At 54.2% G+C, this 121,896-nt stretch overlaps 4 protein-coding genes and 1 pseudogene across 12 annotated transcripts; 2 read left to right on the top strand and 3 right to left on the bottom strand.

Moving 5' to 3' along the window:
• Positions 1–1,619: 1,619 nt before the first annotated feature.
• Positions 1,620–38,790, bottom strand: LLGL2 (LLGL scribble cell polarity complex component 2). 4 transcript variants are annotated; one of them, XM_012778814.2, is made up of 26 exons: positions 38,651–38,790; positions 27,260–27,364; positions 16,652–16,749; positions 14,903–14,984; positions 14,470–14,585; positions 13,943–14,101; positions 11,703–11,865; positions 11,443–11,575; positions 10,934–10,988; positions 10,237–10,391; positions 7,084–7,301; positions 6,948–7,015; positions 6,663–6,816; positions 6,469–6,573; positions 5,815–6,107; positions 5,570–5,720; positions 4,972–5,122; positions 4,339–4,455; positions 4,057–4,223; positions 3,429–3,693; positions 3,070–3,223; positions 2,743–2,771; positions 2,498–2,545; positions 2,295–2,337; positions 2,141–2,202; positions 1,620–1,986 (listed from the first exon to the last, which is right to left on the bottom strand). In XM_012778814.2, exons 2-26 carry the CDS (start codon positions 27,332–27,334, stop codon positions 1,976–1,978), a joined length of 3,072 nt encoding a protein of 1,023 aa, XP_012634268.2. In that variant the 5' UTR covers positions 27,335–27,364; positions 38,651–38,790; the 3' UTR covers positions 1,620–1,975. The 4 variants fall into 4 exon arrangements, with proteins under 4 accessions (XP_012634268.2, XP_012634270.2, XP_012634271.2 ...); XM_012778816.2 differs by having other exon boundaries at positions 1,620–1,950; XM_012778817.2 differs by having other exon boundaries at positions 1,620–1,947.
• A 1,241-nt stretch (positions 38,791–40,031) lies between these two features.
• Positions 40,032–47,236, bottom strand: TSEN54 (tRNA splicing endonuclease subunit 54). 3 transcript variants are annotated; one of them, XM_012778810.2, is made up of 11 exons: positions 47,154–47,236; positions 46,895–47,059; positions 46,736–46,799; positions 46,570–46,653; positions 46,162–46,260; positions 44,784–44,836; positions 42,856–42,957; positions 42,099–42,676; positions 41,298–41,358; positions 40,848–40,964; positions 40,032–40,324 (listed from the first exon to the last, which is right to left on the bottom strand). In XM_012778810.2, exons 1-11 carry the CDS (start codon positions 47,207–47,209, stop codon positions 40,174–40,176), a joined length of 1,530 nt encoding a protein of 509 aa, XP_012634264.2. In that variant the 5' UTR covers positions 47,210–47,236; the 3' UTR covers positions 40,032–40,173. The 3 variants fall into 3 exon arrangements, with proteins under 3 accessions (XP_012634264.2, XP_012634266.2, XP_012634265.2); XM_012778811.3 differs by having other exon boundaries at positions 40,116–40,324; positions 40,837–40,964; XM_012778812.2 differs by lacking the exon at positions 42,856–42,957.
• Positions 47,237–48,270: 1,034 nt separating this feature from the next.
• Positions 48,271–62,826, top strand: CASKIN2 (CASK interacting protein 2). Its single transcript, XM_012778808.2, has 20 exons — positions 48,271–48,406; positions 49,580–50,073; positions 54,899–54,950; positions 55,460–55,557; positions 56,000–56,145; positions 56,223–56,318; positions 56,405–56,535; positions 56,710–56,818; positions 57,188–57,296; positions 57,434–57,528; positions 57,994–58,255; positions 58,375–58,496; positions 58,615–58,675; positions 58,788–58,879; positions 59,015–59,125; positions 59,205–59,306; positions 59,430–59,568; positions 59,710–61,197; positions 61,288–61,510; positions 61,876–62,826. The coding sequence occupies exons 2-20, from the start codon at positions 49,980–49,982 to the stop codon at positions 61,964–61,966; spliced, it is 3,621 nt and encodes a 1,206-aa protein (XP_012634262.2). The 5' UTR covers positions 48,271–48,406; positions 49,580–49,979; the 3' UTR covers positions 61,967–62,826.
• A 198-nt stretch (positions 62,827–63,024) lies between these two features.
• On the bottom strand, positions 63,025–83,205 carry TMEM94 (transmembrane protein 94). 4 transcript variants are annotated; one of them, XM_075994747.1, is made up of 31 exons: positions 83,001–83,205; positions 77,363–77,482; positions 76,925–77,052; positions 76,499–76,635; positions 74,900–75,102; positions 74,439–74,590; positions 73,963–74,065; positions 73,681–73,767; positions 73,303–73,419; positions 72,892–72,948; positions 72,498–72,602; positions 72,180–72,344; positions 71,737–71,946; positions 70,918–71,233; positions 70,429–70,602; positions 69,916–70,018; positions 69,584–69,801; positions 68,611–68,789; positions 68,387–68,525; positions 68,037–68,152; positions 67,792–67,891; positions 67,385–67,493; positions 66,958–67,147; positions 66,620–66,697; positions 66,233–66,318; positions 65,899–65,980; positions 65,425–65,573; positions 65,233–65,327; positions 65,032–65,125; positions 64,675–64,845; positions 63,025–63,819 (listed from the first exon to the last, which is right to left on the bottom strand). In XM_075994747.1, the coding sequence occupies exons 1-31, from the start codon at positions 83,052–83,054 to the stop codon at positions 63,747–63,749; spliced, it is 4,110 nt and encodes a 1,369-aa protein (XP_075850862.1). In that variant the 5' UTR covers positions 83,055–83,205; the 3' UTR covers positions 63,025–63,746. The 4 variants fall into 4 exon arrangements, with proteins under 4 accessions (XP_075850862.1, XP_075850863.1, XP_075850861.1 ...); XM_075994748.1 differs by having other exon boundaries at positions 72,192–72,344; XM_075994746.1 differs by having other exon boundaries at positions 68,611–68,792; positions 83,001–83,202.
• Positions 83,206–87,007: 3,802 nt separating this feature from the next.
• LOC142861975 (large ribosomal subunit protein eL15-like) lies at positions 87,008–87,625 on the top strand (annotated as a pseudogene).
• Positions 87,626–121,896: the final 34,271 nt, after the last annotated feature.

Raw genomic sequence — 121,896 nt, 5'->3', positions numbered from 1 at the left:
CATCTCTACTATAAATAGGAAGAAATTAATTGGTCAACTAATATAGCTAGAAAAAATTAGCCGGGCACGGTGGCACATGCCTAGAGTCTCAGCTACTCGGGAGGCTGAGGCAGAAGGATCATTTGAGGCCAGGAGTTTGAGGTTGCTGTGAGCTAGGCTGACGCCACGGCACTCACTAAAGCCCGGGCAACAAAGTGAGACTCTGTCTCAAAAAACAAAACCAAAACAGGAATAAAGACAGCCTGTGCGTAGAATTCTAACAAGCTCTTCCTGCTGCAGACGGGGTCACGTGCCTCCCATCAGTAACTCATGGACTCCTGTGAACCTCACAATAGCCCTCGAGGGAAGGACCCTCGTCGTGCCTGTTTTGCAGAAGAAAGTGACAACAGACGTGGTCATTCACCCGACTCACCCGAGTGGACCGTGGCCAGGATCTGAGCTACAGCGACCTCCAGGACAAATCTCGGCAGAGCGCTTCCCTGCTTCAAACTCTTGAGATGCTTCCGCTGCCTCAGGGTGACGCCCAGACTCCTTCAGGTTCCTTCCAGGGGGGGGGGCCACCTCTGTGGCTCGGCTTCTGTCTCCCCAGCGTCCCTGCCCACTTCCTCCAGGCACAGCCTTCCTCTTCTCTTTGGGGACCGCTCCTCCATGCCCTCCCAAGGAGCAACAGGGGCTGGGCAAAGGGCCCCAGTCCCCAAACCTGGAGACCCTTCAGCTGGATGTGCCCGCACAGAGGGGGGCGAGGGCCCGGTGTGTCCGCCCCAGCACCTGGGCTCGTCTCCTGCTGACGGGCCCTTCTCCTCCCTCAGGCAGGGCAGCCCCGGTGGCCCCACTCTGGCTTCCCACTAGCCTCCCCCAGCTCCCCGCTGCTTCTCCCAGCAAGCGGCCAAGTTCCCCGCCTGCTTCTGGCCGTCTGTCCTCCGCCCCAACAGTCTGCCGCCCGCTGCGCCTTCTGCCCAGCCAATTCCCAGCCCTCTCTCGGGGCACAGTATGTCACCTCGCAGGGGCATTTCTCACAGCCACTCTCATGTGACACTTCCTGCACTGGTAGGGACCGTGAGCTTCACGAAGGCAGGGACCGTTACATGTCTCGGACACCTAAGAACCCCAAGCACCTGGCATTAATAGGTTCTCAAAGACAGGTCAATAAAAGACAAGCCTGGTCCAAGCAAAACCTCTGGCTCCTAAAGCCCTTCCCAGCCGCCTAACTGAGCCCCCCACTAAGGGGACCAGGGGGAAGGCCTCTCACCTCCAGGTACTGTCCCCCACCTGAGTAGCACCCCACAGTCCCCCTGACGTCCAGAAAAAGCCACCAAGTTTGAGATGTTGTAGGTGTCTTCCCCTCCTGACTGCAGGGAAAAGCCAGCCAGGGGTGGCACGAACCCAGGGACACAGGCTCCAGATGGTTCACACCTGCCATTTGTTCCCAGAGAACGCACAGGGGTGCTGAGACACGCCCAAGCTCGGTTTGCTCCGAGTCAAACAGCTTGAACGGGTTCTCCTGGCCGCCAGCCTGGGCCAGAGGCCAGACCCCAGCGGGAAGGGCAAGGTTGCGGCTAAGGCTTTGCATTTACGGGGAAAATGTCTGTGCAGTTGAAACAGCAGGTGGACAAGTCCAGTGAAGAGGTAACAGGTGTTTATTAAAAACTTTATCACCCAGAGGCAGTTAAATTTTATAATTTAAACCCCAGCCCACTACAAAAAGGGGGGATGGGAGGAATAAAACTGTGCAACATTGACCCAGGGGCTGAGGCCCCATAGGGGCAGCCCCAGGGGCCGGGTCCTCCCCCTGCCCAAGGCCAGGAGCAGCTGCAGGATGGAAACCGGTGGCGCCCCCAGCCCCTGGCCCAGCCCAGCGCACGGGCCTCTCCGGCCAGGCAGGGCCCCGAGGAAGGGCCCTCAGTAGTGTGTGCTCTTCACGCAGCCTGGACGCCCGTCCTGCTCACTCTGCTGGAGGACATGGAGGGACAGCAGCTTAGGGTGGCCCTGGGCAGGACGGGACACCTCAGTCACCCACTCTGAGCCCAGACACAGCGGTTTCCAGGACACCTGGAGCATAGCTCAGGGCCCGGGCCCTTCCCCCTCTCCCTCCCGGGAAGCACGGCCCCCCGCAGCAGTGTCCGAGCGCCAGAGCCCCTACCTCCCCCATTGCTGAGGCTGTATCCCACGGCCACTCGATGAGAACGCCAGTTGCCATAGCTCCTGCATCAGCAGAGACAGGGGAGTCACCATCCACGGGGCCCCGCGTTCTCAGTGCTCTCCTGACACCTCTCCCAGCCCGGGCGGTGACTCACCCTCGGTCTCCCTCCAGCGTGCTCTGCACTTCCTTCAGGACTCCTGCAGGCCGGGGGTGGGGGACAGAGGCCCGGTGAGGCTGGCAGCCAGCAGCCCTTCTCCTCCTTTATTTACCATGGGGCGCTAGACAGGTCGGCTGCACCCCGGCCCTCCAAGCCTCCCCGCCTCCCTCGTGCCGACCTCCAACTCCCGCCCGACTCACGCTCGTCGTTGAGCAGAGCGTGCTCCATCACGGGGCCTGGCTTCTTCTCTGGACGGTAGAGGCCGGGTCAGGGGAGCCCCGCCCTGGGCCCTCCTCCACCCGGTTCTCCCCTTACCGAGGTGGGGGTGCCGGGAGCCCCCAAGCCCCGGGCTGGAGGGAATGCTGTTTCTACTCCCAGCCTCCACAGTGCCTGCTCCCCTGGGGGTGCCCTTCCCTCCCGCCCAGCCCCAGGAGGCCCGTCTTACCCTCGCCATCACTCTGGCTCCCTGAGTTCCTGTGGGGGAGAGAGCGTGAGGACAGGGCCCCCGGGCTCCCTGCCCTGGCCCTGGAAGCCCCGTTCCCATGATGAATAAATGAAGGTCAGCTGGCCTGGACACCCACGGAGGGGAACCCTGGGGGGTAAACCGAGCCCTGCCCTGGACTGGCAGCTTGCACGGAGGGAGGGGACAAGGAAGAGGTGCAGAGAGCCTGGGGCGGGGATGGGGGCTCTGGCCAGTCAGTGGAGGGAGCTCAGGCATCTCAGGGGAGCAGCAGGCGGAGAGGCTGGGGAGGCCTCTGGTCCTTCCACCCACCTGGCCTGGCCCGAGGCCTTCCCGGGGCCTGCCCCATTGCCGGGGCGGCTGTGGCTCTTGGTTTCTGCCGAATCCACCAGACACCGGGGCTCAACCAGCCACTTGGTGGAGAGAGAGAAGCGCTCGAACTCAGAGGGGGAGATCAGGTAGAACCCTGGGGGAGGAGGAAGAGGCAGGTGAGGCCCACCTGGGGCTCCTGGGCCCTGGAGCTGCCAAGATGGGAGTAATGCCTGGGGCCTCCCTCACAGCTCCCCCCACCAGGCCAACCCAGCCTCACCCCAGCTGCAGCGCCCCTGCCCACCCCGGCAGCGCCCGGGCCCCGCACCTGCCCCCGCACCTGCCCCTCCCTGCTCACACACCTTGGCCGTACTTGGTGAAGACGCAGGAGGCGATGCCACTGACGTCCTCCCGGCGGATGCAGCTAAAGCGCACCTGGGGCTTGAGCAGGGGCAGTGAGACCACTTGGATGTCGCCCAGGTTGGTGAGGACCGCCAGGTGGTACTCGCCATAATCCTCGGCTTGACGGCTGCCAAAGTGGGCCACGCCGACCCGCCGCACTCGAGAGCCTTCCAGGGCCGTCAGCTTCAGCTTCAGCTTGGCACTCACCTTGGGCAGCGTGAACACCTGGGGGCACGGGGTGGCCGGTCACGCCCTCGGCCCGCGCACAGTCTGCTGCTGCTGACACCTCCAGCATCCTAGCTAACCCCGCTAGGGCTCAGTGCTCCCCCAGCCTCGGACTGGGAGGATGCCCGGGTCATCGACCTCCATGTCTGGGTTTTGTCCCTTCCACAGACAGAGGTCCTGCCTCAGTCCCAGCCTCTGACCCTGGGGTGCAGGGACCCAAGGCCTCTCCCCTCCCTTCCTGTGCCTCTGCAGCCCCTCAGACACAACTTCTCATGAGTCCCAGCATTCACATTTGTGCCCAGGGTCTGAGGCCCCTGGATGCCCCAGGGATTTCCAGGGACCCTGCAGCTACCCGTGTGGCACCTTGAACTGCTCTTCTGACACGACGAGCAGCTGGTGGCTTCCCTGCATGTCTGGGCTCTTTGACAGGTCATGGGCCACTTCCAGGGGCTCGGGAAGGGGTACACTGTGTCCGTCGAGCACGAGGATGCCCACGACGGGCGCCCGGTGCATCAGCTGGATCTCCTTGGCTGCAGGAAGGAGGCAGGTGGCAGGGCTGCGGGTGGGGGGATAACAAGGCGGGGGCCACCACCCGCCCAGGCCCAGCAGCCTGCGAGCCTCCTGCTCTTCCCGCCCAGCACTCACCCTGCTCTGCCCGCACTGGCTCATCCATCCTCCGCTCGGTGGGGGGCACGCGCAGGGAGAAGGCGTAGACGGTGCCCCCGTTGGTGCCAGCCCACAGCGAGGGGCAGTGGCGGGAGCCTGCAAAGCAGCGAAGGTCTGGGACTCAGGGGAGCCGGGCAGCTGGGCCCACGTCCCAGGTTTCCCTCCCAGGGAAGGTCGGGAAGGTGGCTGACAGCCACACGGGCTCGTATACACAGGGTCCTGGACCCAGGACAGCCGGCACTTGCTGGGAAACGGCAGCAGAGAGCCCACCTGGCGGGGGACAACCAGCAGGGAAGCAGATGCTCCTGCACGTCCACCGGGGACAAGCAGGCACTGTGTCACCCCATCCACAGTCACTCTAGGAGGAAGAGCTCACTTCATAGAGGGAGAAACTGAGGCCCAGAAAGGTTGAGTGGCGTGTGCAAGGCCACGCTTCTAGAGCGGCGTGGAGCCTGGATGTGAGGCCAGGGCGGGCCGACTCAGAGGCCCAGGCGGGGGCAGAGAGGGGTCGGCGGGGGCTGCGGTCTGCCCCTGCTCACAGGGGGACCCCCTCTCAGCTCCCGACAGACAAGAGCCTCCAGCATGTCCCCCCATCCCAGGCCAGCCACTCACTGTCCCTCAGGTAGGTGTCGGCGAAGTAGAGGGTCCGGACAAAGCCCGTGAAGGAGTCCTCTGCCGAGCGGGCCTCGATCCTGCGCTGCACGGGCGCCAGCTCCATGTTCTGCAGGCCGGCGCGCTCCGCCTTGGCGCTGCCCTCCTGCACCTGCGGCGGGTTGGCTGGCCTGAGGGCTGGCTCCGGCCCCACCTCCCAGGGGCTCTGGTTGGTTCAATGCCGATCCTTCCGGGGAAAGACTAGCCGCAGCCATGACAACCACCTGCCTGGCCTACATCCAAAGGGACCCTGTCCAAGTGGGAGGTGTCCCGAGAGGAGCCTGCCTGGCTTCCCAGCACAGCGGAGGGACAAAGGGGCAGAACAAGGAAGTCACCGATATTTCCTGGACTGACCTCTCAGGTAAGTACTACAGTCACTGCCCTTTACACTTGGGGACGCTGAGGCACAGAGAAGCAGTGTGACCTATCTCAGGTCACGCATGGTGAACCTATGTGGCCCGGACCCAGGGCCTTGCTCGTGGCGCAGCAGGCCCTGGGAGGAGGGCTGCTGTAGACCCGAAGCTGGTCGCTCCGAGCTGGGCCCGGGCTCTGGCCTCACCTCTCCTGGGGGGCCCACGGGCCGCCGCTTCCGGCTGGACACCCTGCTGCGGCGCATTCGCCGGAACGACTGGCGCAGAGACTTCTTGAGGGACTTTACTCGGGACAGCGGGCCTTCCAAGGCTAGTTGGTCGCTGGGGTGCAGCGTGCACCTGGAGGGGGAACGTTGGCCGTCAGTGCTGCCAGGCCTGGGGACGTCCTCGCCAGCCCGTCATCCCGGCCCCGGGCCCCAGCCATGCTGCTTACTTGACAAACACCAGCCGCCGCTGCTGGTGGTCAAAGAGGCCAAAGCCGTGGCTGGTGCCAAAGGCCACGAGCCGCCACTCCGAGTGCAGGGCCAAGGAGGTGACCACGGCCGGGGGCTGGCACTGCACCAGCACGAAGGGCTGGAAGCCGGGCTCAAAGCGCACGGGTCCCCCGCGGGCAGCCAGGCGCTCGTGCCCCTTCCAGCGGTAGCCCTCCTGGTCCTGCAGCAGGTCGGCCTCCACCTGCTGCACCGCCTGCTCCGCCGCCTCGTCGTTCAGCTCCAGCACCAGCACCTGGTGGGCGGCGGGCGGCTCAGCAAGCCCCGGCGACGGGACAGCAGAACCTCAGGAGTCCTGACGTGGGACAGCGAAGGACCCGGGACCCATGCCCAGGCCCAGGGGCCTCTGTCCAGCCCTGGCCCTTCGTTCTGACTTCTGGAGGCAGAACCACCGTCCCAGGGACATCCCGCTGATGGGATGGAGTGTCCACCATCCACGAGGAAGAGTGCAGAATGACAGGATGAGCCCCTGGATGACACCATGGGGGGGGTGCCTGGGAGGGTGTCCCCCATCCTGAGAAGGGAGCTCACAGGCCTGGATGCTGCCCAGCCACCTGCCCACCCCTCCCCGGTCCCCACCCCATGCAGCCTGCTACCTGCCCCGCCGTGCCTGCCACAGCCAGGTAGCCACTGTATTTGCAGAGGAAAATCTTCTGGATGCCCAGCCGGGGGTCGTCACTGTAGGGGTCAAAGGAGCCCACCTGACGAGGAAGAGGGGCCCTGTGAGCTGTCACAGGGGGTGGACCCAGCCCATCCCCACCCTCCCTGGGTCCCAGGCTTCTGGCCTCACCTTGCGGAGAGGGGGCCACTCGTCCTCGCTTTGGGCACTGAGGTTCTCACTGGGGTCCGTGTCGGTGAGGAACACACGCACCGTGCTGAGTTTGTAGAGCAGCCGCAGGCAGACGCCAGAGGCGTCCCAGAACCGCACCGTGCCGTCCTCGTGCCTGTGGGCACAGCCCGCTGCCCGCCGTGAGAGGATGCGGCCGGGGCGCCCAGGGGCCCGCGCACCCACCTCTGGGCTCTGCTCCCACCCCAACAGCCCACCGGGAAGAGGAAAGGTGGCAAAGTCACCTACCCGGTGAGCAGCAGGTCCCTCTGGGGCGGGGCTGGGGCCAGGCTGGTGCCGCCATCGATGGGCCACTCCTAGAGGAGACCAAGCGGTCGGTGCAAGGGCTCGGCAGAGGCGCGGGCGGGGCAGGGGCTGGACCTACCATGGTGGAGAACTGCGCGTTCTGCCGGCTGCCGGCCGTGATGATCCGCTCCCACAGCTTCAGGGGGATGTTGGAGACGTGGTGGGAGCAGGTGATGGCGGAGCAGTGCAGCGAGGCCAGGTACGGCAGCTGTACCGGCGGCCAGCCCGCCGTCTGCAGGTCGATCACCACCAGCTCCTCCTCGGCCAGCACCACCAGGGCGTAGGGGTCGTCAAAGGCTGAGGGTACAGGCCCAGGGTCAGGGGCCAGGAGCCCGCCGCCCAGCACTGCGGGGCCACGAGCTCCAGGGTGGCAGCGGGGAATCCGCGGTCTGGGAAGCTCTGCTCTCGGATGCTCGAACAGTCTTCCCACCTCCGGGAGGGCAGAGGTGTGGGGACAGCCCTGCCTCTGTGCCCAAAGCTGCCAAGAGCTGAGCAGCACGGGGCTCCCAGGGAGGGACATACTGGGCTGGGATCGGGGCTCTAGCCAGGGCTGACAGGCAGGGCCACGACCAGGAAAGGGACGCAGGGCCCTGCAGCTGAACCTGCGGACCCTCGTCCCGGCTCCTCCGGCACAGCCCTGCTCTCCCTGCCTGGGGCATCCAGCCCAGGCCCCGATGCGCTGCTGCCTCTCTCCAGCCGGGCAGAAGCCGGCGTGGCTTTCAGCACACACGGCCAAGGGTGGCATTTTCTTACTGCATGCAACCGCCTCACTCAGGCCTGGCCTGTCGGTGCTCAGTGAATGTGTGCTGGTGACGAAACCTTCGTTTCATCTTCTCTTCACCCCCCAGCTCCCTGTGCCTTCTTCCCCAGCCCAGACCGATCTCACCAGGTGCCACCCATTCGGAGGCCCTGGGCCCTCGTCCACCTGGGAAGGGCCCCCTCCTCCCCAGACCACCGGCCCAAAGCATTAGTCCAGCTGACCCCTCTGATTCCACCTTAAGTCAGCATGCTCTGGGAGCCTCAGTTGGCCACACGTCCCACACAGCCTGGCACATCCTGCTCAAGAGCCCCTGGGGGCGGGATGGTCATCCCCGAGTGAGCTCCCCTGCCCCATACGGCCTCTTGAACAGTGGCCCATCCTCTCTGACCCCGTCCTTCCCTGCCATTCTCTTCTGAGTCCTCCACACCTAGGCCTTTGTCCCCAGAAAAAAAAAAAAAAACGATAGTCTAGGTCACCAGTGACCCCACTTTGCTGCCCTGTAAGGTCAAGTGCCCACCTGCACCTGCCTGGGCCTCACACCACTGACCACAACCCCTCTTGAAGCACCTGTCCTCACTCTGCCTCCCACAGCTCCCCCACCCCACGAATGCGCCTCAGGTTCCCCTCGCTGGATCCCACCAGACTCCACGCCTCTACCTGCCCCAGGTGCCCTGTCTCCCTCACCGCCCGGACGGCCCCCTCTGGTCCCATGGCTTTCCACACACAGCGACTCCAGGCATGCATCTTCCAGACCTCTCCTTTGCGTCCCAGACTCCTAAGCCCCAGCTGTCCACTCAGTGTCACCTCTAGAAGTCCTCCAACATCATTCCTACCCACCCGGAGCTTGTCCCTCCCCAGCCTGCTCCAGGCTTCCTGAAGCTCAAGCCACACACCCTGACTCACCTCTCCTCCCACACAAGGGGTCACTTCACTGCCTATTTCTGTAAACAAAGCTGTCTTAGGACACAGGCCACCCCTTGGGGGCATCTTGTCTGTGGCTGCACCCACTCTGCAGGGGCAGGACTGTGGTGTGGTGACAGGGAAGACATTTGCCACCCAGCCCTCTACAGAAGCAAGTGCAGGCCCTGACCAGGATGCTCAGCCAGTGCTCTAACACTCCGTCACAGCCCCAGCCACCATCGTCCCTCCCCTGATGCCCACGGGGCTCCTGTCTTACCCTCACTCCATGCCCCCCCCCCTGCAGCCAGACAGCCCCTTTCTGGGCGGAGGCCAGATCACGGCACTCTGGGTGTGGGCCCGAATCTCTCAAACTCGCCCGGAGTCCTTCCCGGGCCCCCACGGCCGTGTGATCTGGTGCTGGCCACGTCTGGCGTCACTCCCCGTCACTCTGGAGCCCTCCTTCCATCGGCACCCCCCACCCCACCTGGCCTTGGTTTTTCTCGCCTCTGACATCATCTGTCCACCTGCAGGCTTGGTCTCCCCACACTGGAATCTACGTTCCACAGGAGTGAGGGCTTTGTCTGTCCTGGAACAGGACTTGGCACACGGTGGCCTGCTGACCAGGACCACCTGGGCGGGCCCTGCAAGGCCGAGCACTTACACGCACACCTCGGGGTACCCACGTCTTGCCATGGGGGGGGGACTCCTCACCATGCCCATACCCTGCTCTGCAGGAACTGGGGACACAGACAGATAGTCACAGGAAGGTGGCTTGCCTAGAAAGCCACTAGACTTAAACATGTAGCCCTGCGAGTTTCTCCCCCGCCTTCCTGACCTCTGCTGGGTGGGGACCAGGCACAGCTGGCCAAGGATAGTTGGGGCCTCAACCACCCAGGAGCCCCGGGCTCTGTGCTCCCAGCATCTAGGGTAAGGAGGGAAATGAGGCTGAGAAGGAAGGAAGCAGGTTTGGAGCCCCCTCCGCGGTGGAGGGGCCGCAAGAACACAGGCAGGTGTCCCGAGCAGCCCTGTCCTTCGTGGGGCCATTAGGAGAGGGCCCTCCCTCCCGGAACACGGCTGGGGCCTCCTCCAGGTTTCTGCCCTTTCTGGTCTTGCCTGTTACCCAACTTGTGAGGCTGACTCAGGGCTCTGCTGCTTTGCCGGAGCTCCAGGAGGGTGGCCCAGAGAAGCCCCACACGACCCCCTCCCGCCCCACCCAGAAGGAAGGCTTCACCACGTGTAGGCAGGGCCCTCTTGCCTCAGCAGGGTGGGCGTTAAACCCAACAGGGCAGACCCGCCCCCGGGCTAAGTCCCGCCAGAGCCCGGGAGGGCAAGAGAGAGCCTGGGGCAGGCAGGAGGTGAGGCCGGGCTGGGCCTCCAGCTGAGGAGGATGGCAGGAAGCGGGAGAAAGGAGCTGGCTGGGACTGCTGGCTGTGGTGGCACAAAGAAGGGGTGCAGCGAGGCTCAGCCACCCAGGACACTGGCAGGCTTGGGAATGCCTGTGCAGGTCCCCGCCTGCACCTGCCCGCACCTCCCACGCCCAACCTCGCACACCCGCTCGGGAAGCTCTCCTACCAGCCGCGGGGTCCGCCTCGCCGAGGACGGTGAAGTCGATGACACGAGAGGTGAAGTCGAAGGCCGTCTGCTGGCCATCATGGACCACTGAGATGCAGTGGCGGTCCCCGTAGCTGGCCCGTGGCATGCCGCCCTGGAAGATGGTGAAGGGCATCCTGGGAGGCACAGAGGAGCAGGGTGGGCGCACAGGACCAGCCTTTGTGGTGGGTCCCAAGGTCCCGGCGTTGGGCCTCCCCTCCTTGGTGGGAGGCCCGTCTCAGGGTGATCAGCCAACGTCCCCAGGAGGAATGGGGCTGGACTCCATCTCTTCCCGACGGCAATAGCCCAGGAGAACTTGGGGGTGTCAGGGGGCCTCCAGGCCAGGGGCTCTGAGCCTTGGCAGCCTCTCCTGCTTCACCCCCAATGTCCCCCTCCCATCTGCTTAAACATCAAGCCTCCCAGAATCATCTTGTCTGAAGAAATGGAGTTTGAAACCTGCTGATGGAAATACTCTCTGGGCGGGTGGCGGGAAGGAGGGAGAGGGAAAAGGCTGAACCACGGAGCAGCAAGTCTACACCACTCTCTCTTCCCGGTGTCCAAGACCCCGCCGTGGGACCCGAGGGTGTTTAGTGGGCACTGTCTCCCCAAGCAGAGGCCTGAGCAGCCTGCCCCACCCTCCAGGAAGGTTCTGGAAAGAGGACAGAGCACCAATACCTACCCCTGCTTGGTGGTCAGCCAGAAGATTTTGGTAATAGCTTTGCAAGGAAAGGGACCTAAAAGAAAAGGAATTAGCCCGAATGGATCCCCCCACTCTCAGACACGTGTGGGTCCTCATGGGCATGGATACTCATACCTGTACCCACGTGGACACCCATGCTTGGGGGAGATTCTCTGAGCAGTCCCTGAGAAAACCACGATGGGCATCAGGAAACCTGCTGTGTGGCTTTCTTTTTTCTTTTTTTTTTTTTAATTTCAAAATGCTAAGGGGGTACAAATATTTTTGTTACATGGCCTGAGTCAGGGCTATAAATGTGCCCATCACCCAAATGGTGTCCGTTGTATCCATTTGCTGTGTAGCTTTAGGCAAAGCCTTTACCCTCTCTGGGTCCAAGATTTACTCGTGTGAGTTGGGCACCCTACACCCGAATGCAGGGCAGGCCTCGGGCGGGAGGGCAGGGCACAGGCGGGAGGGCAGGGCACGGCGCAGCAGGCAGGCGAGGCACTGACCGTAAGGCACACAGCTGCGGAGCGGCTCTGCTTGCTGGGCATCTCTGGACACGGCCCACTGGCAGTAGCTGCCGTCCGAGTGGCAGCTGACGAGCAGGCGGCCATCCCGCTGCCAGCAGACATTCTCCAGTTGCTTCGGAAGAGGAGGAAGAAGAGAGAAGGAGAGCGATCAAGGCGGAATTCTCATCACCCGCATTCCCATGTTTTGGCACCGGCTCTTCCCGTGGCCTGGGAGAGCCACCATCCTAGGTACCGCCTACCTGGCTGCTGAGGAAATGGTAGAGCACACGGCTGCCCTGCAGGTCCCAGATGACAATGAGGCCTCGGCTGTAGCCGATCAGGATCTGGGTGGGGTCTCGAGGGTGCTCCTGCAGCGCCTCCACCATTTCAAACACCCGCCGGTGGCGGGCCTCCTCCGGCAGCCTGGCGAGGGGAGCCTCATGAGCCCACGCCGCCAGGTACGGCCGGGAGCCCAGACCAGCTGCACGGGGCTCTCCGCACAGCGGTGGGAAAGACGCCGGGACACGGCGCCAGGGGAGAGGAACAGGACAGTGGTGTATAAACAAGCCCCAAGGACACAAGTGCAGGTGGTACAGCTGTAAGGAAGGGCAAGGAAGTGATTTCTAGAAAAGTCCACATGGGGGCAGCTCCAGGGCCATGACTAGGAAGGGCATGTAGGGACCCCCGGGGACTGGTAAAGCTCTTATCTCTATGCCCGAGGTATAGCTACGGGGATTCTCACGCTGTATGAATCCACTAAACTGTACATTCATATTTAGTGCATGTGCATTAATAGATGGTGCTTCATAATTAGTTTTTTTAGATCCACAAAATAAAACACTATAACTTGGGCCAGGTGCCGTAGCTCATGCCTGTAATCCTAGCACTCTGGGAGGCCAGGGCAGGAGGATGACTTGAGCTCAGGAGTTTGAGACCAGCCTGAGCAAGAGTGAGACCACACCTCTATAAAAATTAATAAAAAAATTAGCCAGGCATGGTGATGTGAGTCTGTAGTCTCAGCTACCTGGGAGGCTGAGGCAGGAGGATTGCCTGAGCCCAGGAGTTCGAGGTTGCCATGAGCTATGATCACACCACTGCACCACTACACTCCAGCCTAGATGACAGAGTGAGACTTTGTCTCATAAAAATAAACAAAACCAACTTATCTAAGTGTTGCCAAAGCAAAAGTCAGACAAGGATTTATTTTATTTTTTTTGAGACAGAGTCTTGGTTTATTGCTCAGGTTAAAATGAGTGCCGTGGCGTCAGCCTAGCTCACAGCAACCTCAAACTCCTGGGCTCAAGCAATCCTGCTATCTCAGCCTCCCAAGTAGCTGGGACTACATGCATGCACCACCATGCCCAGCTAATTTTTTCTCTATATACATTAGTTGGCCAATTAATTTCTTTCTATTTTTAGTAGAGACGGGATCTCACTCTTGCTCAGTCTGGTTTCGAACTCCTGACCTCGAGCAATCTGCCCGCCTTGGCTTCCCAGAGTGCTAGGATTACAGGTGCCACTGTGCCTGGCAGGCAAAGATTTAGATTGGCAGGAGGGACTCTCAGGCCCCTCCCCAACTAGACTCCCACCAGCTAACCAGGAGTGAAGCTGGGTACTGGTGTGGCCACCTGTTGATGGACAGGTCCTCCTCCCGTCCTGCCCACAGCTGGACTGCCAGTTGTCCTGCAGACCTTGGGCACGCTGCCCCAGCCCTACGCTGCTTAACGGGAATCCTCCCAGCCAGTCACACCCAATCTTGGCAGATGGGCCCTGCTTCTCCATCCCCCAGGGCTGAGAGCCTGGCCTGCCAGCTGTGCATGTCCCAGGCCTGGTCCTGAGCCCTCCAGGGGCAGGATCCCAGCACCCTGGCCTCCTCCTGCCTCTCAGAACCGTAGAACATTACACCATGACCACCTCTGTCCCCACAAGCTCCTGCCAGATTCCCTCACCTCCTCCTGTTTGTGGCCCTGTCCCCTTCTCCACTCCCAGACCCGGTCTGCCCCCCTCTCTTCTGTAGATACCACCATCAAGGAACAAAGCTCCTGAAATGATCTCCACAAACCCACAGGCTCTCGCTGTCAAGGCTTCTTAGCCGTGGGGCCTGTGCACAGGTGCGCTCCAAGCACAGCGCCCATAACGGAAAGCAGAACTGGGAGCTGCCCCGGCTAACGCAGGGGCGTCTGGCCCAACTCCCCCGCTGCGGAGCCCTGGGGTTTGAAACACATGGTATCAGCACAAGGGACACTGGACTAAGAGCTGGTGGATCCACACAGTCACATAGGGCCATTAAATGAAGTGACAAGTTACCCCCAAGCTAACATGTTATAGGGGGATAGCTTCTCAATCTGGGGGACAGGAGCTGCAAATCTCCCCTCCTGGCCCCAAAGACTTCCCAGCAGAGAAATTTTATAAGTTCCTGAGAGATACTCCTGGGGACCAAGAGAAGACACGCTCAGTGGAAGGGACGGGTTTCTAGCAGCTGCAGAGTCCCCGCGCTCACCGCTGCAGCACGGCGTCCGAGCTGATGGTCCGGTCCTCCAGCACGCGGAAGGCGGGCAGCTGCACCACGAACACGTTGCCGCTCTCGGTGCCCAGGTAGAGCAGCTCTCGGGAGGAATGTGGCAGGACCACAGTGATCTGTGTGGCACTGGGGGCAGCCCTGTGATGGGAAGAGCTGCCTGTGAGCTGGCTGCTGCCGCCCAGGTTGGGAAGACCTGTGGAATCCCCCTGGCCACTGGCTGCCCTCACTGGCCCCAGGGAAGGCCTTGCCTAGGGAAAATGGGCCTATAACGTCCTTTAATGGGGTTAACACCATCTCAGGCCAGGACAAACACTGGTTACTTTCTGCTGAGAAAGGGGACAGTGGGCAGGGAGGCCGGGCTAGGAGGCAGGGAGAATACATGGGACCCCCCCACCCCTTCCACCCAGAGACCTGAGCACAGAGGCACTAGCTCTGCTCAAAGGCTGAGCTCACCTGGGGTTGGGGGCAAGGATCAGGCTGGGAGAAGAAGGGGACAAAGTCCTTACCCCGGGGGACCACGCAGTGTGAAGCTCTCATCTTCCTGCAGCTCTGACACCCCACCCTTGACCTTTAGGCTCCACAAGTGCAGGCTGTTGTCATCCAGCAGGGTGACCAGCTGGCACTAGGGAAGGACAGGGCACAGGAGCATGCTGTTTCATTGACTAGGGAGGACCAGCATTCATGAGGCCTTTATACTGGGGAGGCCCAGAGGGTCGTTTCAAAGAGCTCAGGACCAAAAGACCCCTGGCTTTCCTAGGGGTAGCCCACGAGCCTCCATCGGGGTGAAGGGAGGTGGTCCCAGTCATTCCATTAATCCGAAACCCAGGGCTCCCAAATGCCAGCCTCTCCATAGCACCCCTGCTGGAGGAAGTGAGGGTAAGAAGGGCACGGAGGCGGCTCCCTGTCCCTCCTGGCGTCCTCCCCAGCCCGGCCCCTCACCTGGCCAGGGAGGAAGTGGATCTGCATCACCGCGTTGTTCTCCTGGTGTAGTCCCATGAACTCCACCCCCGGGGCTCCGTAGCTAGGAGCAGGCTCAGGAAAAGCTCTAGAGGCTGGACACCACCCCTCCTGGCCCCGAGTGCCAGGCCCTCTGGGCCCATGTGGCGAGAAATTGCACGCACAGAGAGGGGCTGCCCTTCCCCCAGAGCAGGACCCATGTCCAGGGGCCTGACCCCCAGGGCAACTTTCCCAGCCAGGCAGGTGGGGACAACTCCTGAAAGGGTGAAGCAACTTGCCAACTGTTAGGCTGCCTCAGCCCCACCCCCAGCCTGAGCTGTGACAGACCCATCGGCTATCGCTTGGTGGCACCCGTGAGAAAACACAGGGCACCCCTGCGGGCCCACTCCCAGCAGCCTTGGCACCAGGGATCAGCAACCAGGATCTGGCCGTGACCTGGCAATGATTAACCAGCTAAGGGCAGGCTGAGCCAACAGCACGGGCCACTACCCTCCTGTGTGTATACCTGCCCAGCCACCCTGCGCACCCCCGCCCGCCATGGCAGAGAGGAACAGGAAGAGGGGAGGGCTTTGCTGGAGGAGGTGCCAGCTGAGCTATCTCAGGTGGCCCCCAACTCCCTAGCCCCCTGCCCTTGGGGAGGGTGTCCAAGACTTGCAGCCCTGTAGGCTTGCCCCTGAAACTGCTTGCGGCCCGAGTCAGGCCACACTGATGCTTCGGATAAAGGACGACCCAACTGGACAGCATCCAGCCTCAGGCCAGGGAAGGAGTGTCCCCGCCAAACAGCAGCTCTGCTCTCTGCTGGGTCTGGTGGGATCTGGAGAGCCGCTGTCCGAGTGCTGCTCCCCCACCCAAGGCCACCCCTGGAGACAGAGCCTGGGGCCAGTCTAATTCTGACTCTTATCAAGGAAAAAGTTTAGAAATAAAATGTCCTTGGCCTGTCACCTGCCTCTACTCACTGCATCCGGGGTTGACTTCCCAGAGGTTGCGTGGAACATCCCCAGGGACAAGAGGGGTCCCCTGTAGCTGAAGGAAGCATGGCACAGAAAGGGAGACGCGCCTCACCTGCTTTTGGGGAGATCCCCTAGGTGCCCCCAGCATAGCAGCCCGGATAGGGGGCAAGAGAGCAACCTCCAGGCTACTGGCCGCTGCTAGCCGCTCTGTGAGCACTGGCTGAGACACAGGCCACAGGTCCTCCTCCCTGGGACCCCCAGGCCCCAGTGTAGCCCCCCAAAACAGGTCTGAGATACCACACCCTGCCAGGGCAGAAGGAAAAGACACCAGGGACAAGCCTCGCTCTCAGGGCACATCACCCCGCCAGCAGGGTCCCCCCACTGCCCCAGCCCTGCCCTGCACAGATCTGTGAGACCTCCAACAATAGGTGAGAAAGGGAACCCCAAAGAGAGGAGATGGCTTCAATGTCCCTGAAGGGGCACAGGAGACAAAATAAACCTGTGCCTCCTTGGGCAGTTTCAACCCCCACATCCTGGCCCTCAGGGCATATAAGCAGCTGGCCAGGCTCGGCTCTGACCTCTCAACTACTCTATCCTTCTATCCCGCCCCTCTCCGGAAGAAAATCAGTTTCAAAGCTGGAAATCAGGAAAGTCCTGATCTTATCCCATCAGCCCATGGGCAAGGAGGAAAAAGATGTGCTTTGGGATTTGGGACGAATGCCACCCGTCCCAAGGCCCCCGTGCCCCCTCCGGGGCCCGCCCGGTGGGAACGGAAGGATACAGCTTGACGGCTCCGGAGCGGGTGCCGATGGCCAGGACGCGCAGGGAGGCGCTGTAGCCGAGGGCGCTGGGCTGGTGCGGGAAGCCGTGCTCCACCGTCTGCAATGACAGGCACACGGCACCGGGCTGAGGATGCGTCCCCTCCACGCTGCCATGGCTGGCAGCGCAGAGCCACCCCCGCAGGCAGCAGGGACTCAGTCCCTTTCAGGCTCCTCCCAGACACCCGAATGTGGGAGCCAAACCCAGACCTCTCCGAGCCCCACCCTCAGCCCATTTCTGACCCTGTCCTTGGCTGAGTGGCCACCCCTGACAGCTCATTCTACCTGACGCCACGCCAGACACTGGGTGCTCTCCAGGATCTCTGTCTCGGTGCCTCCGACACCCATACCCTGGGTGCCTGACCCAGCCCTGCCGCAGTTGGGTGCGGGGCGGGGAGATGTGGGTGGGGGGGTTGGCACAGTGGAGACACCACCGGTCCCTCAGGAAAGAAGCCTGGCTGCCCCACAAGCAGCCCTGCCTGGCTCTGGGGGTCCCAGGTCCCTTCAGCCCCCCCCCCCGTGAGTTGTCCCACATGCCCCCGTCACCAACTTCTCCTCAACCATCTTCCCAGGAAGGAAGTTTCTGCAGTGTCACTAAGATACATGCTTTTGTCCATTGCTTATTACAGAAGTAATACACACACAGTATAGAAAACTTGGACTGTATAAAGGAGTTTCAAAAAGAAAAAAATCACCCAGACTCCCACAGGCAGAAGTAACACCGCTAACATCACGGTGTAAGACCGTCGAGCCTTTTCTGTGCCTGTGAACGTCTGCACGTCTGTCTGTGTATAAAATCGCGCCCTGTTCCCATACAGGTAATGCTCCGTAGCCTGTTCTCCCACTTAAAGCCAGCCCAGGTTGTTAAAAGCTCTAAAACAACTTTTAAACAGCTGAAGAACATTCCCTAACGGGTGATGCCCTAACTCACCAGGACTCTAGTTGAACATTTACTTACTTTCTAAAGATTTCGCAATGGCCAATTGCATAGATGACCATTCGCCCACCCCTATCTCTGCCTGCAGCTGGGGAGTATTTATTTCCCTGAGGCAGCAGGCCCAGGGATGGAACTGCAGGTGGGAAAGGTAGGAACGTAAACACTGCAGATTTCGAATGACAAACCATCTGGTTCTGTTTCTTAATCAGCTTCCCCCACCTCCCACCCCAGGGGATACCGACCCTGCAGAGCTGGGTGAGACCCAAGCTGGGAGATGCCAACTAGCTGCTTTCAAGACTTTTTAAACCATAGAGACGCTGCCGAATAGAAGCAGGTGACATCAGTGAGGCACCCTCGTTAGGCCTGGGGCTCACCTTCCACTTCCAAACCCTGTCAGGCCTCAAAGCAGCAGAGAGAGATAAGTGACAGCTGCCATGATAGCTTAGCAAACTCCATGGCTGCCCTCCTCCCTACCAGTCTGGTCCTTTTAGGGTCAGGGACGAGGAAGGGAAGCACCAATGAGTGACTATTTTGGGGATGCCCAGGGCCAAATGGGGGTCAGGAGGCTCAATCCTGGCTTTTTGCCAGGAACACAGCCCGCCCTGCAAATGGCCACACCTGATGGGACAGCCAGGAAGGCACAAGGGACCCAGCAGAAGCTGCCTGGCCAGCCCAGGTCCCTGCTCAGCTATTCAGCTATGTGAAAAATGCAGAGCCTGGAAGAGCCCTGGGTCGAGAGCTGAGTGTCTGGAATGTAAACATTTCCCAGGAAAGGAGCAGGGCAGGGGTAGGGACAGGCTCCCCCAGGGGCCCTGCTGTGTCGTGGGGGCCTCAGGAAGTCAGCAGCCAGGGCCTGAGAGAAGGTTCCTGAGACAGAGGCATTTTCCCATCGCCACTGTCAGCAGCTCAGGGCAAAGCCTCTGGAATTCGGAGGACTCCCATGGAAATGTGGCCGGTAGAGCCACGAGCCACATGTGGCCTGAGCACTTGCAGCATGGCCAGCGCCACCAAGGAGCTGACTTTTAAATTTCATTTAATTTCAATGAACTTAAAGAATAAATGTTGGATTCGGTTATTAGAAAACTTTCAGGTATGTTTGTATCAACTTAGGTTCCAAAAAAAACAGGGGCTGGACTCGGGCAGACCAAGCTTCAAATCTCCTTTTTCAACTGTACATTTTCCAAACCCTACAGAACAAGTATTTTCAAAGATTTAACGTCTGAATTGAGATACGTGGTGGGTGTAAAATATACCCGATTTCAAAGACTCAGATCCAAAAAAACAGATTGTATAAAATCTCATTAGTAATTTATTTCGGCCGGGCGCAGTGGCTCACGCCTGTAATCCTAGCACTCTGGGAGGCCGAGGCGGCCGGATAGCTCGAGGTCAGGAGTTCGAAACCAGCCTGAGCAAGAGCGAGACCCCCATCTCTACTATAAATACAAAGAAATTAATCGGCCAACTAATAGTTAGCTGGGCATGGTGGCACATGCCTGTAGTGCCAGCTACTCGGGAGGCTGAGGCAGTAAGATTGCTTGAGCCCAGGAGTTTGAGGTTGCTGTGAGCCAGGCTGATGTCACGGCACTCACTCTAGCCTGGGCAAAAAAGCGAGACTCTGTCTCAAAAAAAAAAAAGTAATTTATATCATCTATGTGTCAAAACAATTATTTTGGATATACTGAAGAGAATATGTTATTAAAATTAATCTCCCCTCATTTAAAGAATTGTATAATGTAGGCTGGGCGCGGTGGCTCAGGCTTGTAATCCTAGCACTCTGGGAGGCTGACGTGGGCAGATTGTTCCAGGTCAGAAGTTCGAAACCAGCCTGAGCAAGAGTGAGACCCCGTCTCTACTATAAATAGAAAGAAATTAATTGGCCGACTAATATATATAGAAATAATTAGCCGGGCACAGTGGCACGTGCCTATAGTCCCAGCTACTTGGGAGGCTGAGGCAGGAGGATCGCTTGAGCCCAGGAGATTGAGGTTGCTGTGAGTTAGGCTGACTGACGCCATGGCACTCACTCTAGCCTGGGCAACAGAGTGAGACTCTGTCTCAAAAAAAAAAAGAATTGTATAATGTAGCTTCTAGAAAACTTAAAATTGCACACGTGGCCCTGTGGTATCCCCTGCGGGTCAGCAGCTTCTCTCTGACCCAGAGGAAGATGGACAGGTCGGTCCCACCCTTCGATCACTCGTACTCATTCCTCATGTCCTTCAGGGTCTTGGGGACACTGTGGCCACCCCTCCCTCCCATCCCAACCTTCTTTTGCAAAGGCCGGTTTAGAAAGGGACTAAGCTTCTAATCCCCTTCTGCCGCTGACAAGGTGTCTGGTCTTGGGCTCTGCCCCTCTGAGCCTCACTTCCACCTGACACACGGGATGGTTCCACTGACCACATGAGCGAGGCTGTCCTGGGAGCGAATGTGACACATCCAGGCGGCCACCTGGCATGTTGGGAAGGCTCAGCTGCCCTGCGGCACACACTGGCCTTGCCCCACGATGCCCGCTTCCTTCTGAGCTCCCCCCACTTCTGTGGTATCCCGCGGGCATCTCCTCCAGGTGGACAGCTCTGGAGAACCAAGGGTCCCTCAAGAACGAAATAAGGGCAGTGCCTTTCACAACGACCCTGCCTGGACGGGCCCGAGAGAGCAGGTTCAAGTGTTAAGTGATGTGATTCCTGGGCACGCCCCAGGCTGAACATGCAAAACCCACAAAGCCCTGAGTGGGTGATTCCAGAGGACAGTGACCAGGGCTGGGCAGGGAGGCGTGGGGGCCCCAGGTCAGTTATGAGAGGCCTGAGGGGTCTTGCCGGGAATGGGGAAGGGAAGGATTTGGACTTTGGGGGAGGATAGGAGCAGCTGCTCGAAGGGACAGGGGGCGCTGGAAACCCAGGGCCCCGCGTCCTGGGAGACTGGCAGGGAAAGAGTGAAGGCTCCGCAAGGGATCTCTGGCTGTGCCCAGCCAACCCCACTTCAGTGCCCTCCCCACACCCTTGTCCTTCCCCCCAACTCCTAGCAGCCTTTTAGGACTTGGTTGCCCCACTTGTGTGCTAGGTCCAATGGGGTGGCGACACCCCCACCTTGTTCAGGGTTAGAGACGGTTCCTGGTCCTGGAAGAGGGAGTGTGTATGGCCTCCCTTCATGGAGGCACCCACCTGGGCACAGGAGGGTGGGCACAGCCCCAGGGTTGCCTTACTACAAAGGCTCACAGCAACCCGCAATCACCCGTCCTCAGGACAGAGGGTGGGCCGGCGCCTGGCCTGGGGCAGCAGGCACAGCCCCTAGGTGGGACCAGCCCTCCCAGCCATTCTGAGACCCAGCTGTTACCAGAGAGGATGACCAAAGCCTGGCAGCCACTGGGGCCTCCTAAGCTCAGCACCCAGCCCACCTGGCCCCGCCCCCATCTTGCTACCTGGCCCAGGTGACCTCTGCCAAGGGAGGAAAGAACAATGAACTCTTTTGACAGAGCTGGGAAAGCAAAGCAAAGATCGGTAGGAGCCGCCAAACTGCAACATTAGCCTGGAGAGGTAGAGAAAGCCCATCTGTCTCACTCGGGCTCCAGGACGCCTCTCCAGGCCCTGGAACCGATGGGAGTAGCAGAGGGGAACAGATGGGAGTAGCAGAGGTTGCGTGTCTGAGACCGTGGGGGCCCTTCAGCCTGCCCTCAGCCAGGGAGGACCCTGTCTGAGAGCAATGACCCGAGAGGCCCTGGTACTTGTCAGGGGTTGGGCAGGAGGGAATGGCAGGGGCCACAGCCCCTGGAGGCCGCCCAGGGCCACAGGGGGCACGCCCGACTCGCTGGGCGGCTCTCTGCCCGATACTGGGTGTGGCCAGCTCAGATTCCTGGCGGTGGTGGCAACCTGGCCCTCCCTGTGTGGCTGTCACCTGAGACTGGGGCCCAGCCATTCAAAAGCCAAGACAAAACAACCTGGCCCTCCGCAGGGGCAGCCGGTCGGAACTCGGAACACACCGGGCCCGGGGTGGGGAGGGTGGGTGCGGGCAGGAGGGGCCCGGCAGCCCGGTTCACCTTATGGGCGTGGCTGCTCCACGCGCTTGGGTTTCACTGGGGCAGTGAGCAGGCTGCCCACAGCCGGCAGCGAAGAGGTTTTAGGAGGTGACGTTCTCCTCCTGAGTCACTTCTTCCCTACTGAGGTCCCATGGCCTTCTCACACTTGGTCCTTGGTGGCTTTGTCCTCGCGCTGCCGGCTGACTTGTCTCCCCAAGTCCTCCCCAGCAGGCTTGAGGAGCCACCACACATAACAGCTGCTTCGTAGGTGAAGATACTGAGGCTCAGAGAGGTGGAGCCACCACCCTAGGGCCACACAGCCAGGCTGTGCAAGGCCCCAAGGTCTCAGTTTCCTCCCCTGCAGAATGGGAACACCGAGCCCTTGTGAGGATGGGGGGATGACAGGGCAGACCCTGGTTTGGTGCCAGCCTGGGCCTGGCACCATGTGAAGTAATTACACTCCCTTAGCACGTCAGCCTGGACGGAGGGGCTGCTATGATGTTGGGGCTCAGGACACACCACCCCAAAATACGACTGTAGGAGACCACAGTACGCCACTCCGAAGTATATTTTCTTGGCATATTTTTGAGCTGGTTGTTCTGAGAAAGTGTAGACCCAGGAGTAGCTCTGAAAAGCTACCCTTTTTGTAAAGTAAGTTTATATCTACAAAGGAAATCTACTTTAGTAAAACACAGGTTGAGTGTCCCTCATCCAACATGCTTGGGACCAGAAGTGTTTTGGATTTCAGAATTGACTGCCTTTTGGAATATTCATATCATACGTACAGGTGAGAATCTTAAATCCCAAATACTCCAATGAGCATTTCCTTTGGGCATCACGTCGGTGTTCACAAAGTGCTGGGTTTTTTTTTTATTTTTATTTTATTGTTGTTGTTTTTTTGAGACAGTCTCGCTTTGTTGCCCAAGCTCGAGTGAGTGCTGTGGCGTCAGCTTAGCTCACAGCAACCTCAAACTCCTGGGCTCAAGCGATCCTGTTGCCTCAGCCTCCCAAATACCTGGGACTGCAGGCATGCACCACCATACCCGGCTAATTTTTTCTATATATATTAGTTGGCCAATTAATATATTAATTAATTATAGTTGGCCAATTCTTTCTATTTATAGTAGAGACGGGGGTCTTGCTCTTGCTCAGGCTGATCTCGAACTCCTGACCTGGAACAATCCGCCCGCCTCGGCCTCCCAGAGTACTAGGGTTACAGGCGTGAGCCACCACGCCCGGCCAAGTGCTAGGTTTTGGAGCATTTCAGATGTCAGATTTAGGAGGAGAGCTGCTCCAAGCCAACTTTGATTACCCGAGAAACAGGTAGTGTCTGCATAGCAAGACAACCTGTATTTGGCGTACCTGTCCTCCTCTAACCCTCATAACCCAGTCACTGTCCCCCCAGGCCCTACTCTCCTCTGTAGCTCAGGACACTACACAGTAGTCCCCACGGCCTCTGGGCCAGTAGATGCCCGAAACTGTGGATCAGACGGGACCCTATATAGACTATGGTTTTTCCTATACGAACCTACCTACCATAAAGTTGAACTTACAAATTAGGCACAGCATGAGACTGACAGTAATAAAATAGAACAATTATGTTCTAATAAAAGTTATGTGAATGTGCTCACTCTCAAAATATCTCGTTGTACAGGCTGAGCATCCCTAATCTGAAAATCCAAAACCCAAACTGCTTGGATCTGGAAGTTTTTCAGCGCAGACGTGACATTCAAAGGAAGCGCTCAGTGGCGCATTTTGGATTTAAGATGATGAACCAGTAAGTATAATGCACGTGTTCCAAAATTTAAAACAAACAAAAAAAAATCTGAAATCTGAAACACTTTTGGTTGCAAGCATTTCAGACAAGGGATGTTCAACCTGTACTGGACTCATCTACTTTTGGGTCTTGGGTAAATGAACCCGTGAAAAGTGAAACTGGGACAAGGGGGAGCTGCTGTATAAGCCTCGATCATCTGATCCTTTGAGTCTCATATTTTGTGGAACTCATGTGCATTCGTGTGTAATTAAATATGGTTTTTCTCCTAATAACCTGTCTTAATGTCAATTTAAGTCATAGCCTGGCCAAGGAACCTAAAAGGCTGGAGGGAGGCCAATTTTTGCCCCCTCACAAAGCCCATTTTACAGATGAGGAAATTGAGGAGCAGAGAGGCTGAGTAATGTGTCCACGGTCAACAGGGAGGAGGCAGCAGAGCCAGCACCTAGACCCAGGCCTCCCAGCTCCAGAGCCCCCGTCCCTGACCACTGCACCGCCCGGCCCCTCAGAGGCCTGGCACCCAGCACACTGGAGCTGCCTCCCAGCCAGCCCCCCTGCAGAGTCGGAGAATCTGTTCACAATCACAGAACCTTTCCTGGTTTCGAAGCCAAGGACACTGGACAGAAGACTTGCAGGGCCCCTGGGGCCATGTCCCTGCTCCCTTTGAAGGCTCTCCTTCGTGTGGGTGTAAAGGAGTTTGGCCGGAAGGGTCTGGGGAGAGAGGCCCAGAACTGGTTCAGAAGCCAGTGCCTGTGACGGCACCACTGTCCCAGCACCGTGTCTGCAGACTGGCCTTCGAGGACGACTGGAAGAGATGACCAGGGTCACCAGGGTGAACACTCCCCAGGGGGTTGACCCTCACCTAAACCAGCAGCCCACACACAACTCACTTAGTCCTCACCCCAACTCTATGGGGTAGCGTTGATTTTCGTCTCCATTTTGGGGACAAGCGACCTGCCCGGGGTCACGCAGCAATGGTCAGGCACTGGCTCGGCGCTGCTGACCCCGGGCAAAACATCTCTCCACAAACAGGGATCGTTGTTGCTGTTCTGTCCCAACCAAAACAGTCAAAATGTATCACTTCCCCTCAAACCTGCCCCTCACCCCTCCTGGCCTGGGCTCCCCATCACCTGGGCAGGACAGAGACCCCACCTGTCATCCTGGACACCTGCCTCCCTCCCCTGTCCTGCTCTCTTTAAACCCTGCTGGGTTCATGCCCTGCCCCCATCCCCACTGGCTGGGCTCCAACTGGTCACTGCAGTGTCCCCTGACTGCTCTGAGCTTACCTGCTTTGTTCAGCAAGTAAAAATATCCCAGCTCTATCTTCCCTAAATTGTAAAGGGGACCACTCCTCTCCTGCTCACAACCCAGCAGGGCCGCCCCCAGCTTCCGGTCCACAGCCCCAGGTCCCAAGCCTCCAGGATCTGGCCTCATCCTCCAATCTAACCACTCCAGTTCCACTCTACTCCCAGAGCCTGGATGAAACTATCTGTGGCTCTCTAATCCTGCCCCCTCCACTGTCCCCTTCCATCTCTCTACTCCCAAGACTAGGAATTTCAGGCCACCAGCCCCCTCCCAGCCAGACTGTAAAACTGGAGGGCAAAGGCCTTATCGGCTGAGATTCTCCCAGCCCCCACCTGGGGCTATGTATACAGTAGGTGCTCCAAGCATGTTTCTTGCATATGAATGGAAGGAGGAAGGCAGAGCCGAGGAAAGAATTTCAGGAACTTCCCCCTCACACCCCCAGGCCTGGGCGTGGGGCAGCCAAATGTGGGGACCACCACTAGGGGGCAGGGAATGGGGAGAGTTGATTCCTCTGCCCCAGCCCCGCCCGGGCCTCACCCAGCTGCACAGACAGAACTCCTCCTGGGGTGGGGGTTCACCCTGTGCTGAGCCTGTCTGTCCGGTTTCTGCCACCTGCCACCTTAGCAGAGATTAGACACAGTTGGGGGTCACCCAGGCCTCCCAGTGGACCCTGAAGTTTTGAGACCCACACCCAGCACCCACAGGCTGCTCTGGAGGCAAGGGTAGAGGCCCAGGGGTCCCGAGATCCCCCATTCCTAACGCTGCACCCCCATTTCTCATGGCCCAAAAGCAAGCCAGCAGGAGAAGTGCTCACTTAGGAAAGCCCCAATTCTAGAGACAAGAAGCCTCACGGCAAAGGTCCAGCAGTGACACCTTCTCCCACAGGTCAACTCCAGAGGAAAAGGGCAGGGTGTGTTGGGACCCCTCACCCAGCTCTCCCAACACAAGGAGATCTGGAAGGTGCCCTGCACCCCCAAACAGCAGCTAATATTCCGGGCCATGGTGCCCAGCACTTAAGTTACCTAATTCCATGTAGCCCATAACAAGCCTCTGGCACAGGTGACAGGAACATGATCACCTGGCTTTCCACACGGCAAAGCTAGATTCGAACCCGAGCCAGCCAACTTCTGCACTTCTCAAATCAATACCAACAAAAAGACACCTAAAGAGAATTTCTCATTTTCTGCAAGGAGACACCCCTTTTCCAAACTGGTCTAACATCCACTGGTTTTGGGGGGGGGCAGAGAAGCCCAAACCAACACCCCCAGTGTAAATCAGATTTCCACTTGAGGGGGCTGGACCCCCAGAGGAGGAGCATTCTGGGGTCCCCTTTCCTGGCAGAGATCAAAGCACAGGTGAGAAGGCTAATTACCCCGGAAAGGCTCCAGATTGCTAGGTGGCCAAGGAGCTAATGAGCCACGCTGAGCACCTGCTGTTTACAGGCCTGCACTGCCCTTCTCTGCCCCTAGCCCCCCTGGGGAAGCCCCGTGGAGCTTCTGGGGCCTTAGGAGCAGGTTTGGGATTGGGCAAGTGCCAACTCGGGCTCATTCTCCTGGGCGCCTCTTCCCACTCATCCAGGCCTGGAGCCTGCCAGAAGGAATCATGTGTTCAGCCCGCAGGGAAGCTAAGTTTTCCTTTAGGGGCAATCTGAGAAGGGAGGGACAGGCATGGCCTGGGATTCGGGGCCCCAAGGGACCTGGAACATTATTATACCTTGCAGAGCCCAAGGTCCTTTCATCTTACACACCCCTAAGCGTCCTTGACAACCCTGTCATGAGGCAGGAAGGGCAGATCATTTTATCCCCATCCTCCAAGTGGGGAAACAGGCTTGATGAGGTGGAGTGACTTGCAGAGGTCACACGGCCAGTGAGAGACTTGGGACAAGGAGTCCCAGCTTGCGGGCATCCTACTACCGTGTTTCCCCCAAAATAAGACAGGGTGTTATATTTGTTTTTCCTCAAGAAGACACCCTAGGGCTTATTTTCAGGGGCTGTGTTATTTTTTTTAAGTACGGTACAACAATCTACAATTATTCAAATATAGTTAAGTCATCTTCTTCTGGAACATCATCATAACTCTCCAAACTCCGAATTCCATCCTGAATTTCTTGCGACTCTATTTCCTTTAGAACCATTGGCCCCAATCTCTCCTGTCAAGCAATAGAGCTCTCATGGGGCAGATGAGAAGGGCTGCTCGTCTTCTTTACCGCTCCGTAACGAAACGCATGGGTTGTACAGATGCGCTGCGTAGCCATGCCCATCACTAGGTTTTATTTTCGGGGTAGGGCTTATATTGCGCAAATGCTTAGAAATCCTGCTAGGGCTTATTTTATGGGTAGGTCTTATTTTCCGGGAAACACGGTACCTTTCCCAGAAAAGCCCTTTGAGCAGGCCCCATTTCCAAAGTCAGAGTCCTAGGAGGCATTTCCGGCAGTGCCAAGTGAGTACTGGGCCTTAACCCAGGTGAGGGAAACCTGCCACTCCCCAGCCCTGGCCTGTGCTGCCTGGCCCTAACTCTCGGGGTCATCCCTCCTGTTGTCCCTCACTTACCTTGTTAAATTGGAACAGGTCCCGCTTGAGCCTCTCCCGAGCAGGGTCATGGCCTGGTCTCAGGAACCGCCTCATCTTGCTTTGTCTGGAGCCCCCACGGGGGACCTAGAGAAATGGGGGGGTGTTGAGCATCACGCAGGCAAACACATGGCCCCAGCCCCAGAGCCTGCCTGGCAGCCCCCAGTTATCAGTCAGGCTGCGCCCAGGCGGCCTGGGGCCTCTCCCCCCAAGCCCAGCCGGCAGCCACCAGCCACTGTACACCCTCAGCTTCCCAGCGTGCAGGACAGACCTCACAAGCTGGGGGAGGAAGCCATTCAGCCAGGCTTTATAGGAACAAGGAGAGCCGCCAGGCCCCCAAGTTAATTAGCTTAATTGTTAACCTATTTTGTGAAAAACCAGAAAACTCTGGGTTAAACAGAAAAAGAAACTTCCTAAGCCTCTCTCCGAAGCCAGGAGGAGAGCAGGCTGGCTGGCCAGGGACCCGCAGTGAGGCCCCTGCCCTGAGGCACTTGGGTGGGTGGGTGGGGCACAGGACCCTCAGCAGGGGGCGGCTGGGGTCGCCCCAGCAGCCACAGCCCCAGGATTCCCCACTGAGCCCCACCCATCTCTGGCTGTCCCAGCCCCCCTGGACTCTGCTGGGGCCACTCAAAAAAGGCCCCCTCACCCACAATCTGCTCCCAACAAAGAAACCAGCTCAAAGCCCAACTCTCTGCCAGATGCATTCCCAGCCAGGGGGGAAACTATTTCCGGGTTACCGTGGGGGAAAGCTCATCTGTGCTCCAGGTTCTGGCTTCCAATAGCATGGTCTCCTACTGACCACGAGACCCCAAGGCCAATCCTTGGGGGCCTCGGGCCCGCACCAGAATGGCTGCATTCATTCCCAGCTAGACTGTAAAGGGAAGGAAGCAACAGGTCCCCACCCTGGAGACGCTTACTCTGGGGGGAGGGGAGGGGACACCTGTCCAAAGTGGGGAGGGCAGGTGCTATGGGAGAAGATGGTGTCTCAGCTGAGATCTGAAGGGTGCCCAGGAGGTTGTTATCTTCTTAGGAGGTGGCAACAACTAACTGTCAAGCCAGGACTTTGCATATGAAAGGCCCCCTAAAGTGCACCACAGAGTTAGGGAGGTCTTCCGGCAGAGTAACCCAGGACTTGCCATGGGGGGCGGGGCCACCCCACCCCACCCCCTTCTTGTAGTACAAGAGGGTGAGACACAGCCACTGACAGTGGATGGACCTGCATGGTCCATTATTTACAAACCAAGACAGGGAACCAGCCCTAAAGCACTGTCACCTTCTGGGGAGACTGAAAAGGAGGGGGAGGGGTGGCTAGGGAAGGTTTGTGCCTTTGCATTTGGGGGGAGCCAGGCCAGAGGTGGGGCTCCCATTTCGTTGGCAAGAGCAGGTAGCCCGGAAACTCCCAGTGGCCACTTGATCCGAGGCCCTTAGCAGGTTCAGGGAACAATCACCGCAGGGAAAGCCCCGGGGGCTTCTGGGATTGGAAGTGAAAACAGACTCTCAGCGACCTCCCTCCTCCCAGAGCCAGCAGAGCAATCGGCCTGGAGGAGGGGGCAGCTCATAAATCAGCAGCCAGACTCCTGGGGGGCTCACTCCCCCTCCCCGGACAGATGAGGTCACCAGGTCAGAAGTCAGAGGAAGCTGGGAGTGACTCCCTGGAGGGGCACAGGGGCCTGCAGACTCCAGGGGGGACAAGAGGCACAGGCCATCCGTGGCAAAGACCCCACACAGGCTCAAAACCAAGGAGGCAGAGTTGGGGGTGGGAGGGGGTGCAGGTGAGGAGGAGGGAGACAGCCCCGCTTGTCAGGCGGTGAAGGACAGTCGGCACCAGCCACCCCCCAGACACCTTTTGGCCCCCCTGCTGGGCACAGGCCTTGTACCAGGCCCTTCCTGTGCTACTGTTACCAAGTAATCTGTGCTTGTAGAAAAAGCAAACAAACAACACAGAGAAGAAAATCCTACCTAAATCCCACCACTCGCAAGGCCGCAGTCGGCGTTAGCGCCTGTTCCATCCAGACCACCTTCTTTCCTTCGCACTCTGACATCTCTCCCACCCAGGAAGCCCCTCAAAGGAAGTGGAATATCCCCACTTGACAGGGGAGGAAAAGAAGACCACAGCAGCTAAGCAACTTGTCCGAGACCACCAAGTAGGAAGTGGCAGAACTGGGAATTGACCCCAGGTCTGGCTAACTCCCAAATCCAAGGGGTTTGGGGGCAGTAAAGGATGGATATGATAGGACAGCGAGTGCCTGCAGTTAGAAGGCAGGGACATGCTCAGACACACACTTCTCTCATGCCACCAGCTCAGAGCCAGCCAAGCGGTGTGGGCCTGGGCTGCCCCTGCTTACGGGGAGCTGGTGAGGTCTGGCTGGGCGGCCTCATTGGACCTGCTGCTCATTCCACAGGGGGCTGGACCCCCACAGGCACGGGCTGATGCAGCAGGGACCAAGGAGGGATGGGGCCAGCACCTGCCCCTCACTCCAACCAACCCAGCTGCCCAGGTCAAGGCATAAAAAAGCGCTACCGTTTCTAGAAGGGGCTAGGGGGACAGGTCTGGACCTGGCTGGACTCACCTCCAGGTAGCCCCTCAGCTCCACAAACCCCAGACAAGCAGGTTCTCTGAGGAGAAGGAAGGAGGCCCAAAGCTGCCTGCAGCGGAACAGACCCTGCCTCCTGGGCCCAGTCCTGGAGGGAGGCGGGGATGTCAGGGAAAGAGCCAGGGCTGGGCCAACAGGCCAGGGCTGCCACCAGAGCGGGCTCCCCTGGGCTGTCTGTAAAGGGGGTGCACCCCGCCCCTCGGAGGGGCACCCAGTGCTCAGCATCCAGCAAGGAGCTTGTCGGGGAGGAGGCACTTTCCCAGGGTGGGGAGGCAGCAGTGACAAAGAGCGACAGACACGCTTCACAGGACGCGAATCAGAAAACGGGATGATTTCTGATAGAGATCGGGGCTAGCGAGAAAAGAAAGGTGTGACCAGGGTTAGGTGGCCGGAAGGCCTCAGTAGTGACCATTCCTTCGTCAGGGCCTGTGCATTCCCTGTTCCTTCTGCCTGGGTCACTCTTTCTCCAGATACCGCATGCCTCCCCTCCTGACCCCTGTCTGAGGCCGTGACCTCCCGAGACGTCGTCCCTCCTCCTCCCCTGCCCGGCTTTTCTCTTAGCCCTGGCCGCGCCTGGACACACGGAATAGTTTACTTATTAATCTCGTTGACTACACGCGTCCCCCTGCAGGAAGCAGCTTTCTTTCTCTTATTCAGGGACTTTCACCCTGTGATTCCCTGCGGCATCCCGAGCTGGCTCGTCACCTGCTGAAGGAATGAACGAACAGGGGGCTCACGTCTCCACGCAAGAACAAATGATAGGAAGTGGTCAGCCGTGGTAAGACTCGGGGCTCAGTGTGTCAGACAGAAGGAACAACCTCGCCATGAAAGAAGCATGCATGTTCCAGGAGGTTGGGGACAAGTGGGGGCCCAGTGCAGAGACCTGTGCAGTCGACACGGGAGAGCCCGCAAAGTGTGCCTTGCGGGCCACAGCAAGGAGCTCCAGTTTGTACCCACCCACCCCCACAGCCCTGAGCATGGGCTGACGTGGTATGCCCTCCCCTCCCCCCACTTGGGCTCCCTGTCCTTGGCCCTGTGCTGCCATCTGCTCCACCCCCAGCCCAGGCCACATTCACTATGGCCTCTGCACGTCTGTCTCCGCCACTCTCTGTATGGGATACCTTCTTACCCCGAAAGCCGCACATCAAAAGTCACCTTCCAGAACACCTTTCCCATCTGAACCCATCCTGACCATTTTTGCAGGCCTCCCTCAACCCTGGACCACACTGTACGCTGCTGAAATGATCCCTGAAACCCTGGCAGATGGATAGCTGCGTATTAAGCTATCGGGGAAAATTAGAAGTGACCTAAGTGGCCAACAACAGGGAACCGGAGAAGTGTGCTCAGCCCTGTGCCCAAGGCGTGCAGTCACTGAAAGGGCGAGAGAGCATTTCATGACGTGGAAACCCACATAAAATGCATCCAAGAGTCAGGTAGAATCTATCGAAAATATTTATGCCTATAGACAACATCCTGGAAGGGTTACAGGATTAGTAATGATTCTTTTTTCTTCTTTTTGTTCACCTGCCTCCCAGGCAGGGCAGGTAAGATGACCAGATGGGAGCAGGGAGGAAGCCCAGGCGGGGTTAGGTGGGTGGGTGGGCCTCACTCAAACCTGAATGCTCCTGTGCTCAGGGAGTCAACCTGAATGGGGAGAGGTACCCCCTGAAGACACCAAACAGGTACAAAGTCCCAGAAAACCAAACAGACAGGTGGCGGAACCAGGTATATGACCTTGGGCTTCCGGGTCCTGGGGTCCAGGGTAACAGGGACATTGCTATTTCTCAGGCTGTGACCCAGTGGGCTGGTCCTGAGGCTTCACTCAACAGGAGAGCCCATGAGAGGCTTTGGCAAACTCTCAGGTGCTGCACACGTTCATGTTACTTCTTCTGAGAGGAACAGGGAAGAAGAGACAAGTTCAGGAGTCCCACAGGCTGAGGAACCCCCAAAGTCCCCAAGCCCAACACCAGAAAGGGTCTAGGGTCCCTGGGGATGCCACCTGGCTAGAGCACCACTCCTGAGATGGGGGCTTCCTAAGAAGGAACACTGTCTCCTCTCTTTTCTTTTTTTTTTTTTTTTTGAGACAGAGTCTCACTTTGTTGCCCAGGCTAGAGTGAGTGCTGTGGCATCAGCCTAGCTCACAGCAACCTCAAACTCCTGGGCTCAAGTGATCCTACTGCCTCAGCCTCCTGAATAGCTGGGACTACAGGCATGCGCCACCATGCCCGGCTCATTTTTTGTATATATATTTTTAGTTGGCCAATTAATTTCTTTCTATTTTTAGTAGAGAGGGGGGGTCTTGCTCTTGCTCAGGCTGGTTTCGAACTCCTGACCTCGAGCAATCTGCCCGCCTTGGCCTCCCAGAGAGCTAGGATTACAGGCGTGAGCCACCGCGCCCAGCCTATTTTCTTTTTTTTAATTTCAGCCTATTACAGGGGTATAAATGCTTAGGTTACGTATATTGCCTTTGCCCCACCCGAGTCAGAGCTTCAAGCATGTCCATCCCCCAGACGGTGCGCACCGCACCCATTAGGTGTGAATATACCCATCCTCCCCTCCCCCCCCCGCCACCTGCCCAACACCCAGTGCATGTTATTACTATATGTACAATTCAAGTGTTGATCAGTTAATACCAATTTGATGGTGATCCACTAACTTCTAAAGGTCACTCAACTTCAGTCTCCATTCCTGCTTTGTCCCTCTGTCCATGGCCAGACCAGCCTCTGAGTCACCCTCCCTGCTCTGTTCGCTCAGGGGCAGGCACCAGGGCTAAGGGCCGGCCCTCGTGAGGCCTGCTGCCCCGTAGCCGATTCCACCCACTGTCCACCGAGTCTGTGCTTTGTGTGCAGAGCTAACCTGAGAGCTCCCTGCAGGCAGCTGTCTGCCAATTTCCTTCCCTTCTCACTGTTCCAGTCACCCACCACTGCCACCAGCCAGCAAAACATCCCCTGGTCTGGGGCAGATGTCCCTACACCCTGATGCCCATCTGGAAAAAATAGGAGAGCTCTCTGCTTGGCGACAGGCTAGAAAATTCATCCTGTCTTCCCTTCCCATCCTCCACCTGGGCCCCTTCCATCTCAAAAGCTTCATCAAAAGACCAGTACAGGCCGGGCACGATGGCTCACGCCTGTAATCCTAGCACTCTGGGAGGCAGAGGCGGGCGGATCGCTCAAGGTTAGGAGTTCGAAACCAGCCTGAGCAAGAGCAAGACCCCATCTCTACTAAAAATAGAAAGAAATTAATTGGCCAACTAAAAATATATAGAAAAATGAGCCGGGCATGGTGGCGCATGCCTGTAGTCCCAGCTACTCAGGAGACAGAGGCAGTAGGATTGCTTGAGCCCAGGAGTTTTAGGTTGCTGTGAGCTAGGATAATGCCACGGCACTCTAGCCTGGGCAACGGAGTGAGACTCTGTCTCAAAAAAAAAAGTTCAGGCAGAGAGGGAATAACTGTGTAGGGGTGGGCTCGTCTCAGGCCCCCTGGTAGCGGCAGATCTGATTATATCCCAGAGTGGAAGCAGAGCATCCGCAGCTAGGGGATCCCCAGCCAGGTGGCAACCCCCATGACTACCCTAGCCCCTTCCTGGTGTTGGATTTGGGGACTTTGGGGGCTCCTCAGCCCCATGCTGGCACTGTTTGGCGTGCCTGGGCTAATCTGCCTGCATGAGACCAAGGTGAGCCAACTCTTCTGACCTGGAGGTGTGGGAAGGGCCAGCCCCACAGCAGGTGCCTCAAGAGCAGAGGCAGTTCCATTGATCTGCTGGGCGAGAGCCCTGGGGCCACACCCAGCCCCACCCGAGATCTCCCATCCCCTTCGCTTGTGCCCCACAGCCTGCTGGCTGCTGATGAAGACGCTGCCCTCCCTTCCCCGACATCCTGTGTGAGGCCGGTGTGGGCTGTGGCCTCCCGTCTGACGGATGTGAGTCCGCCCCTGCACCTCCTACCGACGGCAGGGCTGGAAGCCACAGGGGCAGCTGCTGACCCCGCTGGCGCCTGGTAGTACCAACTCAGATGCCTGCGGCCGCTTTGCTAGTGCCCCTGTCACCCCAGGAAATCTAATCTCCCAGAGGCACCAGGTAGGCCCCTGGCCAGCAGCTTAGCAACCAAACCTTGGCTGAACAGCAACTGCATGGAGTGGGACTGAGAGCACGAACCTAGGTAGGTACTGCAGGGGAACCAGAGAAGTGCTGTCGTTAGGTAATAAAAGGGCCTGAGAGCTAGCTAGGGCCAGATGTTACTTTAAGCACTTTATATGCATCACCTCATTTAATTCTCATAACTATTTGTGAAATGACTGGTTCAGAGCAGTATCAAGTCCAAACAGTTAATAAGAACTCATGTCCCAATTCGGACTCCAATCTGACTCCAGAGCCCTCTGCTCAGTTCAGGCCTCTCTCCCTGGACAAAGAGGCTGGCTGACAGTAGGCTGGAGGGGCCCACTTGGGGTCAGCATCCACCCCACCCCCCACCCAACCACAACCCGTCCATGAGGGTGGGGTGGGGGGTGGGAATATACACATTCCACCCCCCCATGCATCCTATTTTAGGGGCCTCAGTGTCCTTCCACAATCCAAAATCAGACTCCAGAGAAGTGGCCGATGAGATGTGGCCAAGTACAAGGAAAAGCAAAACAATCTAGGGATAGGACAGGCAACATGCCTGGGGGGGGGGGGCCTAAGCCACCTAGCCCATCCATTGAGCCCCATTCCAGGGCCTTCTGCCTGCCCCAAAACTTGAACAGCTGTTCTATGGAACTTCTAGAAGATGTCAGCTCCAGGAGGAAGGGAGCAGGCCAGTCTCCCCCATGGTTACGACAGCCCCGGCGACACATTGGAGGCACTCAAATTTTATTTAAAGAACTTCCTCACCTCCTTTAAGTCTTTGCTCAAATGTCACCTCCCTGCGGAGGCCCACCCTGACCACTTTTAAAGTTGCAACCTGCCTCTCGCCAAGGGGGTTCCCAGTCCCTGCTCTAGTTCTTAACTCTAAGGCTTGTACCACCTTTTAACACATCGTGTGTTACCTAGCCCTACTTTCTGTCACTCAGGCCTCCTACCCTTTAGAAAGAAAGTTCCATGATAGCAGAGGAACTTTGCTTTGTTTAAGGATTGCACTTAGTGTCTAGAACCATGCTGGGCACACAAGAGGCACCAATAAACATTTGTTGAATGAATGAATGAACAGTTAGGACTAACTAGGAATTAATTAGGCAAAATCTTCAACAATCACTGACCTCAAAGAACACTGAGGTGGGGCCCCACGGCGACCTCAGGGAACTTCCCTGCCCCGTTCTCAAGTCTCTGCCCAAGGCCAGGGCTATGTGGACATCACCCAACCTGGCATCTTGCTGGGGACACCCCTGTGGGTCCTGCCTCAGACCAAGGCTCTAGGACACCCAGCTCCTTGCCAAGAATTATTCCAGAATAATGTTATTAAATATTAATACTATTTACTAGAGTCATATAGTCTTGTGCCCACATGTCCCTGTCGTCAAACCACTGGGAACAAGTCAGGTGTCATGAGAGAAGGCTCCGGTCTCTGCCGAATTCCTGAAGGGAAGAGTCAAGTACAGAGCAGTTTCCCTGTCCCCACACCCAGAGGAGCCTCTCCTAGCTCAAGAATTCACTGCGGTTCCCGGGAAGGGGAAGAGTGGGGTGACTCTTCAAAGTACCAGTTTCCTCTGAGAGGCAGGGCTGGGGCAGCCTACCCCAAAGGGACCTGGACCTGTGCTGGGCCACAGGGCACAGCACAAGGAGGGTCTCCTTGGAATCCCCAGGCAGCCAGGGCTGGGGTGGGCAAACAGTGCTGGTGACCCCACTGGGAAATAAATGCCCATCTCCTGCCCCCTACCCATTTCTTTCTGCAGACTGCTCCAGGCAGAGGAAAACAATGTTGCCAACCAGACCGGCTGAGAGTGATATGGCCTGAGTGTGATAAAAGGACCTCTCAGAGCTGAGGACTGAGGACAAAGGAGTCCAGGCAGCCAGTGTGCTCAAAGCAGCCAACCCAGGAGACAGCATATTGGCCTCCTGGGCTTTCGACCTGGCCTCCAACTCAGGTGTCTCAACAGCAGCTTTGACTCATCTGTGAAGACCAGGAACGCTGAATAACGCCCCCAGGAAGCTCAGCCTCCCCAGATGGCTCCTGGAGGCTCTTGCCGGGAAGCACAACGGTAGGTCCCGGCAGAGGCTCCATGCACCACTTTCTCTCCTGAAGGCAGGGTCCTGGGGCCAGGAAGTCCTGGCAGGATAGGTCACACCCTCCCCAAGTGAGGTTGAAATGGGGCACTATGGACTTCCCAGAAAATCTCCTTCATGACAACAGAGCAGCCCAGGAACGCATGCTGCCCCCCAACAGAGTGTGGAGAGTGTACGCAGCGAGCACAGCCCAGCCAGAGCAGAAGGCAGAGCACACTCCGCACCCTCGGCCGCCCCCACCCCAGGAAAGGACCCCAGCTGGGGTCTGGGGACCAGCCCTCACTTCTGGTTCTCCCAAGGGCCACTGGATCACAGCAGCAGTTTAGGAGAGCTCACAGACTATACCTCTGCCCCTCCTCTTGAGGAACGTCCTCGCTGAAAAGCTTCTGACCTCCCGAAATTTTAAGAGATCACAAAATCATAACTCCTCAGCTGACTGCCAGTCAGAGAAGCCAAATCCCTTCAAACCATCAGACTCTTCCGAAAGGCCCAGGTGTGTCCACAAAGGGGTAGGGGGGAAGATGAGGAGTTCACCCTCACCAGGTGCTGTGCTCATGGCATCTTTTCATCCTCTCAACATCGGTAATAACAAGGCTCGGCACGTGTAAGTGACCAAACTAAGGTCACACTGCAAAAACTCAGCAAGGCACAAGTCAAAACTGCACCTAATGTCTGAGGAGGCACCCAAAATTTTAATAACCATTATGTTTGAAGAAAAAGACTGGCAAGATGCAGAATGTTTTCCCTCTTATTTTACACTTTCTAAGGTGTTTCATTTTTCTCACCAAGGGCTCCTACTGGCTTTTCTTTTCAAGACAGCGTCTTACTCTGTCGCTCAGGCTAGAGTGCAGTGGTGTCATCACAGCTCACTGCAGCCTCAAACTCCTGGGCTTAAGTGATCCTCCTGCCTCAGCCTCCAGAGTAGCTGGGACTACAGGTGTACTCCACCACAGCCAGCTGATTTTTCTATTTATTTATTTATTTTTTTGTAGAGACAGGGTCTTGCTATGCTGCCCAGACTGGTCTCAAACTCCCGACTTCAAGTGAGATCCTCTGACCTTGGCCTCCTAAAGTACTAGGATTATAGGCATGAGCCACCACACCCTTCCTCCTGTTACCTTTTCTGTTTTTTAAATGAACAGAGGTCACCTGGAATTATTACCTTTTTTTTTTTTTTTTGCCTTTTAGTGCTGTTGTATTACTATTCTTTTAATATCATTAAAATTATATTAATCTGCCACCAAAGGGGATACTCAATTGCCTCAAGGAAGAGTAGGGATGGAGAGTGACCACAGACTCTGGAATCCCTGTGGGGGTGGGGTGGGGGGCAGGGACACAGAGAATGGCCCAGTCTAACTTCAGAGATGAGCAAGCTCTGGTCAGAGCCCCAGGAACTGGGTTTGAGTACTGACTGCCACGAGCAAGGACTGTGGGGAGATCACTTGCAGGAACTAACCCCAAATTCCCTGCCCATAAAATAAAGAAGGTGAACCACCTCTGCCACGATCCTTCCCCTGCCTCTGCTCACACAGACCCGGACTGTCTTCCTCAAAAGCCACTTCTGGGCTTGGCTTCTCCTGGGCTGGGCCACGGCTCTTCTGTGGCAGCTCTGCTCTTCCCACCTGGGTTCTCTCCCTGCCCTGCTCACGGCTCAGGTCTCTGCAGCCTGACAGCTCCTAGAGTTACAAACTCCCGCAGAGGGTCCTCTGGAACCAGAGTTAAGGCGGCCTCCATTGGCTTACGAATTCCCATGGGAAGAGGTGCGGAGTCTAAGCCCCGCCCTCCTCACCCAAAGCTCACCTGTCTCAGGTGAGAGCCTCAAAGGGCCACACCGCAGCTCCCCTGGTTACAGTCAGTTCTCCCCACAGCCAAGGCCCAGTGTGTCCACCAACCGTCCAGCCAGAGCAAACCAACACACACTTTCTTCGGCAAGACAGAATCTTCCAATTTTCACCAAGTCCCACAGCGCGAACCCCACCCGTCAGCGTGGAAAACAGACTGGGTCTCAGCACCGTCGCCTAAAGGTGTCCAAAGCCGACCCCGACCTAAGTCCCTCCCGCGGGCTTCCTGTGTCCGGGGATTAGGAGGCACAAAGGGCCGGCAGGGAGGGAGCCCAGATGGCAGGCACAGGGGCTAAGCCGCCGGCGTAACGCGCTCCGGCCGCCGCTCGCGGAGAGGGGTCAGCGGAGACGCGCGTCGCCGGACTCCCCGGCGGACTCCCCCGCCTTGCACGTGGGCCCCGGGACTCCAGTCTGCGCCCACGGAGCCCCCGCACCCAGCCGGACCAGGCACCTGTTCTCCTGTTCCCCAAGCCAACACTATTGTGCAAACCCCAAACCCAAGTTCGATAATCGCGGGCGGGTCGGGCCGAGAGAAGTAAGTTCCCAGCGGCACTTTCTACAGGTGTCTTTCTCTCGGAGGTGGCGAGTGACGGGGACTAGGGCGAGGTGGGCGGACCTGGGCGCAGCGCTCCCCACCCGGGCCAGGAAGCCCAGGGGTCTCTGCCCTCCCTGCCTCCCCGCCCCGAGTGGCGGGCGCCCCAAGGGGGCGGGCCCGGCTAGGTGAGTCCGGCCCGCACCTCACCTGGACTCCCAGGCTGGCCCCCGCCCGAGGCCTTGCCGTCCCTCGCCGCCCGCCGCCTGCCCCGCTCGTTCCGCCGCCGGCCCACGGGCTGCTGGGCCGCGGTCTCCTTCCTGCTCACCTCCGGCGCGGCGAGCCGGGGCGGAGTCGCGCTATTTACATAAAGGGCGAGCCGGCCCGGCCGCAGATCCCCGAGCCCCGCCCCCGGCCTGGCCCCGCCCCGGCCCTGCGCCGACGGGGCCGGGGCGCAGCGAGGGCGCCCTCGGGGGCGGGGGCCGCACCCCGGCCAATCCGCGGCCCCCGGCAGCGCGGGGGCGGGACCGTGACCTTCATGAATATGCGAGAGGCGCTGCGGGCCCGCCCCGGGCCTCACCTGCGCGCACCTGGCCGCAGGACGGCGCGCCGCGCCCAGTGTCCCGCCGCCTCCCGGAGGCGGAAATAGTTCCCGGAACGCGCCGCTGCCCCAGGCCGCCTCCCAGGCCGGACTCCAGAGGCGAGCCGTCCCTCCCACCACTCCCCCGAACTGCCGAGGGAGGGGCGTAGCCGGGCCAGCTCCTCCCAAGAGCGCTCAGCCCAGAGACGACGACCTGTGGATCCTGTGGATGCAGGGCCAGGTTTCAGGTCCCAGGTTGGGGACGGGCGTCGTGGCGAGACGCCTTCCCTCGGGGCGGGACCCACCTCCTCCATGTCCACTGCAGTGACAGGCAGGGCCCGAGGCCCTGAGGGACAGCAACAACTGCCTAAGTTTTTAGCACCAGCGAGGGAGGGGGTTGGAGTGACAAGAGGCAAGAACGGAAGGGGTGTGGAGGCCTGGGGCGAGAACCGACCTGATCTGTCCACTGGATAGCTGCTTGGGTTCAAGCCACACCGACAGGGACCTCTGGGCCACCCTTCTACTCTGACCCAGCTGCACTCAGGGAAGAGGGCCAGCCTCCTCCGACAGAGCACCAGCCTCCTTCCAGAGTACCCTGCAGGAACACTGGAAAGGTTGGAAAGGTTCCAGGTCCCTTTCCTGTCCACCAGCAGGCTTCCCTCTTTGGTCCTGCACCAGAGAAACTGGTTCTCCCTGTGAGTGGGCAAAGGTCGCATGAGCGACAGGGGGAAAGTTCCACCGATGACGGGATGGAGGGGCAGGGGGGTTGTCCAGTATATCCAGCCACAGCAGAACAGAGATCTATTTTTAATGGCTTTGGCTTTATGGCACGAAGCAGGCACCCTCTCGTTAAAGGCACAGAGTCCTCTCTTCTGCCCCACTTCCTGGGTCTCTAAAATCTAGTCCTGAGTTCCAAAGGAGTCACTGCAAGGCAGCAATCTCAGGCCCCGGGCTTGGAAGTGCTGCAGTGGCCAGGGAAGGCTTGGAGCACAGTTTGACTTTCTTGCAAGTATGAGACACCCAGGGCCAAGGCCCAGACTTGCTGCTGCAGTTACAGGTCAGAGTCCAGGTACAGGAGGCAGCTGAGGTGGTCCCTGAGAACAGACAGTCCAGGTTCCCCAGAGCAAGCTCCATCCCCCACAGAGCTGTGTGGTCAGTGCTCCAGATCCCTGGGCAATGTGAAGTCCCTGAAGCTGTAGAAGGAGATGTCGCCATGATCCACCAGGGCAAAGATCAGAGGAACATCACCGCTCTGGTAGGACAACCGCTTGAGGCTGCAGAGGTCTGGGACAGGCTCATCAAATCTGCAGGGAGAAGGGTTAGCATGAGACCTGGCCATAGCTCACCCATAAGCTCTGAGACCCCAGGCCCTCTGAGACTCCCAGAGAAGGGAGATTTTAAGACAGGAGTTGGGGGTGCAAGAATTTTGATCCCTAGGCTCTCTTATCTGCAGACCACATGACCCTGATGGTTATCTAAGAGAGCATGAGCCTTGACGGGGCAGGGGCTAGGAAAAGCAAGGTTCTCATCACTCTTAGCCTGTATATCCCTCCAATCCATATCCCTTCTGCTGGGTAAGCCTGGGACTAAAGTGGTCTAGGAGAGAGAGTACCCCAAAATGGCAGCAATGAGGAGCTATGGGTTGGGGAACTTGGGTTTCATAGCACCAACTGGCTGTGTGGCCTTTTGGAGCTCACTTAACCTCTCTAGACCTCAGCTTCCTCTCAGGGATCGGCACACTGGCTGGGGTGGAGAGCAGGTCCACCAGAGTCACAGGAGAACTGGCAGCAGCCAGGGATTGGGGGGCTGTGCTTACTCATTTCATACCCACTAATGCACATCCGGGCATAAGGTTTGCCAGGGTTATTCTTTCGGAAGGTGGCCACAGCGTCAGCCTGGTAAACATCAAAGCTGATTTCCAAGCCCTCAGACCTTTCCAGCAGTCTGAAAACAGAGTGAGAAACCTCAGGATACCAACTCTCCTCGCCCACCTTTCCTTTCTACTCCACCCTTCCTCTCCATCAGTTCCAGGAAGCAACCTCATCTAGGGCAACTGAGCTTGTGAGGTTCCACTCAAGGGAGGGGGCTCCAAACCCTTGAAATAAACCCACCTGACTATCATTTCTCCCTCTCCCCCAGACACATATGAATGTTAGCTGTCACTCAGAGCTAGGCATGTGGATTGAGGTCTCTGGAATGATCCTCTAGCTCACACCCAACTTCAGGAGCCAAATCTCAGCTGCCAACCCCTGGGAGACGTGCTACTTGGAAACTTACCGGGCACCTCCATCGGCAAGGTGTGTTGTCTGCAGCACAGAGATATGCTGAAGGACCATGGCTACAAGGACAGTGAAAACAAGGTGCTGGGAAGAAGAGGCAAGCATCTATACACTCCCTTGACACTTCTGAATCTGCCACCTAGTTTAGCATTGCCAGATTTAGCAAGTTTTTTCAGTATATGTATGTTCCATGCAATATTTGGAACATACTTATACTGAAAAATTACTTGTTTATCTGGAAGTCCAATTTAACTGATCTGGCAAACCCAACCTAGTTAGCTACAATCTGCCAAGTTCCCATGAAGATTTTAAGTAATTCTGAATCTGTTAATATATTTAACTCAGACTATTTTTACCCTATTAGTTCTCTGTGCAGACAGTAAGCCTTCCTTTAATTTGGCCAAGATAGCATCTCCTAGATGTGGTAAGGGACCCTGGAATGATCCTGTTAGCTTGAGATGGTTCCAGCTAACAGGGTTGGGAGAAGAGGGGACCACAGCTAGTTGGGGGCAAAGCCATCCACATGCACCTTGTTTATAAGGACACGGCTGTAGTTTTCACCCCTCCTCACCTCTCCTGGCACAATGACTCACCATCTCTAAACCTTCCCACATGGGCCCTGTCCTGGCCGCTGCCTGGACAACTGACTGTCCTTGTGGGTTCCACTCCATTGGACAGCACCCTCCTCCCACACCTTTCTTAAGCCTCAGCCAGTCCTGGTCCACACATGCCCCTTCCCAAGTCTTGTGATTCCTCAGCTGCCACTGGCCAGTGGGGCAGTGGCAGGCTAAGGGGGTACCTGGAGAGGCTGCCTGGCCAAGCTTCAGTAAGGGCGTGACAGGCTGGCCCCACAGGTGTGTGGGGAGGTTCTGGCTCCTCTGCAGGTGCCGCCTCTGCAGCAGCTCCTTGTACTCCTGCCAGCTGGAGCAGCGCCGCACCTCAGGGTCTGCATTTATGTCCTCCTGGAAGTGCCTGGCCTCTGCCTGTTGCTCCTGTTCCCGCCTGGATAGCTTCTCCTTCCGCTGGTTCAGCTTCTGGCACCAGGACTCGGCGTCTGTCTCCCGCCCAGCCACGTTGGCCGGGAGCAGCTCTGGGGCTGGGGCAAGCAGGAGGGTGTGGCGGCTATCGGAAGCCATGTTGGGGAAGGAGATCTGCTCAAAGTTCCAGCGCAGCTTCCGAGCCCCCTGGACTCCATTCCCTACTTGGCCACTCTCCCAGCTGCACCCCGCACCCTCCCTGGCCAGGCCAGGGCAGGGCCCCAGGGACTCCAAAAGCAGGGGTTTCTCTTCTGGGCATCGGCAGGGAGGTGGGCTGGAAGTTGCCAGACTCTCTGGTTGCAGGGAGTTCTCCAGCGCCTTGGCCTTCTTATTAATGGACCTGAGGGAAGTGGGAGGAAAAGCAGCACATCTGCTCCTGATTGCTGAGGTGCACGCATCCCACGCAAACATCTCCCTGAGCCTGCGCAGGAGCCACGCAAGCCTCGCTCTTAAGCCTGTGCATTCTCCAAGGTCCCAGACACCAGCACTCCCTGGGGGTAGCCATGACGGGAACATTACCGAGAGCTGGAGCCCCTCCTCTTCCTCTTGCCACCCCTATCCTCCAGGCACTGGGTGCTGCCATCCAGGTTAAGCTGCCTCTCATAAGGGGACAGGACACAGCTGTGGGGTAAGAACAGCGGGTGGGCAACAGACCCACCTCCTCAGCCTGGTGCTCCGGTCAGATAAGTGAGACAGGGCCGAGGGGACAGTCAGAGGGCCAGGATCCAAGGCACACCCAAGGGCCAAGGCCCCAGACAGACCTGCAGGGGGAGGGCACATGTGCCCAGGCCTCTGGGTCTTACTAACAGCACCTTTCAACAGAGGCTCACTGGAGTTGGGGCTCCTGAAGAGCTGGCAATAAATGACTAATTATTGGCAAGAAAAACCAGTGGAACCAGAAAACTTGGAAAATACAGAAAAATAAAATAATAAAATAACAAGAAATGATAAAAACCGTTGCTCGGCACAGTGGCTCATGCCTGTAATCCTAGCACTCTGGGAGGCCAAGATGGGAGGATTGCTTTAGTTCATGAGTTCGAGACCAACCTGAGCAAAAGCAAGACCCAATCTCCACTAAAAATAGAAAAATTAGCCAGGCATCGTGGCGGGTGCCCATAAGTCCCAGCTATTCAGGAGGCTGAGGCAGGAGGATCAGTTGAGCCCAGGAGTTTGAGGTTGCTGTGAGCCATAATGATGCCACTGCACTCTACCTGGGGTGAGTGAGACTTTGTCTCAAAAAAAAAAAAAAAAAAAAAAAAAAGAAAAACCTTGGGTAACTGTGTCAACATTTTTGTTTCTTAAATACATATGCAGACTAATCTCTCTCCGTATATTTTTTTCTGAAAAAATGGCATTGTACTAACATATTGCTTCGTGATCTTTCTTTTCTCTCAGTAATGCATCGTGGACACGGCCCCTTAACACTATGGCATCCTTCTCTACTGTGAATTTTTTATGGCGGTGTGGCTGCACTGGTCCATACAGTAGCCACTAGCCACAGGTGGCTATTTAAGTTAAATTTAAGTCAATTAAAATTAAATAAAATTAAAAATTCAGTCCCACAGTTGCTCAAGCTCCATACACTGGACAGCACAGACAAATAACATTTTAGTTACTATAGAAAGTTCCATCAGTCAGAGCTGCTCTGAGGGATAAACTCTAATTTGCGTGGGTAAGCCTCCACTGGTGAAGTCACAGGTTGCTTCTAAGTACACTGATTTTGCAACCTATGGTGCTTTGGGCAAGCTCCCTACTAACTGCAAGACACAAGCTCCATGAGGGTGGCAAGTTTATTCCTCAGCATGGAGTACGGGCCTGGCACCCAATAAGCGGTCAATAATTATGGCGGATCGTTCTCACGAGTGACCCCCTGCACTCATTCGTGATTATTTCCTTAGGATACAGTCTACTTTCAGGAAACAAAGGCTGTGCCTGTTTTAGAGCTTTCATGACATACTGTGTAACCGCAAAGACTCTAGCAGTTTCCACTCCAAGTCTGAAGGTCTCTGTGGCTCTTAGCCAATGCTGGATTACCAAGGTGATAAAGGAAAAGGCATCTAACCTAGCATAAGACACGTGAAACCCTACTCAATTGGAAATTCCTCACTCGGTCCTTCATGCACGCATGCACTCAACAAATCTGCCCGCACACCTACTAAGTGCAGGCACTGATCCAGTCCTGCATCTCAATGCTCTCTGTGAGCTGTACGTGCTCAGTCACTACATGAAGACAGGTCTCGATTTGATTACCCAGGATAAAGTTCAATGGCCTGGATTCGTCCCAACATGGCTTTCGAGAGAACACTTCCAGCAGAGGCTCCCAGTCCATGTCCAGGGAGCTGCACTCCAGCCAGGGGTTCCAGTTAGGGAGTAACCACTCTACATAGGACTAGTCAGCCAGGTCCCAGGACTAGAACGGATGGAGGGGAAAAGGGAAAGGGCGTTACCTTGGTTGGAATCGTCGAACCACATAACCCAGTCTCTTCAGGTGGCTGAAGACCTCAAAAGAAAAGAAACGGAAACTCAGGTGGCCACCCTTGAAAACACCAAATAGTTTATCCAGACACAAGCCCCTCCCCATGGCCCTCCATGCCCCTCCTGTACACCTCCAGATTCCAAACCCTGGGACAGGCTGGACCACACTCTATAAGCATCATCCCAGAGTAAGATCTCAGTCTCTGAATTCCTGTCCTGTCACTTACCTTACTCTGGGCACAAATGACATTTAGCAATTTCTTGACTTTAATGCAAATCCCCAAAAGCTGATAGTGTTGAACCAACAACAAAAAAACTATGCCCTAGAATATTCAAATATATTTATACTAAAACTGATAGAGTGAAGCTCCTAACTACAATTTGGACAAAAAGATGGCAGAAGGTAGTGGACATGTCCCCATCCTCACACCTCCACAGACACAGGCAGGAAAAGTCTCTGGTAAAGTGGCACAAGTTCATCCTTATGTCCCTGTATCCACATCAGAGGGACATATTATGGGGTGTTCCCCATCTTGCTTGATGTCTCAGCAGCCTTCATTACAGGTGATCACTTCCTCCCTGAAATATCTTCTCTTGGCTCCCATGGTGCCACTTTGGTTCCTCTCCTGCATTAACAGACACTCCTCGGTCTGTTTTTTATCCTGTTTATTATTATTTTTTAGAGATGGGGTCTCCCTCTGTTGTCCAGGCTGGAAGTCCAGTGGGTCAATCATAGCTCACTGCAGTCTCAAACTCCTGGACTTAAGTAATCCTCCTGCCTCAGCCTCCCAAGTAGCTGGGATAACCAGCATGTGCCACCACTGCTGGCTTATTTCTGGTCCTTATATTGCCCCTAATCTACTTGGGATGGACAGTCCCAGCCCTCTACTCTGGCAGCACTCCCACATAGCCCCATGGTTTAAATACCACCCATGCTACGTTTATGTCCTTAGCCTTGACCTCTCCCCACACTCCAGACTTATCCATTCTTTCTCCAAAATATGTCTGAGATTCACCCACTTCTTTTCATGGACAGCAATTCCACCCATCCCCAACCTGGGCTAAGCCCCTAGCTCCTCTCACCTGAACCAACAGCCCAATCTCTCCCACTTCTCCTCCCCCACCTTACCTTCTACTTAGCACTGGGATCCCTGTGAAGTCAACAGTTCATTTGTTTACTTATTTTCCAATTGCCACCAATACAAAGTAAGCCTGGTAACAGCACAGTCCTCATCTGTCTTGTTGCCCCAGCATGTGACACTGTGTCTGGAACCTCACAGGTACTTGTTAATTCTCATTTACTCAGTGGATGGGTGGCTCCTCTGGTCAGGGGCAGGAGGCAGCAGATACCTGGTACTGCAACAAAGTGACGGTGTCCTCGGTCAGCAGCAGCTGGTAGGCTTCCTGGATGGACAGTGGCAGGTCTTGGTGGAAGAGCTGGATAGAGCCCTGGAAGTGGGGCCAGAAGCTCAGCTTGTCAGCACTCTGTGCAGCGTCACAGTCAAATAGGGACACTTCCCAGCTCTGATATCTCCCCCCGCCACCTCCCAGAATCCAAGCAAGAATATGAACAACCAGGAAAGTGGGGCAGCACCACTAATTTGGACTGGACTCCTTGCTCCCCGCATGGTATCGTCTCCTGCCCTAGAAGTCCAGTTATAAGTTCTCTGAAAACATGCTTGTGAATGCTTTTTCTCCGATAAAAACGTGTTCTTCTGGTTCCTTGGTCCCCGACCCCTTCCCCACGGCCCCACTCACACACTCCAGCAGATACAGTGCCTCTTCGGGGTGAAGCCGCTGCCGGCCCTGCTCTGAAAAGCCCATGGTCTGCCAGAATTTACCCTGTGTGGGACCCAGAGCAAGTGTCACAGACGACAGGAGGACGGAGAAAGCAGGTCCCCTGTCCCTGAGCCCCGCCGCTCACCGCAGGAGACTTCAGCTCCACGAAACCTTCTTCCGGTCTCCACTCGGCGGCCACCAAGCTGCCCCTGGCGAGGAGTGGGGGGGTCCGTCTCTGTCTACGGGAGAGGTCCACGGGGTGCGTCCGCCCCGCCCCCGCCCCGCCCCGGCCCGCCCCTCTCACAGGCGCTCCACGCGCTCCTCGGCCAGCAGCTGCCACAGCTCCTCCCGGCACAGGCGCAGCCGCTCGGCCTGGGCCGCCGAGCCGTCGGGGAGGAAGTCCTTGGGGCCATGCGAGCGCTGGGGCAGCTTCTGGGGCCGCGAGCGGGCAGCGAGGAGCTCCCGGGCGCTGGGGGAGAAGGGGACACGGGGTCAGCGCCGCGCTTCGAGGCCACCGGCCTGCCTCCGGACCCCGCCCACGCCGCCCAGGGGCCGCGCCACACCTGAGCACGCGCCCCGCCGGAACCTCCACGACCGCCGGCTCGGGTTCGGGCTCCATCTGGCTGCAGTCTGCGGCTGCGCGCGCGCCGCCCAAGCCCCGCCCACCGCCGGAATCCGCGCGGCCCTAGCGCCCGCCTCTCGGACCTGCGCTCCCGAAGTCCCCCGACACACCCACCGGCTCTCCGCCCTTCTGCCGTCCTGGGTCCTAGCGCCTGCCGGTCACGCGCGCCTCGATTCCGGGCGCTGGGAGTTTCGTTTGCAGATTTCTGGGCGTGCAGGAGCTCCCCCTCCTGTCCCCAGCCCTCCTCTGGGCACCTCTCCCATAGAAGTTGAGGAGCGGACGTCTGTGAGTGTAGAATGAATAGTCAAATGTGTGGCCGTACCCTCCGCCGCCCGGACTGGGCAAGGAGGAAGAAGAAGGGCCCCCAAATTCCAGCTCTGCAAACTTCGGGCCGCCCGGGGGCTGTGAGGAGCGGTCCCGGGCTGTTCGGAGTTCCGTCAGGGTCTTCGGCTGGGCCCCTTCGGAGTGGCTCCGAGGACGGGTTCCGAGGGCCGGCGGTGGGAGGCGCTGTCCGGCCCACGACGGTGCTGAAGCGCCACCGCAACCCTCCATCAGCACCTCCTGCAGGCCGGGGTCCCCCGCCGCCACGCGAGCCGCCCCGTCGCCGCCCGCTAGGTGGCAGCATTGCTCCGGCCCGCGGCTGCGGGTCGGCCGCTCTGGCCGCGGGCGACCGCCGCGGGAGTCCCGGGAAAGGCGGAGGGCAGAGAGGAAGGGGGTTACCCAAGTGGGGTCCCCGGGTCTTGGTTGCCACATCCCTTCACATCACGCCTTCTCTCCCACCCAGCCACACCCAGGGTATCTCGCCCTTGGCTCTCGACTTCAGAGCCCCAGGTCACCTCAGCTCCACAACCTGCACTCAGAGCGCGAACTCGCACTCTCCAGCTCCGCTTCACCTGCGCGCATGCGCGGACCCGGCCCGCGCCCCTGGTCAGGACTGGCGCGGTGGGGGCGGGGCCTGTCGCGGCGGGGGCGGGGCCGCAGGCGCTGACTGACAGCCCGAGTGCGCGGCCCGGACCGTCCCTTCTCTCCCGATCCGGCGGGAGGGACGGGGGAGGGGCGGGATTTCCTGCGGGAGGCGCCGAGCCGGCCTTGGAAAAGGAGAAGGAGAAGGGGGTGGGGGGCCGTGGGAGTCACGTCCTGAGTGCCAGGGACCGAGCAGGGCCAGCCGGACCCCCGGCGGGACGGCCGGGCGAGGTGAGACTGCGGGACCTGAGCCGGGGGTCAGCACCCTTAAGGGCGGGCACAAACTAACTTTTTTTGCGGGATTGGCGGGCGCCTCCATCTCTCCGCGCCTTCCGTCCTCCTCGCGCCCCCTCTTTCCTTCCTCCGCATCGGCACCTCCGGCGCCGTGCCCTCCGGTTCCTCCTGCCGCTTTGTTCCCGGGTCGGCCTGGGCTGCGCCGGGCTGGGCTGGGGGGTTGCGTGGCGCTGGAGGGGCATTCCGGGGGGCGGGGGAGCCAGCCCGACCCCGGGCGCTGCCAGGCGCGCCCCCCCTCGAGTCGGCCGCGGGCCCTGAGGGGGAGTGCCCTCTGGGTTGCGCTCGGGACGCTTTGGGAGTGAGGGGCTCCCAGCCAGGGCCCCAGGCCTGTGCAGGTCTCATGCCACAAGACTCTGGCAACAAATTCGCCGCCACCGAGGAACTGACGTAAGCTTTTCTGCAGTGAAGTCGAGGGTCTGGGCTTCAGGTTCAAGCGTGGGGGGCCCGGGAGCCCCTTTTGTCAGCAGTGCCCCGGCTCTGCCTCTGTTCTCTGCCCAGCTGCTCCACGCAAGGGGTGAAGACGGGTCAGGAACAGGTGCTGTAAAGCGTCCCTCTCCAGCAAGCAGAAATGGGGGGCCATGAGCTCCCGGTTCCCTGCCCTCAGTCATAAAGAGCCCTGGGGCTAGGGCATCCAGCTCGGAAAGTAAAGCCGAGGTAGGGAGGAGTGTGGGGACAGGCGCCTTTGACAGGGAGTGACCCCTGCCCGCCTGCCCGTGCCTGAACCTCCCAGGCCCCACCTCCTGGCCCGCCAGTTGTCTGTGGGTGTTGGAGCCTGGGGCTGTGGAGAACAGGGTGCTGGCCTGGCCTGCCCCGGTGTGTCGTGCTGCCAGGGCCCCTCCTGCCCAAGGTGGAGGTGCTGCCAGGTGCCCTAGGGCCCCAGTGACTCAGCCTCCCCCTCCCAGAACACCACCTCCCCCTCCACAAACTCCTCTCAGCGTGAAGGCTTCCTCCCCCCCTTGGAGTGGCTCAGCCCCTCCCTTGACTCCCAGGGGCAGTCAGGGTGGCTTGGGGGCTGCCTGGAGGTTCTGTCCTGCTCATCCTCTGCCCTGCTGCGGAGACCCTTGCAGACTGTTGCCCAGGCTTCAAACAGAGGCACTGCGCCTTTTCCAGACCCCTGACACTTGTCTACCGCGGCTGCCTGAGTCCCGAGGGAATGCTGGCTGCTCTCTGGGTGGGCACTGGTGCTCCCCAGCCAAGCCGGGAAGATTGGCGTGCCCAGTCCCGGCCCATCCCGGGGCCGTCGGAAGCTGCAAGCTGATATCCGTCCAGATTTCCACGTAGCCTCCACCCCCTCCGAGACTGGCTTTCCTGCTTGTGGTGGCAGCTCACGGAGCACCTTGAGGGAATATCCATCAGCGCCTGACAAGGAGCCCATTGCCTGGGACACCAGACGTGCTCCAGGACCAGGGGCTCTCCAGGGGGCTGAGGCATGGCTCCTTGACATCTTGGCTTGGACCAGTTTGCCTGCCTCTGCCCTGGACTCAAGCCAGAGCCTGGCCCAGGGGCCAGGATGGGTCGTGAACAGGACCTGATCCTCGCTGTCAAGAACGGAGATGTAACTGGTGTGCAGAAACTGGTGGCTAAGGTCAAGGCGGCAAAAACAAGTGAGTACTCGGTGGGGAGACCATCCAGTCAAGGACCTTCCCCGAGAGCTCAGGCCACAGAGGCTTGGTGGAGGGGGTGTCATTGTGATATGCATACTCGAGTAGGGAGGACTATCTTGTTCTGGACAAGAAGCGCCTCTGTGGGAGAGCCAGAGAGTTGAGTCTCCTTACTATGTGTCCTTAGGCAACTCACTTAACCTCTCTGGGCTGAAGTTTCCTTGCCTACAGAGAGAGGGTTTAAGTACATTCATTTACATTTTTATTGAGTTCGTATTTTGTGCCAAGGTGTGTTCTAAGCACTTGTCTCTAGCAGTGAACAAAACGGACCAAAATCCCTGCCCTCATGGACTTGCCTTGAGGCAGATGGCTTTGCATATGTGTTCTATGGAGCCAGGGGGTTTCTGCCAATGGCTGGGAAAGACTGAATAGATAGAACACATTCCTCACTCCAACCCCATACACACAGGCTTCAACAACAGCATCTCTGTGTTTATGTCTTATTTTACTGATACCCCCATTAAGTTATCTACTACTTTAAATAAAAGTTCAACACTATCTACTTGCTAAAACCCCTCTTCCCAGCCGAGCGCAGTGGCTCACACCTGTAATCCTGGCACTCAGGGAGGCCAAGGAGGGAGGATCACTTGAGGTCAGGAATTTTTTTTTTTTTTTTTTTTGAGACAGAGTCTCGCTTTGTTGCCCAGGCTAGAGTGAGTGCCATGGCGTCAGCCTAGCTCACAGCAACCTCAAACTCCTGGGCTTAAGCAGTCCTACTGCCTCAGCCTCCCAAGTAGCTGGGACTACAGGCACGTGCCACCATGCCCGGCTAATTTTTATATATATATATTAGTTGGCAAATTAATTTCTTTCTATTTTTTATAGTAGAGACGGGGTCTCGCTCAGGCTGGTTTTGAACTCCTGACCTTGAGCAATCCGCCCGCCTCGGCCTCCCAGAGTGCTAGGATTACAAGCGTGAGCCACCGCGCCCGGCCTGAGGTCAGGAATTTTAACACCAGCCTGAGCAAGAGCAAGACCCTGTCTCTACTAAAAACAGAAAAAATGTAGCTGGGCAACTAAAAACAGAAAAAATTAGCCGAATGTGGTGGAGCACACCTGTAGTCCCAGCTACTCAGGAGGCTGAGGCAGGAGGATCACTTGAGCCCAGGAGTTTGAGGTTGCTGTGAGCTAAGCTGACGCCATTGCACTCTAGCCCAGGCAACAGAGGAAGACTCTTGTCTCAAAAAAATAAAAAATAAATGAAATAAAATAAAACCCCTCTTCCCCTAACTGATCTGCTTTTGCCCCTGGGGGGGAGTGTGGCCAAAGCTAATTTTCTAGAAGTTTCCACATAGCCTGGGGGCTGTAGTCCTGACAGGGCTGTGGGGGCTTCATGCACCGGTGGCCACACCTGAGCCCCATTGCTTGGGTCCCTCTATGGTGAGACCCCCAAGGAGACTAGACTTCTGGGTTATCTATCTTATCTCCTTGAGATCCCAGACCAGCGGGGGCAGGAGGTGGTTTCTACCATCAGACTGAGGCTGGAGGAGGAGTTCTCTGGATGGGAGGGTCTTTTCTGGGGTGCTGGGGTCTAGCTCCAAGACACACCTTGGCCCTGTACACAGGAAGGAATCCCCCAGGGTATTCAAAGACCTTTGTCCCCACCCACACCTATTCGAGATCCAGAAGGAAGGGTTTTTGCACACCACGGTGGGAGACCCAGGGCACGGAGAGATGGAGCTATGGGGGGGGGGGGCCTCTGTGCCCTGGGGAAGTGGACACCAGGGAAGGTGCTAAGAAGGTCCCAGGGGAGAGCCCTGAGGCCCAAGAGTGGGAGCCACTCCCACTCCCCCATCTCCTGTGTGTTGTTTTTGGCAACCTGCCCAGTGGGGCCTTGGTCAGGCTGCTGGCCTCACGGCCCTGGGGCCTCAAAGTGAGGCCCTCGGGAGGGCAGGCAAGGGGGGTCTGGAGGCTGGTGGTGGGAACTTCACAGCTGGGCTCCTCGGCTCCAAGGTCCCCTGTGCCTAGTGGGAAATGTCTGTGGGTGAAGAGGTCCCTGCCTTCAGCCCCAAAGGGGAAAATTCACCCTGCACAGGGTGCAGGTGCGGGCAGTGTGACTAGGGCCTGGCACCATGCCTCTCTTCCCAGTCCTCTGAGGAGCTGGAGAAGCTGGTGACAAAAGTGAGATCACAAGGTGACATTCGCAAGCCTTACAGTTTATGAAATGTTATAATTTCCTTACTGCTGTGTGAGATAGGTATTTCTATATCTGTTCTACAGATAAGGAAAGTGACGCTCAGAGAGGGTTAGTGACTTGCCCAAAGTCACATAGCCATCGTGTGGCTGGTCAGAGGCAAAGCTGCGACCTGTGCTCCACACTTGGCTACCCCCAAAATTACCTAGGGATTACCTAGGTCAGAATTACCTAGGGATTGTTTATTTATTTATTTATTTATTTTTAAAAGACATGGTCTTGCTATGTTGCCCAGGCTGGCCTCAAACTCCTGGGCTCAAGCGATCCTCCTGCCTCGGCCTCCCAAGTAGCTGGGACTACAGGTGGTGTATACTGCACCTGCCTAGTGGTTGTTCTAAAAGTTTAGACTCCCTGGACTCCCCCCAAAATTAGAATCAATCACAGAGGGCCTGGGACTCTGCAAATTAGAACGTTCTCCAGGTGATTGTAATGCAGTTCCCAGAAGTGGGGCTAGGAACTCCTCCATACCACAGAGAGGTCACGGAAACTGCCGGAAGGGAGGTGTCAGGACTCCCCTCTTTCCTTTGGGGAGGGTAGCTGGAGCTTCTGGCTATCCAAAAAGAGAGGAGAAGGGAGGCAGGTGCTGTCTCAGCCTCCTCCATTTGATGTCTGGTGGCATTCCCTGCCCCCTGCCAGGTCCTCTTTGGGGAGCAGGTGGTGGGAGGAAGGGGTGGGGCAGCCCTGGCCCCTCCCTCTTCCCCACTCCCTTTCCCGAGCAGTCTCCTTCTTTGGCCAGAGGAAATAGAGTGGGCTGGGGTGGCCGGCTGAGCTCACATCCTCTGCTGGAGAGCCTAAATCAGGAGTGACCTTTCCACCCCCAGAGCCAGGCCCAGGAAGAAGGTTATGCTGTAGCAGAAGTGCCTGGAACCACTGCCAGGAACCAGGACCCTCCACCCTCCTGCCGATGTCCCCAGCCCAGTCACTCTGAACCTCTCCCTCACCGCCTTTCCTGCCATTGTTCTGGAAATAACAGAGCCGCCCAGGCCTGTGCCTGTTCCTGTCCCTCCCCAGAAGGGCTGCATCCCGCCACCCAGCTGCCCCATCCCAAACTGTCCAGGCTGGCGGACGGGTGGGCGGGATGAAGGACTTTATTAGTCTCGTCCCTGCTGACCTTGTCTTTACTGGGGCTCAGAGAGGTACAACTGGCCAAGGTCACACAGCCAGAAAGGCAGAGTGAGCATTTGAGCCATGCATTTCCTGCTTCTAAGGGCCCTGTTCTTTCCACTACCCCAAATGGTTCTGTGTGACAAGGACTTTCCAAGGAAGCTGGAGGCAAACTAGGAGGTGTGTGTTTCTTCCCAGTGGCCCCAACAGCATCAGCTCATCTGTCCCTCCTTGGCTCTGTATTTGCCTTTTTTGTGTAGTGTCCTTTGGCTCAGTCCTAAACGAAGCTGTCCCCTCCTCCCAGTCCCATGTTCCTCATTGCGGGGTTGGTCCCTCCCTGCTGGAATGAGGCCCTGTCTTGCCCAGGCTACTGGGATATTCAGGGGCCCACCAGAGCCTGGGGGGCAGGCCAGGACCAGCATGCTTGGCACTGTGCCCAGCCCTGGTCGAGCCAGGCCCCCTCCTTCCCAGCAGGGGTGGGTTCCAGCGGGAAGCAGGAGCCACTGAGACACGCCTTCCCCTGCTCCTCCCCTCCCCATTGCTTCAAGGACCGCCCCCACCAGTGCCCTGGCTCAGGCAGGGAGCACACCTGCATGAACCCTGCCCCGAGAAGGTGATACCAGCAAGCAGAGCACCCCTGCCCAGGGCACAGACAGCTCAGCTCACAGCCTGTGGGTGCAGAGTCAGCAGTCACTCCTCAGGCAGGCTGAGAACCCGCCGAGATCCGGGGGGAGAGTGGGGGATTGTGCCAGCTGTTGCTGAAGGGACATCATGATAGTATTGGCCAACACATAAGGAGGGCTAGATGGTGACAGCTCCCATCTTTGCATGCTGACAAGGTTGAGCACTGTACTCACGGCCTCTGTGGGCAGGTTCTGCGATCAACTCATTTTACAGATGAGGACACTGAGCCTGAGAGGTTAAATGACCTGCCCAAGGCCACACAGCTGGCACCTGGCAGAGCTAGAGTGAGGTGTAGGTCTGTCAGACGCCACTTTCCCCACCTGGTGGGGCTCCACTGAGGGATGCCCCACCAGGGCTGGCACTGTGGCCCTTCAGTCGGCGGAAGTCCTTCTCTTGAATACCTAGCGCCCCCTCCTTTCTCTTCACTGCGCTGGGCCCAGCAGGACAATGTGACTTGCTCCCTGGCCCATTCAGGCAGGAATGCCAACCATGCGCTCCGTGGGCCTGTCCTCTGAGGGCACATCATGCCAGTACCCCCCCTTTGGCTCTATAAACACTCGAGGCCGGGGCCCGGGAAGCCAGGCCACTGCTGCAGCAGTTCCCTGCCTCCAAGCTGACAGGCTGGTGGGCCAGGGTAGGAGCACAGGGACAGGACCGGTGAAAGGCCATGGGGCAGGTGCTTTCCTGCACACCAAGAGGTCAGCAGGCTTTGTGAGATGGGGGGAGGGAACGCTGGTTGAGGACAAGTCACCTGATGTACCTGTTGCCTCCTGCCCTGACCCCCAGAGCTCCTGGGCTCCACGAAGAGGCTGAACGTCAACTACCAGGATGCGGACGGGTGAGTGGAGCCCTGGGGAGGGGCGGGGGGAAAGGCCCTGAGGCCCAGAGCCCCTTCTCTCAGACTTGGCCCTGAAGTGTATTTGCTGAGAGCTCTGGGTCCTGCTCGTGTAGGTCCAGAGGGAGGGGTCCTGCCCACCTCCCTGCCTGTGGACTTACCCTGCGTGAGGGGAGGGCCCTGGTGCCTCTCCTAGGGGCCTTCTTGGGTCAGATTCCTGCCGGGCCCCCTTTTCTCCCTGGAGGGTAGGAACCCTCGGGCTCCTGCTCCCACGGCCCCCTCCCCTGGGCCGGCTCGGGGGGAGGCCAGACAAACAGGCCTCTCAGCCCAGACACTGAGCCCTTTCATGCTGTGGCCCGGCTGCTGCGCTCCCACGGCAGGGCTGGCGGGGGTGGGGAGGGGGCGAGTAACCCATCCCTGCCAGCCCCCAGGATGGGCTCGAGTGTGGAAGACCAGGGTTTGGGGTTGGGGCACTGTTCACTGATACCCCCTACTGTCTGTCCCCCCACCAGATTCTCCGCTCTCCACCATGCTGCCTTGGGGGGCAGCCTGGAGCTCATAGCCTTGCTGCTGGAGGCGCAGGCCACCGTTGACATCAAGGACAGCAATGGTGAGACCCCAGTGGGTCCCCTGCCCAGCAGGTAGAGGCCCTTCCCAGACCCTGTGATCAGAGCTCACTCCTACTATCCGGTAGTAGTGCTGATTGATGTCTGTGTAGCTTCTCTGGGCGTGTAGGTGGCTTTTCCCTCTTTAATCTTCACAGCCTTCTGGGATGGGGGTAGTGCTGTTGTCCTGTTATTCAGATGAAGAGTTGGAAGCTCAGAGAGGTTACTTACGTGTCTGTCCTGGGGTCATCAGATTATCCATGGTGGGCACAGTGGGACTCTGGCTTCTGCCCCGTACAGCAGACTGCTTCCTGACCACCCCAGGGCGAGGCCAGAGTCACACCCCCTTGGGCTGTCTGCCCTCCCAGCTGTGGCTCTGTGCTCTGCTCAGTCCCCCACTCAACGCCGTCCCAGGCCCTCCCTCAGAAACCCCTTCCCTCCTGCCAGGCATGCGCCCACTGCACTACGCGGCCTGGCAGGGCCGGCTGGAGCCTGTGAGGCTGCTGCTGCGGGCCTCTGCAGCCGTCAATGCCGCCTCGCTGGACGGGCAGATCCCTCTGCACCTGGCTGCGCAGTACGGACACTACGAGGTGGTATGTGAGCCTGCCTATGGGGACCTGGGGGCAGGTGCCGAGCAGGCCAGGCCCTCACTCAGCACCCCCCACCCCAGTCAGAAATGCTCCTCCAGCATCAGTCCAACCCGTGCCTGGTCAACAAGGCCAAGAAGACGCCACTAGATCTGGCCTGTGAATTCGGGAGGCTCAAGGTGAGGCCTGCAGCCCTGGGGGTGCTGGGTCCTGGATGCCTGCGGGGCCTCAGGAGGAAGCTCTAACTGGGTGCTGGGTGCTGCAGGTGGCCCAGCTGCTGCTGAATAGCCACTTGTGTGTGGCGCTGCTGGAGGGTGAGGCCAAGGACCCATGTGACCCTAACTACACCACACCCCTGCACTTGGCTGCCAAGAATGGCCACAGAGAAGTCATCAGGTATCCCCAATGTCCCCCCACTTCCTCATCCCCTTTGTGGGGGACTGTCAGTGCCCCACAGTGCCCTCCCCTGCCACCATCTTCACCCTTGCTCTCAGCCTCCCAGCCCCTGGCAGGCGGCTTCCCCTCCAGCCCCTAGCCACCATGACCCCACGACCCCCTCTCCTGCCACAGGCAGCTCCTGAGGGCCGGGATTGAGATCAACCGCCAGACCAAGACAGGCACGGCACTCCACGAGGCCGCGCTGTATGGCAAGACCGAGGTGGTACGGCTGCTCCTGGAGGTGGGTGTGGACACTTGGTCACCCCACAGGTGTACTCGGGAGCCTCTGCTGTGTGCTCAGACTGGCTAGGGAGGCACGGCAGGGAGGACTCTACTACTCGCATGGTTTTTGCATGGGTGTTGGAGAAGGGGCCTGACTTCCTTTTGAATGGTGCCAAGGCCGTGTGGCTTCAGAGCAGACCAACCTGGTTTGAACCTCAGGTCTGCCTCTCACTAGCTGAGTGACCTAGAGCTCGTCCTTGACCTGGTCCCTGGGCTTCCATTTCCTCCTTTGTAAAATCTGAAAATGATAATAGTACCCACCTCCTGGATAGTTGAAAGATGATAGGCAGAGTGCTCAGTGCATGCTCAGGCGACACTGTGTACCCAGGGAGGAGTGGACGTGAACATCCGGAACACGTATAACCAGACGGCACTGGACATCGTAAATCAGTTCACCACCTCCCAGGCCAGCCGGGAAATCAAGCAGCTACTGCGCGGTGAGTGCAGTGGGGGAGACCCCTCCATGGGGGCTGGAGCCGCTCCAGTAGGTACCAGGATGTGGAGGGGAGCAGATGTCCTGGGGGGGGGGTTGGGTGGAGGACCCTTAGATGACACCTGCTCACCCTTCTCTTAGAGGCCTCAGGGATCCTGAAGGTGCGAGCGCTCAAGGATTTCTGGAATCTTCATGATCCCACTGCTCTCAATGTCCGGGCAGGGGATGTCATCACGGTGAGGGACCCGTGCCAGCATTCCTTTGCCAATACAAATGATCACTGTTACTTATTTGGGCACCTGCTGTGTTGTCAGGTTGTGGGCTAAGTAAGGTCTTTGTATGCACTCTCATTTAATTCTTTCCAAAAATCAGAGAAGGTAGTGCTATTACCAATTCTGTTTTAGAGATGATAAAATTGAGAAATTAAACTAAAATTAGAGAAATGGAAGTGACTTGGCCAAGGTCTCACAGCTAGCAAATAGTGGAGCTGGGGTTTGACCACAGGCTGGCCCTGGAGGCACACTGGGGACTGTGGTGGATACTGGCAGCAGGGGCAGAACTTGGGCCAATTTGGGCATCAGAGGCCAGCTTCTTGGAGATAGGGGAGAGCTGGACCAGGGATGCTGGCCTGGCTTGCAGGGACAGCTGCTTGCCCCTTGCTTGGTGCTGTGAGTAACTGTGCTCTCCCCACCCTGTTGCAGGTGCTTGAGCAACACCCCGATGGCCGCTGGAAGGGCCACATCCACGAGAGCCAAAGGGGCACGGACCGTGTGGGCTACTTTCCCCCAGGCATCGTCGAGGTGGTCAGTAAGCGAGTGGGCGTCCCTGTGCCCCGCCTTCCCTCTGTGCCCACCCCCCTGCGTCCAGGCTTCTCCCGGACACCGCAGCCTCCTGCCGAAGACACCCTGCACCCTCTTACCTATGGCCAGCTCCCTCGGATGGGCCTTAGCCCAGACAGCCCAGGTACATCCTCCCAGAGTAAGCACTGGGCACTGGTGTGGGCGTCAGGCTTGGGTAAGCTGCCAGTCAGCTGTTGGCAGTGCCACCTGAGGTTCTGACCCCTTTACTCCTGCCCCCTGCAGCAGGTGACAGGAATAGTGTGGGCAGCGAGGGCAGTGTGGGCAGCATCCGCAGCGCTGGCAGCGGGCAGAGTTCTGAGGGCACCAATGGCCACAGCACTGGCCTCCTGATTGAGAATGCCCAGGTAAGAAGCGGGGGGGGGGGGGGGGGGGACGGGGGGGGGGGGACACTGGTTCCAGGGCAGGGCCCACCCCCCACTCCCAGTTCCCCAAATGCTGAGTTGCCTCCTTTCCTCTCTCCAGCCACTGCCCTCTGCCGGAGAAGACCAGGTACTGCCAGGACTGCACCCCCCATCCCTGGCAGGTAGGAAGGGTAACTAGAACCTGGCTGCTAGGAGAGGTGCAGGTGGGGAGGCTGAGGGCTTGGCACCCCTTCCTCCTGCCACTTCCGATTCCATTTCTCTCCCTCCTTGAAGACAACCTGAGCCACCGCCCTCTGGCCAACTACCGCTCTGGGGAGCAGATCTTCACCCAGGACGTGAGGCCAGAACAGCTGCTGGAGGGGAAGGTGTGGCCTTCACTGGGGAGTGCACTCTGGGCCTCAGGGGAGACTGCAGGGACTGTGTGTGGACTTAAGTCCCTGGGGGAGGGAGGAGCTTTGGCTCAGCTCCTGCTAATTCTGCCTGCTTCCCTCACCCCCCAGGATGCGCAAGCCATTCATAACTGGCTGAGCGAGTTCCAGCTGGAGGGCTACACTGCCCACTTTCTGCAGGCTGGCTATGATGTGCCAACTATCAGTCGCATGACGCCTGAGGTAGGTGCTACAGCTGGGGAGGACAGGGAAGGCCCAGTGGGCAGAGGAGGGACCCTAATGCCCAGACTCTGTGTGGCAGGACCTGACAGCCATTGGGGTGACCAAGCCTGGGCACAGGAAGAAGATCGCCTCGGAGATCGCTCAGCTCAGTATCGCTGAGTGGCTGCCCAGCTACATCCCGGTGAGTGGGTGGCGGTGGTGGCACAGGCTCTCGCCCTCAGCTGTGCTGTGTGGTGTCTTTTCCTTTCTGACCTGGGGGCAGAGGATTGCAGGGAGCCAATTCTCAATGCTGGCACTCTTCCAGGCGGACTTGCTGGAGTGGCTGTGTGCACTGGGGCTGCCACAGTATCACAAACAGCTGGTGAGCAGTGGCTACGACTCCATGGGGCTGGTGGCCGACCTCACCTGGGAGGAGCTGCAGGAGATCGGTGTCAACAAGCTCGGTGAGCCTGCCTGGAGGCTTTCTGGTTGGGCCTCACGTGCCTCCCAGGATCTCCAAGAGAAGAGAGAGTGGGGTCCAGTGGTGACTGGGGTGATCCTTTCCAGGCCTAGCTAACCTTGCCACTTCCATCCACTCCTCTCAGGGCATCAGAAGAAGCTCATGCTGGGGGTGAAGCGGCTGGCGGAGCTTCGGCGGGGCCTCCTGCAGGGGGAGGCCCTAGGTGAAGGCGGGCGCCAGCTGGCCAGGGGTCCAGAGCTGATGGCTATCGAGGGGCTGGAGAATGGGGAGGGTCCAGCTGCAGCTGGCCCACGCCTCCTCACTTTTCAGGGCAGCGAGCTGAGCCCAGAGCTACAGGCAGCCATGGCAGGAGGTGGCCCTGAGCCGCTCCCCCTGCCCCCTGCCCGCTCCCCCAGCCAGGAGAGCATCGGGGCACGCTCACGGGGGTCTGGTCACTCACAGGAACAGCCTGCTCCCCAGCCCAATGGTGGAGACTCCAGCACCCCCCCAGAGAGGAACCTTCCAGAGGGCACAGAACGGCCCCCCAAGCTTTGTTCCCCACTTCCAGGCCAAGGACCTCCCCCTTATGTTTTTATGTACCCCCAGGGCTCACCCTCCAGCCCGGCCCCAGGACCACCTCCTGGTGCACCCCGGGCCTTCTCCTACTTGGCTGGCCCCCTTGCCACCCCTCCTACCCCTCCGGAGCCGCCTCGGCCCAAGCGCCGGTCCCACAGCCTGAGCCGCTCGGGCCCCACCGAGGGGGAAGGTGAGGGGGAAGCCGAAGGGCCAGTGGGCAGCGCCTTGGGCAGTTATGCCACCCTTACCCGGCGACCCGGACGCAGCGCCCTCACCCGGACCAGTCCTAGTCCGACCCCAACTCGAGGGGCGCCCCGAAGCCAGTCCTTTGCCCTTCGTGCCCGACGCAAAGGTCCCCCACCCCCACCCCCCAAGCGCCTCAGCTCGGTCTCTGGCCCCACCCCGGAGCCACCTCCACTCGATGGGAGCCCAGGGACCAAGGATGGAGCTGCAGGGCCTCGAAGACGAACACTGAGTGAACCAACTGGCCCCTCTGAGCCCCCTGGCACGCCCGCCCCCGCTGGCCCCGTGTCAGACACGGAGGAGGAGGAGGAGCCAGGCCCTGAGGGGACACCCCCATCTCGGGGCAGCTCAGGGGAAGGGCTGCCATTTGCAGAGGAGGGGAACCTGACCATCAAGCAGCGGCCGAAGCCAGCTGGCCCCCCACCCCGGGAGACGCCTGTGACACCTGGCCTCGATTTCAACCTCACAGAGTCAGACACTGTCAAGCGCAGGCCCAAATACAGGGAGAGAGAGCCGCTGCAGACGGCACTGCTGGCCTTCGGAGTGGCCAGTGCCACACCTGGCCCCTCCGTCCCCCTGGCCTCCCAGGCTCCCAGCGAATCACCTTCCTCTGCTGCTCCCAGTCCTCCCCAGCCCAAGCCCAGCAACCTTCCACCTCAAGGAGCTGTGGCCCCTCATCCTCCCAGCCCCACAGTGCAGCTCCCTGTGCCCTCCGTGTGCCCCTGCCCTGGGCCGGGTCTGGAAAACACAGCAGGCAGTCGGTGGAATGGGGAGATGGAGCTTCCGGCTGCCCTCATCAAGGTACCTGGCACAGGTGAGGGCCAAGGCCTACAGGGAGAGGGCGCCGTCTGCAGGGTCACATCCAGCCCAGCAGAGTCCCAAGCCGACCTTTTTGTCTCTGCAGGTACAACCCCGAAGCCTGTGTCTGTGGCCTGTACCCAACTGGCATTTTCTGGCCCTAAGCTGGCTCCTCGGCTTGGCCCCCGCCCGGTGCCTCCTCCGAGGCCTGAGAGCACTGGGGCTGTGGGCCCAGGCCGGGCTCAGCAGAGACTGGAACAGACCAGCTCGTCCCTGGCAGCTGCACTGAGGGCTGCGGAGAAGAGCATTGGTGCCGAGGAGCGAGAGGGGTGAGGGGGCTGGGTGGGGAGGAAGAGAAGGCTGGGGGTAGGAATAGCTCGCAAGGCTCCCGGGGATGTTGGAGGGGACACAAAGGCAGAGCCTTGCACTGGGGGCGCGTGGGGGGGATGCTGGAGGCACCCAAATCTGACCTTGAGGGAATCCTGGTGACTGCCATTTAGAGACATGTGAACTCGTCCATAAGGGGCGGTAACTCCCTTGGGAGATTTTGAAAGTAAGAAAAGATGGCACAAAGTATTTGGTACCAACACAGGGGCTCAGTGACAGCTCCCTTCCCCAGGGCCAGCAGGGTGTGGGCCCCAAGCTGATCTGAGCTGATCTGAGCTGATCTGATCGGGTCCTTCCCCTGCCGCAGCCCCCCTGGCACCTCCACCAAGCACATTCTGGATGACATCAGCACCATGTTCGACGCCCTGGCTGACCAGCTGGACGCCATGCTGGATTGAGCTAGACATCCTATGGCCCTTCCGCAGTGCCCACTGCCCTTGCTCCAGCGCCGAAGAAGCCCCTGCCACCCTAGGGACAGGCAGAGGGCTGTTCCAGCTGCAGCACCCCTCCCTAGCAGGGCTTCTTCCTGCTGCTCCAAGCCAGTGGCTATCAGCACCACAGTTCTTAGGGGGCAGCCCCGTGGTGGGGGCCAAGGGGACTTGTCAGAACCTGACTAGCTGAGGGGACTCTGCTGCAACTCAGCAAAGGCCTCCCCAGAGTGTGATCTGAGCGACAGCCCCGCCCCTGGACAGGGACCCTGGTAAGAGCTGTCTCCTCACGAAGAAGGAGGGGGCAGCAGGGCTTCTGGGGTGCTTCCTCTGTGCCCCCCCACCTGTGTCTGAAGTCCCTGTGCCAAGGGAATGCCTCTTGCCACCTGCCGTGCTGCCCTGGTGCTGAGGCTGGAGGAGGCAGTGTGTCCGGCTGGGCCCCTCCCCGCAGGTGTACACAGGACGTGTAAGCACGCGGCAGGGGCGTGCCCTCGGTGGCAGTGGCTGTACCCAGCTCCTGCCCCTGCCTTCCCTCACTGTAGGCAGAGGTGGCGGGGGAAGAGGTAGTGGGATTAACAGATCCCTAAAGTCCAAACTTTTTCAATTGTAAATGTTATTTTTTAAGCAGAGAGAAATGCATATATTATAAATGGAATTTATTCTATCTATTAACTGCCTGAGAGGGCGCAGTGGGGGGAGTCTGGACCACAGCAGTAGTGCCCACTGCCCACCTCAGGGCTGGAAGCCCGACCTGGGTGGCCCAGGCCTCAGCCCTGTAACCATTAACCTCTTCCCCCAACTAACACCAATGAAAGCGTCATTCCATACAACTCAGCTGTGTGTCTGCCTCTGTGACATGGACCCCTGAGCTCAGGGGTCTCAGCTAACTAAGCCAGATCCAAGGGGCACTTGCCTATGTGGAGGAGGAAGGCCTGGGCCCGCCCCTCCTCACCTTTTGTGCTGCCCCCGCCGGCTGCAGCCTTGAGTAGGAGGACCCCTTTGTGGCTGCCTCATGGACCAGCCACAGGTTTTTCTTAAGCCATTTACAAGTTTTAATACAAACCAGGCTACATTCATTCCTAAAAGGCTCATTTCCAGTAGAAAATATACACCAGTAGAAACTGCTCACAGGAGAACTGGGGCAGGGGCTGAGGAGACCTGGGCCGGACGGCCCAAGACTGGCGCCAGCTCAAGCCAGGCACAAGAAGAGGCTTCAGGGCGAGGTGGGGACCTCGCTCCATCTTCAGGTGCAGGTGTGAGACTCCCCCAGAAGGGCTACCTCCAGGCCCCTGCCCTCAGGAGATGGTACCACCACCCCTGCCCCCAGCAGCCGGCCTTGAGTGGTTCACATCTATGGCCGTTGCCGTCACACACCCACAAAAGGTTGGCTTCAAGGCCATGCCCACAGACCCAAGAGTAGAGGGCACTCGGTTAGGGGACCCTGAAGGGGGGCAGCCCACAGGTGAGGGGGTCAAGAGCCCCTTACCAAGTGCCTGAGGTCATACATTCAAGAGTGGCCCTGGCAAGGCCCCGGGGAGAGCTGGGACTGGCAGGGGCTGCCCAGCTCAGCTCCACAGTGAGCCCGGAGGTCAGGAAGACAGCGCGGTCTGACGCCGGGAGCTGGACTTCCAGTGCCAAAGGGTGCAAGAGCAAACCCACAAACATTCATGATACCAACTCCCGAGACTCAGAAATGGGTCTGGCTTTAGCCCCAGGGACTAGGGCGACTATGGTCACCGCAGCCAGTGGCTCAGAAGGGAGAGTTCATGCCCAGCTTGGTTTCAAACTGCAGCTTCTGTCGCTTCTGGTATCGGACGCGGACCCTGGTGGGACAGGAGATTAAAGTTCAGGCTGAGGCCGGGCGCGGTGGCTCACGCCTGTAATCCTAGCACTCTGGGAGGCCGAGGTGGGCGGATTGCTCGAGGTCAGGAGTTCAAAACCAGCCTGAGCAAGACCCCATCTCTACCAAAATATAGAAAGAAATTAATTGACTAACTAAAAATATATATACAAAAAAAAAAAAATTAGCCGGGCATGGTGGCGCATGCCTGTAGTCCCAGCTACTAGGGAGGCTGAGGCAGTAGGATCGCTGAGCCCAGGAGATTGAGGTTGCTGTGAGCCAGGCTGACGCCACGGCACTCACTCTAGCCTGGGCAAGAAAGTGAGACTCTGTCTCAAAAAAAAAAAAAAAAAAAAAAAAAAAAAGTTCAGGCTGGGCCGGGCGCGGTGGCTCACGCCTGTAATCCTAGCTCTCTGGGAGGCCGAGACGGGCGGATTGCTCAAGGTCAGGAGTTCAAAACCAGCCTGAGCAAGAGCGAGACCCCATCTCTACTATAAATACAAAGAAATTAATTGGCCAACTAATATATATAGAAAAAATTAGCCGGGCATGGTGGCGCATGCCTGTAGTCCCAGCTACTCGGGAGGCTGAGGCAGGAGGATCGCTTGAACCCAGGAGTTTGAGGTTGCTGTGAGCTAGGCTGACGCCACAGCACTCACTCTAGCCTGGGCAACAAAGCGAGACTCTGTCTCAAAAAAAAAAAAAAAAGTTCAGGCTGGTAAAGACCCTTAAACGAGGGGCCAGGGCAGGATGCCAGAGGAGCAGGGGGATATTGACAAGGGGGTGACAAGTTTAGGGAACACTGAGCACAGAGGGAGGCGACCTGCTGGCAGCTCACCGAATCTCATGCAGCTTTACGATCTCATTAGTGACCACCACAAGGACCAGGGACAGGCAGCCCAGGAGCCAGGTCAGCAGGGGCACATCCTCCAGGCCAAAGTGGATGCGGCTGTCCCTGTGCGTCCACAGCTGCAGGTCCACAGCTGTCTGGACCACCTGACCCAGCAGCCTAGGGGAGGAAGTGGCAGCCCCCTGTGAACTCCAAGTCATCTTTCCCTGCTTTCCTCACTACCACGGTAGCTCAAGGAGGGCACAGTAAAACCTCTTGCCCCCACACCACCCTGCAATCCTAGCCCTGCGGTCGCCCCTCTCCTTCCCCACCCCCACGCCACCCCCTCCACCAAGTGATACTCACACCACAGGCACTGTCACGGCCCACCAGAGGTTGGTCAAGGGGCTCTTTCTCCACAGGGGCTTGGTGCGATGCACATGGGTGATGGAAATGAAGACTGGGGGAAGTGGGTGATGGAGGGGTCAGACTTCCCACTGGTCCAAGGCCGCCTCCGCCCTTTGAGGCCTTCCCCACCCAACATCATCAGCCCCAGGGGCCCCTCACCAGTGTGCAGGACAATCAGGGCAGCGGTGAGCTTCTGAGCTGACAGGAGCCCGTTGGCAAAGTCCTCAAACCAGGCTGGAGCTCTTTCATCGTTACTGCCAAAGCAAGGTGTGGGCTCAGCCCCTCTGGGGCCATAGGGAAGTGGGCTGGGGAGGGGAGTGGGGTGGGTGGATCCCTGGGTGTGGGCCCCACCTGGGCAGCATGATGGAGGAGCAGCTGGTGAGGTTGCGGGTTCGGGAGCTGTCGCAGAAGCTCTGCAGTGTGAAGCCAAAGCAGATGAGGCAGGAGCTGATGGTGAGGCTGAACTTGAGCAGGAAGCAGAGCAGGAAGTAGTGCTGGGTCTGCAAGAGAAGGGAAGCCAGTCACTCCTGTGGCCAATGGCCCCTCTGCCACCATCCCTGGCTTTTTCACATGTTCAACGGGTTCTTAGTAAATGGTCAGGCCTGGGGGATAAGGATCTTGTACTCCCAGCAAGGGTCTTTCTCACTCTATCCTTGCTTTGGGGGAAGACCAAAGATCTAGGGGAAGACCAGGAACCAAGTGCTGGCTTTCCAGTTCTGATGGAATCTCCCTTCTGATCTCTCCCCTGCTCCGAGCCCCAGCCCCTCTGGACACACTCCAGTTCCTCCGTGAGAGGCCCAGGCTCATGGGGTCTACTTTTCTTACCTTCTTGGGAATGGATTGGAGGTTTTTTCCTGTTGCCATCGACATGATGGAGCTATGGGGTGGTTTCCCCAGCAGAGAAATGCTGAAAAGCAGAGATCGGGTCAAGGGGCAGTGACTGTGATCCTCTATCCTGCAATTCTCATAGTGGAAGCCTTTAGGGAGTCGTGGGAATTAGGTCAGGTCTGGTGAGGGATGGAACACGACAAAGGAGAGGTCCCTCAATATGTCCCGGAGGTGAACCCTGAGCAGTTCCTCCAGAACCCAGGGCTCTTAGGGAGGAACAGGGACATTCTGACCTGCTGCCTGGGCACGGAAGGGCTGTGTGGCCTTTCACCTGAGCAGAGGGTAGCAAAAGCAGGACAGCCACAGGATGTCAGTGGTGCTTAGGAGCGGTGGCAGCTGGACTAGGCAAGAAAGGAACTAGGCCAGAAAAGAAGCCGAGAACCACAGTTAGATTTTGGTAAATAAGAAGCCCCTAGGAGCCCAAGGTACACCTTGCCCTGTGCCCACACAGATGCCCACATCCTGCCCGAGAGGAGCTGGGGCCTGAGGGAACACTGTTCTGCCAACGGGGTCACCTTGAAAAGCCCAGGGGGTTGACAGAGGCTCAGGGGACCCTTGGGGATGTTGCTGCCCTAGGCTCCCTGCTCAGATCCTCAACTGGCCCCGAGCGAAGGAGTGGGTGGGGGGAGAGGCAATGCCTGTGCTGGCCACACCTCACCTGGATGACCACGAGCGTCAACTGGCACTGAAGCAGGAAGAGGAAGCACTTACGGATGCCATAGGTGGCGTGCCGAGCCTAGGGAGGGCCCAAGAGGGACAGATTATAGCCCAGGCCTGCCTGGTCTCCCTCAGGCCTGCAGCTGGCCAACTTCAGCCAGGAGCCAGATGTCCTTGACATTCCCTTGAGGACAGAGCAGAGGAGATTAAACTGCCCAGGACAGCTTCATTTGGAGGGCAGGGCCTGAGTGGGGTGGCAGTGGCTCCTATACAGCTACTCCCACCCGGGTTCTCCCAGCAGGCCCTGCAGCCCTCTCCCTCCCCCGGCCAGGCCCCCACCTGCTCGATGAGCCGGATGATGCTGATGGTCTCCTCTTGGCGAAAGGTCAGGGAGCAGGGCAGGCTGTTGAGCTGCCCAGACAGCTGCAAGGGAGAAAGGCCATCCGAGGCCTGGGCCATGCTAGTGCTGGTGGCGTAGCCAAAGGTCTCCCAGGAGCAACGGGATGGGTACAGGGGGTCCAGGGCAATGCTGCTCAGGGCAGGGGAAAACACACCCATCAGCTGCACTCTGCAGAGACCCCATCCCCCACAGGACTCAGTACCCCATCCTTCTTCTCCAGTACCTTCTCCAGTACCTCTCCATGCCCCAGTACCTTGGTCCAGCCAGGGTAAAATCAGCCATAGGATCCACCCCCAGCCCCATGCAGGCCCAGCCTGGGTCTGGGAGGTAGAGGCTGGCCCGCAGGCTCTAGGGTGCCCCCCTGACCTGATGTCGCTCTGGAGGAAGAGGCAGCTATTCCGCAGATTGGCAGAGCTGCCCAGGCAGCAGGTCACCTCCCCATACTCCTGCATGATCTTTATCATCTCACACATGGCTGAAGGGGCAGGGCAGGATGGCACCGAGTCAGGCAGGAAGGGCTCTCTGTGGGTGCTGGGCAGGAGGCAATGGGAAGCGGGCCCCTCTTTGGAATAACCCCACCCCAGCAATGGGATCATATGGACATTGTCACTTCCGAGCCCTCTAGAATGAGCACACCCATGGCACCAGCCCCCTGAGATTCCCCAGCTGATCCCAGCCTGGGCTCTACACCTTGCACAGGAAACCTGCACCCTCCAGAGCCCACAGGGTACCCAGGACCAGGCTGCCTGAGTGCCCATGGCCACGGCACTCACTCTCAGGGGTACAGTCGGTGAAGAGGGGCACCAGCAGGGGCACGTTGTCAATGTTCTGCAGGTGGGGCCGCACCTGGTGGATGCCCCGGGGCAGCTTGGCCTGGAGAAAGCAGAGATGCCAGTGGACTCAGGATGGGAGCAGGATCCCTCCCCTTCAACTGCCTGCCCCTCCTCCTGCCCTTCCCTACCCTGGTCCAGCTGAGGGACCACTAGAGGGGCACATGGGTCAGATCCTGCCATCATACCCGGTTGCAGTCCTCCAGGAAGCTCGGGATGTCGCTGTCCGTAGGCTGGAAGCTGATGAGGTCCGAATGACCCTCCTCCTCCATGAGGAGGAGCCCTTCTGCATCTTCTCGGGACACTGTAGGGACAAAAGCCTGTCCCTCACCTTGGGGCCAGCCTTCTGGGGGCCTTTCCTTGCCCTGCAGATGGCACAGAACTTCCTGCCTCCAGGTTTTTGCTCCTCCCCTGCCACTTACTACTACCCACAGAGACACCAGAGCCATTTTCCAAAGGAATGTGCTTATCAGCAGGGATCTATGGAGGCTCTTCCTGCTCCCACCCCCACTGCCTCACCCCAAGCCTTCACCCTCACCCTGATTCAGGTCATCATGCAGGGAGCCTGCATGGCTGGGGCTGGAGGGGGGGATCTCGGAGCCAGGCATGTCCCCATTGGGTGTGAGGGAGATGTGGCAGTTCCAGCCTGTCTCCAGGCCCATCTTTTCTGCAAACACCTGTGAAAGGTAATGGCAATGAACACAAGGGCCCAAAAGCCCCTGGAAAAAGGGTCAGCCTGGCAGAGGGGGTGGCTCTCCTCACCTTGCTTTTGAGCTCATCCTCCAAGGAGAAGTAGACGAAGCGAATGCAGGCATTGACCAGCCCGTCGATGAGGCGCACAATGTCCAGCCGGGCCTGGTACTGGGAGGACACCATGCCCATGAAGATCTGGCCGCTCAGGGCCTGCATGCAGTCTTCCTTCTCCAGCACCTCCCCGATCCCTTCTTCAGGCAGGCACAAGGCACAAAGCCCGGCCAGGACACCCGGGTCCCAGTCAGGACACCCAGGAACCAGCAGATTCCAGGAGGCAGCCCAGGGCCACACACACAGATGCCACACCCAAATCAATGAGCACGAGGCCCCAGGGGACCACACACAGCCACACACACGCACACAGCCAAGACACACAAAGGAGCCAACAGACACAGGAGGAGAAAAGACAATGAAAGGTACTCATCAGTCAGGTGGCATCCTGAGGAGCCAGACAGAGCGTGGCCACAGCTCCTGCCCAGCCCTGCTCCAGAGCTAGGGGACTGGCCCTGCCCTCGGCAACTGCTTCGATCATGGTCTCTTGGGTTTAAAAGACCTCGTAAGTGTGCGTGTTGGGCAGGGGGTCGGGGGTGGGGGGTGGGATGGAGCTTCTGGGTCCCTCTGTTCCAGCAAGGTTTGTGACCTAGTCTGCTGTCTGATGCTAATAAGGTTAATGCTCTACAAATGCATGTGCTTTACGATTTCCTGCAAAAGCACTTTATGTATATTATCCTATTTGAGCATCACAACCAACCTGTGAGAAGAGCAGAGTGAGCACCTGCTTGTTTATAGGCAAGGAAACTAAGGGACTCCTCACGTCACTGGATGAAGAGTGCCATGGCTGGCATCCCAGGCCAGTGCTGTGAGCCCACTGCACCCTTTGCTGCAGTGGGTGCCATGGCCCTCTGGAAGCCTTCCCTGCTCCTGGGACCCCATCCCTTGGGAGCCCCAGTGCTAGCCCCACTTGGATGGACGCACGAAGTACCGTCAGAGCTCCAGCTGTTGCGGCGGGTGTTCTGCTTGATGGGGATGGTGCTGGGCAGCTCACACAGGGTGAAGATGCTGCTCTGGCCAGGCAGCTGTACCAGCTCAATGCACTTGCCATTGAGCTGAGAGGACAGGGCACAGTTCATGGGCTTGTAGGCGAAGGCAGAGCAATAACCAGACAGGCAGGCTCGCTGGTAGAAATCCAGCACTTTCTTTCTGCCAGGGAAGCAGGAAAGAAGTGAGGTGAGTGGTCCTGGGTGCTCCCATGCCTGTGAGGACAGGCAGACCAGCTGACTGCTCATGTCACTGGCAAGCGCTTCCCCTGCTCACCTGTCGGATCCTGAGAGAGGGTAGATGTCAGCTCCATCCCAGAAGTCTGTGCAGGCCTCCAAGACCACGTCGGCCGTCCCATGGGACAGCATCTGTTCTGTGCCTGGGGCAGGGGGTGGGCAGTAAAGAAAAAGGTCAAACCATGAGTGTCCCAACTAACCCCTGCCCCTCACTCTGACCTAACAGGCAGCACACTGCCATCCTGGGGAAGGGTGCTTGGGAGCCCCTGACGGAGGAGGGACCTCCTAGGGCCTCATGATAGCAAGCCTCTAGGGAAGAGCCCTGGGCTTTTAATGCGGACACTGTACTTCCCGTCCTTTGGACAATCCCATCCTCTGTGGCCACCACCACCCCATCCCTGGTCCCCAAGTCCAATCCCTGCCACACTGGAAGACTCAGGAAGCAGTCTACTGTCTATCTGCCTAGTCCTCCCTAGGAGGAAAGGACAGGGCAGGGCAGAGCTCCCTGCCAAGGAAGGTCAGGCCTGACGCTGGCCGAGATGTGTGGGCTCACTAGTGGTGGTGTCCTTGATGAAGAGGCTGATCATGTGGCTGAGGGGAGGACGCCGCTTGGTGACACAGGAGAGTCGCCCCAGCGAGGTCTCCTTCACCGCCTCAGCGCTGGGGAGACGGTACAGTGCCAAGTGGTTCTCCTGCTTGAAGAGCTCCTTGGCCCCAGGAGTGAAGCCTATAGGGCAAGGGACAGGAACTTAGGGCCTCTGGGAGGAAGTTCACACCACCTCCCCCTCCCTGGGCTCAGACAGAATCCAGCCAGTCTGGCTGTTTCATTCCACCTTCTCATCCCAACAATCAGTTCTCTTTCTTTCCAATCAGGAAGCTGTGTCACACACAGCAGTGTCTGGTTAAAGGGGACCATCAGAAGCTAAGGGAGCAGACAGTGCTCATGACAAGTGAATGCCATGCTGGGTCCTTTAGGCCCTGTTACAAGTCAGTGCTGGCCCTCTTCCCCAGCTGGCCATGCCCTAGCGCAGGGCAGCCTTACCAATGAGGCGAGCAAGCTCGCAGAGCCCCCAGGGCACGTGCACAGGCAGCACGGCGCTGTGGCTCTCCTGCAGGGCGATGTTGCACAGGTGGTCTGAGAACCGGCACAGGCGCTCGGTGACACTGGCATTACACAAGTTCAGCAGCACATTGAGGCCCAGGGGCTTGAGGGAGGTGAGGTGCAGCTGCCAGTTGGAGTCATCAAACTGGATGCAGGAGGGATTCTGCTGGTCCTGGGACAGGCTCAGCATCTCCAGGTGGTAGTCGCACACAAAGTCCTCCGCCTCATAGGGGTCACCCTCCATCCCAGGCTGGGGCTGGAGGAAACGTGTAGGGGAAGGAGAGCCTCAGACCAGGCCGGGTGTGGGGGACGCAGGCTCTGACTCCAGTCGCCTCCCAAGGTTAGGGGAGGGCTCCTGCTCCTGAAGGATGCACCCTTCCCAGGAGAAAGTGCTCTGCTGCCGCTCTCCCACCGCTCCCCAAATCCTCTTCCTGTCCTTCTTGGGCTCCTGTCTGCTTCTAGGATCTATACCCAATGACACAGGCAGGATTGAAAAAGAAGGATGGCCAGACCAAGCAAAAAATAATAAGGGATCTTTTTCTGCCAGGGAACATATATAAGAAGGAGCCACCGGCCTTGTGTTTAGAAGGTTCTGCTCAGGAGACCAGAGACCATCACTGGGAACTGGAAGGGGGATCCAACTGGCAAAGCTTGGGGGCTCTGGGATGGGGGGGACTTCTGTGCTCTTTCTTTGGCAGGGGAGCCAGGAGGGTTTGTCGCTGAGGAGGGGGTTGCTGCACTCTGCCCCCCTCCTCTCACCTTGCTAGGCTCTTCTTCCCCGCCCTCAGTGTCCCTGCTGAAGCTCACATTGGAGCCGGAGGGGTGTTTGCTGCGGCCGTGCGCCTTGTGGTGAGAGTAGGGCTCGGGGGCCTTGGGACCATCGCCAGGCCAGTCGCCACGCTCCTGCTCGTTGGAAAGGTGTAGGGTGTTGCTCAGGGAGCCAGCCAGGAGGGCATCTCGTTCACGGGGCTGAGGAGAATGAGGAGCACAGATCTAGCACTGGGGCCCAGGGGCTCCCACACATCAGGAAAGCAGGCAGTTCTAGGTCCACTGCCCGGTCCTGTGGCTTCACCTTACCTGCTCAGAGGCAGATCCTAAGGGTGCCTGAACCTGCCTTCTCCCTCCTAAATCTCACCCTCCCTGGCCAGGCTCCAAGGCTAAACAGCCTAGCCCAGAGTTGGGCCCATGGGAGCCGGCCATACCTCCTCCTCTACCTCAGGATGGCAGAAGGAGCGGGTGGACAGGTCATCCGTTAGGTCCTCATGGCTGCTATGAGGGGGCTCCACCTTCCCACTGAAGAACAGCACGGTCTCTGGGCTGGGGTTTGGCCAGGACAGGATCCCCTGTTTGTCTACACAGCACAGGACCTGCAGGGAGAGAGGTTGGGATTGGAAAGGGGGCTTAGCATTAGCCCAACCTGCCCAGGGGCCACTCAAGTGGCAGATGGACAACCCAGACCTGGCCAGGCTGCAGGCTTGGGGATACAGGGTGCCTCCTCCCCCCACAGGGGCCACCCTCACCGTGACAGAGCCCAAGCTGTGCAGCAGGCTGGAACTGTGGCTCAGGGTTGGCGACGTCCCCTGGATCACCCTCAGGAAGTGGCCCCAAATGCAGCGTAACATTTCCTAGTAGGAGAGAGAAAGTCTGCAAGGCCATCTTGGGATCAGCCTTATTTCCCTAGAGATGGCCTCTGGGGCAAAAAGTGGGAAAAGTCTGGGGGAGCACCAGGAAGAAGTTGGGTAGAGAGGCATTTATCTTGACAGGACACTGACACGTTATGGGAATAGGCCTGGGTTATGTTCATATGCAAAGGTGGACACGGGGGCTCCACAAGCCAGGTTCCAGAAAGGGCATGTGGGAGCCCAGGTGTATGGGTCCAGGGCGTGGGGCAGAATCCATCCTAGGTCAGTGTACCTGGGAGGAGACGGCTTCTGTATAGCTGCTAAGCGTGTCCTCTGAGAACTTGGCCAGCTGCACAGAGAAGGAGGGTGCAGGCCTCAGTGAGGAAAAGCTGCCTTCATGCAGGCCTCCACGCTGGCAGGGCAGGGGCCCCCACCCCAGCGAGGCTCCCAACCTCTTTGGTGAAGGGCACCGGGTAGTCTTGACTTCCTGTCTGGTGGGAGCCCGGATGGATGTTCACCCACACCCAGGGCCTGGCCTGGAGACTATTCTGGAACAGGGAGGGCTGGAGCCCTTGGAGAGCTGCCCAGGGCCTACCAGCATGCTGAGCCCAAGGTGAGGCTGGACTTCTGCCCTGTCCCCTGGCACAGCCAACTCCCTCTTTTTGTTCCTGCCACTTCCCCCAGACGCCTTGGAACCACCTACCAGGGAGCTGGGCGAGGCCTTGCTCATCTGTGCCAGGACTCGGGCCTCTCCACAGGCAGTTGCCAGAACCCAGAGAACTGGGAAGAGTAGGGGGAGGATGGGCAAGACGCCATTCACCTGGGAAAGAGGGGACCACGTGGAGGCTCCCGAGAGCTCCGGGCCTGGGGTGGGGGGAAAGGGCTGCCCCCTGGCCCTGTGGCCATTCCCTGGGCATGAAAGGACACCTGTCCAGGGGGCAGGAAGGGAAGGAGGCATTCTTAAGCTGCAGCCTGAGGGGACCTCTGGGCCGCAGAGGGGGAGGGACAATCAGGGTACCATGAGGGACCCAGCCCCATGGGACAGAGAAAAGCACAACAGAAAGGAAAGGGCAATGCTTGCCTGCAGCTGGAGCAGGGTGTACTGCCAGGAAGTGATCCCAGGGGCACTGAACATGAAGCGCAGGGCATTGGTGACAAGGAAGCCAGCCTGATGGGAACAGGAAAGGCAGCCTTGACCTATGCCCTCAAGAAGAGCCAGGTGCTAGAGCTCCCTTTCCTTTGCCTCTCACATGGGCTGGCTCACTCTGGGACCCTCTACTTCACCCACACGCTCACCTGAGTGTGGCCCTGAGGCCCCCATGTCCGGCTCCCTCCCTGCCCCGCACGGCCCTGCCTCACGCACCAGGACCACAGGCACGGCGTAGTGCAGCATCACCGACTGCACTGTGAACCTCTCGTTGTCCAGGGCAGTGACTGGGCGCGACAGGGCCATGTCCAGGCACCATCTGCAGAAAGAGCCAACCCTCAGCCCCACTTGGCAGACAGGCCAGAAACCTGCACCTTGGGGGGATTCTGGGCCTCTCAGTTGGATAGTGCTTCACTGAGCACCCGACGTCCTGCAGTCCCCAATCTGCCCTGGCCCTGGCCACATGGTGCCTGGGGAGAGGGGCCTGTGGTGGCCTCCAGAACTGCCCCCTCAGAGTTCAACTGGGAGAGGGCACCACCTGGTCTAAAAATTCTCCCCAGGGTCTGGGAGAGGAGCCCAGGAGATGCCTATTCTCAAGGGGGCCTGTGATGAACAAGGCTCCTTCCTGGGCAGCCCCCCCCCCAGGGGAGGCACTGGGGAGAGGACAGGAGGAGGCAGGGTGGCACCCCTACCTGACGTTGTCAATCACAGGGGTCTCAAGGACGCGGAAGAGCCGGTGCTGCTGGGGGTTCTGTGGCCCCTTCTTCACTTCTCCCCGGGGCGAGGGGGGTGGGGAAAAAGGGGGGAAGAGGTCTCCTGGCTCCAAGACAATGTGCTCATCATCCTGCCAGTGGTGGGGGGAGGGCAATGAGCAGTGTCTGTGAGAGGCCACTCTTCCCAGACAATTCCAACTAAGTGGAGACATCTCCTGGGGTTAGGACCCATCAGTTAGCCAGAGTCCACTGCGGTGGGGCCTGCAGCACTGGACTCTTAGCATGAAAAATGATGTAGCAGCTCTGCTCCAAGAGTGTCTGCCAAGAAGCCTGTGAGCTGGCCAGGAAGCTTCAGGATGAAGCTCGGAGACCCCCTCCCCCACTGCTGCCTGTGGACGCTCCCACAGCATCTCCAGGGAAGGAGTCAAGCCCCAGGCTACCTTGATCCCCCTCAGAGAAGCAAATGATTCCTGGCCAGGCCTCAGAGCTATGATGTCTCCTTCTACCAGCAGGCTAACTGGCAGGTTGACCAGGTGTCCATCTCGGTAGGCCCAGTGCAGGGACCAGGACGGTGCAAAGGGCATGTGGAGGTCTGGATACATGGCGCTCGGCCACTTGATCTCCTTGCCATCCCTAAGGGCATCTGATGAGAATAGGAAAAGGGAAACAACCTTCTCACCCATAATCTGCACCCCAGGCAGACCCAGCTGCCTGCTCAGCTTCCTCTCCCGGAAGATCTGCATCAACCCCGCTCCAGCTGGTTCCAACTCCTCCCCTCACCCAAGCCACCTCCCTGAGAAGGTCTTGCCCAGCCACCCCAGCCTGGGCACTTCCACCTCCTCTCAGCACCTGAAGCTCCTATTCTCTGTACCCACATCCCTTTCAAAATCATTTCACAGACATTGCTGAGGGCCTGTGGCAAGGTACAAGGTGGAGACGACACAGTCCCTGCCCTCAAGGAGCTACCACTTGGTGGGGGAGATGAGACGCACAGGCAGATAACTCCAAATGCACGCTAGGGTGTCAACAGAGCTCTCAGTGCTGACAGAGTAAGAAGAGGGAGCAAACCCATCTCCTGGGGCCATCAGAGACTGCGTCCTGGGAGAGGAAGCATTTGGGATGGGTGAGACTTTGTCAGCTGGAAATAAGTGACGGAGAAGCTTCCCAGGCGGAGAGCAGGGGGCCAAAGGCACAGAGGAAGGTCAGTGCACATGAGAATGAGGAGTAAGAGAAGTGGCTCAGAAGAAGGTCGGAGCCTGCGGCAGAGATTCTGGGAAGCCACGCTGGCATGTGGATAACTTCTACGAGCAAGAGGGAGCCACTGATGGTTCCTAAGCAAGAGACTAAGCTCCAGAGGGCACAGCCCATCTTTCTCGGTCACTGCTTCACTCTCCGTGCCTGGCACATGGTTGCAATTAACCATTTCAGAATAAATGAACAGACTCTCATGTAGCATCTCAATGTCTACAGCCCAGCACTGCTAGAGAAAGGTCTCATGAGCAGAGGCTGCTTCTCTCACAACACCACCGACCCCTGGAAAGCAGGAGCCAGTCTCTCAAAAGAGCCTAAATTACCTTTAATCCATAGCCCGTCTTCATAAACACAGGCTGAATGGAAAGATGACCAGAAATCTGACTCTGAGTGATTCCCTTCCCCTCTGGAACTGGCCTGCTCCATCTTGGGTTCCTGGCCCCTTGCCTCAGCCCAGTTCCTGCAGGCACCTCAGACTCCTCGGGTCACCTCCCCACCTCCCCCTGCATAGCACACCAGGCAAGACGTACTGTCCTCCTGCCAGGACAGTGGGTCTTCTCTGTTGGTCTCCCCACATGAGCCAGCCCGTGAGCCCACATGCCATCAGCCTTCCTGCCTGCCCAGCCCTGTGCCTGGGTGCCTGCGGCTGTCCACGGCTCTCACTGCCCTGGGTGGTGCAGGCGGCATCCATCTTACTCTTCTAGTGACAAGTGCCGGGGAACCCTCAGGGCTCTGACATGCACAAGGCATCTTTCCTCCCCCCACCCCCAGCCTGCCCTTGGCCTCACCTTGGATTTGGTCAATGATCCCTCGGAGCCTCCGCTCGACCTCCCGTCGCTTGAGCCGATCTTGCCGCCCGATGAGGACGAGGTTGAGAAGCAGCAAGAGGAACAACGCAGAGGCATTCACCAGCTCCACCCCAAAGCTGGCGGCAAGAGGGTGTACTAATGGGGAGAGGGGCTCTCCACCCAGCCAGCCTGCAGGGCCCAAGACCCCCTGCCTTCCTATACCAGTCCCTTCTAAAAAGACAGCCTCATTCTGAGAGCTGAGTGGCCTCTGGCCCCAGTCAAGAAACTGAGGAGAGTCTTACACCACCCAGGAGCCTACTGTGGGAGCAGTAGGCAGCAGCCCTTCCCAAGCAGCAGCCCTTCCCAAGCCTTGTAGGCAGGATGGGGGTGGCTGGAGAGGCTGGGGAGCAGCTGGGGGCCGCTTACCTCCCAGCCGGCTGGCCCCCGTGGCAGCCCAGCAGCAGCAGCACGGCCAGCAGCATGAGCGAGGCCCCGGGCCAGTGGAAACAGGAGCAGCGATTACTGTGGTGCAGGAAGCTGCTTCTCCACACCTCCTGGGGAGGGATGGGGAGCAGGGAGTGAGAGTTTCAGCCCACTGGAATCTGGTTGTCCCCACCACCAGCCCCTGTGGCTGCCTGGGTCCCCTCCCTTTGACCCTGGCTGGGGTCCAGCCTGTTGGGCTCCCGAAGTGAGTGGAGTCAGGACATACTCTAAAAGGAAAACCCGACTTCTTTTTGACTTTTCACAACGTCTCAGTTGGGTTACGCCACCCAGGCTGACAGGGCATGTCAGAGCCCTGAGGAGGGGCCTCCCACATGTCTCTGTCATCAGCTAGGCCCTGGCTGCCCCACACAGAAGCTTCACCTTCCACGTCAGACGCTTCTTCTGCTCTTTGAGGCGTCCTTCCAGCACCGCCTCCAGCTGCTCCTTCAGGATGCTGAGGGCCTTCCTGGTGGACAGGCCCAGGGCCACGGGGGGCTCGGCCTGCAGGTAAGCAGGAGGTGCTCAGCAGCTCCCTGGAGGCCCCAGGTCACTGCCAAGACAGGGCTGTCCATCACAGGCTGGACCCAGCCCCTCCCCAGGCCCTTCTTCCCTCCTGGGTCCTCTACCAGCTCTTGCTGCTCAGGGTATAACCACATCCAAATTGCCACCAAATTACAAATCGATCAAGTGCATGGCCAAGTTAAAAAAAAACAAAACAAAAACTACCTCTTCCTATAGTCAGTGTTCCCCAATTTCCCTTCCACTCAGCTCTCAGCCCACTGCCATGGCGGGCTCCCTGCCCTATTCACACCGACCTCCCAATGTATCTCAGTGGCCAGTCTTTTAGGTTATGTGTGGACCCGAGAAAGAAAAAAAAAAAAAAAACTATATATATATATGGGGGGGTTAATGGGGAGAAGGAAACTAACACAGAGATGCTAGTTTTTCATTGTTCTAGGAAAGACATTAAGAAAAAAAACCTGCCATCTTCTATTACCACCATTTCGTGAAAGAGAGGATATCGTAACACTGAAATATTTAGAAAGACATACGTCAGAAAGAAGACAGCTGTTCCCAGGGCAGGACCATGTGGCAGCTATACCACATCCTCATCTCACCAAGGATGGTGGAGTGTTGCGTGGATGGGGCGGTCCCAACAACACAGGGACCGACCACATTACCTTAGGCGACCCCCTGGCAGCGTCCCCTTGCTGAGACTCGCTGTTTCTGGGATTCTCTCCCGCTTTCTCCTTCTCCGGCTCTGGCTGCTCTTTCTCTCCGTCTACCCCACAGCCCGTCCTAGGATATCTTGCCAAGTTTTGAACGTTGCCGAGGTCTCATCCACAGTCAAGGATTCACCCACCACCAATAAGCTTAGAATTCCTCAGTTCTACCTCGAGTCTGACCACTACACCGAATATAGACCTGTCTCCTGAACAGTTTCACAGCTGCTTCCCAGGGACCAAGAGTCAATATGCCCCCAAAGCCTGGACTCACCACCTGGTCCTCGGTGACAGAGTCACCTCTCCTCCCACAGTTACCATCTCACCCAGTAGCCTCTGAAATAATCCAGACTCTGGCCCTATGCTCACCCTGACTCCACCCCCTAGTCTCTACCTTTTCCAAACCCACTGCAACACTGCAGCCAGAATAAGCGCACGCCTGACCCACTGACACCTTTACCTTCAAAATCAAGTCCAGACTCCTGTGTGTGCTCTGGAAGGCCCATTGGGGCCCACCAACCTCTCCGGCCTCCTTCCCCGCTAGCCCTTCTGCATGCAAAGCTCCTGCAGGTCACGTTAAAACACCTTGTTATATTTCCTAGCCAAGAACACACGCCCCACCCCACACAACTCTCACTTCTCCTTCAAGACTCAGCTCAAACACCACCTCCTCTGGGACATTTTCCCGAAACCCAGCGCTGCCCTTCAGGGGGAGGTTTTTATTCCGATGCAGCCTGGGCAACCTGGCTCACAGCCTCAAGTTACGGAATCGTAATCATAGATTTACATGTCTGGCTCTCCCGCTAGACTGCACATTCCTTGAAAACAGGTACTGAACTCTCCTCTCTCCACACCGCGCCCCCCATCCAAACGCTAAGACAGCGCCTGGCACACACAAGCTCAGTGACTGCTTGCTGAATGAATGAATGCATGAAGGAATGCGCAAGGAGCTTCACTGATCCCCCAATGAAGCAGCAACAGGAACGCCACAGCTGAGGCATTCACCAGCTTAATCAGGGATTCACCTTACCCTGGAATTGTCAACCCAAAACCTGTAGCAGAAACAACTGGAGCTTTTAAAAATAGACCCCATCCCAAACCTACAGGATCAACACTTTTGGAGTGAAACAGATCCCAGGCTAATCTGATGCACATTTCCCCGGCCCTGGGGCCCTGGGGCCCTGGGACGAAGCATGGCCCCGGCCAGACAGTGCCTGAAGGAGGAGTGGGTCTCTCCCCGGGGCATCTGAAGAGCATCAGTGTGAGCTTCCATCAAGAAAAGCTCCTGAGCAAGAGGAGTGGATCCCTAGACCCCAGGCACCAAGAAAGAGACTGGGGTTCTCTCCTGAGGAGTCCTGACAAAGGGCCGTGTGCTCTCCCCTCCCACTCCCATGGCCCACAGCTCCACCTCCCCAAGGTCCTGCATGGGCTGTGCCCCTGACGTGCTGGACTCCTCTTCCCTCCCTGCCTCTACACGCACGCCCCTCCTCGGCAACTTAGCCTTGGCCTTTGCAGGACACACATCCCATGACTCACACCCCCACGGCCTGAGGGGGGCCACCCCCTGCCGCCTGGCATGGTGGGATGTGCCTGAGTGGAGCCCCCAGTGTGGCCTGCTGTTGCCAGCTTCCTCCGGTGGGGATGCGGACCAGCTCCCAGAGTGGGCCCGCCCGCTACTTCCCAGCAGCTACGCCTAAACGGCACCTAATCCTCGCTCTCCACAGTGGCTTTGGGGGATTACGAAGATAAGAGCTGCTTCTCCTCAGAGGGGATAAACTGGTTATTTCAGCTCAGGAAGAAATGCCCTCCAGGCAGGGGCCTGCACCGAGCATGGGGTGCAAATACTGTACTCCAAAGCTCCCACCTCCCTTTAGCAAGGATCCTGGGGCCTCCCTGGGAGGCCATAGTCCAGGACAAATGAATGCCAGATAACACGAAGGTTTGTACCCTGCCTTGAGTTCCTGACATGGAAGGAAAGAAAGCTTCAGGGAGGGTTATAAGAGAGGAAGATAAACAGGAAGAAAACTGACATGATTGTTCACAGTCAGTTACAGATTGAACTCCTTGTTCTACTACTTTCCCCCCTCCTTATTACTGCACTTGACTAGTCTTAAAAAAAAAAAAAAGATACCACAGGCCTCTGTCTAGGGAGCTGGGCCAGATGATTGATGCCTGTTCCTCCCACCCAGGGAAGAAGAAGAGGCACAGTGGATGCCCGTAGGTGGGGTGAGGAGCCCGGGACCCCCAGCGCCTCCCCCACACCACTGCCCCTTCTCCCGCAGGCTTGGCCCTCCAAGCTTCATCGCATCCACAGCACAGGATGTGAGTGTTCCCAGGATGGACGTGCCCGGGCCAGGCCTCCAGAAATGATGAAGTGAGCAAACATGCTGGAGGCAGAGGAGTTGGCCTACAGAGGGGGAAGGCTGCTCACCCAAGAGATGGGAACTGGAGGGAGAAAGACGGGAAGGGCCGGGCTGCAGGATTACCTGGCAAGCTGCTACACCTGGAATGAGGACCACGCTCAGAAAGGCAGAGAAAAGGCTAAGGAGGAGCAGCCAGAGAGCCAGGGAGGTAGCCAGGCCTATAGACCGTGGACACTCATTGATTCCCGTGGGCTGCACAGTGGCTGTCCTGACACCTGTTGCCTCATTCCAGGTAGCCCTGAGCTGAGGACCTCATCATCTCACCCAGCCATCATCCCCTCTCTGCCCCCAGGTACCTAGAAGCTGCACTCTGCTCCTCTCCAGGTGTGGGAGGTAGGGCCAGAGAGTGGCAGATGCTCCCAGGGCAGGGCGCCTGCAGACCTGTCTGCATGCATCTGCCCCCGCATGTTGTGTCTGGCCAGGGGCACCAACTCCAGACTGGCTATTAAAGATGGCACAGCAGAGGAAAATAAGCCATTCTGTAATTACGTGCTGCCTGAAGGAAGCGCCTGCCTGCACAGGCCAGCCCTGTGGTGAGGACATGACCTTCGGGCTAGCCTGCTCTCTGTAGCCTTCATCTGAACTTATCCAAGGGTCAAGGCTGTTCCCCTCACCCCGCCCCAGCAGGGGGGCCCAGAGTTAGGGACCAAGTCTCTATTTTCTCTCATTGTGCCTCAGCTTTTCCCACATGACATAAGAGCCAAAGCTCAGGAACTTGGTGGAAGATCTTTACACTTTCCGAGGGAAATTCACAATGGGCTGGTGGGGGAGTAGGCTCTGCCAGCCCTTCCCAAAGCATGGCGTTAGGCTGGTACTGCGGTGTGCCTGGGCCCCAGTGGCCACGCTGTAGCAAGGGAAAAGGTGTGCTTCTTATTATCTGAGAAACAGGAACCCAAGTTGACACACTCAGTCTGAGGTCCGCTTTTCTACTTTGCCTACTGGGACCAAGAGTAGTGAGGAAAAATCTGACCTGGCCTGAAGTAGCCAAAGGTAACATGAGATTCTCCCAGCTTCCCAAATGCTGAGAACTCCCACCTCACCCCACTGCCAGGCAAGGAGCAAGGTCTGCACACCAGAGGGGAGGGGAGGCCCTGCTTCTCAAATTACACTGATGCTTCGCAGGCAGAAGCAACCCCCTCCCACTGTTTTCACTGCTCAGGCTCAACTGGAGTAAGAGGAGAGAATAACTCGGCTCTAAGGACTCGAGAGAGGCTGGCAGCAAACGCCCATGATGAGCTGGGCTTGTTCTCTGCTCTGTCATCAAAGTGGGGCGCTGACAGGGCGCGGGGATTTGGGGGAATGACAGGATGGTGAAAGAACTCTGTCAAATCAGATCAGAAGCACAAGGAATCTGCCACCAAACAGGACCAGCTCTCAAGGTCCAAAGTTTAGCATCTAGATAGTCTAAGGAGCCTTTCGAGAGCCGACACACCTGAGCTCTCCTATGCTCACTTCGGTCCGGTTTCTCAGGTGACCCAGAGCCAGAAGCCCCCAAGCCCCAGCCTCTGTCCTTTCAGAGCTCAGTTCTCCCCGCATAGCGGCTATTTTCCTTACTGCTCCAGCTGTTTCAAGAGCAACAGAATCAAGTTCCCCAAGGCTCAGGTAGCCAGGTTATGAATTTAGACCTTGACCTCAGGCCTTGACAACAGCAAATAACCACTAATTAGAATAGGCTGGGGCCTGGCCCCTTCCCTAAGTCCCCATTGTCACAGCTTTCTTGTTCAGTATCGGGGGGAGGGGACACAAAACTGAACTCCACACAATGCCTGCATCACTGAAGCAGAGATTTGGCCACTATACACTCCCCTGAGTTTGGACCAACACAGGTAGACTCTGCAGCCAGGAAAATCAGAGCTGCAAGCAGAGGTGCTTCCTCCTCTTCCTCACTCTTCCAGGCTCACAGTGACCCGAGCACTTTTATCTAGCTTCTTCCCTGCCTCCTGCAGTCACTAGGACCTAGGAAGAAATCATCCCAGCCCTGGTGGCTCCATCTCAGTTACCCATGTGGTCCAGCAAAAAAAGTCCCCTCACTGGCCCAGAGGAAGGTAGCATGCAGGCCCTGAGCTTCTGTCACCTGTGCATGGAGACCTGAGTCCTAGCATGCCTTGGCAGGATGCCTCCTGGGAGGCTTGGAGCCAGTCCTGCTCTGGGTGACTCGGGCGACTGGCTGGCAGCTCCCCAGACACACTGGCTTGCTAGCTCTTGTTCCCAGTCTCCTCGCAAGGTCCTGGCTACCTCACGCTCATTCAGGCAGCCTCCCGTGCTGCATTGCCTTCCAGACTCTCATGGCAACCGCTAACCCAAAGATTCCCGCACAACACAGGGAACACAGCATTTTTAAGAGAAATGCAAAAGCCACACCAGTATACTCACTTTGTTTTGTTTGCCCTGATGGGGCATCCATAGCTCTGCCTGCTTAAAGAGCATGAGCCGGAGCCTGGGCCAACGGAGTCAGCTACAGTAAGTTCCAACACCACCCTCAAAGGGGGGTGGGGCAGAGAGGGAGAGAAAAGAGAGAGAATCAGAGGAGAGGAAAAAGGAGGGCAGAGAGCTGGAGAGCGTGCGAGCAAGGAGCCGGGTGCTGCGGAGACTCAGGCGCAGCAGAGCGGAGCTTCAATCTGCTGATTAATTCAGCCTATTTCCAGTCACGCTGCAGACCCAGGGAGGGAAGAGGAGGAGGCAGCAGAGCTGGAAGGGCGGGAGGGAGAGAAGGAGGGAGGGAGAGGAGGGTTGAGAGGAGAAAGTTTGTCTGATGCTCTGCCAGATGTCCAGGAGCTTGGCCTGCTCCTCAGAGGAAGATACTGCAGGGCGGGCTGAGGGGGCGGTGTGCAGCCAGGTTATGGACGGCTGCACAGAGGGATGGATGGACAGACGGAGGAGAAACTGCCCTCAGCCCAGAGCTCTGAGGGCAACTGCCCATATCAAGGAGCACCCTGGGATACTTTCCAGGCTGCCTGTCCTTTGTCCCCAATCACTAGGCCGGGTTAGGAGCCCCAGTGTAAGTGAGCTCATCATCCATGGGAGCTCCCCAAATCACCCAGAGACTCACCAGCATGGAGCCTGGCCAACAATAGCTCTTTCCAAAGTTAGAGTGCAGGAAGGAGGGGAGAGGGGACTTGCGGGTTATTAATAGCAGCACATCCTGTGTAGAGGGGGAAGGACCGGCCACTGAGAAAACTTGAGGAAGACTTCTAGGAGGGCAGACCAGAGGCCAGGAAGCTGGTGGAAGGAAGAATCCAGTGGGAAAGGAAAAAGCCAACTGCTGACACCTTCCTGCCAGGTGGTGTGGGGACCCCAGGAGCTACTAATCTATGTGCATGAAGAGCTCGGCCAGCAACTGGTGAACTCCCGCCATGGTTAGACACACCAGCCCAAGCACTGTGGGGACCTCAAGGCTGTCTGGGGACATCCAGGCCCCTCATCTCCCAGTCAAAGAGGAGGCTAGTGACCTGGGACTCCTGCCTCAGCACTCCCTGCAGCTTCAAACAGAGCTGGAGCATGTAGTGGCTCCGGAAGCACTGCTCTGGGACCCCAAGTTTGACATACGGGAAGCTCTCAGCACAGGCACCCTGGGTGAAGGAAGGGCTCAGGCACTGGTAGTGAACAGGACACTTCTCTGCCTGTGGTCATCCTCAGGATGGCGCTACAAACCCCGAGGGAGATGAAACAGCCTAACAGGTCCCCTAGCTGGAGAGCACAAGCTGAAGCCTGAGCGTGTTTCTCTAGGGCCATCCGTTTCCTAGACGACACCATCTAGAGCTGTAGGGAAGGGAAGAAAGAGCCTCAGCAGCCCAAGCCGGCTTCTCCCCTCCCCCTTTACTAGCGCAGCTCCCTGTGGGGCCCCCAAACAGAGGAGCCAGAGTGAGAACAGAAAGGAGGGGCCGGGCAGTCCAGAGGTTAAGGGCAGGAAGTCTCCATGGGGAACAGGAAAGGGGGGGGGGCAAGGTCAGCTTCCCTGCCAGCCACTGTGAGGATGTTCAAAGGAAAAAGACTCCTTTCTGTCCCTGTCTCGGGCTCCTAGAGGCACTGCTCCAGTGGGAACCACAAGCCAGCAAACACTGTCCCTTCTGTATGACAGGCCCTAGCAAGGACAGTAGGTAGGGGCTAACCCAGCTGTTGTGCAGGGACCCCAGCGCAGCCCCCTCTGTGTCCCACCTGCTTCCTACACTGCCCACATCAGCGACTGGAGAGGGGAGCCCTGAATCTGTGCAGCGCGAACCCGGGCCAGCACTGCCCCAGCACGTCCCCATCAGTCCCCACCATGGGCTGAAGACAGGGAAAGGCTCTGAAGGAGAGACTGAGAACTGGTAGAGAAGGAAGAGGGGAGCACAGACTCATCCAGCAAGAACCAATCCGCTCCTGGGCTAAGTCAGGGGACAACAGACCATCTTGCCATCAATTACCACCATGCTCACTCCTCTTGGAGTGGGCTCAATCCCACTCTTCCGCGACACCTTCTGGCTGCCCTGGGCCACAGGGATCATCTTTAGAAGCCTATTTACACAACTCGCAAGTTACCTCAGGTACAAACCCCATTAGGTCCTTCTACTCAACAGCTTGTGCTATCCATTCCTCTGCTACACCATAAGCCTCTCCAAGCCAGGGGCTGCCTCCCCAGTGCCTAGGTTCTACCAGCCCAAAGTCAGCGTTCCACAATGTGGCTGATGATGATGGTGATGATGCTTTCTAGTCCAGGACTCATCTATTCAGACAGAGGAGGAGGACAAAGAGAAATCCTCCAGGAAAAATGGTCCAAGAGTTCTCAAGTTTTCTCCCTCAGGCTCAAGAGCGAAGTCAGTGCCCTCGATCACAGAACTTTGTTTCCCTAACACACTAGGCACTAGTGTTCAGTGGTTCTGGATGGAACCAGAGGACAATACTGTCCTCTGTTTAGGGAGCATTCAGCCTCACCCAGGCAGGCCACCACATTGCACAACATCAGAGCCTCGGGAAGCATGCTCCCCAAAATTGAGCAGCACATGGCACTCGTGGCTATACACAGCAGCCTCCCACCCAGGCTGGGAGAGAGGCAGATGTAGCTTTCCCTCTGTGCCAATCACTGCTAGGGTGGATGCCTGCAGAGCAGCAAAATGTGGCTGTGAACAGGAGGCTGAATGCACCTGCTTCAAGTTCAAGTCCAGAAACCTGTTGCACAGCTGGTCCAGAGGCACAGGAAGCCTGGAGCTGAACAGGCAGCAGTCAGCCAGGCACCACCAGAGGTCCAGGGAGTGTGGACCCACAGCTCTCTCTCCAGAACTCCCCAAGATCTCTTTGGCAGGAAGATCACTGTCCAGAAGTTCAAGTCAGTAAATATTTACTAAGCCCTTGCTACATGCTAGGCTCTGTGCTGGCAGCTAGGGATATTGAGAAAAAGTAGAAGAGATGAATTATTTAAACAGAGTAGAGAGTACAATGGTGGAAGTACTATGAATGCTAAAAGGAAGGACCTCTGGAGGGGGAGGACTTATCTGGAGAAGATGATGCCTAAAGTGAGTCTTGAAGAAAGAGCAGAAGTAGTTTGCCAGGGAAAAGGGTGGGGAGCATTCTAGAGGTAACAGCCTTAACACAGTGTGTGCCCCCAAACTCTGAAGCATTCAAATTTACTAGTGTTGGAGTCAAGGCAGGAGGCTTGGGATGCTGGATCCACGGGCAGGAGCAGGATTCTGGAGGGCTTCATACACATTAAAAGTTTAGTAGGTGGCATGGAGCCACTGACCAGTTTTGTGGCAGCCATATAGAGGCTGGTGAGCACAGACAGAGAGATCTATTAGGAGGGTGTGGCAGAAGACACAAGAGACACAAGAACTTCCTTTAGGGCAGCCTTTTGTCATAGTAGAGGAGTATTGTGATTGATAAAACTACTTCCATCCAAAGATGGTATACATGGAGGCTGGGCCAGACCAGGCTGAGAGAAGGCTGATCATATGGCTGGCCTGGACTGCCGGGCTGCTCAGCACCAGCTGATCAGGCAACTGTGTCTGGAGTCTCACTGGGAAGCTCTTCCCTAACCACAGAGAGGGTGCCCAAAAGCACTTGACATGACTCAGCAGGCTGGGGCATAGCTCTAGCAAAGAGCAAACAAACTAAATTACACACCCCTGGGCAAGAAGCGGAAGACCAGCTCAGAGCCAACCCAAACCAGAAACCCTGCTCCCATGCAGTTGTGTTAACTGGTCCACCTTCGTCATTTATTCAAAGCTTCCTGACTCTGTGCTTTCCAGCTGAGCAATATTACCTTCTCAGAGGTCACATTCACATCCCCAAGCCTCTGAGCCACACCTCCTCTCTCACGTTTGCTTTAAAGCCCCCCACTAGAAAAAGGGATTATGGGGAAAAGGCTCCTTCCTTTCCGTTTCGCAGCATCCATCAGGTAAGCCAAGATGGGTGCATACAAGTATATCCAGGAGCTATGGAAGAAGAAGCAGTCTGATGTCATGCACTTTCTTCTGAGGGTCGCTGCTGGCAATACCGCCAGCTCTCTGCGCTCCACAGGGCTCCCCGCCCCACCCAACCAGATAAAGTGCACAGACTGGGATACAAGGCCAAGCTAGGTTATGTCATATATAGGATTCGTGTGCGCCGTGGTGGTCACAAACACCCAGTTCCTAAGGGTGCAACCTATGGCAAACCTGTCCACCGTGGTGTTAACCAGCTAAAGTTTGCTGGAAGCCCTCATTCAGTCTATTGCCGAGGAGTGAGTTGGACGCCACTGTGGGGCTCTAAGAGTCCTGAATTTTTACTGGGTTGGTGAAGATTCCACGTACAAATTTTTTAAGGTTATCCTCATTGATCAATTCCATAAAGCTATCAGAAGAAATCCTGACACCCAGTGGATCTGTCCACAAGCACAGGGAGATGCGTGGGCTGACATCTGCAGGCCGCAAGAGCCATGGCCTTGGAAAGGGCCATAAGTTCTACCACACTATTGGTGGTTCTCGCCGTGCAGCCTGGTGCAGAAGGCGCAATACTCTCTAGCTCCACCGTTATTGCTAATATAAGTAATATTTGTAAAATTCATACCTAATAAACAATTTAGAATGGTCAAAAAAAAAAAAAAAGCCCCCAACTAAGAACCTCCCAGGCAATACAAGTAAGGAGGGTCCAACAGAGACACACAGACAATACCCATAAGGTAACAGAATATGGCCTACCAGATGCTTCTCCTTCAGGTCCATGAGCCCAGAGTACCGCAGGCATGCCCAGATGAATGTGGTCACCCCCAAAAGGAAGGCTCCTCCACAACATGTACAATCCCCAGTGAGTCTGTTACAGTCACAGCATCTGGGGAGAAAAGAAGAAAGAAATCATCTAAACCCAGGTTGCTGGGACAGCCGGCTACTGTGAAACACAACAACAGCATCTAAATAACAGGGTGGTACGTGGAAAAGAACTGGGCCCCCTTACCGTCAGTGCCCAGGCCAGTCCTGCCAAGTAGCAGAGCTTCCCCCAAGCAGTCAGCCTGGGATGAATTCCACTCTCTGAGGCCAGGAAGGAGAGGGCCATGGAGGGGATTCTGGAGGTTGCAAACTTTCTTCTCTCTTTTTTTTTTTTTGAGACAGAGTCTCACTCTGTTGCTCAGGCTAGAGTGCAGTGACATCATCATAGCTCACTGCAATCTCAAACCCCTGGGCTCAAGCGATCCTCCTGCCTCAGCCTCCCGAGTAGCCGGGACTGCAGGCATGCACCATCGCACCTGGCTAATTTTTCCATTTTTAGTAGAAACGGGGTCTCACTCTTGTTCAGGCTGGTCTCGAAATCCTGAGCTTAAGTGATCCTCCCACCTTGGCCTCCCAGAGTGCTAGAATCACAGGCATGAGCCACTGGGCCAGGCCCAGATTTTCTTCTCTTAACCTTCATTTTCAAAGACACACTGTGTTTTGTTCTACATGTACTCTGTTAATTGCTGACTTCCAACAGACAGGAAAAGCCTTGGTTTATCGGCATTTTTTTAAAGTTAGGGTTAAGGTTTAGCCTTAAGGTCAACTGGAATCTAGATATAACTTGAATTATGAGACAGCAGGAAGAACGGCCACTTTGCCACCAGGGGGAAGAGCCCATGTCTTTCCACGTGCTGGGAAAGGCACACCACACTTGCCAGCACACACATGCCCACAGACCCCCGAGCCCCTCATGCGGTTGAGGGCAGTGCCCAACAGGCACCTGGGCAGATGTCCACAAGGATGGGCAATCCAACCTGACAATGAGGCTGACAAAAGTAGGCTGGTTATCTGAAAATGAACATCAGCCCTGCCTCTCCCTACCCCACCTGCCCCACACAAGCCTTGAGCCTCACCCTTCCATCCTGGCAGCCAACACAACTTTAATGATCTCAGGCCAGGGTGTGTTTGGGTAAAGAGTGACACTGAGTAATCTGGTTTGGTGTCAGGTGACTCCTCTTAGAGAAAGCACTAACATGCTGATTAGGGCAGTTCTTTTGGGGGCCTGCAACAAGCCTCTTCAAGAGGAGTCAGGCAGAAGTCCAGGAAAATTACCCATAGAAGACCTGTCAAGAAACAATAAAAAGGGCATTTATTGAAACCTTAAAATCTGTACCCCCATAATATGCCAAAAGAAAGAAAGAAAGAAAGAAAGAAAGAAAGAAAGAAAGAAAGAAAGAAAGAAAGAAAGAAAGAAAGAAAGAAAGAATAAAAGAAGCTGTGTCCAGAGGACCAGCCAGGAGGCCCACGTTCTGCCTCCCTGCTACCAACTCCACTCAGAAACCCCACCCGATTCCTCCCAGGCAGCACCCGCGCAGAAGCCACAGGCTGCGCTGCCAAGTCTCTCCTACCCCTGCCTTTCAAAGCTGAGCCAGCCACAAAGGGTCAGACACAGACAGTGACACTGGAAGTGGCCTTGCAATGCAGTGACATTTGGTCTTTGGCAGCCAACTGAAATGGGATCCTGAGAGGCGAAATTCACTCCTCCCCAAGGCCACTGTCTGATTCAGGCTGCCCAGGCCCTGTTTACGACTATAGCTTGAGGTCCCCATGACACCCCATCCCAGCAGGGGCTGGATGAGGTAGTCACCACACAGGGAAAGGTACCAGGAGCCAGATGGGGATTGTGCCTGCTAACTCCTTCTGCCAACGCTGCAAAAGCAAAATCACTCTGTGGCCAGCTGGAACCACAGCAGTAAAGAGGGCAGCCAGGAACAGGACATTTTTCTAAGAGTCTCTGTTTTCCCATCATTCCATACATGGCATTCTGGAAGAGAGATGGTCTTTTTTTTTTTTTTTTTTTGCAGGGGTGGCGGGTAGGGAGGGGATGAGAGAGCAAAGAGAGCTGTTCTTAACTGTCTGATCTGAATCCAGCAGCAGTATCCTTAAAGGGCCAGTTCTGCTTCTAACCCATTATGAAAAAAAAGCACAGGCTTCACAGTCAAATATCTCTGGGTTCAAATTCTAGCTGCAATATTTATCAAATGCCAATGACCTGGGAAAATTATTTGTCCCTCTGAGCGTCGGTATCCTTGTTTATAGAATGAAAATGATACTTATTTCACAGAGGTGCTATAGAATTATGTAAAATAGTATATGCAGGGGGTCTACTGTAATATTTGACATAGAGTAGGTACTCAATAAATAGCTGCCATTACTATCACCTATAAACAAGAAATATGAACCAAGGGACACCTACATCAAGAATAAGGACTCTAGGCCAGGCGCGGTGGCTCACGCCTGTAATCCTAGCACTCTGGGAGGCCAAGGCAGGTGGATTGCTCGAGGTCAGGAGTTCGAAACCAGCCTGAGCAAGAGTGAGACCCCGTCTCTACTATAAATAGAAAGAAATTAATTGGCCAACTAATATATATAGAAAAAATTAGCCGGGCATGGTGGTGCATGCCTGTAGTCCTAGCTACTTGGGAGGCTGAGGCAGCAGGATTGCTTGAGCCCAGGAGTTTGAGGTTGCTGTGAGCTAGGCTGATACCACGGCACTCACTCTAGCCTGGGCAACAAAGCGAGACTCTGTCTCAAAAAAAAAAAAGAATAAGGACTTTAAAGTAGAAGAAAAAGAAATGGAAGGCATAATGATTGGCAGGAAATAAATAAAATTGTCTCTATTTGCAAATTAGATGGTGTATGAAGAAAATCCCAAGGAATCTACAAATAAGACACTAGAACACAAAAGGGTACAAGGTTGTGAGATACAAGTCAAAATATAAATTATATTTATATATGCCATAATAAAATAGAAAGAAACCAAAAAATTTTAAAACATCATTTGTAATAACAAAAAACAGCATGAAATACTTAAGAATGACTTAATAAAAATATATGTCAGGCTGGGTATAGTGGCTCACGGCTATAATCCTAGCATTTGGGGAGGCCAAGGTGGGAGGATTGCTTGAGCCTAGGAGTTTGAGACCAACTTGGACAACATAGTAAGACCCCATCTCCTATGAAAATAAGACAAACAGGCCAGGCGTGGTAGCTCACACCTATAATCCTAGCACTCTGGTAGTCCAAGGCAGGAGGATCGTTTGAGCTCAGGAGTTGGAGACCAGCCTGAGAAAGAGTGAGACCCCATCTCTACTAAAAAATAGAAAGAAATTAGCTGGACAACTAAAAAATATATATGTAAAAAAAAAAAAAATTAGCCAGCCATGGTGGCACATGTCTGTAGTCCCAGCTATTCAGGAGGCTGAGGCAGGAGGATCGCTTGAGCCTAGCAGTTGGAGCTTGCTGTGAGCTAGGCTGATGCCATGGCACTCTAGCCCAGGCAACAGAGTGAGACTCTGTCTCAGAAAAAAAAAAAAAAGAAAAGAAAAGAAGACAAACAACCCAATTTTCAAAATAGGCAAAGATTTGAACAGAGACAAAACAAGATATACAAATAGCCAATATGAACATGAAAAGATGATTGTCATCAGTCATGAGAGAAAAGCAAATTAAAACCACAATGTCAGACCAATACACAACTACTAGAATGACTAAAATGAAAAAGACTGACAATACCTAGTATTGGTGATGATATGAACTCATAAATTGTTGGTGAGAATATAACATGGTACAACCACTTTGGAAAAGTCTGGCAGTTTCTTATAAAGTTAAGTATACATTTACCATGTGACCTAGCAATGAAAACCTATGGCCTCAAATTGCAGTTTTATTCAAAATAGCCAAAACTGGAAACAATCCAAACGTTCACTCACAAGTGAATGGATGAACAAATTATGGAATTCTACCCAGCAATAACACAGAATGAAGTACTACCATACAACAGCATGGCTGAATCTCAAAAACATTTGCTAAGTGAATGAGTCAGACACAAAAGAGTACACAAAATGTACGAGTCCCTGTATATAAGATTTAGAACAGGCAAAACTAATCTATGGTGACAGCCAGCAGTTGCTTGGGGCAAGAGGAAGGAATGACTTCAAAGAGCATGGGGATCTCTGTTCAGTATCCGGATTGTGGGTGCCAGCTACACTGGTGTATGTGCTTGTCAAAATTCTCTGAATTACATACCTAAATAGGTGCATTTTACTAGGTGTAAATTTTGCCTCAATAGAGGCAATTAAAGAAAGTAAAGTGGAATCTGAGATCCAATTAAATCACCTCAACCAATGCCTAAATTTCCTAGCACATGCAAGATTTGGGTGACATAAAAGAGAGAAAAAAGACAATGAAGGAAACCAACATTTATCAAGTACCTACTGTGTGTAACACTATGCTAGGCAACTGCATATATATTTCATAAAGAAGTAGAAGAGGCTGGGCGCGGTGGCTCACACCTGTAATCCTAGCACTCTGGGAGGCCAGGGCAGGTGGATTGCTCGAGGTCACGAGTTCGAAACCAGCCTGAGCAAGAGTGAGACCCTGTCTCTACTATAAATAGAAAGAAATTAATTGGCCAACTAATATATATAGAAAAAATTAGCCGGGCATGGTGGCGCATGCCTGTAGACCCAGCTACTCGGGAGGCAGGAGGATTGCTTGAGCCCAGGAGTTTGAGGTTGCTGTGAGCTAGGCTGACGCCACGGCACTCTCTAGCCTGGGCAACAAAGTGAGGCTGTCTCAATCAATCAATCAATCAATCAAAGAAGTAGAAGAGGTCAGGCTCAGTGGTGCTTGCCTATACTCAGGGCTACTCAGGAGGCTGAGGCAGGTGGATTGCTTGAGCCCAGGAGTTCGAATCCAGCCTGGGAGACATATTTTTCCTGGGTGGAAAAATAAAAAATAAAATAAAATGTAAGGAATGGTCCTGTTTTCAAGGAAGTATAAGGTAATAGTCTCCTCCCTAAAGGGATGTCTAATATAGCCAGGTTTTCATTATTACGAAAAACAATTACTAAAATTGGAGTTGGCATTGAAATACCAAACAAGAATAACAAACAATAGGCACTGTAGAAAGAGCTTATTAGGCTCTGAAGGGCCCAGGGAAGGCTTCCTGGAAGAAGAGAGGCCAGAGCTGTGCACTTAAGAAAGCTAAGGAGTGAAATGAGAACAATCAAAGGGAGAATTAAAAGTACCAAAAAGGAGCCAAGGAAGAAATGCACATGGCCTTTGTGAAAGATGGTGATCAGATTTGTCTGGTTAGAGCAGAAGGCTCGAGCAAGGTGGGAGTGAAGAAATAAAAGACCACACAGGACAGGCTCAGGGGCCAGGATGGAGAGGCCCTGAGGAGTCACTGAAGGTTTCTAAGTAGGCCACAGTATTTTAAGAGGGTAGAGAATGGGCCAGGCATGGGAGCCCACGCCTGTAATCCTAGCACTCTCAGAGGCTGAGGCGGGAGGATCAATCAAGGTCAGGAGTTCGAAACCAGCCTGACAAGAGCGAGATCCCCATCTCTACTAAAAATAGAAAGAAATTAATTGGCCAACTAATAATATATAGAAAAAAAATAGCCGGGCACGGTGGCGCATACCTGTAGTCCTAGCTACTTGGGAGGCTGAGGCAGAAGGATCCCTTGAGCCCAGGAGTTGGAGATTGCTATGAGCTAGGCTGACGCCACAGCACTCTCTGTTTCAAAAAAAAAAAAAAAAAGAGGGTAGAGTATGGATCAGAGGGAGAAGGGGAAAAAATTACAGGCAGAAAAGTTAGAAGACAATTACGATAGTCTTGGTTTGCCATGACAAGTATCTAGGCAAAAGCAGCAACAACAGCAAAGGTGAAAACAAAGGGATGGATGCTTCCTGCTGCCAAGCTCAGAACCAAGGTCAAAAAGAGCCCAGTGGGAGCCCAAGGCTAAGGCTGAGGCAAGGTGAGGCCTTAGCTGTCCTTCTAATCCCTCTAACACAATCTTCATCAGCTGTACTTATACTCTAGTCATGCCCAACACACCAAAAACACAATTTGGCGGATATGTACTTAGTTCAATAGTTGTGCCCACAAGGTACTAATTGATAGATTTGTGTTAAGCTGGAGGGAGGTTTTTAATAGCAAGCCACAGGGTTCTATCCTTGGTGGTGTTCTAGTCAGTATTTTTATCAAATGACTTGGGTGAGGAAGCAGATGGTATGCTAATCAAGTTGAATAACATAAACCTGGAAAGGAGATCAAAGTCAAGATCTAAGATCTCAACAGGCTGAAATGATGGGCCAAATCTAATAGGTTCAATTTAACTGGGAAAAATATTAAGTCCTGCACTTAGGTTCAAAAATTACTGTATACAACTAGCACAAATAGCTTAGTTAAATGCAATTTCAATGTGAGTGAGCATGTCCACCGAAGTTCATTCATATTTAAACTGTATTAACAGGCTTGCCATGCTCCAACAAGAGAGTGGCAAGTCTGGTTTCTGTACATATCAGACCATACCTGGAATATTTTGTTAAGTTGTACATCACACACTTTAAGAAGGACGCTGACAAAACTGGAAGGCTTCCAGAGAGCAGCAACCAGGTTGGAGAAACTATAACATGAGAAATGGTAGAAAGAACTGAAGACACATAGCCAGTACACCAATAACACACATCAGGTGAGAGCAGGGCTAGAAAGGTATGGCTACCATGGGTAAGAAGAGCTAGGCTTACCCTGGGAGATCCCAAAACAGGGACTAGGACCCAGGGGAGAACACCATAAGAGGCAGACTGAGACTCAAAATTTGTATTAACTTTCTACATAATTAGAACTGTATAAAACAATGAAATGGACTTCACTGTGAGGCAATGAGTTCCCCATCACCAGAGGGAACCAAGTAGAGGCTGGAAAATTATAGAGTTAATACATCAGGTAGAAGGTAGGAAAGGGATGACTTTATGCTCTCTTCTAACCCAGAGAGACTATGAAACCAAGAAATCCAGTAGTTCCTACACGTGAAAAGATGCTGAACTCCACTCATAATAAGAAACATTCAAATTAGACTATCCTGAGATAACAAACATTCAAATTAGACTATCCTGAGATAACAAAATTGAAAGATATTCACCACCTGACTTCATGGCTTATAAAGCTACAGTAATTAAGGCAGTGTGGTATCAGCCTGGTATCAGAAAGTCCAGAAATAGACCCAGATATATATGGTCAATCGATTTTTTAAAAAGGAGGAAGGCAATTTGAAGGAAAAAGGACAGTCTTTAAAACAAATTGTGCTAAAACAATTGAATATTCAGATGCAAAAAAAACCCCTTAGAAATATAGTTTGTATCATATAAAAAAATTAACTCAAATGGATCATAGACCTAAATGTAAAATTATGACACTTCTGTAAGAAGAGATAGGAGAAAACCTTTGTCACCTTGGGTTAGATTTCTTAGATTCAAACCAAAAGCATAATCCACAAAAGAAAAAATTAATAAATTGGAACTGAGTAGCTAGGGAGTAGGAAGGAATGAGAGGGAGTATTTTTACTCTCTCTCTCTCTCTCTCTCTCTCTCTATATATATATATTTTATTTTTATTTTTTTTTTTTTTTGAGACAGAGTCTCACTTTGTTGCACAGGCTAGAGTGAGTGCCATGGCATCAGCCTAGCTCACAGCAACCTCAAACTCCTGGGCTCAAGCAATCCTTCTGCCTCAGCCTCCCAAGTAGCTAGGACTACAGGCATGCACCACCATGCCCGGCTAATTTTTTCTATATATTAGTTGGCCAATTAATTTCTTTCTATTTATAGTAGAGACAAGGTCTCACTCTTGCTCAGGCTGGTTTCGAACTCCTGACCTCGAGCAATCTGCCCACCTTGGCCTCCCAGATTGCTAGGATTACAGGCGTGAGCCACCGCGCCCAGCCTACTCTATATATTTTTGTACCTTTTGATTTTTTTAGAGTAGTCAAGTGTGCACCTTTTGCTTTAATTTTCAAACCATGTGAATGTATCCAATGTATTTTTTTTTTTTTTTGAGACAGAGTCTCACTCTGTTGCACAGGCTAGAGTGCCATGGTGTCAGCCTAGCTCACAACAACCTCAAACTCCTGGGCTCAAGCAATCCTTCTGCCTCAGCCTCCAGAGTAGCTGGGACTACAGGCACACGCCACCATGTCCGGCTAATTTTTTCTATATATTTCTAGTTGTCCAGCTAATTCCTTTCATTTTTAGTAGAGACAGGGTCTCGCTGTTGCTCAGGCTGGTCTTGAACTCCTGAGCTCAAACAGTCCACCCTCCTCAGCCTCCCAGAGTGCTATGATTACAGGCAGGCGTGAGCCACCTCACCCAGCCTGTATCTTTTAAAAAATCAGCAACTTCTCACTTCTGGGCATATCCCCAAAAGAAGTGAAAACAAGGACTCAAACACATAATTGTCACCCATGTTCATAAGAGCATTATTTATTCACAATAGCCAAGAGGTGGACACAACCCCTATCCATTGACAGATGAACGGGTAAACAAAATGAAGTATATCCCTACAATGGCATATTATTCAGTCTTAAAGAGGGAGGAGATTCTAACACATGCTATAATGTGGATGAACCTTAAAGACATTATGTCAAGTGAAAAAAGCCAGCCACAAAAGGACAAATATTGTATGATTCCTCTTACATGAGGTTCCTGGTGTAGTCAGAATCACAGAAAGTTGAAAGATAGATGCCAGGGATAGGAATAGGGGGGAATGGGAGCTAGTGTTTAATGTGGACAGAGTTTCAGTTTGGGAAAATGAGAAAGTTCTAGAGATAGATAATGGTGATGGTTGCACAACAATGTGAATGTTGCACTTAATGCTATAAAATTGGTTAAAATAGTAAATTTTATGCTATGTATATTTTACCATAATTTAAAAAGCAAGCAACTTCCGATTCTCATATTGCAATAGGCTCTGCCTTATGTTTTTAAGCAATATTCCCTCCTTGGGCTCCATGTCAACTTAATGGAGGTTTATGCTCTTTGAGTAGACCTTTCAGTCTCTCTCCGGCATGCACGTTTTCTGAGTGTTTCCTAGTATTTTTCTGTTCACCTCCCTAAGGAAAATTGGTATCACAAATTTCCTTTTCAAGAGGATCCTGAAATTACAAAAACTGGGTTCATTTAATTGTAGTACACTAAAATTTCTAGTTCCCTAAATGCCACTCTATGCCCTTCAAGGTTCTCTTTCTCTTAGGCACTCCCACCATCCCCCCATAACTTTTGGCCTTTGGAGCTAGAGAAACCCAAAGCAGTCAATGTGAGATCAGGCATCAGTATTGGATCTAAATGTGGCCCTAACCATACTTGCCATGCCATGGGACCCGAACTGTTAACTACTGTCTCGGCAGCCACAGGCAAGCTTATCATTACACAAACCCCTGATCATCAAACCACACATTCTGGCTGGCAGGTCAGCTTGGAAGAAAACCATTCCTGTTTTAGCCATGGCCTATCCCTTAGTTCACCTGTGCTGCTATAAACAAATCCAGGCCTGCTTGGAAACAGGGTTTAAACAATATTTTTAAAGGAGCCCATCTTTTAGGTAAAGAAAGACACACCATCCTAGAAACAACACTGACACAATAACAAGACAAAAGATATTGACACACATTTACCTGCAGGTGCCAAGCCTGACCTAGAAACTTCTCATTTGAACACCAGGAATGGACTTGGAGGCTTTGTGTCTTTCCAGCTCAGACTGCTACTGTCAGAGCTCAACTTGACTCACTAGATTAGGCTAAATACATAAGACCTTAGGTGTAGGTAATATTTATCATACATTAGTGTTCCTTGCTCTTGTATAGAAATCGTTGCCCTGAGCCCGAATTAAGGAAAGAGCAGCAGGGAGGAATGGAAGGATCACAACCTTCATTTCTCATTAGTTCTACAGGAGTTAAGACTTCCAAGAGGCTGATTCTCAACACTTGGAGCTGGCACTCCCTAGCAACTTCCCAAAATAGAAATATGAAGGGCTTTCTGTTTTCTTCCATTTCACCGCCCAGCCCTGGCTCTCCCAGCCTAATCTGATGTGGGGTCACCACAAAGAAGGGGCAGTAGGTGAGTGGGGGTGGGAATTCAAGGGCAGTTAACTCTCAGTTATTTGGGAGCTGATTATCAACGGGATGGTTTATACTTCACCTCCCTGGTCAAGGCACTATTCCACAGTATCCACCAGTTTCCCTTTTTGCAGTTGTGACAAAGAGAACCAATGAGCAAGGAAGTAAGAGCTAATACTGCAGCTAAAATAAGACTGGCAAGGTGTTTGTGGATTTTATCTGAACGTGCTATCTCCTGTTCCAGGGTTAACTACAGTCTGCATTTCTTTTTTTTTTTTGAGACAGAGTCTCGCTTTGTTGCCCAGGCTAGAGTGAGTGCCGTGGCATCAGCCTAGCTCACAGCAACCTCAATCTCCTGGGCTCAAGCGATCCTACTGCCTCAGCCTCCCGAGTAGCAGGGACTACAGGCATGCGCCACCATGCTAATTTTTTTTTTTTGTAGAAATATTTTTAGTTGGTCAATTAATTTCTTTCTATTTTTAGTAGAGACGGGGTCTCGCTCAGGCTGGTTTCAAACTCCCAACCTTGAGCAATCCACCCGCTTCAGCCTCCCAGAGTGCTAGGATTACAGGCGTGAGCCACCACGCCCGGCCCATACTGTTCTTGTATGCAACATATTCCTGTTAATAACATCTCTAATGGGAACATCTATAATGGTTCCCAAAAATCAAGGAAGAACTTCACCTTGTTCCTGACTACACCCCTCCCTGCCCTCTCAACTAAGAATCACTGAAATAATTTATGCCCCAACATATAGAGAGACCACAATAAATAATAATTCAAGAAATTAGCCAGAGAACTACCCAGTGGTTACTTAAAATGAACAAAATGCCCTAGTAAGGGCAGGGCACGGTGGCTCAAGCCTGTAATCCTAGCACTCTGGGAGGCCGGGGTGGGCAGATTGCTCGAGGTCAGGAGTTCAAAACCAGCCTGAGCAAGAGTGAGACCCCGTCTCTACTATAAATAGAAAGAAATTAATTGCCCAACTAATATATATAGAAAAAATTAGCCAGGCATGGTGGCGCATGCCTGTAGTCCCAGCTACTCGGGAGGCTGAGGCAGGATTGCTTGAGCCCAGGAGTTTGAGGTTGCTGTGAGCTAGGCTGACCCCAGGGCACTCACTCTAAACTGGGCAACAAAGCGAGATTCTGTTTCAAAAAAAGAAGAGAAAAAAAAAAAGAACCTAGTAAGTGCTAGACAGCATGCTAGGGATCCTACAAACACCATCTCATTTCATGCTTAAAACCACCAAGAGGTTCAGAGAAGTTAAGGACCTGGATTTCCTTAGATCTGCACCTAGTAAACAACAATTTGCTCTAGTGAATAAAGAACTGAAGAATCTGGGCTCTGGGTGACCCTGGCCCTGACCCTTTGCCCCTCCAAACAGTCTCCACATCTGTAAAATGAAAATGTTAAAACGTTCCCCCTCTCCACTTCCATCTAAGAGTATCCACAGAATAACTGAAACTAAGTTGAGCGTCTTGAATAAAGCATGAGGAACTATCAATCCCTCCAATGCACAAATGCATGTACCATAAGGAAAACAGAATCAGTATGGATCTCCCTCCTTTTTTCCCCACAAGAGCCACAGAAAAACTCGGAAGAGAGGGTGGGATGTAGCAGCACGTGACCACGTCAATGAACACGCCGAAGTGCAGCCGGTGGCTACACACCAATGAAAGAGCGGGGCTTTGCTTGCAGCTGGCACTGGGCACCGGGCAAGGGCTCACATCATGGCATGCGAGGGACTGTGAGAAGCGGGCATTAGGGGTGTGCGGCAGGAATCCGTTTATACGATGACCAGTATTGTGATCCTATGGTTGCTTCTGAGGAGTCTTAAAACGACGCTGGAAAGACGGAAGGGGCCAAAAGCAACTGCAACATCACAGCTCAGGGAGGGCTAGAGGGCCCGGGCAGCGGAGCGCGCGCAGGAGAAACGATCTTTATTTGGGCCGGGCGTGGGGACTCCCAGAGGCCTATAAATACTCATGGCATCAGCGCTGGGCGCCCTCTGGGCCAGGGCCCAGCCACGACAAACCTGGGGCAGGGATTCTTTGTTGGCGAGAGGCTTTATTTCTGACGAGAGACCCCCAAGGGACCAAGCCAGGGCCGAGAGCAAGAGTCTGAGGACATGGAGGAAGGAAATGGCCAAGAGCTGGAGACAACGGCCATCCCCTAGACTCCCCTCAGGAGAAGGGATCCCCTGAGGCCATTCTCTGGGTGCAGACCCCAGACTCCCCTCGCCTTGGCCGAGAATTCAGAGGACGCGGAAGGCCGAGCCCCACGCCCCCTTGCTCCCCACTTTTGGGCCACGGGCCTTCTTGTACTTACCAGGGCCCGGCGGCCCGTCTTCCTCGCCCGCGTCCTCTCCCCTCCCAGCCCCCTCCTCACTTCACGTCCCCTCCTCCAGGGGCCGCAGCCATGGCCGTTATTGGCAACTCTAAAGGGGCTTGCCTCTCTTCTCAGACAACGGAGGCTCGGGTTAGTAAGCTAAAGTTCGGGCCGCCGATTGGTTGAAATTCGAGACAGGCGGGGAATCCTGGCTTCTTATTGGCTGGACGGCGCGCTAGGATGTAGCTGCAACCGCCCCTATGGGAGCCTGGCGGAATTAGGTGCCAAGTGATGCCAGCGGGAGAACTCAAGAGACTCTGTTCTTCCCTGGCCGTAGTGCTCAGGTGCTATCTGGTCCGGAGGCTCTGACCAGAGGCTAGGTCTTGCCTTTTGCCCCAATTAGTTTTCCTACGGAATTATGCTAAAGAGACAGACGGCACCCTCCGCTTTTTTTCTTTCTTTTTAAAATAAGCCCCTTGCGCCCCGCCTCTCTTGCTTTCTTCTTAGCTCCCTCCTAGTTACTGGGAGCAAATACCTAGAAACTCATTGCTCAGAGAGACCTTGGAGGAACTCCCTTAAGACCAATATTGCGTCCAAAGCAAAGCTGGAGAATCTAAAGCAATACTGCAATTTTCCCCTCAGCTCGGCTGAAATCTAAAGGGAAAAACAAGTTTAAATTTTTTTTCTGGATAATTAGAGAAATCGCCTGGGAGACCTCTCTTGGGAAAACAAAGCAAGACTGTGTGAGTATTTACTTCTGTTTTCCCAGAGATCTAAGTCTGGAAGCCTTTTTTTTTCTTTTTTTTTTTTTTTTCCTGTTCTTTTCTTTTTCTTTCTTTTTTTTGGTTTTTTTTTTTTGTTTTTTAGCTGTTTATAAAATTGGAAAGGGGCTGTGGTTGGCCCTGGGAAGTAAGAGCCCCTCCACCATTAATGAATTTAATTATGTAATTAAAATACCTCTTTCTCAGCTGGACAAGTAGATGCCACATTTGTACCTAATCTATGTTTGAACCAGTTTAGCTGCTGCCTAAAACACGGATAGAATCATGTCACTTTCCTACACACAAAAATCTGCAGCTTTTCTTTGCAAATACACAAGTCCAAATCTCTCTGCCAGACGTACAAAGTCCCTCATAAATTGACTCAGACATACATTTCTAGGTTTAACTCCCCACAGACCAAATTACTCCTCCAGCCACATAGATTCACCATCTTCCCTTACACGTGTTGGAGACCTTCCCACCTCTGCTTCTTTGCCCAGGTGGTTCCCTGTGCTTTGAAGGTTCTTTGCTACAAATAAAGCCAACATGCTAATGCATGCCCATCCCAAAGATCCATCTCAAATGATACCTTCACAAACATCTTCCCTGACTTTTAGTCCTTAAATCGCTCTGTAATGCTGTGCCTCCTTCTTTGTGTCTGTATTGCTGCCTTTACAGAAGTATGCTTTGCACAACATTATTCCTGTTGTAGAACCTCAAGCTCCCTGAAGGCAGTTGGCTTACCCTGACAGTTTCTGCAGCTCCTCACTTGGTGCCTTGTGTCTATTAACTATTGAACTGAACTCATTGGTTGCCTATATTTCATGTCTTTCCACTTCATCCCATAAGATCTACATAGCTGCCTTTGGAAGATTAACAAATGTAGCATGTCATCCTGCCCTATTTTACTTCGTACCTCAGTCCCTTTTCTGGTCACACATGTTTTTCTGCACCATTGGGCTTTAAGAATATCACTCAATGAACTTGAATTGAGTGCCTGCCAGTTTCAGGGGATATGCAACACTCTTTCACCCCCCTCACCACCCCTTCTCCCCCTCTGTCAATCACCTCAGCCATAAAATTTTGCTGAAAGAAGCAATCAAATCACTCAAGCCAGAAGGACATGCCAATACACCCCTTCTAAATTCACCCTGGCTAGCTGTTTGTTTGTTTGTTTGTTTGTTTGTTTAGCCAAGTCTTACTGGTTGTAGAATGGATTGCAGAGAAGCAAGAACAACCTTGGGAAGCCTTGAGAGGAGGTTTACAGCACTCTGAGCAACCCAGGCCCTGTGCTAAGGTGGCAGCAGCCTGGGTGGCAAGAAGTAGAAGGATTCAAGAGATATTTAGCAGATAGAATGGGCAAAATTTAGTGATTGATTGGACCTCAGATCTAGGGAGAAGGGAGGAATAACTCTATTTCTACACCCTGGATCTTGTATCATCTCGGTTATAATGACAGAAACTACCTCTGTCCAGCTCCAGCTCCAGGTTACCTGGAAAAGGCTAATTTAGAGCAAAAGACTAGACAAAGCATCAGCCAGAAAACATTCTTGTTTATCTGTTAGATTTCACTTCATCTAGACAGAGCTGTGAGAAGTGAGTCAGAAAGCGTGAGTGATCAATCCAGCAGGACTGATTCAGGTTGAACAAGGAGTGACAACGCTGAATCACAAACAAGCAGAAACAAGCTCCTCCTACCTCCCACTGGAGCATCCTTCCTCACTCTGCCAACTTTCCAGCCTTGTCATTTGTTAAAGACGGCAGGAGGAAATGGTGATGGTTTAAGTTCCCTGGGCTGAAAATCTTTTAACTAGACTGAGCTGAAGACCCTGATCAGAACTAAAGTCCCTTGCCAAAAATAACGGTGTCAGGGGCTCACAATAACAGGCTGCAAATGGCTGATACATTATCTATTGTTGCCGCCAAAGTTTCAGACAGGCATTTCCAGGCTCTTTGAAAGGATGAAGCAAATGATCAAAGCATGTGAGCAGACAGTTTACACAAGAAGAAACCAAATACAAGGAATTGGTTTTTTGGGGAAAAGATTTGATTTCACTAATAAGCAAAGAACATTAAATTGAAAAGAACACAGAGGTGCTATTTCCCACCTAATTTTGTTAGATAAAATAATAAAAGTTGGTGACACTGAGGCAGTGTCAAAACAGGTATATTGATGCATCACTTATTGATTGCAGTATACATTGTTACAGTATCTTTGCTGGGCAGTCTGACAGCAGATAATAACAACCATGAAATGATCAACTCTTTGTCTGGATTAGCTCTTTATATGGCAATACAACTTTAGGGAATAATTGGGAAATGTTTTAAGGAAACATGAGACCCAGGGCCTAGGTCTGCACATATCAAAGCAGTAAGAAAATGAGCCCGAATACTCTGCATTTAAAAATGAATCAAAGCCGAGCCTAGTGGCTCATGCCTATAATCCTAGCACTCTGGGAGGCCAAGGCGAGAGGATTGCTCAATGTCAGGAGTTCGAGACCAGCCTGAGCAAGAGGGAGACCCTGTCTCTACTAAAAATAGAAAGAAATTAATTGGCCAACTAAAAATATATAGAAAAACTTAGCCAGGCATGGTGGCACATGCCTGTAGTCATAGCTACTCAGGAGGCTGAGGCAGGAGGATCGCTTGAACCCAGGAGTTTGAGGTTGCTGTGAGCTAGGCTGATGCCACGGCACTCAAGCCCGGGCAACAGAGCAAGACTCTGTCTCAAAACAATAAAAATAAAAATGAATCAAAAATTTGGAATTGGAAGAGAAAGAGGAAGGAGCAGAGAGGAAGTCTGAGCCATGTGTGGGGAAATTGGAGCCTGAACTGTGGAAATGGCAGAGGACTGTTAGGGAAAAGATTGAGTTTAACACTGCTCATGTTTCTACAACTTACTTCCCTGCTTCTCCCTAACCCTTCTGCAGAGATATCCACATATATAGACACCTCGTGTGAGTGATTGGTTTGGTGAGAGAGGGGTATGTTTCACACCTCGATCCATGCTACCTGATAAGGAACTACATCAGTAGGGTTGTGGGAGAATCCCTGAAGGAAATCAGTTTATTTATTTTTTTCTTTTTTTCACTCTTTAAAATTTTGTCTTGGTATAAAGGAAATCAGTTTAGCTGGGAGCCAGCAGCAACCATGAGAACAGAAGATCCTACAGAGAAGTCTTTCTAAAGGAGTTTAAGTTAATGATGTCTAGATCTAAGAGGGCCAAGGAAGGCCCCTGCTGTATCTAAACATTTACATAGCTGTCACATGGGTTCTCTAAAACTGGGTTGGTATAGCTATAGGACATAGGACAGCCCTGTTCAATGTGGGAGGGGATGACACAGGGAGTGAACACCGAGAAGCAGGAGTCACTGAGGGTCCTCCTGAAGGCTGGCCATCACGCGTGGCCTGCAGGCCCTGCCTGTGTGTCCAGCCTTACTGCCCACCCCTCCCCTCCTTGGTGCTCCTCACACTCCAGCCACGTGGGCCTTCCTTCCTTTCCTCCAAGACACCTGGCGTGTTCCTGCTTCAGGATCTTGGAGGCAGCTATTCCCACGGCCAGAGTGTCCTTCCCCAGGAAGTTTTCTTTTTTTTGAGACAAAGTCTCATTCTGTTGCCCAGGCTAGAGTGCCATGGCGTCAGCCTAGCTCTCAGCAACCTCAAACTCCTGGGCTCAAGCAATCCTTCTGCCTCAGCCTCCCAAGTAGCTGGGACTACATGCATGCGCCACCATGCCCAGCTAATTTTTTGTATGTAATTTTAGTTGGCCAATTAATTTCTTTCTATTTTTAGTAGAGACAGGGTCTTGTTCTTGCTCAGGCTGGTTTCGAACTCCTGACCTAGAGCAATCTGCCCGCCTGGGCCTCCCAGAGTGCTAGGATTACAGGCATGAGCCACCATGCCCGGCCCCCAGGAGGTTTTCATAATCAGAGTGTCCCCTTATCTGAGAAGACTTCCCTGACTCTAGGCTTGATGTGCTCACTGGTCTCCACCGTATTTTTTAGTTTGTCAGAGTTCTCATCTCTGCCTGCTATGTTTATTTGCTCATTGCCAATCTTCCTCCACTAGGACATTAGCTTCATATAAGCAGGAAATTGTGTCTATTTTGGTCATTGCTGTTTTTTTTTTAAAGATATATATACTTTTTTTATTTCTGAGTATTACAGGGGTACAAATGTTTTGGTTATATAAATTGCCTTTGCACTGCCTGACAAGGGTCCCCATACCCCAGAGAGCATGCACCACATCCGTTAGATGTGGATTTGCCCATCCCTTTCTCCCACCTGCCCAACACCCTATGAATGTTACTTCCCAGATATGCACATCAGTGTTGATCAATTAGTACCAAGGTAATGGTGAGTACATGTGGCGTTTGTTTCTCCATTCTTGTGATATTTCGCTTAGAAGAATGGGCTCCAGCTCCATCCAGGATAATACAATAGACAGTTTATCATTTTTTTTAATGGCTGAGTAGCACTCCATGGTATACATATACACATTTTGTTAATCCACTCATGTATTGATGGGCACTTGGGTTGTTTCCACATCTTTTCAATTGTGAATTGTGCTGCTATAAACATTTGAGTGCAGATGTCTTTTTCATAGAATGTCTTTTTTCCCTTTGGGTAGATACCCAGTAGTGGGATTGCTGGATCAAATGGTAGTTTTACTTGTAGCTCTTTGAGGTATCTCCATATTATTTTCCATAGAGGTTGTAGTAGTTTATAGATGGTGTGCACCTGTAGTCCCAGCTACTTGGGAGGCTGAGGTGGGAGAATTGCTGTTTCAGTGAGCTATGATGATGCCACTGCATTCTAGCCTAGGCAGCAGAGCAAGACCCTCACCCAGGGTGCGGCCACCGCGGCTGCTTCTTCCTCCTCGGCCGCCGCCCAGCTCCCGCGGCCAGCTCTGGGCGCCGTGTCTCCCGGCCCGGGGGCTGCCGTGGGGACTGTGGGGCTCGCGCCCCGTCCCCGGGCCAGTACGGCGCGTGGTGAGCCCGGCGAGATGCGCGACAGCAGCAGCCGAAGTGGCATTGGCGGCGGCAGCAGGACTCACTGTCGGTCCTCTTCATGGATTTCCCCGGGCCTGGCCACCCAGTTCGATTACGATCCCTGCTTCGTTTTCCTGCAAGCTTCCCGACTGCTAGCGCGCATCCCCTCCAGCTGCGACTGTGCTGGAGAGCCGGGCAGCCGGGCCTCCTCCGCGGCTGCCTCTGCCGCCTGCTCCGCCCAGATCGCTGTGGTCCCTCTGTCATTGCTGTTTTCTCTGCACCGAGAGCAGTGCCTGGCACACGTTGGTAAAACTGTGCTGGGCAAGTGAGCGCAGGGCTTTCCGAGGTCTGATGCGTGTCCCACAAGAACACCCGCGTGCTTCTGACTTCCCGCTTTCTACACATGCTTCTGACTCAGCTTCTAGAGTACCTCAAAACCAGCTAGGGGGTATTCCCTAGGAGACGCATATGGGTAATAATAATAATAATAATAATACCAGTAATAGTTAACCCTTGTGTAGGGGCCACTATGTACCACACGCTGTTCTAAGTGTTTTACATAATAATATCATCTTCATTTCAAAGATGAGAAAACTGAGACCAAGATGATCTAAGTGACTCGCTACCAGGCCACTCAGCTAGTATGTGGTAGAGCAGGATTCAAGCTAGGCGGTCTGGCTCCAGAGAACAGGGTCTTTAAAAAACAAAACAAAACAAAAGATCAGCTTTATTGAGATATAATTCACATACCATACAACTCACCCATTTAATGTAACTCACCCATCCAGTGGCACTTAGTATATTCAGAGTTGTGTAACCATCACCACAACCAATTTTAGAACATTTTCATCACCCCAAAATGAAACCCTGTACCCCTTAGTAATCACTTCCATTTCCTCCCAACCTCTTCCCCCAGCCCCAGGCGACTACTCGTATATTCTCTGTCTTTAAGGATTTATCTGTTCTGGACATTTCATATAAATGGAATCATATACTATGTGGTCTTTTGAGAATGACTTTTTTCACTTATTTTTTTTGAGATGAGGTCTTGCTCTGTCACCCAGGCTGGAGTGCAGTGGCATGATCACAGCTCATGTAACCTCAAACTCCTAGGCTCAAGCCATCCTCTGGTCTCAGCCTCTTGACTAACTGGGACTACAGGCATGAGCCACTGTGCCCTTAACTGCTTTGTTATGCTGCCTCCTGCAGTGAATGCAACCATCATCAGTTTGGTTTCTATATCAGTCTTGAGATTCTTGGCACAGTTAGAACCTGTCTGAACCAAGGGCCTGATTACTTCCAGGTACACTAAAATCTGAGAGGTATGGGGTTCCCTCTGAAAAGACTTGACAAAAGCTGCCCCTAGGGGGAAAAACTGTTGCCAGTTGCAGATTCCTCATGGCAGATCACTCTTCCACATGCTCCTTTTCTAAGGGAAGTGGGAGGTTTGTATCAGCTCACCTATACCTTTTTGCCCGGGTACTTTCTGACGAAGGGCAGGAATTTGCAAGATGACCGATTGGTGTCTAGAGGTGCTGTCAATGCCTAGGACTATAATATTCAAAACAATTGTTCATTTTAGGGGTCAAGTGCAATTGAGAGCTCATTAGCTCCTTTCCCAACCTGATGCTCACATCACCTATCGGACCCTTAGGACCAAGCCTGTATCAACTCACAATGATGGCTCTTTCTCCCAAGGGAGCTTGTCACATCTTCCAGGATCAGGATGTGTAGAGGATCGGGATTTAGCTTTGGGACCTGCAAGACCAATGGGCCTCAGGTAAAGGGCAGGGAGTTTTGAGAGGAAGCTGCTTTGGGACGTGACTGAGGGCAGCACCTGAGACTTCCCCTTCAGGTTCCTTGGCTTAGCTTTTGACAATCCCTTGCCAGGTTGGTGGTGTCAGATGTCCAAGCTGTCCCTATTCCTTCTTTACCACCTTCCCCAGCTGAGGGGGTGGGCTCAGGGGCCAGCTGGTGAAGGAATGACTGTGTGATCAGTGTCAGCTAATAAACGCGGGTGCCCTCCCTGGGAAAGCAGTCCACGTGTGCTCAGCAGGAGACACCCCTGCGGCTGAGCCATTTGTCATGGGAGAAAAAGCCAACAAGCACAGGTTGTTACCTGGTTTTGTTTTGATTTTTATCATGGGGTGTGGTTAGCGTGTGGTTTAGAACCAAAGGAACTTTAGAACTCTCTGGATGTCTTTATTGGCTTAAAGTTCAGATCTATTTGCAGTTCTCGTAATAAACCCTTGAGTTTGCACACATTTCCTTTGGGTCCTCACAGGGCTTTTTACCAGGGGTCTGTCTTCCTCTTAGGACATCCCTGTGAAGTGGGCTGCAGATTTAGTAACATCACATCCATGTTCTAGAAGGCAGAGATGGGTGACAATCAGGCTAAGTTATTTTACTCAGGATCACACATTAAATGGGCTGTGGGTTGAAGCTGAAAATAAACCCAAGCTTGTCATTCATCACACCCTTCCCATAGCAGGAGAGATTAGGCAGGCTTCCCATTGCCGGCTGAGTTTGCAAGGGGAGGGGGCACATTATTTAGGGAGCAGAAGCCGCTGCACACACCCCCGGGGATCCCAGCTGATTCGAACGTGCCATTCCAGCTCCTTCCAGACTAGAAGGGAAAATCCGAGTTTAGCTTGAAGGTACAGTACACAACCTTGCTTTCTTTGTCCTTAATAAACAACCAGCTTATTGCAGGGTTGCTGAGGGGCAACTTGGCCAAAGATGTAGGTCTGGGGGCCACAGATTTTAAAACAGAAATAAAGTGATTAAGACCAAATTCACTTGCTTGGGATAGGAAAAAAAAAAAGCTTGAAACACGAAAACATGCACAACAGACCTTTTTTCCTGTTCAGCATTGTAATGCCAGTTGGTTGATACAGCTCATAATTTTCAAGTTAAGAATGATGCATAAGTGGCCATTTTGAAAGAAAAATTATGTTTCTGAAAGATAAACATTTGAACTTCCTCTTTGAAATATATTCTCAAAGGGGGCAATATTGTTCCTAATGGGGAAAAGATTGGTTCTTGGAAGATGAAAAAATTATAGATACTACAATCATTTGTGGCCCCTGAAAGATCAACTCTAGCCAACAAAACCCTAGTGTTCCTTAGTATTTAATTCTCTTGTTAAGGAGAATTTAAATTCAATTTACTTTTTCTCCTTGGGGGGAAATAATGAAAGTTTCAAAAAGGCTAAATTTTTAAAACACTTATGAGAAGGTTTGCTTTCTCATAGAAAGCCCCTGTCAGCCACAGCACATATTTAGCTTGGATCTTTTCTAAAATTCCTAACTATTAATTAGGAGTCAGATTTCCAGGTCTTGTCATTGGAATGATGGCAGTCCTGCGTGACATGGAGGTTGGCATTCTGTTGGGATTTATTGGTTAAAGCCCAGTGGGCACTGGGAGAGAGCAAGGTCTCCTGGCTCAGAAAGTTCCCATCACCTGTGCTTCCTGGCCACCTGGCTCACCCTGGTGGACACACATGCTTGTGCATGGTTAATTTTGAGAGCATGATAAATCAAACTTTGAAGAGGAAGGCGGGAGAAATTGCTCTTACATCTTGTTCTAGTGCCAACACTGAATCGCTGTGACTCTCGTTGTTTAAAATCAAGTTCATGTTCCCAGATGCCCCACCCTGGACACAGCCTACAGGCTTGGAACCCTGCCTGCCACCGGTATTCAAAGGCAGCTTCACTTGGCTGCTTTTTGAGGGGAAGGGGGTGTGGAGAGGGAGGTTTTTGTCACCAGCACTAGAGCATGACAAGGACCCTTGCCTGATCAAATGAGACATTGCATGTGAAGATGCTTTTGAACTGCAAAGTATCTCAAGGATATTCTTATAAAGCCCCTCCCTAACAGCGAGAATAAGCTACATGAAGGAAGGCGGGTTTATTTAAGGATGATTACCAGATCCCTGCCTTGATTTTCACCACAAAACTTTGAGTAATTGATGACTGTTTATAAAACCCCTTTTCTATCTTTGGATGACAGGAGCTTCATGAGAGTGTGTGATATATTATCAGCTGTCATTCCACCTGGCCTTCTGCAGCCTCGTCTCAAATTGCGGGCTGCTTGGTTATTTTTCATTGTGATCCTGTCCTTCCGTCTTGTGTCCATAGAAACTACCAGTAATCCAGGGGCTTGTCCTTTCATGGGACCTCTAAGATTCTTACAGTTTTGCTCTGAACCTGAGAGCTTTTCCCCTTAAACCAGAAATAGGGCTGGTATGTCTATGGGTGCTGTCTTCTAACTCAAACCAAAAGGGTATGCTTTCCATTTGAATACTGCTCACAGTGTGTCCAAGTGAGAGGGTCCTTGCTCAGAATTTGGTTGCAGGGGAATTTGGTTGCAGAATTTGGTTGCCTTATAACTTTGATAGCCTGGCTATGCAGTCCAGTCATTCTGCAGAAATAACCTGTGCCCCAACACATAAAGGCACAGGTACTGAAAACTCAGCTTTGCCATTAGACAAAGAGAAGGCATTAAATGTGCTTCATTACTTTAGTGCCTTTTAGGAGTTTGGTTAATGAAGGAATTTGTAAGAAACTTCCTAATATGTTTGATGCAATTTAATACTTCGTTGTTCTCCTAGGTACTGAGGAAGTAGGTTGTGGGCGTTGCAAACTGTGGCTAGTCAGATGGACCCAAATTTGAATACTAGATCTGATATTTATGGGCTAAAGGACCTCTCCCTAAGCCTCAGTTGCTTCATCTGTAGAATGTGGATAATGACAGAACCTTCTTGTTGGCTTGTTAAATGAGATTGCGAACGGAACGGAAGATGTGGAGCAAAGTGCCTAGTATGTAAGTGGTCAGCAAAAGGTAGATGTGGTCATTGTGATTATTAGTGAAATTGGGAGCTGAAAAAGAAAGGAAAATAAAACTGACTTAGAAAAGAAAAAGCTGGGCCGGGCGCGGTGGCTCACGCCTGTAATCCTAGCTCTCTGGGAGGCCGAGGCGGGCGGATTGCTCAAGGTCAGGAGTTCAAAACCAGCCTGAGCAAGAGCGAGACCCCGTCTCTACTATAAATAGAAAGAAATTAATTGGCCAACTGATATATATATGTAAAAAATTAGCCGGGCATGGTGGCGCATGCCTGTAGTCCCAGCTACTCGGGAGGCTGAGGCAGAAGGATCTCTCGAGCCCAGGAGTTTGAGGTTGCTGTGAGCTAGGCTGACACCACGGCACTCACTCTAGCCTGGACAACAAAGCGAGACTCTGTCTCAAAAAAAAAAAAAAAGAAAAAGCTAAGTTAAATTCCACATGGAATTTTAAAAACTTTATGTTTAAAGATTGTATTTATTTTGGAATAGGTAATACATGCATGTAAATAATTCAAAAGATATAAAGAGGTATACAGTGAAAAACATGTCTCCTTCCCACCCCTATCCCCTACCTCCTATGTCCCTTCCCCCGAGGTAACTAATATTGCAAGTTTCCTGACTGTCCTTCCAGAAATTCTCAATAACTTAAAAAATTACTTCTGAGGGAAATTCATTTTGAAGAGCACCGTGATGGGAGCAATGTTGCAAATGCTTTGGTAAGCATTAGGCAGAACAGTTTGATAATAAAGACAGCTGCCTGTGCGGTCTTGTTGGACCCCAAGTTTAAGGAGTATTTTGACAACATGTTTAGTTCTCTGCAGCCTGAGCCAGACTGGATGAAGCGTTTCTAGCTATAATAAGACACAAGGGCTTAGAAAAGCAATATGATTCAGAAGCAGGATTCACAGCTCCAAAGCTGAGAGCCCCTCTCCGGGAGCCACCGCTTCATCTTTCTTGAAGGGCTGGGCGAGGCAAGCTGTGAGATCTGAACTCTGGACTGTGGTCTCATTCCCAGCATTCCCCATTTGCCAAGCCCACATTGCCAACATTCCCCTAGGGTTTAGTTTCTTTTCTTTCCTCCTGGACAAAGATACTTGGGGTCACATAGCTTCGCCTTCAGCTGCTAGAGGGTCCAAAGGACAGGTTGGAGGAGACAATAATCAGAGGCGATAAAGAAAGAGCAAGAATCTCTTCTGCCATTGTAGCCCTGGCTGCTGGAGTCCAGTTTCTGTTCTGTGAAATGTACATGTCTTATATTTATCTAGGATCGACTTGATAAATTTAAACCTGCTTAAATCCTAAGGCACACCTGTTTATTGGATAAACAGGGATATTTGTTGCCACACTGTTAATAGGGTAAGTGTGTATGTGTGTGTGTGTGTGTATATATATATATATATTTTTTTTTTTTTTTTTTTGAGACAGAGTCTCGCTTTGTTGCCCAGGCTAGAGTGAGTGCTGTGGCATCAGCCTAGCTCGCAGCAACCTCAATCTCCTGGGCTCAAGCAATCCTGCTGCCTCAGCCTCCCGAGTAGCTGGGACTACAGGCATGAGCCACCATGCCCGGCTAATTTTTTCTATATATATTAGTTGGCCAATTAATTTCTTTCTATTTATAGTAGAGATGGGGTCTCGCTCTTGCTCAGAGTGGTTTTGAACTCCTGACCTTGACCAATCCTCCCGCCTCGGCCTCCCAGCGTGCTAGGATTACAGGCGTGAGCCACCACACCCGGCCAGTATATATATTTAGAGAGCTAAGAGAGTTCACTCCCTTGCCTCCAATCTTCTGTCAAACACATATTTAATCACCCCAACTGAAAGAGGTTCTGCAACCTCAGTAACACATTCCAGGATTTAACTCCTATGTCAAAAATGTCCCACTTGGACTTAACTTGAATTCACTAAGCTAGAATTTGTCTGTTTCCATCCAATAAATAAGGAAAAACAGTGATAGTCCTCTCCCACCACAGTTTGTACTCAAAGACACTCCTTAAAACTTTGTCCCTTTAACACTAAATGAAAGTCCACCCAAGTTCTTTCATTTTCCATTTCCATTCAATTCTAACTCAGTTACACAGTGATCTGTGGCCAGGCCTCTCCTCTCATGGTTTCCAAACCAGGTCAGTGGCTAGTGAAGAATCTTCTCTGTGCTGAATACCAGGAAGGATCCCTAGCATCTTTGGCTGTATTTTCTACTTCCCTTGCATCCTACATGCATTTGGAGCTCCTTGCCTGATTCATCTGCAGCCTGTGTGTCTGTAAGTACAGCTATATAAAGCAAAAGGTTTTCCCCATCTGACACAGCTAAATATCAAAGTGAGTGAGTAATGACATCCCTTCTGGTTGTTAGGCAGTTCTGGTATTTATATTGCTCTTTGCTCAGGATGCTTATAGAGATTTAATTTTCATAAAATCCAAACACTGATGTTAATTTGGGAGAAGATGGAGATCTGATTTCTTGAGCAGAGCCAAAGATTCAGGAGCGGGTTGATTCCTAGTCTCAGAATGGCTGCCAGCAAAACTCTGAAGCAAGTTGCTTTATTTCTTTGGAGCTCACAGCAGAACAGAGGAGGTATTAGTAAGCTTCCGGGGGCTTTGTAACTGAGTGAGGTCTCAAAAAACACTCAGCTAGACCAAAAAAGAGAAGGGATTAGAAAAGCAAAAAGCATTAGAATTGATTTGCAAGCAATCCTATCCTATATTCAAATGAAACGAGCCTATAGAAAGCAAGACAATGTACATTATTGACTATTTCTCACACACCCTACCATTATTATGGATGAGAACTCTGAGGCTCAGGGAAGTTAGATGAGAAATTATCCCAAGTGTCTAGCACAAGGCTCTAAAACATAGTCAGTATTCAGTACAAGTTAATGGTATTGCTGTTAAGAAGAGTTAAAGGCAGACATAATGGAGTTGACATTCTAGTTGCCAATTAAAACTCCTAGCTATATTGTCATATAAAACACAGCCAGTAAACAGTGTCTGTTACCAGCAAAATTATTGGTTTTCATGATGCCACGCTACTTCCCCTTCCCCTGTGGTCAGACTGCTCAGGGAGGGGTTGTTCTCAGTGACAGCCTGATTTAGGTTGCCCAGATACCTTGGGAGGGTGGCCTTGCATCCTTGCAACCAGTCTTGTTCCTCTAGGTCCTGGCTGATGATTATCTTAGCGTCAAGGTCCAGATGCAATAATAATAATAATAATAACAGTTAACATTTCTTAAGAGCTTACTGTGGGCCAGACTCTGAGTTAAACATACTATCTGCATTATTTCATTTTGACTTTTTTTTTTTTTTTTTTTTTTTTTTGAGACAGAGTCTCTCTTTGTTGTCTGGGCTAGAGTGCTGTGGCGTCAGCCTAACTAACAGCAACCTCAAACTCCTGAGCTCAAATGATTCTTCTGCCTCAGCCTCCCAAATAGCTGGGACTACAGGCATGTGCCACCATGCTTGGCTAATTTTTTCTATTTTTGGTTGCCCAGCTAATTTCTTTCTATTTTTAGTAGAGACAGGGTCTCACTTTTGCTGAGGCTGGTCTTGAACTCCTGACCTCAAGCAATCTTCCCACCTCGGCCTCCCAAAGTGCTAGGATTACAGGTGTGAGCCACCACACCCTGCCAATTTCATTTCGACTCTTAAGATGAATGTTCAGACATTGAGGGTCCTCATCAGATATGAAGACATCAGACTTTGTCACTGAACTATCTAAATCTGGAAAAGTTTGAAAACTAAAGGGAGAATAAATCCCACAGTTTTTTGCCCTTGGGCCACACATACAAAAACATAGTCTAGGCTGGGGCGCAGTGGCTCACGCCTGTAATCCTAGCACTCTGGGAGGTGAAGGTCAGGAGTTCGAAACCAGCCTGAGCAAGAATGAGACCCGTCTCTACTATAAATAGAAAGAAATTAATTGACCAACTAAAAATATATATACAAAAAATTAGCCGGCCACGGTGGCTCATGCCTCTAGTCCCAGCTACTCGGGAGGCTGAGGCAGTAGGATTGCTTGAGCCCAGAAGATTGAGGTTGCTGTGAGCTAGGCTGATGCCATGGCACTCATTCTAGCCTGGGCAACAAAGTGAGACTCTGTCTCAAAAAAAAAAAAGTCTAGCAGAAATGGAAGATGTGTTTCATGAAAGAAGGCAGAGAAAATGTGGTTTTTGGGTTTATAAAATAAATAGGAAAAACTTCTGTTCTTTTGTAACCGCAAAGAATTGAAACTTATGGTTAACAAAGTTTTAGGGGTTAGGGAGGGTGACAGAGGAGGGTAGGCTTGTTCAGTCCTAAGTTCTGTTTTGGTTCCAGGGAAGTTAGGTTTCCATTGCACAGGGTGCAACTGGATATTTCCTCCACGCTCCATTGCTGGGACCTGGCAACCGTTTCCTGCCACTCTTAGTGAGGCAAGTCCCGGCAGTGAGGTCGAATCCATTTTTGGAGCCAAACGACAGCATTCCTTTACAGTCAGTTAGTTCTACAGACACCTCCAAGGACTCTCTTGCCTGTCTAGAGTGACATCTAATGGCAACCAAAGGGAGTTGCCCAATTTTCCAGCCTATATAGGAATTGCCCTAGAAATAAATGTTGGACTTCTTTTTTTTATTATTTATTTATATATTTTTTGAGACAGAGTCTCACTCTGTTGCCCAGGCTAGAGTGCCATGGCATCAGCCTAGCTCGGAGCAACCTCAAACTCCTGGGCTCAGGTGATCCTTCTGCCTCAGCCTCCCAAGTAGCTGGGACTACTACAGGCATGTGCCACTATGCCCAGTGGCACGTGCCACTCTCTCTATATATTTCTAGTTGGTCAATTAATTTCTATTTTTAGTAGAGATGGGGTCTCGCTCAGGCTGGTTTTGAACTCCTGACCTTGAGCAATCCTCCCGCCTTGGCCTCTCAGAGTGCTAGGATTACAGGCGTGAGCCACCACGCCTGGCCAAATGTTGGACTTCTTGTCACAACAGAAGCCCTTTGATTTTTTCCCTCACTAGTTACCCTGTGGCTGATGATGACTGACAACACGAGCCAGTTGAAATTATCCCACTTGCTAAATTTTGTTTTGTTTTATTTTGTTTTGTGTTGAGACAGAGTCTCGCTCGATTGCCCGGGCTAGAGTGCTGTGATGTCAGCCTAGCTCACAGCAACCTCCAACTCCTGGGCTTAAGCGATCCTCCTGCCTCTGCCTCCCAGAGTACTAGGATTACAGGTGTGAGTCACTCTGCCCGGCCTCCACTTGCTAATTAAAACCATGCAGTATGCTTCCATGTAAAGCACAAAACCACCAAATGTGTTTGGATGCCCCCAACTCCCAGCCTTGGCAGTGACTGTTCCGAGTTCTACAGGAGTCACTTGTCTACCTGGGATACAGCTGGCTTGGCTACAGGTGGCAGTGGCATGTTTCCTCTCTAGAGGTGCCTTATGAAATAATGGTGGTAATCCACAAACTGTTTTGAGATTTGGGGATGATTGGGAATATAGGTATGCTCAAGAGACAACAGCTAAAAGATATAGCCTGATAAATTTTTAATAACTATGGGAATGGTGGATTCAGGTGACATTGTTAAGTGTATGAAAGGGCCAAGCGAGGTGGCTCACACCTGTGATCCTAGCACTTTGGGAGGCTGAGGCGGTAGGATTGTTGGGGACCAGGAGTTCAAGACCAGCTCTGAGTAAGAGCAAGACCCCATCTCTACAAAAAAATAGAAAAATTAGCCAAGCATAGTGGCGCGTGCCTATAGTCCCAGCTCCTCAGGGAGGCTGAGGCAGGCAGATCCCTCAAGCCCAGGAGTTTGAAGTTGCAGTGAGCTATGGTGATGCCACTGCACTCTAGCCCACACAACAGAGCGAGACCCTATTTCAAAAAACAAACAAACAAACAAACAAACAAAAGACTGTGAAAGAGAAAATTGAAACAAGAATGTCTAAAATGTTATAATTAAGAAACATTTTGTAACACTTTTAATATGTGTTATCTTACTTTGTTTCATTTTCTAGACTACTCTGTTTTGAGATATATTATTAACCCCACTTTTCCAGATGAGGAAATTAGATCGCAAACAAGTGACAGGACATGTCAAAGATTATTCAATCACTTAGCAGAAAGGTTAGCACTGGAATCATCTCTCCTACATTAAATCCTGATATCCTTATCCCTGGTGGACAAAAATGACTCTTGCAGAACTCGGACAATCACTGCCAAGGCTGGAAGTTGGGTGTATCCAAATGTATTCGGTGGTTTTGTGTTTTACATGGAAGTATACTTCATGGATTTTTTTTTTTTTTTTTTTTGAGACACAGTCTCACTCTGTTGCCCGGGCTAGATTGCCGTGGTGTCAGCCTAGCTCACAGCAACCTCAAACTCCTGTGCTCCAAGCAATCCTCCTGCCTCAGTCTCCCGAGTAGCTGGGACTACAGCTAATTTTTTTAATATATATATTTTTTAGTTATCCAGCTAATTTATTTCTATTTTTTTTTTAGTAGAAACAGGGTCTAACTCTTGCTCAGGCTGGTCTCGAACTCCTGAGCTCAAACGATCCTCCCACCTTGGCCTCCCAGAGTGCTAGGATTACAGGCGTGAGCCACCACGCCCAGCCGCCAGAACTTTTTCATCATCTCCAGCTGAAACTCTGTAGCCATTAAACACTAATGCCCTGTTCTTCCCTTTCCTTTTTTTTTTTTTTTTTCTAAGACAAGGTCTCACTCTGATATCTGGGCTAGAGTGCAGTGGTGTCATCATATCTCACTGAAATATCAACCTCTTGGGCTCAAGTGATCCTCCTACCTCAGCCTCCCAAGTGGCTGGGACTACAGGTGCATGCCACTATACCCAGCTAATTTTTCTATTTTTTGTAGAGATGGGGTGTTTGCTATGTGGCTCAGGCTAGTCTTGAACTCCTGACCTCAAGCGATCCTCCCACCTCAGTTTCACAAAGTGCTAGGATTACAGCCATGAGCCTTTTCTTTCTTCCTTTTTCTTTTCTTTCCTTTAATCTGCCTTAGATTCCATGCTCCAGGGCTGTACCTTCTGCCTCTCATACACGCATTATCAATACCATTGGCCTTTCTTCCTTTGGCCTGGCAAAACCCCAACTTGGTTAAATCAGGCTCTGCACCCACTCTGTGTCTCCAACTAAGTTAAAAACACACTCAACTAGACTGAGCGGCCTTTTTAAAATGTCCAAACACAAATTTGAGTTGGACCTTAGCACGGCCCACAGTGTTTCCTGAATCTATTGATACCCCACCGTCCAAAAGGACATTTTCAAGCCTTCCGGTCTCCTCAAACCTGCACACGTTCCCTGTCCCCCACCGCATGTGTTGCTGTCACTCGTTCAGTTGAGAGAATAGAAGCCATCAGAACAAAAGATCACGCCTTCCCACCACCACTGCCACCCACCAGCCTGTATCTGTTCTCAGAGATACTGCTTGTTGTCCACGGAAGTGGAAGTGCAAGGACTTTGCTCCTCATTTCCCTTCTCTCTCCAGTATCCGAAAGTTTCCACTCTCTTCCAAATAATTCCCTTCAGCATGTAAAACATGCTGTAATATGTCCCACCTTTAGAATCCCTTCCTTGGAGCCCTCCAAAAGGTGGGCCCTGCTCTGCTCTGCTTTATAGCAAGACTCTGAATAAAAGCTGCTGATCCTCACTGCTTGCACTTCCTCACCTCTCATGGTCTCTCTTTGCCCCAGGCTCTCCTTGACCCCTTCTGTCTGACATTCATCCACCATGCTATAGACTGCCCTTGTCACTATCTCCTACAATCCCCATCTCATCAGGTTCAATTATTGATTCTCAGTCCTTATCTTACATGTCCTTTTTAGTAACATTGGACAAAGTTGACTGCCCGCTCCTGTGGAAACAATTTCTTCATCCATAAAATGGGTATAAGTCATAATACTCACAGTACTGTATATTTGCTGTGGGGACCAACTGAAATAATGTCTATGAAGCCCTTAGACTTTTCCTGGCCCCAATAACTGCTCAACATCTGTTAGGTCTTCTTAAATATATTTTCATCTTCCGTGGGAGAATGGGTTTATAGAATACTTGTCTAATTAAAACACAGTTTGTAGGCCGGGCGCGGTGGCTCACGCCTGTAATCCTAGCTTTCTGGGAGGCCGAGGCGGGTGGATTGCTCGGATTGCTCGAGGTCGGGAGTTCAAAACCAGCCTGAGCAAGAGCGAGACCCCGTCTCTACTATAAATAGAAAGAAACTAATTGGCCAACTAATATATATAGAAAAAATTAGCCGGGCATGGTGGCTCATGCCTGTAGTCCCAGCTACTTGGGAGGCTGAGACAGAAGGATCGCTTGAGCCCAGGAGTTTGAGGTTGCTGTGAGCTAGGCTGACACCATGGCACTCACTCTAGCCTAGGCAACAAAGTGAGACTCTGCCTCAAAAAAAATAAAAAAAAAACAAAAAACAAAAAAACACACAGTTTGTAGGCCGGGCACGGTGGCTCACGCCTGTAATCCTAACACTCTGGGAGGCCGAGGCGGGTGGATTGCTCGAGGTCAGGAGTTCAAAACCAGCCTGAGCAAGAGCAAGACCCCGTCTCTACTATAAAAATAGAAAGAAATTAATTGGCCAACTAATATATATATAGAAAAAATTAGCTGGGCATGGTGGCGCATGCCTGTAGTCCCAGCTACTCGGGAGGCTGAGGCAGCAGGATTGCTTGAGCCCAGGAGATTGAGGTTGCTGTGAGCTAGGCTGATACCACGCCACTCACTCTAGCCTGGGCAACAAAGTGAGACTCTGTCTCAAAAAAAAAAAACACGTTGTAAAAGATAAAAAGCAAAATGACATCAAAGGCTCATATGAGTTTTCCAAAGTGGGAGATGTTAAGGAGAAGAAAAGGGAGAATCTCATATGTAGAATATTCTATTATTTAAAAAAATGAACAAGTTCTAGAGATCTAATATACAGCATGGGTAGTGATGGATGTGTTAATTATTATAATTTGTGATAATCATTACACAATGTATATGTATATCAAATCATCACAATGTGCACCTTAAATATATACAATCTTCATTTGTTCTTGAAACATTTTTATATTTATTTATTTTGGCATATTATTTTATTTATTTTTAATTTTTTTTTTTAGAAATAGGATCTCACTGAGTTGCCTAGGCTGGAGTGCAGTGGCTATTTACAGGCATGATGATTGCAGCCTTGAACTACTGAGCTAAAATAATCCTCCTGCCTCCGTCTCCCAAGTAGCCAGGCACAAGACACCATGCCTGGCTACAGAAATATTTTTCAATTAAAAAAATGTGGCCAGGCGTGGTGGCTCACACCTGTAATCCTACCACTCTGGGAGGCCAAGGCAGGAGGAATGCTCAAGGTCAAGAGTTCAAAACCAACTTGAGCAAGAGCAAGACCTAGTCTCTACTAAAAATAGAAAGAAATTAATTGGCCAACTAAAAATACATACAAAAAAATGGCTGGGCATGGTGGCACATGCCTGTAGTCCCAGCTACTCGGGAGGCTGAGGCAGGAGGATTGCTTGAGCCCAGGAGTTTGAGGTTGCTGTGAGCTAGGCTGACACCACAGCACTCTAGCCTGGGCAACAGAGTGAGACTCTGTCTCAAAAAAATAAATAAATAAAAATAAAAAAGAAAGAAATGTATATATTAAAACCAACACTAGAGAAACTTCCTAGTATTAAGCTGCTAATGCTTCTTTCTTATAGACATGGGAACACGGGAACTTTTTTCACCCTTTGGGTGTATTACTTGCATTTTAGCCCATGGCGCCAAAATGGAATTGACTTCATCTCCTTAATGAGCAGAATGTGTCCTAAGAAAAGAGAGATGAGGAACCCAAACAGGAGGAACAGAGAAGGCCTAGCCTCCTCTGAACTTGACCCTGGCATCCCTATAGGGAGCCATCAGGACCAGAGTCCATTTGCTTATCTGGACATTCATTTTGTTTTTTATTACTTTACACTGAATCACTGAGAATCACCAGCCACCCAGACTCTGACCACACCAACATGTTTTACTGGCATTTCTCAGATGCAGGCAACATGAGATCCCAAGGGAGGGCAGTCCTCAGGCTCTCTCCAGCCATGGCAATTAACATTCTGATTCTGGTAAGCAAGGACACATTGGAAGGATACCAGAATCTTTAAGACTCAATCATTCCACAAGCATTGCCTCTCAAAGACTGCTTTAAAAGTGACCAGCCTGAGAATAACCTGCAGCTGCTTATTTAAAATTCATATTTCTGGGCCGGGTGTGGCGGCTCATGCCTGTAATCCTAGCACTCTGGGAGGCCAAGGCGGGAGGATTGCTCAAGGTCAGGAGTTCAAAACCGGCCTGAGCAAGAGTGAGACCCCGTCTCTACTAAAAATAGAAAGAGATTAATTGGCCAACTAAAAATATATAGAAAAAATTAGCCGGGTATGGTGGCGCTTGCCTGTAGTCCCAGCTACTCAGGAGGCTGAGCCAGGAGAATTGCTTGAGCCCGGGAGTTTGAGGTTGCTGGGAGCTAGACTGACGCCACAGCACTCTAGCCCGGGCAACAAAGTGAGACTCAGTCTCAAAAAAAAAAAAAAAATTATATTTCTGGGTCCTTTTCAGTCCTAATGAGTTGACAATCTGTGGGATCCTGGAACTTGCATTTCTAACAGGTCCCCAGGTGACTCTCTTATATATTTAAAATTTTGAGAACTGCTGCATTTGAGAATTGTTGACCCTTTCTTCTGTCATAGAAACTTGCTATTTGGTCTAGAGGGGCTTCAGCCTGGCCCTACCTATGGGAATGCTAACTCTTCTTCAGGACAACTCAGACACCACCTCCTACATGAAGCCTTCTTAGACTCCCTATCCCCAAGTTCTCTCTGTCTCCTGGACTCCCTTCACTCAGAGTTCCAGTGCTCCTTCAGCCCCGGCATGCTGTATCACACTATCGGGGGTCAGGCTTTATAGTGACTGCTGGTTTGCAAAGCTAATGGGGACACTGTCCTGTTAAAAATTCCTCTTCATGTCTGTCTA

The sequence above is a fragment of the Microcebus murinus genome, chromosome 18 (genome assembly GCF_040939455.1).
Source record: "Microcebus murinus isolate Inina chromosome 18, M.murinus_Inina_mat1.0, whole genome shotgun sequence".
In the NCBI taxonomy this organism is placed as follows: Eukaryota; Metazoa; Chordata; class Mammalia; order Primates; family Cheirogaleidae; genus Microcebus; species Microcebus murinus.
The sequence above is the reverse complement of the archived record's forward strand: the minus strand, read 5'-3'. Positions and strand labels throughout refer to the sequence as shown.

Excerpts from the sequence above, each read along its gene's own strand:
- LLGL2 (XM_012778814.2), bottom strand. The coding sequence starts at position 27,334 with ATGAGGCGGTTCCTGAGACCAGGCCATGACCCTGCTCGGGAGAGGCTC. Across the intron at positions 11,576-11,702 it reads ACCATTTCCTCAGCAGCCAG|CAACTGGAGAATGTCTGCTG; the intron begins GTAGGCGGTACC and ends CCTCTTCCGAAG. Across the intron at positions 4,456-4,971 it reads CGACACCTACCTGAGGGACA|GCTCCCGCCACTGCCCCTCG; the intron begins GTGAGTGGCTGG and ends GCTGCTTTGCAG.
- TSEN54 (XM_012778810.2), bottom strand. The coding sequence starts at position 47,209 with ATGGAGCCCGAACCCGAGCCGGCGGTCGTGGAGGTTCCGGCGGGGCGC. Across the intron at positions 41,359-42,098 it reads TGGCCAGGCAGCCTCTCCAG|CCATGGTCCTTCAGCATATC; the intron begins GTACCCCCTTAG and ends CTGTCCTTGTAG. Across the intron at positions 40,325-40,847 it reads GCCCGGATGTGCATTAGTGG|ATTTGATGAGCCTGTCCCAG; the intron begins GTATGAAATGAG and ends TTCTCCCTGCAG.
- CASKIN2 (XM_012778808.2), top strand. The coding sequence starts at position 49,980 with ATGGGTCGTGAACAGGACCTGATCCTCGCTGTCAAGAACGGAGATGTA. Across the intron at positions 50,074-54,898 it reads GGTCAAGGCGGCAAAAACAA|AGCTCCTGGGCTCCACGAAG; the intron begins GTGAGTACTCGG and ends CCTGACCCCCAG. Across the intron at positions 61,511-61,875 it reads GGTGCCGAGGAGCGAGAGGG|CCCCCCTGGCACCTCCACCA; the intron begins GTGAGGGGGCTG and ends CCCCTGCCGCAG.
- TMEM94 (XM_075994746.1), bottom strand. The coding sequence starts at position 83,054 with ATGCTCTTTAAGCAGGCAGAGCTATGGATGCCCCATCAGGGCAAACAA. Across the intron at positions 68,153-68,386 it reads GCATGATGACCTGAATCAGG|TGTCCCGAGAAGATGCAGAA; the intron begins GTGAGGGTGAAG and ends TTGTCCCTACAG. Across the intron at positions 66,698-66,957 it reads TCATCCGGCTCATCGAGCAG|GCTCGGCACGCCACCTATGG; the intron begins GTGGGGGCCTGG and ends GGCCCTCCCTAG.